This window comes from Lathyrus oleraceus, chromosome 6 (genome assembly GCF_024323335.1).
Source record: "Lathyrus oleraceus cultivar Zhongwan6 chromosome 6, CAAS_Psat_ZW6_1.0, whole genome shotgun sequence".
NCBI lineage: Eukaryota > Viridiplantae > Streptophyta > Magnoliopsida > Fabales > Fabaceae > Lathyrus > Lathyrus oleraceus.
The window spans coordinates 441,141,184-441,285,362 of NC_066584.1; the positions used below are offsets into that span (position 1 = coordinate 441,141,184).

Consider the following 144,179-nt stretch of genomic DNA (forward strand, 5'->3'; position numbering starts at 1 on the left):
GGCTCAGTCCACTTCTTGATAAGTTTTCATACATTAGCCATAGATCTCAATTATCTTAGTGGTTGGTGTTAATCTCACCTTTTGTCCTTAGTGATTGAATTGTAAGACTTCCTTGCTTATTATAGGGCATGATCCCTCACTAGCAAGTTTGAAGCTGTTCTCACATGGTGGACTTGTGGTTGTATAGGTTGAGTTTTCTCCCGTGGATAATGAAAGACCTTAGGGCTTTTGTTTAAAATCAATCCACTTACTTTTTTTTTGGAAATCTTTTAGCCGAACTACGAGGTTTTGATCCTGTAAAGGTATGTAGGCAATGGATCTTTCCATCCAAACACAAAAAAATATAAAAATTGTATATTCTTCTCTCATCTCTACAATCAATGTTTGCACATAAATATTTCATAAACAAATAATGATACAACAAGTTGTGAAAAGAGGTTCCCTAGGAGTACCTAGGATGCATTGGGTGCCTAATACCTTCCCTTTGCATAATTACCCCCTTACCCAGATCTCTGACCTTTCATTAGTTTTCTATGTGTAAAACTTCTTAGGCTTTTGTTCGCTTTCTAGCCATTCCTTTGGATAAATAGAAGTGCGGTGGCGACTCTATCTTTGTATGCTTTGCTTTTGATTTAGTCAATAAATCATAAAGTGACGAATACACCGCTACAGAGGGAATTGGAATTTTTCTGATCTCACCGGCTTATTTATCATATAACTCGCCTCTCACATGCATCAACATACATTCACATGCATTAACATACATACATACATAATGAAACAGTTATGGCCCCTAGCGCAATTGTTCTCCCAAGCCAATGAGAGAACCTAAGCTAACCTAACAACGACCTAAGCTTCTCCAAGCAAGATCTTCAAGGTTGTCCTCCTTTGGCACTGACTTCTTTGCTTTCTTCATATCATTACATTACATAAAGAAACTCGTTTTACATACGAGGGAGTCAGATGAGAAAAGATTTTACATTTGGGAGATTAAGAGAGAGGCACGACACGTAGGTCGTATTTTAAAACCCAAAGCAGAATAAAGGAAAATTAAGGCCATAACCGATCACCACAAGACAATAATAAACACTTTATTATTATTATTAATTCCTTTAATTAATTAAAATCAAATTAAATCTCGACGACCGATCACCACATTTTAATGAACAATTCATTTAAAATCAATATCGTTTTTCGCATCAACACTTGATACTTTTAAAGCACTGAGTTAGCCGAACGGGTGAATTTTGCCTTGCGTTAACCGGTTAACCATATGCGTTAACCGGTTAACACTGTTTGAAATCTGTTCAAAAAATTGTTTTCTGCCTCGCGTTAACCGGTTAACCAAATGCGATAACCGGTTAACACTGTTTGAAAATGTCTTGGAAAGCTATTTTCCGTCTTGCGTTAACCGGTAAACCAAAAGCGTTAACCGGTTAACACTGTTTGAAAAACTCAAAATTTTTATTTCGTATTGCGTTAACCGGTTAACCATACGCGTTAACCGGTTAACACTATTCCAAAAAGTGTTTAGAAAGCACAACTCTTGTGCAGTCACAACCCCAATCGCATAACTCTCTGACAACACAACCCTTGTGCCGTCACTAACCCTGATGCACCAATTTCAAACCGTCAAACACATCTCAATTGTTGATTCAGTATGATTGATCAACACGTCATTGCTTCACCATACTAATATCGGATCAAGAAGCAAACGACCATTGATCGCTCAAAGGAAAACAACCATTGAGTGTTTGAATGAACGAAACGAGAACACTATATCATATATAATGTATTTTGCATCAGGATTACATATATCATATATATATAACTTGATCGATCTCAATTTAATCTTTTATTCATTCTGTCTTTAATCATATTAATACAGAACAAAACAGTTATCAGATTCATGGTTTCGCAAGTGGCTCTGATACCACTGAAGGAGAATTGCCTTCCAAGGCGCAGCGGAATTTAAAATTTTCTCCATTTAGTGATCCCTACGAATGGGCATGATCAGTGATAGAATCGTTACCTCTTGTGGCGATTCAAACCTTTAGTGCAGATCTCTTGTAACGATCAAAACCTTGGATACAAATCCACGGGGCGATCACGAACGTTGAACGATGACAACGTCTCTACTCAGTCCACACGAACGGATTCCTTCAATCGCAATGCTAGCTGTTATGAATGAAGGCTTTGAGTTAGAGAAAGAGAGATACAAAATTCCAACTCTTCAGTTGTGTTGTATTCCCATACAATGCTTCTGCACAAGAGTTCTATTTATAGAACCACTTGTGTGGGCTTCAAGCCAAAAAGCCCACTTAAGTGTATTTTGGCCCATATCTCATAATATGCCAAAATCACTTAAGTATTTGGTACCTTACCATATTTCGTATTCTACTTAAGTACACCGTACCTTACGATGTTCCTTAGTTACTCTATCTCTCATCAATCTGTCCTTTGTGTGTGACCCTATAGGTTTTTGCGGCGTTGGCAATTATATTAAATCACGTATTTAACATAATAAACAGTGAGCGGTATCTACCAACACATCACTGCTACCCAAGACACGAAAATGTCATGTCATATGACAAAACCTCCTGTGATAATGATTATGTGTATAATTACCCCTTTGCCCTTATGTCTATATTGAACACAAGGTATAGACCGTGTCATCCTTGTCCAGTTCAATATTGGGCCCATAGACATTTATCTTGTTACGCAGGATGGGCAAATTCCATCTAGGACACTCATGTCCCTCAGCATGCTTTGTGGAGTACCCATCAACTGTCTTTATGGTTATCCAGTTACGGACAATGTTGGATCAGCAATAAAGCACTCGACTCTACATCTAGGATCCATAGTGGTTTCAGGTCGAAGAGTGGTATACACCATTATCACCATGAGAATAACTTATGAAACTTAGCATAACTTTCTATATAGTATTCTCATACCTATGTTTAAGACTTGATAACTCTTTATCCATGATCCATGAGATGTGATCATCAGTCTACAAACATAATATTCTTAATGCTTTAATGTTATCCCACTTCACACTAAAGCTCGACTACGAATACTTTAAGAATAGTGCCTTTATGTTTAATGTGTTCTCATGATCAAGTCACACTTGATACATTAAACGGACTATCTATTCCAGGGACTTTATTAAGCAACCATAATAAAGAAAATGCCTTTTATTATTAATAAATAATTCGATACAAGTACCAAAAGTATTGGCCTCTAGGGCATACACCAACACACACTACGTCCTAAAAAGAGGCCAAGATGGGTGTGGTAAACTAAGGTCCTTGGCTTCTAAGACATATATTGGAAAGAGTAATACCTAACCACGACTACTCGTGTTACATTATTGATCCCAACATAACCTCCACCAAGTGAATGGGCTTGCAAGTCAACTTGCTAAGGAATAACTCCACACAAGTCAACAAGACTATGCCATTCTCCTATCCTAAGTGCACTCGAGTTCGGGTATAGAACTCATCTCACGAAGATCACCAAGCATACAAGGAATTAATATTCAAACAATTCAATCATTACATACAATACAGTAATCCCAAATTGCACAAAAATATGTCATAAAGCAATGTACCATACAATACAACAAATATGAAAAGTAGGCAAAACCCACTAGGCAAATGATAATCCCCAGCAGAGTCGCCACTTTTCTGTAGCGGGGTATTCGTTACCATTAGAGATATTGACTAAATCCAAGGTAAACCATACAAGTCGAGTCGCCACCGCGCTTCTATTTATCCAAAGGAATGGTTAGAAAGCGAACAAAAACCTAAAAGTTTTATCGAATCAAAAACTAGTAAAAATGTCAGAGATCTGGGTAAGGGGGTTGGTTATGCAATGGGAAGGTTTTAAGCACCCAAAACATCCTAGGTACTCCTAGGGATCCCTTTTCATAAGTGTTGTTCTAGTCTAAAGGGTGTAGGTATATCTAAAGTACTATTTACTAAAAGGAAGGTTAAAAGAAAATGACTCGCAAGGATGTCGCATCCACTGCCTACGTATCTCATCTGAGTATGAGAATCAGAGTCTTCGTAGCTCGGCTACCTATGGGTTAAAGAGAAGTGTGCTCGGTAATACGTCGCTTCTTATGCCTATGTATCTCATCGGGAATGAGAATCAGAGCAAATCGTAGTTCGGCTAACTAGGGTTTAAGGATTGCCATCTGAACATGGACTTACAAAAGAGTACACCAGCTGTGTCAAAGGAGGGTGGGCAGTGTGTTCAGCGTCCTAGCAGTAGGTGTCGCAGCTTGCTGAATCGAGTCTTTGACAGTTACCTCTTTACAATAGAACGGACTGAGATGCCAGAAGATCGGAGACGCACGGAAGGTCTAAAAATGGGGAAGCTCTGCTCTAGAGTTGTCATGCAATATGGACCTATGTGTTAGGATTTACAAAGGGGAACATCTACCTAATGTTAGCATGCAAAGAATAAGGGAATTCTACCTATGTTATCATACAAAGGGTTCTACCTAATGGGTGCTACCTAAACGGAACAAGAGTCGACGGATGGAGCGCGGAGAGGAGTTACGGATAAGGGTAGATGGTGATGCCGGAGGCAATCGACTTATAGGTAGATGGCGATGCCTGAGGCAATCGACTTACAAGAGGATGGATGAATGCGTGTTGGTTCTGTTAAATTTTGAAAATGATTACTCGATGTTGGATCGAGCTTTTGATCTTATTTTGAAATGGTTATCGGATGTTCGTTTTAATTCTTGTATTAACAGGTGACTAAAGAAATAAAGAAATAAATATTATACACTTTATGGGAGAGGGGTACATTTGTTATGAATGGGGATTGTTCATGGCAAACAAACAATAAGAATATATGCCTCATACATCATACAAGTAGGCAAGAGTAAAATAACAAATAAATAGAAAATTAATCAAGAAAATTATGAAAAATTAAACTAAATAAGGTGGGGTCAGGACATCATCATCCCCCAAAAAGATTTTAAAAATAATGAAAATTGGCACGTGAATTAATTAAAACAAAACATAGGTCAAACCAAAAGTCAATTAATAAGACTAGGTTAGAAATAACTCAAGAATAAATAGTAAATTAATCAAGAAAATTATGAAAAACTAAACTAAATAAGGTGGGGTCAGGACATCATCATCCCCCAAAAAGATTTTAAAAATAATTAAAATTGGCACGTGAATTAATTAAAACAAAACATAGGTCAAACCAAAAGTCTATCAATAAGACTAGGTTCGAAATAAATCAAGAATAAATAGTAAATTAATCAAGAAAAGTATGAAAAATTAAAATAAATAAGTTGGGGTCAGGACATCATCCCCCAAAAAGATTTTAATAATAATGAAAATTGGTACGTGAATTAATTAAAATAAAATAGAAGTCAAATTAAAAGTCCACCAACCAAACTAGGTCAAGAATAAACCCAAAATAAATTGAAATTGTGAAATAAAATTCCAAGAAAAGGTCTGGTTGACCATGAGACAGTGGTCAACCTTCATCCCAAAAATCAAATGCTAACAATAATTTTAAGTCATAAAAATAAAATCAATAAAAAAAAGTGTGTTAAAATGGACCATTTAGAATAAATAATTAAAATAAAATAATAATAAAAAAAATACGAAAATAAAAATTACATTAAATTAGATAAAACGTTAAGAAAAGTGAAAAATATTTTTGGGTAATTTTATGGACGAAGAAAATATTTTAAATAAGAAAAAGAAATATGAAAATGGAAGGATTAATGGTGATGAACATGGTAAGCAAGCGTAGATATATCAAAACATGGCCATGGAAGAGATGATTACCTAATGAAAAATAGAAGTGGAATGGAATCTGATATGTGATCAAGCTTTGCCTCCTTGCCACGAAATTACAATGCTCCTTTAGGGTTAGGGTTTCAGCTTCTTAAATAGGGTGGGTTAGGTGTTCTCATGGGCTTTTTAATAAGTGATTTATCCATAAGAATAAAAGTGTGAAGTGAGGTGTAAAATGTTGTTATTTTGGGCCAAACTTAAGTGAATGGATGTCCAATGCATGGCCAAAAGAGGTGAAAAAATGTGACTGGTTTGTGCAGCATGCTTAGAAAATCTGATTGGGCCAGCCAGGCCCAAAATCTGCCTAGAAAATCAAGTCATGGTGCCCACTTTAAATGAATGTATCTCTCAAACCATGGATCCAAATGAGATTATTCCAAAAGGATGTGAAAGAGGACATGGCAAGGTACAATTGTTGTGAAGAAATTATTTTCAAATAATGCCTTGAAGTGCAAGAAAACTGGCCAAGAAGTCTCGACAAATTTTAAAGATTTTTGACTTAGAAATTTTTCTAAGTGTCCTAAAAAAATGTTTCACTTTGACTAAGCATAACTTTCTCAATTCTAATCCAAATGGAGTAAACTTTATATCTCTAGAAAGCTTGGAAAAAGAGGAACAACATTCATGTTCGAGAAATTTCAAATGGAGCTTTTATCTTGATGCAAAATGGGCTTAAAGTGAGTGCAACGATCATGAAAACTTGCCCTAAATGGAAAGTCAACCATTTCCAAATTAAGTAACTTTTCCAATTCCTGATTAAATGATGAATCCATGATCCAACCTTGATCAAATTTCACATGTAGGATCCCCTAGGCATGGATTTTGAGATTCCACTCTCAAAATGTCAAGAGTTGACTTTTCTGGCCCCACAGTTGACTTTTCCCAAACTGTCTGATTCCCGATTCCATTGATCAATTGAAGCACTTCTAGCTCAAATAAAGAGCTGATTTTTTGTATGTAGACCCTTGTGGACATATGCAGGGCCATTGAAAAAAGTTTGACCCAAAGAATCAGAAATAAACTGATTTTATACCAAACCCTAGTTTTAGGGCAAAATGATCAGGAACTGATTGCCAATGGATCTTTCTGGGATAATTGTGAATCTTCCTAGGCCAAGATTCCTCTCTAATCATGACATGGATGAGCTCCTCTACTTCCAACCAAACATTGCCTGTTGCAGGTAGCCATGAAACCTTAATTTCTGATTAAATCCAAATGAACACTCTAATAGCTTTGAATCCTTCACTGATGAACTGAGGACCATAATAAGATACTTGGACCCCCCCCTGAGACCCTTCAGACTTGAATACTTAGAAAATGAAGTCCAATTCTCAATCTTGCTTTGTGTGGTCTCCTTCTGTTAAGGAGTGATCGATCAAAACCTGATCTCCATGTCACTAATGCAGTATGCAATGAGTATGACCTAATATGATGCTAATGAAGTGTAAAACATAATCCCATGCTTCAAAGTAAAATGAAGTTTAAATTTTGGGGTATTACAAGGAGGGTAAATCTGACTTTGGAGGAAAAATTTGATGTCGTAATACCACGGCTTCTCGTCTTTGATCTCTTCAACAGCAAACACATGAGCTGGCCTATCAAGACGCAACACAGACAAATTGGGAACTTCATTCCAATAATTCACTACAACCATTGATGCCAACGTGGCAAGAGCGTCTGCCATCCGGTTTTCATCTCGAGGGATATGATGAAATTCAACCTTTGTAGAGAAAGTTGAAATTCTCCTCGCATAATCTCTATATGGTATCAAACCGGGTTGATTTGTCTTCCATTCTCCTTTGATCTGATTCACAACCAAAGTCGAATCACCGAAGACATCCAAATACTTGATTCTAAGATTCATGGCCTCTTCAAGCCCCATAATACAAGCTTCATATTCTGCCATGTTGTTTGTACACTTGAAAGTCAATCTAGCTGTAAATGGTAGATGCGTGCCTTGAGGAGTAATAATCATTGCGCCAATGCTATTCCCGTATTGATTAACAGCTCCATTAAATACCATGCCCCAACGGGAACCGGGTTCTGGCCCTTGTTCTAGCAATGGTTCATCACAATCTTTCATTTTTAAGTACAAAATCTCTTCATTGGGAAAGTCATACTTCCCTGACTGATAATCTTGAATTGGTTGGTGAGCTAAATGGTCAGCCAAGATACTACCTTTGATTGCTTTCTGAGATCGATATTCAATATCATATTCTGATAACAACATCTGCCAATGGGCAATCCTCCTAGTTAAAGCAGGATTTTCAAATATATACTTGATTGGATCCATTTTGGATATCAACCAAGTGGTATAATTCAACATATACTGACGCAGCGCTTAGCAGCCCAAGCCAATGCACAACAAGTCTTCTCAAGCGTTGAATACCGAGTCTCACAGTCGGTGAATTTCTTACTGAGGTAGTAAATTGCAAATTCTTTCTTCCTAGTCTCATCTTGTTGACCCAGAACACAGCCCATACTATCTTCTAGCACAGTCAAATACATGATCAACGGTCTTCCTTCAACAGGTGGAGACAAAATTGGAGGTTCAAGCAAATATTCTTTGATACTGTCAAAAGCTTTCTGGCAGTCTTCAGTCCAATCACAAGACTAATCTTTCCGAAGAAGCTTGAATATAGGCTCACATGTGGCAGTCATGTGGGAAATGAATTTTGAAATATAATTCAAGCGGCCGAGAAAACCTCTGACTTGCTTCTCAGTTTTGGGCGCAGGCATCTCTTGTATTGCTTTGACCTTGGCAGGATCAACTTCAATACCCTTCTCGCTGACAATAAAGCCCAACAACTTACCAGAACGAACACCAAAAGTACACTTATTGGGATTCAAGCGGAGTTTATACTTCCTCAAACGCTGAAATAGCTTCAACAAATGGTCAACATGTTCCTCTTCATCAATTGATTTAGCAATCATGTCATTGACATATACTTCAATCTCTTTATGTATCATATCATGAAAAAGACTATTCATTGCTCTCTGGTAAGTTGCACCAGCATTCTTTAGACCGAAAGGCATCACTCTATAACAGAATGTTCCCCAGGGTGTAATGAACGTGGTCTTCTCCATATCCTCGGGTGCCATCTTAATCTGATTATATCCGGAAAATCCATCCATAAACGAAAAGACTTTGAATTTAGCAGTATTGTCTACCAACATATCAATGTGTGGCAGAGGGAAATCATCTTTTGGACTGGCTTTATTCAAATCTCTGTAATCAACACACATGCGGACTTTTCCATCTTTCTTCGGCACAGGCACAATATTGGCCACCCATTGCGGATACTCAACAGTCACAAAGAAACTGGCATCAATCTGCTTCTGGACTTCCTCTTTGATCTTCACGGCCATATCAGGATGCGTTCTTCTCAACTTCTGCTTGACTGGCGGCCATTCTGGCTTCAACGACAATCTATGCTCCAAAATCTCAGAATCCAAACCAGACATGTCTTAATAAGACCAAGCAAACACATCTGAATATTCTCGAAGTAGATCAATCAACCCCTTCTTACCATCTGGACACAGTCGAGACCCAATCTTGACTTCCTTCACATCCTCCTCGGATCCCAAGTTGACTAGCTCAATCTGCTCTTCAAACGACTGAATAATCTTTTCATCTTGCTTTAAAAGTAGAGACAATTCATCACTCACTTCTATATTACTTTCCTACTCGACTTCAAACACAGGAAATTCAAAATTTGGAGAAGGACAAGGATCATTGTATTCAATAGGGTTAGGAACCGACCTGCATAATGATTTGATATTTTGATTTTAGAAAAGTGAATTTGTGACCAAATATTATGCAGATGGACAATTATATTGTTTATTTATGTTTTCTGTGATTACCATTTTCAGAATAAAGCAAAAAGTGAAAATAAACATCAAAGATGTGGACGAATAAAATTAATTTTATTGATGATCAATTTAAAATTCCCAAACAATGTTCACTTCTCCCTTAGGCATAGGAGAGGGATTTTAAAATGAAAAAGCAATTACTTAGATCGATGCAAAATAACAAGAATATCAACAGCAGTCCAATTGTTGCATGTCTGTCCATGCATCACAAAGTTGGTGCAGTCTTCCTCTTCGCTATCCTCTAGCACATCAGCTAAGTGTTGTTCATTCCCATGAATGAACCCTCCGCTACGGAAACTGAGTTGCATCTCTTCATATCTAATGGTTGACGAGCCCTTCTAGAATCCCAAACCAGTTCTTCCCTTGTTGTCGACGACCTCTACCACGCGCCCCCACTAATCAACAGGACCTTCTTCAACAATCTTCTGCGCATCTTTCAGAGAGGACATAGGTGCCCCAACTCTCTTCTCAGCAACAATAGACAAGGCTTGGAATGGAGTTCCAACCTCATCCTCAACTTCAACATATGAGAAAGATGACAGATGGCTAACCAACAACGCTTTCTCACCTCCCACAATCACCAACTTGCCATTCTTGACAAATTTGAGCTTCTGGTGCAGAGTGGAAGTAACAGCCCCTGCCTCATGAATCCATGGCCTTCCCAACAGACAGGTGTAGGATGAGTGAATATCCATTACCTGGAAAGTAATCTGAAAATCACTCGGACCTATCTTAACTAGAAGGTCCACTTCTCCAATGACAGTCTTGCACGAGCCATCAAAGGCTTTGACAATCACCCCACTCTACCTCATGGGAGCTCCTTGATAAGATAACTTTGATAATGTTGACTTTGGAAGCACATTGAGTGACGACCCAATATCAACTAACACATTTGACAAAGCATCTTCTTTGCAATTCACCAAAATATGCAAAGCCAGATTGTGATTTCTTCCCTCCTCGAGGAGTTCTTCATTGCAAAAGCTCAAATTGTTGCATGAAGTGATGTTAGCTACAATATGATCAAATTGAGCCATAATAACATCTTTCTCCATGTATGCCTGTTCAAGGACTCTCTGGAGTGCTTCTCTATGAGCTTCAGAATTAAAGAGCAGAGACAACAATGAAATCTTTGAGGGAGTCTAAAGCAACTGCTCAACCACATTGAATTCACTCCTCTTGATCAGTCAGAGTACCTCATCATCATCACTATTGGCTTTCAAATTGCTGGATTCACCAGACTTATCTCTTGAACAACCAACATGATCTACACTAGGCACCTCCGCCTTCTTACCAACAATCGATTCTTCCTTATTCTCAGGGACGACTGGTCCAAAAACTCGACCACTGCGGGTCACCTTTGTAACATCTTCAATGCTTACTACTGAATTGATCGTAGGCAACGGGACCTCTTCACCTTTCTCTAACATCGTAGCATTGTATTGATACGACACAACTTTATCAGATGCGTACGGGAATGGGCCCTCCAACCGTATTACCAATGGGGAAACTGATTTATTGCTGACGTTCTGGTTGCTGCTGCTATCATACTGAATCACTAACCGCTCTGGTTGCTTAAAAACGGGAACAATGCCATTAACATCGTCATATACATGACGGGATTGAACAATCTGGATCATGCCTTCATCCATCAGATGTTGGATGTCCCTTTTCACGACAACACACCCTCTTGGGTTCACACTACAAATATCAAAACCTTCATGATCATGCTCGCATTCACTCACCAAACAAATATCTTTATGCATTTGCACCAAAGACCTTCGGATAAACCAGACATCAAAAACTTTAAATTCACCAGGACAACCATCCACCATGTTCACTGAAGTATTCCCATGAGCGGGCAAAGGATTAGCTTTCACATTAGGCGAGTGGTCTTTAAAAGACATCATGCCACTCTTCATAAGCTTTTACACCTCATACTTCAGCGGATAACAATTCTCAATATCGTACCCAGGTGCACCCTAGTGAAAAGCACCGCGAAGTTAGGGTTTATACCACCATGGAAGTGGTTCTAGTATCTGTGGCGGATTCCTCGGTTGAATCATATTCTTGAGGACTAAAGATGGGTATAGTTCGGCATATGACATAGGAATCGGGTCGAAAGAGACCTTCTTCCTCTCAAAGTTATGTTGCTGGTGATGATTGTTGTTGGAGTTTTTGTTGTAGGTGTTTGTTCTTTGTTGCGGTTGTTGTTGTTGATGTTAATTCTGATACTAATGTTGTTGTTGTTGTTGAATTGGTGTTGTTTGTTGGTTGGAAAATACTGGAATGACGGATGATACTTGATGGTGATGATGTTGACGGGGTGGTGGATTTCTTCTTGCTTGAGGCCTCCTCTGCCTCCCACTAGAAATTGCATTTGTTTCATTATCCTTCCTCTTGCTAAAATTACTCCTATATTTCTTGTTGGTTGACGCCTCTTCTTTCGACAATCGTCCTTCACGGACCCCTTCTTCAACTCTCATCCCCATGTTTACCATTTCGGTAAAATCACTGGGGGCACTGGAAATCATGCGTTCATAGTAAAATGAACTCAGGGTTTTGAGAAAGATCTTCGTCATCTCTTTCTCCTCCAAAGGAGGAGTGATCTGGGCAGCCAACTCCCTCCAACGTTGGGCATACTCCTTGAATGTCTCCTTATCTTTCTGAGACATGGACCTCAACTGGTCCCTATCTGGCGCCATATCCATGTTGTACTTGTACTGTTTCACGAAAGCCTCACCTAGATCATTGAAAGTGTGGGTGTTTGCACTATCTAACCCCATGTACCATCGGAGTGCAACAGATGTTAGGCTATCCTGGAAATAGTGAATTAGTAGTTGATCGTTATTTGTCTGGGTTGACATCCTGCAGGCATACATCACAAGATGACTGAGTGGACAAGAGTTTCCCTTATACTTCTCAAAGTAAGGCACTTTGAATTTCACAGGGATTTTCACATTGGGCACTAAGCACAGTTCAGCAACACTCTTCCTAAACAGATCTTTGCCTCTCAGTGTTTTAAGTTCCTTGCGCAGCTCAAGGAATTGGTCCTTCATCTCATCCATCTTCTCATAGACGTCTGGGCCCTCAGATGGCTCAGAATGATAGATGATATCTTCTACACGCGACAAAGCGAGCACAACGGGAGGTGGCACAGACATGACCGGGCTAGATGCCGGCATGGAAGCAAAAGTGGGAGCGAAACCCTCTGGCACAAAATTAGGTGGCATTCCCCATGGAAACCCAGCAGGCAGATTCAGAGCAAAGTGGGCGGTGACGGCAGGCACAGTAGAGGTAACCACTTCAGAAATAACTGTCCTCGCGGGAGGAGTTGGAGAATCTTGGCTCTGGGAATCAAGAACTGACTCCATCATGGCAGTCATCCTGTCAATCTCCTCTTTCAAATCTCGGTTCTCTTGTTCAAGGTGTTCCATGATCTTTGGATGATTAGCTCTGATGTTGTACCGGTGAGTCAGCTTGGCTAAATCACAAAAGAACACCAATCAGACACCTGGCAAAAACCTGCTTATGCAAATGGTGCATGAAATGTAATGCTTATTTTTATTTTCCAAGGAACTTATTATATAATTTGCAAATATATAATATTTAAAATGGAAATTGCAACAATTTGATGTGACCAAAAATCGCTTTTTATTTATATAAATTAGAAGGATTACACTGAGTACATTTTCAGAAACCAAAATAAAAGATACAAGAGAAAAGGAGACTAGTCATCCTAAGGATCCCTAACAACAGTGTCAGAAGATCTGGCTGAAGGCGCGTACTTCCTTTGAATGCGACGAACCTCGGTCTCAAAAGAAGCCTTCATCTGAGTCTTCTCGAGGACAAACTAGTTAACAATCTTCTTCTAAGCAACGGAAGGTTGATGCATGCTAGAAGATGAAACCTCTAGCTCTCTCTGTCTCTTCGTCACCCGGTCTTCAAGTAGCTCAATCAGTGCATCTTTGTCCTTAGACTCCAATAGCAACTCTTCATGCTTCTTGCTCAAAGCATGGAAACACTCTTCCCACATGTCCTTCTCTTGCTTCATCTTGATGAGCGCGTCTTCCAACTCCTCTACATCTTGGTTAGGGAGAGTTAATGGCTCAACCACAACCATAGACATAGGTCTTTCATAAGGATAAGGCATCTTCAACTCCATAGCTCTCTGTAGCACCTCAAATTTTTACCCCCTTTTTGTACATACATTTTCATGATTAGGTCATTAACATAACATTGTCCACTGCATAACATTGCATTGTCCTTTGCCCAAGTGCAATCCATTAGACAAGATTAGGTCAACTGATCAGGAGAATCAGTCAATCAAGCAAGCAAGTGTATTTCTCAAGGAAACAAAGCCCTATGGTTGGTTCATCAAGTTCACATTACCTAGGGACCATTTTGAAGTGGTTTGACCAAAGATTGGATGTTCAGAAGTCATCAGTCAAGCTGGTTTTCATCTGAAACCCTAGAAAGTCAACTGTGGTCAACTGTGCCAGAAATCAAGGATTTGAAGGTGGGAGTTGGTTTGAAAGGCTTCATTCATGTCCATACAAGTCTCGTTTGACATTTCAAAGATCAAGATTGAAGAATTTGAGGTCAGATGAAAAGTTTCCAAAAATAGTAAGTGACCTGTAATTTCAAACTGCCAAAAATGGAAAGGTCTTCTCCTCAAATTTACATCATCATACAAGCTTCAAATGGAATTTTGTCCAACATGAAAGTTGAAGATCTTGCTCTCACCTTTCCAAAAAGTTCAAGAACACCCATTTCTCATTTGTGGTTGGCAAGTTATGATCAAATCATTTTCAGGGAAAGTTGAACTTCAAGGAGGCATAACTCTTGAACCATTTGGCCAATTTGAGTGATTCTTTTTTGAGCAAGTCACATTTGACATGTACTATCATGATCCATCATCACATTTGATCAAAAATCATCACATCAAAAGTCCATTTTTCAAGTGAACCATTTAAATTTTGGTGGGAAAAAAGGTGAATTTGAAAAGTATGTGCAATTTTCACTCCAAACCACTTCCAACAGCTTCTAAACAGAAATTGTGACTTGCTTCAACTGGTTTTTCACTGTTCTATTGGTCATTTGTGCATAAGGGCATTTTGGCATTTTTGCATAAAAGCTTCATTACACTAATCTCATTGCATTTAGCTTAATCGTGTTTAACCAAGTTGATTAACACATCATATATATTCCTAATCATAACAGAAAATCACATTAACAATTCATTCTCTCAGATCCAAATCAAAATCTCTCAAATTCTCTCAAATTTGTTCAAACTTTTTTTCACTTTTCCATCGAATTTCACCATTGCCTTTGCTTTGTTCGTGCTTGATTCATCATCTGCAGGTATCATTGAAGTTCTGTTGAGGCAAAGAGTGAAGAATCTTGGATAAATCGCAACTGTTGCTTCAAGGTTCATCCATGGCAGCTTGAATTTGGAGCGAGATTGAGCACGATTGAGCTGAAGTATTTCATTCATTCATCTCCTAAAGCATCATCAAGCATCTGTTTCAAGCTTACACATCCAAAAAACTCCAAATCGAGATCTGCACTTCACACAAGGTTGGAATTCAAAACTCTCAATTCATGAAATTATGATATGGTTTTGGTAGATCTTAGTGCATAGATCATTCTGCAACTTAAATCGTGCGAATCCATTAGGTTTTGAGCAAGTTATGCTGATTTGAATATTTGAATGTAAAACTTAATTTGATCGATCCCGTTGATATGGTTAGAATTAGAACAAATGCTTGCTGGATTGTTGATGTGCATGATGAGACCTTTCTAATGGTATGCGTTTTGTTGAGTTTGATGAACATTTGTTCTTGAGTGATTTCTGGATGAAGAACACGATGAAGATGTTTGAATTTCTTTTCCAGCTCATGTTTTGATCTGTTTCGCCTGGCTTTGCATGCTTTTAGCTGTTTCCGCGCCATGAGCCAATCATATGGCGCCACGCCTTTTAGTTAAGCGCTGCGTTTTACTTAGTGAACGCCTGAATTACGCAATTGCCATTATGTCCAATAATTCCATTTAATTTCATTTTGATTTCAATTTTTATTTCATTTTTGTATGCTGATCTTAGAAAAATCATAAGTCATTCAATATTTGTCCAAATAATGTGGGAATTTTTTTGAAATGTTCCTCATGATCTCTAGTTTTTTATGGTGATTTTTCCAGAATTTATGCACGTGTGGATTTCTGTTTTGCCTAGGGTTTGTTCATGTGTATCCAATTTGTACCTTCCATGCCATTTTTCCTGTGAAAGATGGACTTTTGATGTGATGATTTTTGATGAGATGGACTCTCGAGGTAAAAGGCCCAATACCCAGGCTATGAGTGAAATCTAGGAAACCTAGGAATAAAGTGATTCATGGGAAGCGGGTGGTATGCGCCACTTAGCGGAACAGTGATATCACGAGCAGTTCAGACTCTGATGGGGTATTATCGGTGCATACATCGGGTGTGCACAGGATGGTATTCTTGAAAGGGTTGTTTATCCTGCGTTTCTTTCGACCTTACCCTGGCCTAGATGACACCCGTGAGTGGGGAGGGAATGATCATTATTACAGGTACAGTTGGTGACTTGTCGGTGACTAGTTGGTGACTTGTGGTCCTGTTGGTGACTCAGTTCTCCAGATTTGGGTTCAGATGACAGTTTATCAGTTGACTTTGGGTTTCAGATGAATTGTGGTTCAGAGTTCGAGCCGAAGCTTCGATCCTGTGTTCTGAGATGCACAGCCTGCCAGTCTTGTCTGCATCATCTGCATCATAGCATGTTTACTTTCAAAAGAAACGCAATAAAAAAAAAGAAAAAAAAAAGAAAAAAAAAACTAATCCCTGCATGCATATCATTTCTCAGGTACATTCCAGAGCTTGTTCACTGATAGAGATGGCAACAGTCCCAGAGCCGAAGCGGAAGACTTGTTCCTACAGCTTTCACCGTGAGCCTTTGACGTCTCTGATAGAGTTGAGCAACCTTGTGACCAGTGATCATCTGAGGGGGTTTGTGGATCAGTATGGGGATATTCTGACACTGTTGAAGATGGTAGTCGACCCAGTGCCGTTGCAGACTCTTCTTCAGTTCTACGACCCAGAGCTTCGTTGCTTCACCTTTCAGGACTATCAGTTGGCGCCTACTCTCGAAGAGTACTCCATTCTGTTGAATGTCTCGATCCAGGATCAGGTTCCTTTCTTGGACGTGCCTAAGGAAGTTGATTTCAGGGTTGTTTCCAGAGCTCTTCATTTGGGTATCAAGGAGATCAGTGATAATTGGAGGTCCAGTGGGGATGACGTGGGTATGCCTTTGAAGTTTCTGCTGAGAGTTGCTAGAAGAGAAGCAGAGAAGGGGAATTGGGAAGCTTTCCATGCTCAGTTAGCTGTTATGATCTATGGGATGGTCCTGTTTCCGATTATGCCCAACTTCGTGGACTATGCTGCAGTCTGTATCTTCATTGGAGGAAATCCAGTTCCTACTCTGTTAGCTGACACTTATTATGCTATCCACAGTAGGCATGGTAAGGGTGGGGCTATCAGATGTTGTCTGCCACTTCTGCTTAGATGGTTCTTGTCTCTCTTGCCAGTCAGCGGACCTTTTATTGATGCTCAGAGCACTTATAGGTGGACTTAGAGGGTTATGTCTCTTACCTCATATGATATCAGATGGTAGTCATATCGGATGGATGTGCGAGATGTTATTATGAGTTGTGGAGAATTCTGGAACGTGCCACTTGTGGGGACTAGGGGTTGCATCAACTACAACCCAGTTCTTTCTCTATGCCAGTTAGGGTTTGTAATGAATGGAAGACCACTTGACGCTGAAATAGCTGAGAGTGTATATTTTGAGAAGCGAAGCGACCCTGCTAAATTGGAGCAGATAGGAAGAGCTTGGAAGTCTATTGGTGTCCAGGATGGAGCTGTCCTAGGGAAAAAGTTTGCCATTGCTATGCCTAATTACACTGATTGGGTCAAGAAGAGAATGGAAACTTTGATGTTGCCCTATGATAGGATGAATCCGTTGCAAGTGCAACCACCTTTGATCCTTGCTGAGAGTGTACCTGCTGAGCAGTACAAGCAAGCCCTGATGGAGAATCGCCGTTTGAAGGAGAAAGAGCAAGATGCCCAGATGGAGTTGTATCAAGCCAAAGCTGATAGGTTGAATTTAACTCATCAACTCAGAGATGCCCAGAGTGCAGATGTTGGTGGAGTGAGGAGCAAGAAGAGATCTTATTCAGAGATGGAAAACTTGTTGGATACAGAGCACAGAGAGTGTTTGAGACTGCAGAGAGCTGAGGCCAGTTATCTGAAGAAGATCAGAGACTTGGAGAAGCAACTCAGAGACAAAGATATCCAATTGAAAAAGGAAGTCGACCAGAGACTTGCATCAGAAGACCGACTTGGGTCAGAAGTTGTCGAGCTTAGAAGACAGTTGAAGGAGAAGATCACTCCCTTGCCAGAATGTTCAGAGTGTGAACTGTTGATAGACCAGTGTCACTACTTGAAGACGCTCATTCCTGGAAGCCGCTTGTCTTAGCTTGTACTTTCTGATGTTTATGTTGAGAATCACCCCCAGGCCTGTTGGGTGGGATTCATTTGTTGTACATTGTTGGATATTTGGATCTGTGTTGTATGATCCTGTTGCTCATTTATAGATGAGATTGTTGTTTCACTCTGTACTCAGTGCTCTTTTGTATGCTGTTTCTGTATCGCCTGTGTTGTTCTTGCTGCAGGTTGTCATCTTTCGAAGATGGATCAGGCTCTTTGAATGCCTGAGAAATGAACATTTCATGTGCATCATATGCATTAACATCATACTCATAACATCTTGCATAACAGGTGTTCTTGCGCACGACTTCTCACTCTGGTTCCTGTGTCAGGCAGGATAGCTGATCGAAGACCGCACCGGTATTCTACCAGACTCAATCAACAGCGAAGTATGGATCAGGTTCAGAATGAGTTGGCTGAAATGAGGGCGAACATGGCCCAGTTCATGACGATGATGCAAGGGGTTGCTCAGGGTCAGGAGGAGCTCCGAGCTTTGGTTCAGAGACAAGAGACGGTTATTCAGGCGTCTAACCGTGGTTCACCTGCTGGTATTCCTGTGCCTGAGAATATGGCTGCTGCTCCCGTTCATGACTATGCTGTGGGAGATGAACTCAGAGGAATAAGGATCAATGGACAGCCTCTTGCTGCAGAGACTGTCAATGTCAGGGCCACCCGGGCTCCGGTTCGTCATCCAGCTCCTATTGTCGACCGACAAGAGGACATGTTCACACTGTTGAGTGAAGATGACGGTGAGGGGGTCAGAGTTGAGGATAGGGATCGCAAGGTCGATGCCCTGGCTGAAAAGATTCGCGCTATGGAGTGTCAAAACTCCCTCGGATTTGATGTAACCAATATGGGGTTGGTTGAAGGCTTGAGAATCCCCCATAAATTCAAAGCACCCTCCTTCGACAAGTACAACGGTACTTCTTGCCCTCGCACTCATGTGCAGGCATACTATCGGAAGATCTCTGCGTATACAGACGATGAAAAAATGTGGATGTACTTTTTCCAAGATAGTCTATCTGGGGCATCTTTGGACTGGTACATGGAACTGAAGAGAGATTCTATCCGTTGTTGGAGGGATCTAGGAGAGGCCTTCTTGAGGCAGTATAAGCATAACATGGACATGGCGCCTAGCCGGACTCAGCTGCAGAGTCTTTGTCAGAAATCCACTGAAAGCTTCAAGGAGTACGCCCAGAGGTGGCGTGAGTTGGCTGCGAGAGTTCAACCCCCTATGCTGGAAAGGGAGTTGACTGACATGTTTATTGGCACACTTCAGGGGGTTTTCATGGACCGAATGGGGAGTTACCCATTTGGAAGTTTTTCTGACGTAGTCATTTGTGGGGAGAGGACTAAGAGTTTGATCAAGGCTGGTAAGATCAATGATGCTAGTTCCTCGTCGTCCAAGAAACCTTTCTCTGGGGCACCTCGCCGTAGAGAAGGAGAGACTAATGCTGTTCAACACCGCCGGGTTCATAACAGAAATCAGAATCAGTACCGTCAGGTTGCCGCAATGACCATCCCCGCACCTCAACAACGTCAACCTCCGCAACAATCGAGGCAGCAACAACAACAACAGCAGCAGCGTCCGTATCAGCCAAGGCAACGAATGCCTGAAAGACGTTTTGATCCCCTGCCAATGACCTACGTTGAGGTACTGCCTGAGTTGCTCAGATTAGGATTTGTTGAGTTGAGAACTATGGCTCCGCCAACAGTATTGCCGCCTGGGTACGATGCCAATGTCCGGTGTGATTTTCATTCTGGGGCACCAGGACATCATATTGAGAAATGTCGGGCTTTTCAGCACAAAGTCCAAGATCTGATCGATGCCAAGACGATCAACTTCGCTCCAGTGCCTAATGTTGTTAACAATCCTATGCCTCAGCATGGTGGGCATAGGGTGAATTGTGTTGAAGGGGCCGAATCTGAAGATTTGGTTGTCAGAGTGGATGAGATTCAGACTTCTCTGCTTGTAGTGAAGGGCCATTTGCTAGATGGTGGTGTTCACCCGGGCTGTGATGAGTGTTGTATGGGCTGTGCAGAGTCTGATAATGGTTGTATGCAGTTGCGGGCCGGTATTAAGAGGTTGGTAGATGAGGGCTGTGTCCAGTTTGGCCGGACTGATAATGGAGATCGTGGGGCAGTGTCTACTGTCACGATATTTTTCAAACTGTCTGAGGGACGTGGGCCGAGGACTGTGGGTAGTGCGCCTACAATAAGTGGTAATCCAGTTACCATCTTTGCACCAGTTTCTGCCAATAATCCAACAATGATTGTCGCTCCGGTCAGAAGGGCTGAGAATAGTAAGGTTGTGCCTTGGAGGTACGACAACGCCTACAGAAGCAACAAAAGGGCTGAGAATCGGGTCAGGCCGACTAATCAAGCTCCGGTAACAATTGTTGCACCTAGTAAAACTCCCATGGTTGTGAGTCCCGTCGTGGACAATGTTGGTGGACCGGGAGGGTTTACTAGGAGTGGACGGTTGTTTGCGCCTCAACCGTTGAGGGATGCCAATACTGAGGCATCTGCTAGAGCAAAGGGAAAACAGGCCGTGGTTGATGAGGAGCCCGCTCAAACGAATGTGCCTGGTGGCTCGTTTGAGAAGGACGTGGAGGAATTTATGCGAATCATTAAGAAGAGTGACTACAAGATCGTAGATCAACTCAACCAAACTCCGTCCAAAATCTCTATTCTTACTCTGCTGTTGTGCTCTGAGGCACATCAGAACGCCTTGCTGAAAATGTTGAATATGGCGTATGTACCTCAGGAGATTTCTGTCAACCAGCTAGAGGGAGTAATTGCCAATGTGAGCACCAGACACGGTTTGGGGTTCACTGATCTTGATTTGACGCCTGAAGGGCGAAACCATAATAAGGCCTTGCATATCACTATGGAGTGCAAGGGGGCTGTATTATCTCACGTGCTGGTCGATACCGGGTCTTCTCTGAATGTGCTGCCGAAGCAAATCCTGAAGAAGATATCTGTTGAAGGGGTTGTGCTTACTCCTAGTGACCTGATTGTGAGGGCATTTGACGGATCCAAGCGTTCTGTCTTTGGTGAAGTCACTTTGCCTGTGAAGATAGGTCCTGAGACTTTCGACATCATCTTCTACGTCATGGCATCCATGGATCCATGCAGCTGGGGCAGTCTCGTCGACTCTCCATCAGAAGCTCAAGTATGTCTGGAACGGTCAGATTGTGACCGTGTGCGGTGAAGAAGATATCTTGGTGAGTCACCTGTCCTCGTTCAAATATGTCGAGGTGGATGGCGAGATCCACGAGACTTTGTGCCAGGCATTTGAGACTGTGGCTCTTGAGGGGGTGGCGTGTGCTGAACAGAGGAGGCCAGGTGCTTCGATCGCTTCCTACAAGCAGGCTAAGGAGGTTGTTGACTCTGGTAGAGCTGAAGGCTGGGGCAAGATGGTGGATTTGCCTGTCAAGGAGGACAAATTTGGCATTGGTTATGAGCCTCTCCAAGCAGAGCAGGGTGGTCAAGCAGGTCCAAGTTTTACCAGTGTTGGGCTGATGAATCACGGTGACGTCTTCGCAGCTGATGTTGAAGATGGGGACAGTGATTGTGATCTCGACTGCTGGGTCCGCCCGAGTGCACCAGGGGAGCAGATCAACAACTGGACCGCAGAGGATGTAGTCCAAGTTACTCTTCAAACAGAGTAATTTTCTTTTGTTTTTTCATTCTGCACAAAACCCTACGTTCTGCCCAAGACGTAGTGGTTCATTGTAGGGCCACATCATGTTTTACAATTTTTATCATTAATAAAGGACGTTTTGCAAACAATTTTATGATCCTTGTCTTTCTATTTTTGTTTTCACTCTTTCAAAATAAAATGGCAATGTTTTTGTTTTTGTGACTTTATTGAAATCTTTTTCTAAAACAAAGCATTAAACATGCAGAAGTGATATCACGGCATCTACTATGAACAGTTATGTTATGCCTCATCATGATTTCAACAATCCCATTTACCAAGCTGAAGAGGAGAGTGAGGAAGACTGTGAACTCCCAAAAGAATTGGCTAGAATGCTGAAGCAGGAGGAAAGGGTCATCCAACCTCATCAGGAGGAGTTGGAGATTGTGAATCTTGGTATTGAGGACGCTAGAAGGGATATCAAGATCGGGGTTGCTTTGAAGCCAGATGTCAAGAGCAGGCTAATTGAGATGCTGAGAGAGTATGTAGAGATATTCTCCTGGTCTTATCAAGATATGCCTGGGCTGAATACTGATATTGTGGTTCATAGACTACCTCTCAGAGATGATTGTCCTTCGGTCAAGCAGAAGCTTCGTAGAACGAGTCCTGATATGGCAGTGAAGATCAAGGAAGAGGTTCAGAAGCAGTTCGATGCGAGTTTCTTGTCAGTGACAACTTATCCACCGTGGGTAGCCAACATCGTTCCAGTGCCAAAGAAGGATGGCAAAGTCAGAATGTGTGTCGATTACCGGGATTTGAACAGGGCGAGTCCGAAAGATGATTTCCCATTACCTCACATTGATGTATTGGTGGATAATACGGCTCAATCCTCGGTATTCTCTTTCATGGATGGTTTCTCGGGCTATAACCAGATTAAGATGGCGCCAGAGGACATGGAAAAGACGACATTCATTACACCTTGGGGCACGTTCTGCTATAAGGTGATGCCATTTGGGCTGAAGAATGTCGGTGCTACCTATCAGAGGGCAATGACGACTCTCTTTCATGACATGATGCACAAAGAGATTGAAGTGTACGTGGATGATATGATTGCGAAGTCGCAGACAGAAGAGGAGCACCTGGTTAATTTGCAGAAGTTGTTTGACAGGTTGGTAAAGTTCAAACTGAGGCTGAACCCAAACAAGTGTACGTTTGGCGTGAGATCAGGGAAGCTGTTAGGCTTCATTGTCAGTGAGAAAGGGATTGAGGTTGATCCAGCAAAAGTCAAAGCTATTCAAGAAATTCCTGAGCCGAAAACTGAAAAGCAGGTTCGTGGTTTTTTAGGGAGATTGAGCTACATTGCAAGGTTTATATCTCACCTAACTGCCACGTGTGAACCAATATTCAAATTGCTAAGAAAGAATCAAGCAATCAGGTGGAATGATGACTGTCAGAAAGCTTTTGACAAGATAAAAGAGTATTTACAAAAACCTCCAATCTTGATTCCTCCAGTTCCTGGGAGACCGCTGATAATGTACTTGTCAGTGACCGAGAACTCGATGGGGTGTGTATTGGGACAGCATGATGAGTCTGGTCGAAAAGAGCATGCCATATACTACCTTAGCAAAAAGTTTACCGACTGTGAAATCAAATATTCACAGCTTGAGAAAACTTGTTGTGCTTTGGCCTGGGCTGCTCGCCGACTGAGGCAGTATATGTTGAACCATACTACCTTGTTGATTTCTAAGATGGATCCAGTGAAATACATCTTTGAGAAGCCGGCTCTCACCGGACGTGTTGCCCGTTGGCAGATGATCTTAACAGAGTATGATATCCAGTACACGTCTCAGAAGGCTATCAAAGGTAGTGTTTTGTCAGACTATCTCGCCGAGCAACCGATCGACGACTATCAGCCTATGATGTTTGAATTCCCTGATGAAGACATCATGTATCTTAAGATGAAAGATTGTGAAGAGCCTCTTGTCGAGGAAGGACCGGATCCTGATGACAAGTGGACACTGATGTTTGATGGGGCTGTGAATGTGAATGGTAACGGTGTTGGTGCAGTGCTGATCAATCCGAAAGGTGCCCATATACCCTTTTCTGCCAGATTGACTTTTGATGTCAGCAACAATGAAGTTGAGTATGAGGCTTGTATCATGGGGATAGAAGAAGCCATTGATTTGAGAATCAAAATGCTTGACATTTTTGGAGATTCCGCTCTAGTGATTAATCAGGTCAATGGAGATTGGAATACGAACCAGCCGCATCTGATTCCTTATAGAGATTACACCAGAAGAATACTGACGTTCTTCAAGAAGGTGAAGTTGTACCATGTCCCCTGGGATGAGAATCAGATGGCTGATGCCTTGGCTACTTTATGTTCTATGATAAAAGTTCATTGGTGGAATCATGTGCCACACGTTGCGGTGAATCGACTCGAGAGGCCTGCGTATGTGTTTGCAGCCGAGTCTGTTATGATTGATGACAAGCTGTGGTACTATGACATCAAGAACTTCCTCAAGAGTCAGGAGTATCCTGAAGGTGCGTCGAAGAATGAAAAGAAAACCCTGAGAAGGCTAGCTGGAAGCTTTTATTTGAATCAGGATGATGTGCTGTATAAGAGGAACTTTGACATGGTCTTGCTCAGATGCGTGGATAGACACGAAGCAGACATGTTAATGCAAGAAGTGCATGAGGGTTCGTTTGGTACCCATTGTAGCGGTGTATTCGTCGCTATATGATCTATCGATTAAATCATAAGCTAGGAGATACATTGAAATTTCGAGTCGCCACCGCACTTTTATTTATCCAAAGGACTGGCTAAAAAGCGAACAAAAGCCTAAGAAGTTTTACACGTAGAAAACTAATAAAAAGATCAGAGATTCTGGGTAAGGGGTAAATTACGCAATGGGAAGGTGTTAGGCACCCACTACGTCCTAGGTACTCCTAGGGAGCCCTTTTCACACTTGTTATGCTAAATTGTTATTTGTCATGACAAAAATATTGTGCAAACATGATTGGGATGATGAGAAAAGAATATACATTTTTTATTGGGTTATTTATTTTTGTGTTCGAACGGATGAACCCGCTGCCTACGTACCTTCCATCAAAGGTAAGGATCAAAACATCGTAGTTCGGCTAAAAGATTTCCAAAAGTGAGTTAGGTTCAATTTTAAACACAAACCCTAAGGTCTTACGTTATCCACGGGAGAAAACTCAACCTTATACAAACAACAACGTCCACCATGTGAGAACAGCTTCAACTTGCCAGGGAGGGGTTAACCCTATAATAGGCAAGGAAGACTTACAATTCAATCACTAAAGACAGAAGGTGAGATTAACATCAACCACTAAGATAAATCAAACCTATAGCTCATGTATGAAAAGATTAATGGACAAAGCCAAAACAAGTGAATGAGTGAAGTTACTGATTATGATTATGAAAATGGAGTCAAAGTATGATTAAGGTTAATTCAAATAAGTATTATGAAATGAAGTTTGAAAAAAGGTCAAGGACTTGAGTCCAGGTTTTTAGTTAGAAAACATGAAGATGTTTGCACAACACTTATGTCAAGTTTGAAAACTAAGAGTGTGAAAAGGTTCTAAGACGTAATGAATGATGAATGGATGAGGATGGGAAGTAAAACTTCTTAGAAGGTTCACTTCTTGAAATCATATAGCAGATGATTCAAGTGTGTCCTTTGGAATAGCAATGGATAATAATAAACAAACAAAGCAAAGAAAGGCGGATACCGGATGCCAATCAATGGTCTTATACCAATCTCCTAAAACAAAACGGGATATCAGAGGCCACTCAATGGTCTTACACTAATCTCCTCAAACAAAGAAATAAAAGCGGATACCGGATACCAATAGATGGATTTACACCAGTCTCCTAAAATAGATATGGATATCAGATGCCACTCAATGGACTTATACTAATCTCCTCAAAAAGAAAAACAAAGATGAGAAATGGAGGTTAACTGCCAATCTGTCTGGACTTAGGTTAACTCCACAGTATGGTCCTAGGACATCCAATGCCACATTACAGGGACTTACAATGGATCCTCACATACAAGAACAAAAGCAACAATATGATCACAGGAATGCAAATGCCAACTTACAGGGACTTATAATTGCAACCTCTCACACAAACAGATAAACAAACTATGATCACAGGAAAGCAGATGCCAACTTGCAGGGACTTACAGCTGCAACCTCACATAAACAAACAAACCAAATTGTGATCCCAGGATAACAGATGCCAACTTACAGGGACTTATAACTGCAACCTCACATACAAAGCAAACAGATCAAATTATGATCATAGGAAAGCAGATGCCAACTTACAGGGACTTATAACTGCAACCTCACATACAAATCAAACAGATCAAATTATGATCATAGGACAACAGATGCCAACTTGCAGGGACTTATAACTGTATCCTCACATACAAACAGATAGAACAGAAGATATGAGTGACCAATGAGGTCTTACACTCTATCCTTCCATATCATAGGAGCAAATGCCAAAGCAATGGACTTACAATTGTCCTCAATGGGCAAACAACAATAATAAAAGTCTCATAGACAAATGATATGATCATGCACTAATGGCAATTGATGATGATAAATGCATAACATACAAGCAAGCAAGTGCATATGAAGCAATCAATCGATCAATGAATAACAAACAGCACACTCTATAGCCAAGCAAGGGGGGCTCATACAAGAGGGTTTGACTATGAAAGTCCACTGTAATAGGTAAATGTCGCTCTTAACCTTGCCATTGAGAGGCTAAGGTGAAGCAGATGAAAAGGAGATGAGGGGTGTTGTAACACCCCAATTAAACTAAGCTAATTATTTAATTTAAATTAATATTTTATTTATTAATTTAATTGAATAATTGGAAGTTTGGATTAATATTATTATTTTTGGGAATAATAATTATTGGGATTATTATTATTGGATTATTATTTTATAATTGGAATAAAAGTGGAAATCAGTAAAAAGGTCCTATTTTGGTAAAAAGGTTTATTTCTTTCACGTGAAAAAGGAAAAGGAGACAGAACGTGGAAAAGGGCAAAAAGAGAACCAGAGAGCAAGGGTTGAAGGGAGAAAAGCTTGAAGCTGCAGAATCTGCCGGATTAACTCAGGTAAGGGGGGTTTATCATCAATTAACGGGTATTATGGGATGATATGTACTGGGTAGTAATAGACTATTGTTTCACCTCTGATTAGATCGATGCATGATGAAATGTGAACTCTTTGGATGAACGAAATTGGGGTATAATTGAGAAAGAATTCGTAGGAATTAGATGTCAGAGTGTCAAAATTTGTGTAATCGAATAAGATACGAATTTTGTTGAAACTATGAATAATTTCTGTGTGGAAATTGGACTGTGGAAGGTCGGTTTGAGTATATCTCGTAGCAGAGAAAGCCATTGCAGATCTGAGAGTTCTGGTCTCTGGTCATACGCGTATGGCACTAGGCAATACGCGTATGAGATGGCTGGTACGCGTATGGCATTAGGCAATACGCGTATGGATGAGGAAGATGAAATTTTGAACGTGAAATGGTCTCTGGTGGTACGCGTATGGGGAAGTGATACGCGTAGCATACGCGTATGGGAATGGCCAATACGCGTATGGATTTGGTCAGACGTGGGCAATACGCGTATGGGCATAGGCAATACGCGTATGGGCAGAATTGTGAATTTTCTGTGCTGTTGTTGTGCAGTTTCTGGTTGTTTAGGCTGAGTGTGTAATTCAGCTGATGTATGACATGTTAGGGATCATTTCCCGTGGCTTGGAGTAGTATAGGTATTAGTAGAGTGTACTAATACTGTGGTTATTGTTTGGCATGATCTGATATGCTTATGTGATAAAATATTGATGACGTATGATGATATGCATATTGTTGTGAGTGTATATATATTATGCATGTTGTTGATGCTGCATTTGCTAGATGATTAGCATGCATGGCATAGCCTGTGGGGCTGTAGCTAATTCCCATGGTGAGGAATTAGTGAGTGAATTGTTGTGGAATTGTTGTTGATGTTTGCATACTAGATGATTAGTGTGCATAGTCTAGCCTTTGGGGCTGTAGCTAATTCCCATGGTGAGGAATTAGTGAGTGAGTCATTAGATCCCAAATGAGTGGGACTAGTGAGCTTAGTAGCCGTATCTGGAGTTGATCGGTGAGCTTGAACTGTATGTTCAAGAATAGTCGGTACCGCATATGTTGAGTCTCATTGCATAATGAATGTATGGCATATAATATGAATGGATGTATTCCAGTATTATATGGTTATTATGTGTTGTGTTGTTGATGATTGAGTATGGTTTGAGATTATACATATGATATATGTTATTGTTGGATATGCTGTTTGAGTTGGTACTGCCGTTGCTGAGTGTGTAGTCTGGTCAGGGTGAACAAATGCGTATTTACTTAACATTACATAATGTTGTATAATGCTTATTATATTGATTGAGAAACTCACCCTTACAACTATGTTTCAGGTAACGAGCAGAGTTGAGTAGAAGCTAGTCCTTGGAGTCTAGTGTCGTCCTTAGTGGTCATGCTCTGGTAGATGTAACATCGGGAGGGGATTGTTTGACTATACTTTAATTTAGTTGTTGACCAACTTTACATGTAATGTGATACATGATTTGAATGTCGATATTTTGTGTCCGCTGCGAATTATGCAAAAGAGTCTTATTTTGATTAAATAAATGAGCATGACAGGATAATTTGATGATTGTTGTGAAATGATTGTGTGACACCCTTCGGGGCATAATTACTCTGATTTGTTATGTTATATATTTTAATTAAATATTTTGGGGTATTTAGAAGGGTGTTACATTAGTGGTATCAGAGCATAGTCGGTCGAGTCGAGTCGTAAATTTTCTGTTTCCCCTGTACGGGATAGGTGTTGTATAACCCTATCAGTACTCATTGTTTTAGTTTGTTTGGGTTTCAGAATAGAGATGGCTGGAAGAGGTAGAGATGATGCTGCAATTGCTGAGGCTCTGGGTATGCTAGCTGGAGTACTTGGAGGGAATCCGAATGTGGTGGGAATGGGAGCTGCTCGTCAGTTGAGTGAGTTCCAGAAGAACAATCCTCCAATGTTCAAGGGAGCATACGATCCAGATGGCGCTCAGAAGTGGTTGAAGGAGATCGAGAGGATCTTCAGAGTGACTGAGTGTGCTGAGAACTAGAAGGTCAGGTTCGGTACACATATGCTGTCAGAGGAAGCTGATGATTGGTGGGTTGCTACCCGCACTGAGTTGGAAACTGCTGGAAATGCTGAGATTTCTTGGGCTGTGTTCAGAGAGAGATTTCTGAGGAAGTATTTTCCCGAGGATGTCAGAGGAAAGAAGGAGATAGAGTTCTTGGAATTGAAGCAGGGTAACAGGTCTGTTACGGAGTATGCTGCTAAGTTCACAGAGTTGTCGAAGTATTATACTCCCTATGCTGAAGCTGCTGGGGAATTTTCCAAATGCGTGAAGTTTGAGAACGGGTTGCGTCCCGAGATCAAGCAGGCGATTGGATATCAGCGGATCAGGGTGTTTTCTGATTTGGTTGACTGTTGCAGGATTTTTGAACAGGATTCCAAGGCTAGAGCAGAGAGCTATCAGCAAAGGGTTGATAGGAAAGGTAAGAATCAGATTGATCGTGGTAAACCGTATGCAGCTGGCAAAGGTTTCCAGAGGCAGAGTGGGATGAAGAGGCCTAGTGGGGGAGACTCTAGTGCTCCTGTTAAGTGTTACAGATGTGGTCGGGCTGGACATCGTGTTCATGAGTGTACCAGTGCTGAGATGAAGTGTTTCAAGTGTGGAAAAGGAGGTCATTTGGCTGCAGAGTGTCGGTTGAAGACTGTAACTTGTTTCAACTGTGGAGAGTTGGGTCATATCAGTCCACAGTGTCCTAAGCCGAAGAAAGAGAATCAGTCAGGAGGCAAGGTCTTTGCTTTATCGGGTTCTGAGACTTCTGCAGATGATCGTTTGATCCGAGGTACGTGTTATATTAATGGCTTTCCTCTTGTAGCTATTATTGACACAGGTGCGACTCATTCTTTTATATCTTTGGATTGTGCTGTGAAACTTAAGTTAGAGATATCTGATATGCTTGGAAGTATGGTGATTGATACTCCTGCAAAGGGTTCAGTGACTACTACTTCAGTTTGCTTGAGTTGTCCTTTGAGTATTTTTGGTAGAGATTTTGGGATAGACCTTGTGTGTCTTCCACTAGTACAGGTTGATGTTATTCTGGGTATGAACTGGTTGGTGTTTAACCGAGTCTATATCAACTGTTTTGACAAGACTGTGATATTCCCTGAGATTGAAGAAGGAAAGAGTTTGTTTCTATCGGCCAGGCAGGTGAATGAAGAAGTAGCAGATGGGGCGGAGTTGTTTATGCTGTTAGCAACCTTGGAAGCTAAAGATAAACCGGTGATTGGTGATCTAGCTGTGGTGTGTGATTTTCCTGATGTGTTTCCGGGAGAGGTGAATGAATTACCGCCAGAGCGTGAAGTTGAGTTCTCGATTGATTTGGTACCTGGTACTAGACCGATATCGATGGCTCCGTATCGTATGTCTGCTGTTGAGCTAGCTGAATTGAAGAGTCAGTTGGAAGATTTGTTGGATAAGAAATTTATTCGTCCGAGTGTGTCACCGTGGGGTGCACCAGTGCTATTGGTTAAGAAGAAGGAAGGTACTATGAGGTTGTGTGTGGACTACAGGCAATTGAATAAAGTGACGATCAAGAATCGGTATCCTTTACCGAGGATTGACGATTTGATGGATCAATTGGTTGGTGCTAGTGTGTTCAGCAAGATAGATTTGAGATCTGGGTATCATCAGATACGTGTGAAGACTGAAGATATTCAGAAGACTGCTTTCAGAACAAGGTATGGACATTATGAGTATTCGGTAATGCCTTTTGGTGTGACTAATGCGCCTGGAGTATTTATGGAGTATATGAATAGGATTTTTCATCCGTACCTAGATCAGTTTGTGGTGGTGTTTATTGATGACATTTTGGTGTATTCGAAATCTGAAGAAGAGCATGCTGAGCATTTGAGAGTGGTTTTGGAAGTTCTCCGAGAAAAGAAGTTATTTGCTAAACTCTCTAAGTGTGAATTTTGGTTAGAAGAGGTTAGTTTTCTTGGTCATGTGATTTCAAGAGGTGGTGTTGCTGTTGATCCTTCTAAGATAGAAGCAGTATCTAAGTGGGAAGCTCCGAAGTCAGTTTCTGAGATAAGAAGTTTTCTTGGACTTGCAGGTTATTATAGGAAGTTCATCGAAGGATTTTCCAAGTTGGCGTTACTGTTGACAATGTTGACTAGAAAGGGGCAAGCGTTTGTTTGGGATTCAAAATGTGAAGAAGGTTTCCAAGAGTTAAAGAGAAGGTTGACTACTGCTCCTATCCTGATATTACCGAGTTCGTCGGAACTATTCGAGGTTTACTGTGACGCTTCATTGTTGGGTTTGGGTGGTGTGTTGATGCAGAATAAGCAGGTTATAGCTTATGCTTCGAGACAGCTGAGGGTTCATGAGAGGAACTATCCGACACATGATTTAGAGTTGGCAGCCGTGGTATTTGTTCTGAAGTTATGGAGGCATTATTTGTACGGATCAAGGTTTGAGGTTTTCAGTGATCATAAGAGTTTAAAGTATTTGTTTGATCAGAAAGAGCTGAATATGAGACAGAGGAGATGGTTAGAATTTCTGAAGGATTATGATTTTGGTTTGAATTACCATCCGGGTAAAGCAAATGTAGTGGCTGATGCATTGAGTCGGAAATCATTGCATATGTCTATGTTAATGGTTAAGGAATTGGATTTAATTGAGCAATTTAGAGACTTGAGTTTGGTGTGTGAGAGTACTCACAATAGTGTTAAATTGGGTATGCTGAAGTTAACGAGTGGTATTTTGGATGAGATTAGAGAGGGTCAGAAATCCGATATGCTTTTGGTTGATAAGTTGACTCTAGTGAATCAAGGTCAAGGTGGTGAATTCAGAGTTGATGAGAATGGTATTTTGAGATTTGGTAATCGAGTATGTATTCCGGATGTTACTGAGCTTAAGAAGAGTATTCTTGAAGAAGGACATCGTAGTGGTTTGAGTATTCATCCTGGAGCTACGAAGATGTATCATGATTTGAAAAGGTTATTTTGGTGGCCGGGAATGAAAAGAGAGATTGCGAGTTTTGTTTATTCCTGTTTGACTTGTCAGAAGTCAAAGATTGAGCATCAGAAGCCGTCTGGGCTAATGCAACCGTTGGCTATTCCAGAGTGGAAGTGGGATAGTATCAGTATGGATTTTGTTTCTGGGTTGCCGAGGACAAATAAGAATTTTGAAGCCATTTGGGTGATTGTTGACAGGTTGACAAAGTCGGCTCATTTCATTCCGATCAGAATGGATTATCCGTTAGAGAGGCTAGCTGGGTTGTATATTGAGAAGATTGTAAGTTTGCATGGTATTCCGTCTAGTATTGTTTCGGACAGAGATCCTAGATTCACATCGAAGTTTTGGGAAGGTTTGCAGAGAGCTTTGGGAACTAAGCTGAGATTGAGTTCTGCATATCATCCGCAGACTGATGGACAGACTGAGAGGACGATTCAGTCATTAGAAGATCTTTTGAGAGCTTGTGTTTTGGAAAAAGGAGGTGCTTGGGATTGTTATTTGCCTTTGATTGAGTTCACCTACAACAATAGTTTTCATTCGAGTATTGGTATGGCACCGTTTGAAGCTTTGTATGGTAGGAGATGTCGGACGCCTTTATGTTGGTATGAGTCCGGTGAGAGTGCTGTGGTTGGACCGGAGATTGTTCAACAGACTACAGAAAAGATTAAGATGATTCAGGAGAAGATGAGAATTGCTCAGAGTCGTCAGAAGAGTTATCACGATAAGAGGAGGAAGTCACTTGAGTTTCAAGAGGGAGACCATGTGTTTCTTCGTGTTACTCCGATAACTGGGGTTGGTCGAGCCTTGAAGTCGAAGAAGTTGACACCTCGATTTATTGGTCCTTATCAGATTTTGGAGAGGATAGGAGAGGTAGCCTATCGTATCGCTTTACCGCCGTCGCTTGCGAATTTGCATGAGGTTTTTCATGTGTCTCAGTTGAGAAGGTACATTCATGATCCGTCGCATGTTGTCCAAGTAGATGATGTACAGGTGAGAGATAACCTGACTGTTGAAACATCACCTATGAGGATCGAGGATCGAGAGTTGAAGCAGTTGCGGGGTAAAGAGATTTCCTTGGTGAAGGTAGCTTGGGGAGGACCAGCAGGTGGCAATGTGACTTGGGAACTGGAGAGTCAGATGAAGGAGGCTTATCCGGAGTTGTTCGATTGAGGTATGTTTTCGAGGACGAAAACTCTTTTAGTGGGGGAGAGTTGTAACACCCCAATTAAACTAAGCTAATTATTTAATTTAAATTAATATTTTATTTATTAATTTAATTGAATAATTGGAAGTTTGGATTAATATTATTATTTTTGGGAATAATAATTATTGGGATTATTATTATTGGATTATTATTTTATAATTGGAATAAAAGTGGAAATCAGTAAAAAGGTCCTATTTTGGTAAAAAGGTTTATTTCTTTCACGTGAAAAAGGAAAAGGAGACAGAACGTGGAAAAGGGCAAAAAGAGAACCAGAGAGCAAGGGTTGAAGGGAGAAAAGCTTGAAGCTGCAGAATCTGCCGGATTAACTCAGGTAAGGGGGGTTTATCATCAATTAACGGGTATTATGGGATGATATGTACTGGGTAGTAATAGACTATTGTTTCACCTCTGATTAGATCGATGCATGATGAAATGTGAACTCTTTGGATGAACGAAATTGGGGTATAATTGAGAAAGAATTCGTAGGAATTAGATGTCAGAGTGTCAAAATTTGTGTAATCGAATAAGATACGAATTTTGTTGAAACTATGAATAATTTCTGTGTGGAAATTGGACTGTGGAAGGTCGGTTTGAGTATATCTCGTAGCAGAGAAAGCCATTGCAGATCTGAGAGTTCTGGTCTCTGGTCATACGCGTATGGCACTAGGCAATACGCGTATGAGATGGCTGGTACGCGTATGGCATTAGGCAATACGCGTATGGATGAGGAAGATGAAATTTTGAACGTGAAATGGTCTCTGGTGGTACGCGTATGGGGAAGTGATACGCGTAGCATACGCGTATGGGAATGGCCAATACGCGTATGGATTTGGTCAGACGTGGGCAATACGCGTATGGGCATAGGCAATACGCGTATGGGCAGAATTGTGAATTTTCTGTGCTGTTGTTGTGCAGTTTCTGGTTGTTTAGGCTGAGTGTGTAATTCAGCTGATGTATGACATGTTAGGGATCATTTCCCGTGGCTTGGAGTAGTATAGGTATTAGTAGAGTGTACTAATACTGTGGTTATTGTTTGGCATGATCTGATATGCTTATGTGATAAAATATTGATGACGTATGATGATATGCATATTGTTGTGAGTGTATATATATTATGCATGTTGTTGATGCTGCATTTGCTAGATGATTAGCATGCATGGCATAGCCTGTGGGGCTGTAGCTAATTCCCATGGTGAGGAATTAGTGAGTGAATTGTTGTGGAATTGTTGTTGATGTTTGCATACTAGATGATTAGTGTGCATAGTCTAGCCTTTGGGGCTGTAGCTAATTCCCATGGTGAGGAATTAGTGAGTGAGTCATTAGATCCCAAATGAGTGGGACTAGTGAGCTTAGTAGCCGTATCTGGAGTTGATCGGTGAGCTTGAACTGTATGTTCAAGAATAGTCGGTACCGCATATGTTGAGTCTCATTGCATAATGAATGTATGGCATATAATATGAATGGATGTATTCTAGTATTATATGGTTATTATGTGTTGTGTTGTTGATGATTGAGTATGGTTTGAGATTATACATATGATATATGTTATTGTTGGATATGCTGTTTGAGTTGGTACTGCCGTTGCTGAGTGTGTAGTCTGGTCAGGGTGAACAAATGCGTATTTACTTAACATTACATAATGTTGTATAATGCTTATTATATTGATTGAGAAACTCACCCTTACAACTATGTTTCAGGTAACGAGCAGAGTTGAGTAGAAGCTAGTCCTTGGAGTCTAGTGTCGTCCTTAGTGGTCATGCTCTGGTAGATGTAACATCGGGAGGGGATTGTTTGACTATACTTTAATTTAGTTGTTGACCAACTTTACATGTAATGTGATACATGATTTGAATGTCGATATTTTGTGTCCGCTGCGAATTATGCAAAAGAGTCTTATTTTGATTAAATAAATGAGCATGACAGGATAATTTGATGATTGTTGTGAAATGATTGTGTGACACCCTTCGGGGCATAATTACTCTGATTTGTTATGTTATATATTTTAATTAAATATTTTGGGGTATTTAGAAGGGTGTTACAGGTGTGCCTCGTTGCTTCTATCTCAGGTCTGAGAGAGCATCAAATAATAGAAAGTGGGGGAGTTCAGAAAGATGGAACTCTTTCCCCATTATTGACTCGATTAGATCTTGGGTATTTATCTCAATGCTTCAACCAGGTACTGGGAGCAAAGAGAGGACACACTGAATAGTGGGGGATAGATTACTTATCCCTACCTTCCACCAATTGCCTCAAATGAGGACTTTTCCTGCTTGGGACAATTTTAAACAAACACAGGCATTGCCTCTTAAGGAGGACTTCAGACAGTTTGCCCGGTCAAATAACAGACCGGGTCTCCAGACTACATGAAGAAGAAGTAATTATACCTCAAAGCAAATGCTAAATAGCAAAGCAAGCAAGTTCAAAGAACTTAAGCAACTAAAGTACCTGAAAAGGTCAAACTTATTAGTAAACAAATCAACAGTTCGAACCAAAAGAAATGGATAAACAACAGTCAACCATAAACAGAGGTGCCAAGGCACAAAGCCAAACTCATATGAGTCACACCTACAAAACAAGGGTTAGCACAATATATAATTCAACTCAATCAAATTTGAATGATCTTTGAGGCATTGGTGCTTAACCTGAAACAATAGCTCAATTGTAAGCTTAAAAGACCACTAGGACTAGCCTAGGGTCAAAGATGAAAGAAAAAGGTCAAACAGCAAAGAAAAGTCAACCCAATCCATGTTCAAACATTTAAGAAGTAATCTCAATTGGATTCACAATCAAATCATGCATCAATGTCATTTCATACACAAAACAATGCAAGACATGGCAAAGGATAGCATATAGAAGTCAACAGCAAGACTTCATTCAAAAGTCAACCCAAACATTCTCAAAAATTATCAAATAAATCACATTCAATCCTAACATCTAGAATGGCAAGCATGTCAAATTTCAATGCATTTGGATGAGAGGAAGGCAGTCAATTAAAATCAAGAAGTCAAACCAAATTCAAGCATGCATAATGAAGGTCAACAAACATGGGTCAACTTCAAAAAATCATATCAAATTGAAAACAGAAGAGAAATGAATGAGATTAACACCAATGCAAAGCTCAAGATGTCTAGTTATCACATATGAAATTTCATGGACATACAATATGGTATGAGGATTTCACAAAAGATATGGCAATGTGTAGCACAAAAAGTCAACAAATGACTAAGCAGGGAAGAAAATTCACAATCAAATGGAAAACAGCATGATTAATTCCAAGAAAATTCATACACAAACTAGACATGTAAGAGATCATTCATGCAAAATTTGGGGTCATTTGGATGTAAGGAAGCAAGTGAACAAAATTCATGAAGATGCATATCATTCATGTAGCACCAAATGTAACACATAACTTCAAAAATTTATAACTCACAAACCACAAATGGGAAATGCATAAACTCTATATGGAAACAAAGTTCAATGTGTCTAGTTTCACCACAAAAAATTTCAAGCTCATTGGATACATCATGACAATTTCACAATTGAAATGGCAAAGGGTGTCAAATGTACATACATATCAAGAAAATTCATGCCAATTAAAATCCAGTCAACCAAAAATTAATTAAAAATCAAAATCAAATACTAGACACATTCATGAACATGATGGAAAAAGAATCAGAATTTTTGGAGTTGAAATGAATTAAAAATGAATTGTTGAAGTTGATGAACATTTGGATGAAGTATGAACAAGATAGCATGAATAACAAGTCAAACATATGGTCAGCGTGGCAAACTGGTAATATTGGGCTCACTTACTCAAAACACTGCGTTTTGATACACACAACGAAATGTTGTGATTGGCTGTTGCCCAATGCAACAGTACACGGGCCAATGAGCAAATTTTCTGGGTTTAAGAAAAACCCTAGGGTTTTAGCAGCCATGGCATTCAAGCAAGTTCATCAACATCAAAACAAATTCGAACATCATTACGTAACAGCATAGCATTTGGTGATGTTCATACAGCAACTAGACAACAACATACAACACAGTTTATATGGATTTTCTAGGCATGTTCATAAGGTTTCAAACAGCAGGGCATTAGCATTTTCATCGAAACTCATCATCAGTCTACAGCATGGCCAACAGCATAGCAGCAAATACAAATAACAATAGCAGGCATGATTCTGGGAAAACAAACTGGAAACAAGCTAGGGTTTAAGAGATACAGCAATGTCTCATCATCTTTCTCAAAATCAACATGAACAAGTGTGCCCAGAAGTTAACAACATGCATATCAATAGCTTCAGTAAGCCAAATACAAGCACAATCCACCGACCAAATTCATTAATTCGAGCACAAAAGAGAGACATCAAACAAAACAAGTTTGAACATAAAAAGGAAAATCCAGATTTCTCTCAATATAGGTGATCATTTAGCATGAGTCAAGTTGCATTCAAACCAGCATTCAAAGACCTACTTAACACATATCATGGCATGGAGAAAGAAGGGATTCGAAAATTTACTTGGTTTGGAAGAAATTCAAGGTGCAGTGATGTTTGGATGCTAGAGCTCGAAACAGATGAAGAGAGTGTTGATAATGAAGGATGCTTGAAGCCCTTTAGCTCAGCCATGCTTGAGAAGGTCCAAAACGTGCTTGGCCATTGTTGGAGCTTGGTGAAAACAGAGTGAGAAGATGAAGTTCCAGCTGGTAAATGATGTTGCAAAAAGCTGCTAAATGTTGGTTGGATGAAGAAATAATGGGGGAATGCTCGGGTTCTTTGAAGGGTTTGGCAGAAAAATCTCAAAATCCCAAAATGCAAGAATGAGAGAGTGAGTGCTTTTTTCTGTGGAGGTTGCGATTCCTAGGTTTAGAAATGCAGAAAAATGAGTTTATATGTGACTGTTTAAGGTCCCTTAACTATGTGCTAACCTTGCTTAGCTTAAAAATGGAGTATTTGCATTTTTTGCTAATTGTGTACAAATGAACATGGAGGTGCAAAGCTGTACGAGCTGGGCCTCAAACAGACTGTACATGACCTTTACAATTGTTGTTTTTGGTCTGCCGAAGGATTGCCAACATTGCCTTGTTTGAAATGAAGTTATTTGCAAAGTTTCCAATTTTGTACCTTATGCCAAAATAGTGATATGATAATGGTATGAACATGATTTAGGGCTTGGAGCTAGTTTCAAATATGATCCTAAACATTTCCCAATTGGCCAAATTGAGAAAAAGTCAAAGAATCAAAAAGTCAAAGTTTGGTCAAACTTGATTTTAAATGAAATAGGTCCAAAAATGCCATTTTGAATGGTAAGGTTTTGATGAATGAAATTTATATTTTTGGAAAGAGGAGGAAAAATGTGGTTTGTAGGAAAAAACCCCACCAAATTTGGCCTTATGGTTCATGAGTTATGGCTCTTTGAAGTTCACAAATTTCTGAAATCGAATTGATCATATCTTGACAACCACACATGGGATTTGAGAGTTCTTGGACTTTTTGAAAATGGGGGAACAAGATCTTCAACTTTCATGTTGGGCAAAAATTCATTTGAAGCTTGTATCATGATGTAAGTTTAAGATCAAGAAGTTTCCATTTTTGGCAGTTGAAATTACAGGTCCACTTTCTATTTCTGGAAAATTTCTGATTTTACTTCAAATTCTTCCATGATGAGGTTGGACATGATAGATGAGACTTATACAAGCATGAATGATCTCCTTCAGATCAATTCTATCCATCAAATCATTGATTAAAACAACAGTTGACCAAGTTTGACTTTTCTAGGGTTTTGGATGACTGAAGTATTTCTGATGAATTCCAAACCCTAATTCCTTGAGACCTTGACTTCAAATGATGTCCCAAGATGTATGAGCTCTTGATTAATGATCATGGTGCCCAAATTCCACAAGAATGGCCACCATCCATTGCTTTGACTGACTGTTGACTGTCTTTGACCTAATTGCTGATGATTGCTTCAACTGCAAGCAACAAGGTTAAAATGACAATATTTTTGTACTTTTTGGTTAGTAAACATATGAAAGGCAAAGATATACAAATGCAAAGTATGCTTGGTGATCAAGAAATCAACCACAAGGCAACCTACCCACTAGGAGGGAAGCTAAGGCATGCAATGATCCTTGAGGCCATGAAATGATATGATATGGGCCATGAGGGATCTTAGGGCCAAAATTGGGGTCTTACACCCATGCTGGTGGTCATGCAATGTCGAAGAAATTGTTGAGAGCCGGTTATTACTGGATGACTATGGAATCCGATTGTTTCAAATATGCTCGGAAGTGCCATAAGTGTCAAATTTATGCTGATAAGGTGCATGTACCACCAAGCCCGTTGAATGTCATGAACTCACCTTGGCCGTTTGCCATGTGGGGCATTGACATGATTGGGAAGATTGAACCTACTGCTTCGAATGGACATCGCTTCATCTTGGTTGCAATTGACTACTTCACCAAGTGGGTGGAAGCAGCTTCCTATGCTAATGTTACCAAACAAGTGGTTTCCCGGTTCATCAAGAAAGAAATCATCTGTCGTTATGGAGTTCCTGAGAGAATCATCACTGATAATGGTTCGAATCTCAATAACAAGATGATGAAAGAGCTTTGTAAAGATTTCAAGATTGAACATCACAATTCTTCTCCTTACAGACCGAAGATGAATGGTGCTGTAGAGGCGGCTAATAAGAATATCAAGAAGATTGTGCAGAAGATGGTCGTTACGTACAAGGATTGGCATGAGATGCTGCCTTTCGCTTTGCATGGGTACCGTACCTCAGTACATACGTCGACCGGGGCAACCCCGTACTCCCTTGTGTATGGTATGGAAGCAATCCTACCTGTTGAAGTGGAGATCCCTTCTCTGAGGGTTTTGCTAGATGTGAAGCTGGACGAAGCAGAGTGGATTCGAACAAGGTTTAATGAGTTGAGCCTTATCGAAGAGAGACGGCTAGCAGCTGTGTGCCATGGGCAGTTATATCAGAGAAGGATGAAGCGAGCCTTTGATCAGAAAGTGCGTCCTCGAAGCTATCAGACTGGTGATCTAGTTTTGAAGAGGATCCTTCCTCCCGGTACAGATAACAAGGGCAAATGGACTCCTAATTACGAAGGTCCATATGTTGTGAAGAAGGTCTTCTCCGTGGAGCCTTGATGCTTACAACTATGGATGGTGAAGATTTTCCGTCCCCTGTTAACTCAGATGTAGTCAAAAAATACTTCGCATAAATTGACCCGCTGGACAAAAAGAATAAAAGAGTCCAGACAAAAAAGGGGCATCCCGGCGAACCAAAAAACAGAAAGAAAAGGTTCGGGCAAAAATTAGGGATAAAAATGAAAAGAATTGGTACACCCGGTAAGTCGAAAACCCGCAAGGGCGGCTTAGGCAAAAATGGGTATCCCGGTGGATTGAAAACCCGAAAGGGCGATCCAGCCAAAAGAGGGATTAAAGCGAAGGCTACAGTCTGAGTTATCTGTACTTCATCGCGCTTCGTTGTCTGCCATCTCGAAAGATGTGATCGGTCCAGTCATTCTTCTCAGAAAGCAAGGAGTTGGGAGGAAAACTGATGATCTGTGAGTTATAACAGAATTGGGAAATAGTGGATGCCGTGTTCACATTGCCATTAAGATAGATTTTTCCTTTTGTGCGCAATTACCTCTTTCTAGGAATTGCTTCCCGATGTATTCGCCTTTTCAGGCACATTTTCAATCAATAAAAGTCGTTATTCAGATAAATAGCTCTCTTGTTTTATTTTACTGTTTTGTTTGCAAAAACGTCCGAATTTTTGATAAACATTGCATATAAAAATATGAAGGCTAAACAATAACTTGCAGAAAGATAAAACATTTGAAAATCATTTTTGAATGTTGAGGACACTTGAATGTATCGTGTCCATATATCCCCTGGGGCATATCATTGTGCTGTTTTGCAGGTCGTCATCTGTAGGGATGTTTCCCCAGAAGATACTCCTCCAAGTGAGTTTGAGAGCTGTCAGAGTTGTGTTCCCCTGCAGAGATGTCGGTGGATAGTGCCTTCTTCTTCCAGCAGATCTAAGGATTGCTTATCCCCAGCAGGCCTGGAAGTGGGTTTATTACCCATCGAATATTTCCCCAGGAGAGTTCCCCACTGAGTTGGAAGGATGTTGTACCCCCAGCGGAGTTGTCAGTGGAGCGTTGTTCCCCAGCAGTCGGGTTTGTAGTATTGTTATCCCCAGCAGGCTTGTGTCTGTTTCTCCCCAACACAGAGTCTGGTATATTTTCTTTCCACACCAGAGTTATGCTCTTCCTCAGCAGAGTTGGTGTGTTATTCCCAACAGAGTTGCTTTCCCTAGTAGATCTCCCGAGCAGAGATTTGTGTTGATTGCTTTTCCCCAGCTAGTTCCCCGAGTGGAGCGGGTTCAATGAAATTTATCTCCAGCAGCTATCCTACCTGTGGATTGGATGAGTTTTCCGTAGTGGAATGGTATTTGCATCCCCCGGCTGAGTCTATCCTACTTGTGGATTGTGTGGGCCGTCCCCAGCGGAGTAGCAGTTATCCCCTGTAGCAGAGTTTATCCTACCTGAGGATTGGTTGAGTCTTCCCCAGCGAAGTCGCTTTATCATTCCCCGGCAGAGTTGCCTTGTTTACTCCCCAGCGAGTTGTTTGTTGATTCCTCAGCGGAGTCATATTGGTTGCTTCTCAAGCAGAGTCCCCGAGTGGATTTGGATATGATGAAGGACGTACCCCCCGGCGGAGTTTATCCTTTCCCCAGCAACAGTGTTGTTTTTCATCATTTGCATTTGGCATATAGTGATCATCGCATCCTCAAACGCGTAGCATTTCCATTCATATGGAGCATTACGCCATAGAAAAATTCAAACATATGCATTCATGTGTTCGAAACCCTAATCAGACCGTGTCCCCGACAGAGGCGGATTTTTGATCAACATCGGTACAGCACGTTTGCTACAGTTGCTCTTGACGGTGTTCAGGAGTGATACCCCTCAGAGAGGTTTATTTCCTCCTTCGTCGGCGAAAGGAAAGCCTGATTCTCCCCAGTGAGACCCCTGCAAGTGTGTAGCCTTGCCCAGACATGTAGATGTCATTATCCTATCAGCACCCGCGTGTGTTCTTTCTTTGGTGTCGGTCAACACCATCTTTCGGTGTACACATTGAGTATTTCCCAGTCATGCGTAGTGTCTGGCCTTCTTTTGATGTCGGTAAACATCATCTTTCGATGTTCGTAACGTCGTCCTCCTTCCTTAGTGAAGTATTCCTCCTCTCCGTTGGTGTCGATAAACGTCGAGTTTTCCCGATCATCCGTTGATGATTTGGTTGTGTTCATTATCCCCAGAAGTATTCCTCCTCTCCGTTGGTGTCGATAAACGTCGAGTTTTTCCTATGCGTCCGTTGACGTATAGTTGCTTACTCCCCACAGATCATTTGGTAATACCATATGATTCCCCTCAGAGTATTCCTCCTCTCCGTTGGTGTCGATAAACGTCGAGTTTTTCCTATTCGTCCGATAATGTCTAGTTGTATCTTTCCCCATGCAGAGCTACCTCTCCATTGGTTTCGATAAACGTTGAGTTTTTCTCAGTCGTCCGTTGGCGTCTGATTGTCTATCTCTTTCCCAGTCATTCATTAATGTCTGGTTGGTTCCCAGCCAGAATCCCCAGTAGAGTCGTCGGTGGACGTCCTATTCAGTTTCCGGTTGTTATACCCCTTCCTTAGTGAAGTGGGTTCTCCTTCTCCGTTGGTGTCGATAAACGTTGAGCTTTCTCCTTCTCCGTTGGTGTCGATAAACGTCGAGCTTCTCCCTTTCGTCCGTTGACGTCTGGTCGAGTCTTCCCAGTTCATTCGTCGTCCGTTGATGTTTGGTCTCCTTCTCCGTTGGTGTCGATAAACGTCGAGCTTCTCCCTTTCGTCCGTTGACGTCTGGTCGAGTCTTCCCAGTTCATCCGTCGTCCGTTGATGTCTGGCTACCTCTCCGTTGGTCTTGGTAAACGTCGAGTTTTTCCTGGTCGTCCCCAGTAGAGTTACCTCTCCGTTGGTTTTGGTAAACGTTGAGTTTTTCCCACTATTGTCCGCTGACATGTGGTTGTATCTCTTCCAGTCATTCATTAATGTCTGGTTACCTCTCTGTTGATCTTGGTAAACGTCGAGTTTTTCCTAGTTGTCCGTTGGCATCTAGTTGTGATTCCCATTCCCATTCGTCGTGTTATGATGTCTGGATGTGACTGTACCTGAAAAAAAACCAAAAAAATCAAAATTCCCAGTAATAAGTATCAGATCCCAGTGGACGTTTCCGTTGGTGGATCCCCTCATTGTGCAAATTTCTACAGTTCTTCGGTATTCAATCCCTGTTTACCCTGAAAGTCTGACAGCCGTTGCTCTCATCCATTCGGGTTCCCAGTTGATTGAATAGGGGCAGCTGTAGCACCTCAAATTTGCACCCCCTTTTTGTACATACATTTTCATGATTAGGTCATTAACATAACATTGTCCACTGCATAACATTGCATTGTCCTTTGCCCAAGTGCAATCCATTAGGCAAGATTAGGTCAACTGATCAGGAGAATCAGTCAATCAAGCAAGCAAGTGTATTTCTCAAGGAAACAAAGCCATATGGTTGGTTCATCAAGTTCACATTACCTAGGGACCATTTTGAAGTGGTTTGACCAAAGATTGGATGTTCAGAAGTCATCAGTCAAGCTGGTTTTCATCTGAAACCCTAGAAAGTCAACTGTGCCAGAAATCAAGGATTTGAAGGTGGGAGTTGGTTTGAAAGGCTTCATTCATGTCCATACAAGTCTCATTTGACATTTCAAAGATCAAGATTGAAGAATTTGAGGTCAGATGAAAAGTTTCCAAAAATAGTAAGTGACCTGTAATTTCAAACTGCCAAAAATGGAAAGGTCTTCTCCTCAAATTTACATCATCATACAAGCTTCAAATGGAATTTTGTAAACATGAAAGTTGAAGATCTTGCTCTCACCTTTCCAAAAAGTCCAAGAACACCCATTTCTCATTTGTGGTTGGCAAGTTATGATCAAATCATTTTCAAGGAAAGTTGAACTTCAAGGAGGCATAACTCTTGAACCATTTGGCCAATTTGAGTGATTCTCTTTTGAGCAAGTCACATTTGACATGTACTATCATGATCCATCATCACATTTCATCAAAAATCATCACATCAAAAGTCCATTTTTCAAGTGAACCATTTAAATTTTGGTGGGAAAAAAGGTGAATTTGAAAAGTATGTGCAATTTTCACTCCAAACCACTTCCAACAGCTTCTAAACAGAAATTGTGACTTGCTTCAACTGGTTTTTCACTGTTCTATTGGTCATTTGTGCATAAGGGCATTTTGGCATTTTTGCATAAAAGCTTCATTACACTAATCTCATTGCATTTAGCTTAATCGTGTTTAACCAAGTTGATTAACACATCATATATATTCCTAATCATAACAGAAAATCACATTAACAATTCATTCTCTCAGATCCAAATCAAAATCTCTCAAATTCTCTCAAATTTGTTCAAACTTTTTTTCACTTTTCCATCGAATTTCACCATTGCCTTTGCTTTGTTCGTGCTTGATTCATCATCTGCAGGTATCATTGAAGTTCTGTTGAGGCAAAGAGTGAAGAATCTTGGATAAATCGCAACTGTTGCTTCAAGGTTCATCCATGGCAGCTTGAATTTGGAGCGAGATTGAGCACGATTGAGCTGAAGTATTTCATTCATTCATCTCCTAAAGCATCATCAAGCATCTGTTTCAAGCTTACACATCCAAAAAACTCCAAATCGAGATCTGCACTTCACACAAGGTTGGAATTCAAAACTCTCAATTCATGAAATTATGATATGGTTTTGGTAGATCTTAGTGCATAGATCATTCTGCAACTTAAATCGTGCGAATCCATTAGGTTTTGAGCAAGTTATGCTGATTTGAATATTTGAATGTAAAACTTAATTTGATCGATCTCGTTGATATGGTTAGAATTAGAACAAATGCTTGCTGGATTGTTGATGTGCATGATGAGACCTTTCTAATGGTATGCGTTTTGTTGAGTTTGATGAACATTTGTTCTTGAGTGATTTCTGGATGAAGAACACGATGAAGATGTTTGAATTTCTTTTCCAGCTCATGTTTTGATCTGTTTCGCCTGGCTTTGCATGCTTTTAGCTGTTTCCGCGCCATGAGCCAATCATATGGCGCCACGCCTTTTAGTTAAGCGCTGCGTTTTACTTAGTGAACGCCTGAATTACGCAATTGCCATTATGTCCAATAATTCCATTTAATTTCATTTTGATTTCAATTTTTATTTCATTTTTGTATGCTGATCTTAGAAAAATCATAAGTCATTCAATATTTGTCCAAATAATGTGGGAATTTTTGTGAAATGTTCCTCATGATCTCTAGTTTTTTATGGTGATTTTTTCAGAATTTATGCACGTGTGGATTTCTGTTTTGCCTAGGGTTTGTTCATGTGTATCCAATTTGTACCTTCCATGCCATTTTGCCTGTGAAATATTGATGCTTAATTGGATGAGGCTGAAATTTTTTGTGCTTGTTCTAGACACATTAAGGAGCATTTTGATATGTGGTTTGTGATTTTTGAGTTTCTGGATTGTGAGATATGATTTTTTTGAATAGAGGTGTGACAATTTGTGTCACACCATTCATGTCCAATTTGATGATTTTTCTTACCATGCCATATGAACATGAATTGAGCTGGATTTTGGCATGAGGATACTTATGAATGTTGAGAATGCTTGTGAGTTTTTCTGGAATTTTTGAATGCATTTCCAATTTGATTGATAATTTCTCCCCTGTTTGACCAAATGTGGACTTCTTGTGAGACATGATTTTATTTGATTTGTGAAATCTTTGTGGTTTATTGGATGGACTTGAAATTTGGCATGTCTATTATAGACATCTTGAAGTTTGCCATGGCTTTGATTTCATTCATTTATCATGCTTGGTCTCTGTTTTATGATTGCTTGAAGTGGATGCATGTTTTGATGCTTTGTATGAGCTTGTTTGAACTTGGCTTGACTTCATGAATTTAATTGACTTTCTTCCCTTGGTCCAAATAACTTGAAATTTGGTGTGATTGTCATGTTATGAATGCTGTTTGACCATGAATGTTTAGGGGATTTGTTGAAATGTTTGTGAGTGGATTTGAGTTGAATCTTTCTGTTTGGTTCTTTGAGGTTCTAAATTGCATGTTTTGCACTCTTTGCCTTATGAAATGATCTTAGTGAATGATATGAATGTGAAACCACTTGGATTGGATTCTTAGTTGATTGATCTTGATTTTTGACAAGTTTCATGTTCTGTTTTGACTTTTTGTTCTCATTTTGACCCTAGTCTTGTACTAGTGGTCTTGTGCTCTCACATTTGAGGTTTGTTTCAGGTTAAGAGCACAATTGCTTATGCTTGGTGATGTGCACTCAATTGGAGTTGGCTTGTAGTTTGTTTATGACTAACTTTGAATTTGTTTTGTAGGTTTTGAAACTTGAGTTTGTGCCATGTGGCTTGCACCTTTGTGCATTGACTGTTGTTTGACTGTGTAGTTAACTGTAGACCATTGTCTGTTTGCTTTTTGTTTGAGCTGAGTACTGATTATATTGGATTGATTTCAGGTACCGTAGTCGCTATAGTTCCCTTGTGAACTTGTGTTTGCTTTTCTTGCTAGCTTGAGCACTGAGGTATAATGATCTCCTCTCCATGTAGTCTGGAAGACCTGGCCTGTTACTTGGCCAGGCACCTGTCTGAAGTCCTCCTTAAGAGGCAATGTTTGTGCTTGTTTATTTTTGTCCCCAAGCAGGAAAAGACCTTTGTTAAGGCAATTGGCAGACACAAGAGGTGTGTAGTCCACCTCCTGCTATTCTGTTGAGTCGTCCCTTGGCTCACATCACATGTTGATGCCTTGTGGACACTAACCCAAGATCAGTTGAGTCAGTGTCATAAGTGTAGAAGGGTTCCCACTTTCTGGACCCACACTTCATCGTCTGAAGCTCTCCCTGACCAGGGATAAGAGCTGTGAAGTCTAATCTTCACTCACCTTTCATCTGGCTTCACCTTGACTCTCAATGTCAAGGTTAAGAGCTAACATTACCCTTCCAGTTTGGCTTGCTCTTGCAGCCTCACCTTTGTTTGAGCCCCACTTGATGTGTATATAGTGTGTGCTATCTGTAATTGTTTGCTTTGCTATTGCCTGTGCTTTAGGTTTAGCTTGCTTCCTGTGCAAGTTAGATAGCAACCTTGACTTAGGGATGATTATGCATGATAACATCTAGGCTCGAGTTAGTCTCCCTAGTTGTGTCTCCCTCTGTTCTCTGGTTAGGCTAGCCTTGTGTCCCTTCGTAGGGGAACTACGTCGCCCTGATCCTCATACCAGATGAGGTACGTAGGCAGGAGATGAGCTGATCTCTCCGGGCGCCCGTTTTGTTTTGTCTTTGCGTGTGTCAGGAGATGGATGTAAACCCAACGATTGGCATTCTGTATCCTCTTGTTGTGTGCTTGGAAGCTGATATAAGTCCAGCGATTGGCATTCGGGTTCCAGTGTGGGTGTGTTTGGTTCGGAAGCTGATATAAGTCCAGCGATTGGCATTCGGGTTCCAGTGTGGGTGTGTTTGGTTCGGAAGCTGATGTAAGTCCAACGATTGGCATTCAGGTTCCATGTTTGCCCGTGTTTGTGTTGTTTTGTTTGGCGTGCGTGAGCTGAGCTACGGATGCTCTGATTCTTCTTTGTCCAAGAAGATACGTATGCATAGGATGCGACATCCTAGCGAGCATGTGTTTTCCCCCAGTCCGAACTACTTAGACTCTGATGTCTATGCTGGATAGACTAAGTAGGCCCAGGATGCGATATCCTGCCGAGTCAGTCTTGTTTGTTTTCTTGTGTCTCTTTCAGCCAGTGTTTGCTTGTTTATGAGCAGTGTTTTAGCAACCATTTTCCTTCCTTTTGTGCGTGGATCCCGTCGAGTACGACGGATGCGTAGGGGTGCTAACACCTTCCCTTCGCATAACCGACTCCCGATCCCATTCTCTTTGGTCGCGAGACCACGCTTTTTCCAGGTTTACTTCGAGCGTTTCCTTTCCCTCTTTTGGGATAAATAACGCACGGTGGCGGCTCTGTTTTTCTTGTTTCCCGCCGGTTTTTCGCGTAATGCGACACTCTCTTCTTTACCCAAAGAGTGTAAGCTTCCAAAGCTACACAATTGCACGAACCAAGCTCGGATCTTCCTTTCCTATGCACATTATGCCAACCATGCACAATCTTCTGCTTCAAATGTTGGGGATCTTTACCCTCTTGATAGAAAATACCTTCTAACAAAGTGTTATTACGCTTGTCTCTCAAAGGGAACCCAAGTTGACGATGAGCCAAAGCAGGGTTGTAGTTAATTCCTCCTTATGTACCAATGAGAGACACATTAGAGAATTCACCACAACTATCAATAATCTCCAAACTGCTTAAATATGGATCATACCAAACTATATCATCATTAGTGAGAGACATAAGTCTCTGAGACCACCTTAGACATTGTTTGTTCTCCATAAAAGCAGGTGTCTGAGGCAAGTGCGAAATAGACCACTTGTACAGAAGAGGAATGCAACAGACAATAGTTCCACCACCTTTAGAATTCCTTAGATGCAAAGAGAAATACATATCACTGAACAAAGTAGGCACATGATTCCCAATCAAGAAAAGTCTAATGGCGTTAACATCAACAAAACCGTCAGTGTTAGGGAACAAAGCTAATCCATAGATGAGCAACACAAAGATAGCTTCAAAAGCGTCCATACTACCAGCTTGAGCAAAAGTGGTAGCTTCCTTGATGAGGAAAACAAATGGAAACCCAAACAACCCTCCTTTCTTCACCCAATGAGCCTCTATCTCAGACTTCTTCAAGTGAAGAGCTTCAGCAATAATACTAGATCGGGGAATCTCCTCCAATCCACTAAAAGGCACTCTACTAGAAACAGGTATCCCCAGAAGATGAGAATACTTCTCCAAGGTAGGCACAAGCTGAAAATCTGGGAAAGTGAAACAATGGTAGAGAGGATCATAGAATTGCACCAATACACTTAAGAGTCCTTCAACCACATCAGCAGACAAGATGGACAGAAGCTTCCTATGACTTTGTTTGAAGTCCAAGGGATCTAATACAAAAGATGCTAGCTTCCTTAACTATTTCAAGTCTGGACATCTAAAACTGTACTTCTTAGTGTTCCTTCGCCCACAATCCATGGTCTGAAAATATTTGCAAATGATACCTTAGTTCCTTGAAATTTTGTGTGATGAATGTTATGATGCGCATGAAATGCATGAATGCAACAATCACAAGGTATCACACACAAGGCAAACAAAGGTCAAGGGATGAATCAAGTCGTTGTCAAGATCAATCATCTATTTTGGTGGATTATGGTTTACACCTTATCAACACCCATGTTCCATTGATATTGACAAGACTTGATTGGATCAACCAAGAATCAAAGGTTTGTTGCAAGTCACGAGCATGGAGTCTGAGTAAGAACCATCCCAAAGGAGTGAACTAAGGATAAAACCTGTAGATCCTGTTCTAAAAAGTTCCCAGAGTCTTAATTCCATCTATCGGATATTACAGGTTAAGATGACTGACTCATCGACCCATAATATTCTCAAGAGAAACTCGTCTGAGTGTAGTATCGCGTAACAACTGTTATCAAGTATACACTTGAATAGTTTCCGCACTACGTCCTAAATAGGCCAAGATGGGTAAAATGTTCTAAGGTCCTCAGCTTCTCAGACCCAATTAGAAATGGTAATGCCTAACCACAAATACTTGTGTGACATTTCCAAATCCAAAGGAGTCTCCACTGAGCGGATGGATCTCAAGCCAACTTGTTAAGGACTACTCAACACAAGTCGAACATGACTATACCATCCTCCTATCTTAATTGCACTCAAGCTCGGGTTAGAACTTATCTCACCACTCGGAGATCACCAAGCACAACAAGCAGATTATATCACACATACATATATACAAACATCACATATATACAAATATATTCACACAAAAAGTAGGCTAAACCCACTGGAGATTACTCCCCAATAGAGTCGCCACTTAATTTATGTAGCGGGAAATTCATGATCATCAAGCTATTAATAGGCTAGAGATCAATTAACAAGAGTCGCCACCGCGCTTTTATTTTTTCCAAGGGAAAAGGGAAAATGTACGAACAAAACCCAAATAGTAAGAAGTTTTCAAATAAAAACTAATAAAAGTCAGAGATCACAATGTAGCACCTCGAATTTGCACCTATCATTGTACATACATTTTCATATTAGGTCATAGCATATCATGGTCCGTTGCATAGCATTGCATTGCCTCTTTTGCCTCAAGTGCAAGCCAAGCAAGAAATTAGGTCAAACTGGTCAGGAGATCAGTCAGTCAAGCAAGCAAGGAATTTCTCATTGAATCAAGGCCTTAGGGTTTATCCAACAAGTTCACATGGCTTGGAGGTCTATTTGAAGTATTTTGGTCAAGGGTTGAGGGCTCAAAGGTCAGCAGTTCATACACAGACAATCAAAAACCCTAAAAAAGGTCAACTGTCAGTCAAAGCAGTGGATGGTGGTCATTCTTGTGGAATTTGGGCACCATGATCAATAATCAAGAGTTCATACAACTTGGGACATCATTGGAAGTCAAATTCTCAAGGAATCAGGGTTTGGAATTCATCAGTCAATGCACAATCAGTCAGAAACCCTAAAAGTCAACTGTTGGTCAACTGTCCATTTAATCAGTGATTGGATGATTGGAATTGGTTTGTGAGAGTTCATTCATGTCCAAATAGTCATCATATATCATGCCAAACACCATCATGGAAGGATTTGAAGCCAGATCAAAAATTTCCCAAAATGGAAACTGGGCCTGTAACTGAAACCTGCCATAAATGGAAAGTCTTGATCCTCAAACTTACATTTTGATACAAGCCTCAAATGAATTTTTGCCCAACATGAAAGTTGAAGATCTTGTTCTCCCATTTCCAAAAAGTCCTAGAACTCTCAATTCCCATGTGTGGTTGGCAAGTTATGATCGAATCGATTTCAGAAAATCTTGAACTTCAAAGGGCCATATCTCCCAAACCGTTTGGCCAATTTTGGTGGGGTTTTTTCCTACAAGTCACATTTGATCCCCTCTTTCCAAAAATATAAATTTCATGAGCCAAAACTTCACCAATCAAAATGGCATATTTTGACTTTTCTCATTTAAATGCAAGTTTGACCAAGAGTTGACTTTTTCATATAAACATTTTTTCAACATTTGGCCAATTGGAAAAGCTCAGAAATGTCATTTAGAATGTGTTTGCAAACTCATTTTGTGCAGTACATAAGGCCATTGCTTGGTTGCTTGAATTGTAAGAAAAGTACAATTTAACCATACTTGTCCATACCATTCACCATGCCTTGCCTTGTACCTCATAAGAACAGCAATTATGCAGCATTTTTTCTGTCATTGTGCACACATTTTGCAGCCAAAAAACCAGTAGTACATATGGCCATGCTTGCTTGCTTAAAATTGGGAAGGAAGGACCAAAACTAGCCATGCTTGGTACTGCACATAGCAGCCTTGCCATTTTTGCTGTCATGCTACAAACCAATGGCAGACACACAAAGCATTTTGAACACAGCAACAAAAGCCATTGTTCACACTCTCTCAAACCTGACCTGGCTGTTTTGGGCATTCTAAATTTTCTGTCAAAAACTGTCCAAAAGACCAAAGTTAAAAAAACTCAAAAAACCACATTAGCAACTTCTAACAGCAGGGTCTATGCTGCATTTTCTGTCATTAAGAAAATCTCATTAACAGCCAAGCCATAACAAAAACCAACAGACCACAGCAAAAAAGGCATGGCTCACTCACCAGAAAATCCCACTTCTGCTATTGCATTTGAGAGGGCTATCAAGTGAATTTCCAAGAGAACTTAAGCAGGGCATTTTGATTCCACATCTTTTCATCATTTTTAAAACAGCAACAAACCAACATAACTTGACATTCTCTCAAGCTCATCTTGGCATTTTACACAAAAGCTGTAAAACTCAAAAACCACAAAACAACATTCAACAGCAGTTCTTTTTTTCTCATTTTGCTGTCAAAATGAAGCTTCCACCTAGCAGAAAAAACACACTGCACCCAGAATTCCTGCTCCAAGAACCTCACCTTGCTTTTGGCCATTTCAAAAACCAGTAAAAGAAACTTCCAAGAAGCTGAGCCTGGCACTGTTATTTTACCATCCATTCATCAAAACTAAACTAGTTGTAACCAACAAACCAGTAGAACCAACCTGTTTCAATCACACTCCAAAAGCCTCACTTTGGCATCTTTGCAAAAAAAAAATCTATCAAACTTCCAAGAGAACCAAACCCTGCAGGACCAAAAAAGCAACACAAAACAGCAGGGCTTTTCATCCTTTTTGCTGTCATTTTTAAAAACACAATTAACACCACAAACACATCAAACCAAGGAAAATTCACTCATGCTCAAAAGCACCTTTGGCCATTTCCAACTCTCAGTCCAAAAGCAACCTAACCTGGCCTTGCTTGTGACAAGGATCAAACCCCATTTTCTGCCAAAACATGACATAGCAGACCATCAAAAACTTCATTCATAAAAAACATCATCTTGCATATTCCAATTTTCTGTCCAAACTTCCAATGAACCTAACTTGGCCTTGCTTTAGACAACCATCAAACACATTTTCTGTCATTTGAAAATACTGGTAGCAGCAGCCTCTAACCACAAAGATCTTCACACTCTCTAAAACCTCACCTTGCTGTTTGCATTACAAACTTTCTGTCCATAACACATAGAACAAACCAAGAACTTCTCATGCTAAACAAAACCACACCTTGGCCATTTGTCTAAAATCTGTCAAGAACTCCCAAAAGTACCAAGCACTGCCTTGTCATAAAACATTGTCCAAGCATCATTTTGAGAGGAGGAGCAGCCACACAAGCCACACAAAAATCAGTTGGCCTAAACAGACCAAATTCTCTCATGATCCAAAAACTTCCTCTTTTGCACTTTTCAAAGACAGTCAAGAAATTCTAAAGAACTAAGCCTGGCTCTTGTTTTCTCATCATTCAAACACTTTTCCAAGCTCATGGCAATCATCATTTTCAACCTGTAAACTCCTTTTCCACTGCTGCATTAACAGTCACCCTCCTATGGCAGAGCTCGATTCAGGTAAAACCAAGCTTCTGTGAGCTAAGCCTTTTGCATCAGTCACCTTCTGGAGGGTTATGGAGCATCTGTTTCAACCTCTCACGACTTAATCTCCACTGCATCCCAACTGTGCTTAAAATCAAGTGAGTTTTTGAACATGACTATTTATTAAATGATACTATGCATTATGTAGATCTCCTTTCCATGAACACTTTAGAGTTTGAATCGTGTGAAATGGTCTTGTATTGAGTGAGAACTTTGATTATTAAGCTTCATGTTTGAATATGTTCTTGATCACTTCTTGTTTGTTTGGATCGATTTAGTGAAAACTATGAATGGATTTGGACTGTGTGTTGTGTGCTGATCATGATGGTACATTTGATTCCCATCTCTGGATTTTTTTGTTCATCATTGATGATGAACAGTGCAGTAGAAAACCCTATTTTTTTCAAATGCTTTGCCCAGAACTGTTTTTCTCTCACGTGTTACTGTGCCATTCCCCACGAGCCAATGAAAATATTTCATTTTTTGGACCAAAACGGTGTGTTTTGATAAGTGGCGCAGCTATTTACAAAAATGCCACTCGGACCCCATGTCACATTGAATTAAGTTATCTCTTTTTCATTTTATTTCACTTTGATATCCAATCTTCCAAAAATCATTGTGCATCCAATTTTAATCCAAATTTCATGGGATTTTTTGTGCTGTGTTCATCATGATCTCTACTTTTTTATCATTATTTTTCCAGAATTTTTGGGTGAGTGGTTTTTAAATGTTGCTAGGGTTTGTGACATGTGACAAAATTTTGTACACTTTGCCAAATGAATTGTGAAATGATGAGAATGTATCCAATGGCTCTCAAATTTTTTGTGCTTAAACTAGACACATTCATGGTGATTTTGGTATAAAGTTTGTGAATTTATCATTTGTGGTTTGTGAGATATGATTTTTTGAATTAGGGTGTGACAATTTGTGTCACACCATTGATGTCCAACTTCATGATTTTCATTACCATGCTTCCTTACATCCAAATGACCCCAAATTTTGCATGAACCTACTCTTGTATGTCTAGTTTACATGTGAATTTTCTTGGAATTATTTGTGGCATTTCCTAATTGTTTGAGATTTTCTCCCCTGCCTAGTCAAATGTTGACTTTGGGTGACACATGTTCCCATTTCATTTGTGAAATTCTCATACTTTACTAGATGGACTTGAAATTTTACATGAGATAACTAGACATCCTCATCTTTGCCATGGCTTTAGTCCCATTCATTTATCATACACCATTCTTGACTTATGATTTTTCTAAGTTGATGCATGTTTGGTTGACTTCTTTGAGCATGTTCAAAATTGCTTTGACTTTCTGATTTTCATTGACTGCCTTCCACTTGTCCAAATGGGATGAAATTTGACATGCTTACCATGCTATGTGATAGGTTTGATCATGATTTATTTGGTGATTTTTGGAAAATGTTTAGATTGCTTTTGATGCAAGTCTTGCTGTTGACTTCTATGAGCTTCTGAATGCCATGTTTTGACCTAATTTGCCCATGAAATGATGATGATGATTGATATGGATGTGAGTCCAATTGGTTGTGTTTCCTAATTGTTTGAACATGATTTTGGATGCTTAACCCTTGCTGTTTTGACTTTCTCATTCATCTTTGACCCTAGGCTTGCCCTAGTGGTCCTGTTACTCACCTTTGAGCTTGTAATTTCAGGTTGACCAACAAATGACCAATGAGACCAAATCTTTTGACTGAGCTTGATTAAATATCATTGTCTAACCTCTTGGTTTTTTGTAGGTGGCTTGGCTCACATGCCTTAAGCCTTGTGCCTTGCACATCCATGTGCCTCTAATGGACTGTTGATGTCTGTTTCTGTTTGTTTTGTTTGAAGTTGCATACTAACATCTGCTTGACTGTTTCAGGTGCTTTAGTTGCTTAGTTCCTTGTGAACTTTTTGCTTTGCTTTGCTTGTATAAGCAATTTGCATTGAGGTATGTCTCTTTGTCTTCATGTAGTCTGGAAGACCTGGCCTGTTACTTGGCCAGGCAACTGTCTGAAGTCCTCCTTAAGAGGCAATGTTTGTGGATGTTTAATTTTGTCCTTGCATAGAGTCAAAGTCCTCCTAAGTGAAGAGGCAATTGGTGGAAGGTAGGGATATGCAATCTATCCCCCACTATTCAGTGTGTCATCTACTTTGCTCACACCACTGTGTTGATGCATTGCAGATACAAACCCAAGATCTTGTACAACTGTACAGTTGAGTCAGTTTTAAATGTGTAGAAGGGTTCCCACTTTCTGAACCCACACATTCTTGTCTTGAGCTCTCCCAGGCCAGGGATAAGAGCTGTGAAGTCTTATCTTCACCCACCTTTCATCTGCTTCACCTTAGCCCCTCAATGGCAAGGTTAAGAGCGCATTCACCCAGTTCCAGAGGTTTGTTTGTTGAGGTTGATATGACCCCTTGACTAAAACCTAACCCTTGTTTGAGCCACTCGTTTGTGTATAGCGTGTGCTATCTGTGCTTGTAGGATTGTTTGACTTGCTTCCTGTGCAAGATAGGATTGTTTGAATTGCTTCCTGTGCAAGATAGGATTGTTTGACTTGCTTCCTGTGCAAGATAGGATTGTTTGACTTGCTTCCTGTGCAAGATAGGATTGTTTGACTTGCTTCCTGTGCAAGATAGGATTAGTTTAGACTTGCTTCCTGTGCAAGTTAGGATTAGTTTAGACTTGCTTCCTGTGCAAGTTAGGTTTTGCTTGGCTTGCTTCCTGTGCAAGTTAAGTGTGTGTGGCTTGCTTCCTGTGTGAGCCATGCTTAGGATAGGTTGGCCCTTGTGCCATTTAGCTAGAAACCTTAACTTAGGGTTGATTTTGCATGACAACATCTAGGCTCGAGTCGTAGTCTCCCTAGTGTTGTGTCTCCCTCTGTTATCTGGTTAGGCTAGTCCTTTATCCCTGCGTAGGGGAACTACATCGCCCTGATCTTCATACCAGATGAAGTATGTAGGCAGGAGATTGAGCTGATCTCTCCGGGCGCCCTTTTTCTTTTTGAGTGTGTGCTTGACAGTTATAGGCTCGAGTCCCCGACTCCCTATCAACCTGTTGTGTTGTTGTGTGCTTGGAAGCTGATGTAAGTCCATCAAGTGGCATTTGGGTTCCAGTGTGCGTGTGTTTGGTTCGGATGCTGATGTAAGTCCAGCAATTGGCATTCAGGCTCCATGTTTGCCTTCTTGTGTGTGTTTAGGTTTGGATGCTGACGTAATTCCATTGAGTGGTAGTCGGGCTCCATGTTTGCCATCTGTTGGTGTATAATTGTTTAGCTGTTTAGCATGTGTCAGCCGAGCTACGAATGCTCTGATTCTTCTCTCGTCCGAGAAGATACGTATGCATAGGATGCGATATCCTAGCGAGCATGTGTCGTTTCCCCAGTCCGAACTACTTGGACTCTGATGTCTATGCCTGATAGACTAAGTAGGCCCAGGATGCGACATCCTGCCGAGTCAGTTTCAGTCAGTCTCTTTCCTTTCTTTCAGCCAGTTGTGTGTGTGAATATTTGAGCAGTGTTTAGCAACCAATTTTCCTTTCTAGTGTGCGTGGATCCCGTAGAGTACTACGGATGCGTAGGGGTGCTAATACCTTCCCTTCGCATAACCGACTCCCGAACCCATTTCTCTTTGGTCGCGAGACCATGTTCTTTCCTAGGTTTACTCTGAGCGTTTCCTTTCCCTCTTTTGGGATAAATAACGCACGGTGGCGGCTCTGTTGTTCTTTCTTTTCCCGCCGGTTTTTCGCGCGATGCGACACACAAGTAAGGGGGTTGGTTACACAGAGGGAAGGTGTTAGCACCTAAAGTGTCCTAGGTACTCCTAGGGAGCCCTTTTTGTGTGCGTATGTATTTTGTACAAAGTGATGTTTACAAACAAATAAAATGGGAGGATGAGAAAATAATTCATTAATTATATTTTTGTGTTTGGTAAGACCTTCGGTCATGTGCCTACGTTCCAACATAAAAATGAAGGATCAAAATCTCGTAGTTCGTGCTATAAATTTCAAAGTGAGTATGTTGGTTTTAACAAAAATTAAGTTTGAAAGGCACAAAGGCCTAAAATGTTTTGAATGTGTTAGTTCTTTTTGGCTTTTTAAAAGTTTGAGTCAAGTATAGTTAAATTCATATACAATTTTGATTTAAAAAAATAAGTTTTAAAATGCAATGGCATAAGGTCAAAGTTTCTACCTTTTGCACAAGTGGTCTATGTTTAGAACAAAAATAGTTCACACAAAGAAGGTTTTGAAAATGGAGGGAGAGATTTTGAAATTAATGAAATGGGGAGAAGATGAAGAGACTACACTATGCACAAAAATTTAAAAGTTTAAAGTTGAAAAGATCAGACCAAATGGGAGCAATCCAATAGATAAGTATGTCAATAGAAACCCAGAATTCCCTTGGACTTTTTAGATTCAAGCAACACACAAATGCACAATTATGTCAATCTTGAAGAGAAAAGGCATCAAATAAAGACGGCCTCATCCAAGGTTATCCACTTCAGTGATCTTCTTCAAAATAGCCCATGTAGCAGATGAATTCCATAAGTCACAGGTTCAACATATTAACTTAACAATGATCAATGTTGTAGATGAATCTGGAGAGATCTTGAATGATGTATCAAATGGATTCAAACTTGCAAGACTTTGGTTCTTCAACAAACTAGCATTTGCCAAGTCCATTAGCAAAGGAATGTTGCCTAAACTCACAGTCCAATAAGGGAAATCAAACAACAGTCCACTCAAAAGTCTTTTAGGGTTTTTGTTATTATTATTTACATTAATGGTCAAAGACCAATCAAACAAACAAAGCAACAAAGTATATCACACAATATGGTCCAAGTGGACAAAGTGAAAATTATATTATGATAAACAATTAAGATGATATGTATAATGGAAAATGATAATAAAGAGCTAAAAATAAATTGCATTAAAAGTAAATGCTTGAAAGTAAAAGTTAATAGTTAGTAAGTTAGTAGTTAGTTTTGCTTTGCTTCTGATTTCAAGACATTCTTTGGAGAACACTCAACTCAATTGCCACAAGCATGGATTCTTGAACCAAAACATCTTCCAAAGGAAGGAAAGAAGGTCAAGTTTCCACACAATAGCATGGAAGAGGGGAGACTTACAATCTCACTAACTAGAATGCTTATGCCTTTTTATGTCACAAATTTAGCGCTATGTTAAGCAACCGTAATTGGACTTACGTAGAAGTCACAACTCTTTGAGGTCGAGCAATAAACTTTTGGTGTTAATGCATGTTGGAGACATAGTATTAAAAACTATGCTCATTGAACGTACCACACAAAAAAAATGCAAAGGTGTGGCCTAATCTCATCCATACTCATGTTAATCTTTCAATCAACTAGTATTAGGACTTTGAGATGTCATTGGCCAATTGAAAAATGAATGAATGAAGAAGGGGAATTAGATGGAGAGGGAAAGGGATGAATGAGATCACAAATTGGTCAAAGGAGGACTTTTACCAAATTAATATTATTCATTCATTTTGGGAGATGGAATGTACATTCCATCAATCCCCTAAATCCAATAATATTAACTTGATAAAGTCAAATCAACCTTGACCAAGGCCCAACAACAAATGAGAAACTCAAATAAGTCAATACAAATGGTCAACACAATTCAAATGGCATTTATTCAATTAAAAATATTAAAATAATGCATTAAATTCAAATATATTTTGTCTAAATCCTAAAATCAGATCAAAACACCAAATAAATGGCCATGTGATTTATCATAGGTCAAAGGACCTTGGATAAAAAATTTCATAATTTTTGGACACTTAGAAATATTTTTAAACAATCAAAATAAAATGAAAAATCAATTAATTCATGAAAAATATTAATAATGATCCAAAAAATAATTTTAATTCAGAATATCAAAGAGAAAAACATTTGAAATTTTTTGGTGAAAGTCCCATAATTTTTGGAACAATATTAAATTTATGATGAATTATTGAAAAAAATGGAATTAAATGGAAATTCAGAAAATGCTAAATTTCGTGGACCATCAGATCTCCCTGATTAATTGAGGTGGCAGATTTGATGATCCACAGCACGCGTTCCACCAATGTCCTAGTCAACTGCGTGGCAAACATGGTATTCACAAGGAACGACTGAGATTATAATGTAGAGCAAAGATCACACGGTTTAGACCAAAGACACCTCATCACCGGAGCCAGAGCTCCGGTTGACTTCTCCGGCGAGCTTCGTCGGACTGGTCAACATGAACCATCACCAAAATTTAAAACAGGGACATGATTTTAGAGAGAAAACATCACTGAGCAAGAATATCACCTCCATTTCTTCCAATTCCAACTATATTGAGAGATATATGGAATTGAAAAATGAGGTTCATGATATGAGTTTCTTCGATTTGACCTCAAAGCAACTCAAACACCTTGCCTACATTGGTAGGACTTCAAACAACACAAGAATTAATGGAATTGAGCAAGAAATAAGGAGAATCGAAGAGTTAAAATTTTCTGCAAATTACCTTCAATTGAGGTTTGAGCTTGCTAGATCTTGATCAGAATCGTGCTTGGCTTCATTTCAATTGCTTGCAGAAGAGGAATGGAAAGGCTTAGAATCAATGGACTCCTGGAGAATTGACTTCCAAAATAGTGGAGATTCAAGCTCAAATTCAACTGAATTTTTCAGGTTTATCCTCTTGGTATGAAGGGTTTTTTGTGGGGATTCAAAGCTGGCGCAAGGTGTGTAATTTCTGAGCATGAGGGCTTCAATTTATAGAGAATTCAAATGATATTTGCACACTCTTTCAACTTTCCAAATTTGGCAAAATGATACAAGAATGGTTCATGGGCACGCATAAGCCCATGAAATGATTGTTTGAAAGTCCAAAATGAAGTTCAGATGCATTGGAGATGGATTGGGTTGCAAGGCAATTGAGCATAGTTGTTTGAAGTTTGATCCATGCCACATGATACCAGCCTGTTTAAGCCATGCGCAGCCTATAAATTCCTTATCCAAAATGCATGAATTTTATCTCTTTGGAAAGGTGAGATCAAGAGGAACAAGTTCGATTTTGGACACTTTTTCATTTGGAGCTTGGAACTTGGAGATATTTGAGGTGGAAGTTTGGAAAAATTTGACTTATTGAAAATTTTCTAATTGTCAAGCCATATGTCTCAATATTCCTCCTTGCTTAACTTTTTATGGGAGCTTCAAATGAGAAAAGTGTCTTCATAAAAGTTGTAGCTCTCTCAAACACCTTCAAAATGGTCACAAATTTCATGTCATTTGTGTTGGTTCTAGGTGTTGGCAACAATTTTGGTAAAACCAAGAGTGTTCACAAGTTGTTACATGTGATGTCTTAACATAAGATATCATGTACCTGTTGGATATTTAAAATGCAATTATGCAAGATTGTTCCAGGATGTCAGACCCGGTGTCATGACATCTGTATACAAAACATTTAGTCTGGATGTTATGTATTATGTGATTGCGTTTATAATGGCAATCTGTGTCTGATTGATGAGTTGATTGAACACGTTATCAATCAGTAATTACAACGTGATTAACTTATTTTCCAAAGAGATCTAATCAACTGTCATGAGAAGATATGAGTGAAAAATAGTTTTAGGGTTTTATGATGTCCAAGCCCAGCAAATTGCTTCTATAAAAAGGACATGGAAAGACTGATTTGATACACAAGAAATACAGAACGAAATATTGAGAGAGAATAAGGGTTTAAGTCTTGTGTGGTCGTGTGACTTGTAAGCCATTCAATTCATCCATAGATGATTGAATTGGTCTGATTTTTGAGTTGTAATTTATCACTCAAAGCTTTTAAGCATGAGTGTGTGTCTACTTGATTTAAGCTGCTAAGTAAGATCAATTGTGTGTCTTTGAAGAGTGTCTTCTTTTCATTGTAATTCTTGTTTAATATCACTGGTGTGATCGAGGGGGAGTGAGTGGGATCTCATATCTAAGAGTTCTTAGGTAGAAGTCACACGGGTAGACTGTGTTAACATGCTGGAAACCTCGAATGGTAGCCTTCCTAAAATCTTTGGATAATAAGGCTTGGAAGACTGTGTTAACATGCTGGGAACATCCAATAGTTACTAAGGAAGGAGAAGCTACAACTGATAAAAATTCTGAAGAACAATGGACCAAGGAGGAGGATGATCTAGCCCTTGGAAATTCTAAAGCATTAAATGCTATATTCAATGGAGTAGACAAGAATATCTTCAGATTGATAAACAACTGTGAGGTGGCTAAAGATGCTTGGGACATCTCAAAACCACTCATGAAGGCACCTCTAGAGTGAAAATTTAAGGATGAAAGAAGATGAAAATATTCATAAATTTCATATGAGTATCCTTGAAATTTCTAATGCCTCAGGAGCCTTGGGAGAGAAGATGTCAGATGAAAAATTAGTAAGGAAAATACTCAGGTCACTCCCTAAGATATTTTCTATGAAGGTGACAGCCATAGAAGAGTCTCAAGCCATCTCCAATATGAGAGTTGATGAGCTAATTGGTTCCCTCCAAACATTTGAGATGGGAATGTGTGATGGATCTGAAAAGAAATCCAAAAACATAGCCTTCATGTCAAACACTAAGGAGGAAGAGGAGGAAAGTGGTCAGGACGTTGATGAAGACCTGGCAAATGATGTAGCAATGCTGGGAAGACAGTTCAACAGACTTCTAAAAAAGATGGATGTAAGATCTAAGGCAAATGTCAAGAACATCTCATCTGACATCAGTAAATCCAACAATGCTGGAAGAAGAACAAGGTCAGATGAAAAGCCCAAAGAAGGAAAAGGAGTTCAGTGCCATGAATGTGATGGGTATGGACACATTAGAACTGAATGTGGAACCTACCTCGAAAAACAGAAGAAGAGTCTTGCTGCCACTTGGTCTGATGAAAGTGAAATAGAAGAGTCTGCAAATTAGGTGACTGCCTTGAATGGAACATGGGGTTCTGATGAAGACTCAAGTGATGATGAAGTAACCTTTGAAGAGTTGGCCACTACCTACAGAAAGTTGTGTCACAGAAGTGCAGAAGTGTGTAAACAGGTTGAAAACTAGAAGAAGGTGATAACTCAACTGGAGAATGAGAAGGTAGAACACTTGGAAACCATCTCTAAATTAAAAACTGAACCAGTGTTATTGAATGCCAAAATAGATGAGAGTCAACAAGTTGAAATCCAGAAGAAAGTGATAGCACAACTCGAGAATGAGAAGGCAGAACATGTGGAAACGATCTCCAAGTTAAAGATTGAAGCTATTTTCTTGAATTCTAAACTGGATGAGATGACCAAGTATGTAAGAATGCTAAAAATGGATCTTACTCCTTAGACAAGATTCTCCAGACTAGACAAATAAGAAGAGACAAATCTGGCATTAGGTTCAATGAATCTAAGCCTGAGTGCAGTTACACTGGTGGCAAACCTAAATCCAAACCTAAGTGCAGCCATATTAAAAGCAAACCTGAGATGTCATATCTTATGTCACAACATCGTAAGGAAAGACAACAGAAAGGGAAACACCAAAGATGGAGATGTCATTAATGTGGAAAATTTGGCCACATAAAGCCCTTCTGTTATAAGTTGTATGGTTATCCTAGTCCTGTTCAATATCAGACTCACCATCAACCTAGACCCAAACATCACAGGCCTGTCAACAAAAAGCAATGGGTTCCTAAGACTATTGTTACAAGTCTAATAGCTCACACTTCCTTCAGAGTTTCAGCCAAAGAAGATTGGTATTTTGACAGTAGGTGCTCCAGACACAAGACTTGGAACAAAAACCTGCTAACTGGCCTTCATCCTCATACCACGAGCTATGTAACCTTTGATGATGGAGCAAAGGGTGAAATCAAGGGGATTGGTAAGCTTGATTGCCCTGGAGTTCCTGATCTTGACAATGTCCTACTTGTTAAGGGCTTGACTGCAAATCTAATAAGCATCAGTCAACTGTGTGACCAAGGTCTAAATGTTAACTTCACTAAAACTGAATGTCTGATTACTAACAAAGAAAGTGAAGTGATCATGATAGGAGTCTGGTCCAAAGACAACTGTTACATGTGGAGTTATTAAGAAATTTGTTATTCTTCAATGTGTACCTTAGCCAAAGAAGAAGAAGTGAAGACATGGCATCAAAGATTGAGCCATCTGCATCTTAAAGGTATGAAGAGGATTATATCTGTTGAAGCTGTTAGAGGAATTCCCAACTTGAAGATTGATGAAAGAAATGTCTGTGGGGAATGTAAGACAAGGATGTCACACCAGAAGCTCAGACATGACACCACTTCCAAAGTTTTGGAACTCCTCCATTTGGATTTGATGGGACCCATGCAGGTGGAAAGCCTTGGCGGGAAGAAGTATGCTTATGTAGTGGTGGATGACCTCTCCAGATACATCTGGATCAATTTTATAAGGGAAAAATTTGATGAGTTTGAAGTCTCTAAAGAGCTTTGTCTAAAACTTCAAAGAGAAAAGGAAAGTCCTGTCATCAAAATTAGAAGTGATCATAGGAAGGAATTTGAGAAGAACAAGTTTGCTGAATTCTGTTCTTCAGAAGGAATTCATCATGAGTTCTCATCTCCCATTACTCCTCAGCAAAATGGTGTGGTGGAAAAGAAAAATAGAACTTTTCAAGAATCAACCAAAGCTATGATTCATGCTAAGAAATTTCCCTACCACTCTTGGGATGAAGCTTTAAACACTGTCTGCTATGTTTACAACAGAGTGACCTTGAAAGTGACTTCTACAACCCTATATGAAGTCTGGAAAGGGAGAAGACCTACAATCAAATACTTCCATGTGTTTGGTAGTAAATGATATATCTTGATTGATCATGAAAAAAGAAGGAAGATGGATCCCAAAAGTGATGAAGGAATTTTTCTGGGCTACTCAACAAACAGCAGAGCATACAAAGTCATTAATTCCAAAACAAAAGTAATGATGGAATCTATCAATGTTGTGGATGATGATCAATAGACTGATGTCACAGACGATGTTGAGACATCTCCAAATGATCCCCCAGCTGATTTCTCAGACAAAAGTAATGATAGTAAACCTCCTCAAGCTGAACCTGAAGATGACAAAATCAACAAGGGAGGTATTGACAAAACCCTATTTGTTAAGGATGAAGGAGGAAAACACATGGTGGCTCAAATATATGTGGATGATATTGTGTTTGGTGGGATGTCAAATCAGATGGTGGAACATTTTGTTAGACAGATGCAGTCTAAGGTTTAGATGAGCCTTGTTGGAGAGCTGACCTATTTCCCTGGGCTACAAGTCAAACAGATAGAAGATTCTATCTTTCTATCTCGAAGAAAATATGCCAAGAACATTGTTAAGAAGTTTGGCATGGAGAATGCAAGTCATAAAAGGACACCTGCTCCTATACATTTGAAAGTCTCCAAAGATGAAAATGGAGTTAATTTAGATCAAAGTCTGCACAGAAGCATGATAGGAAATCTGCTATATCTCACAGCAAGCAGACCTGACATTGCACTTGATGTAGGTGTTTGTGCTGGATATGAAGTTGAATACATAGCAGTTGGAAGTAGTTGTTTTCAACTGGTTTGGATGAAACAAATGTTGACTGAATACAGTGTCACACAAGATGTCATGACATTGTACTGTGACAACCTGAGTGCAATAAATATTTCCAAGAATCCTATTCAGCACAGCAGGACTAAGCACATTGATATTCGTGTTCACTTCATTAGAGAACTTGTGGAAGAGAAAATCATAGCACTAGAGCATGGTATTACTGAAATGCAATTAGCTGACATATTTACAAAAGCTTTGGATGCTAATCAGTTTGAATGTTCAAGAGGGAAATTGGGGATTTGTATTTATGAGAATTTATAGCAATTAAAGTGGAGTGGAAAAGGTAATATTGTCTGCCCACTTAAAAGAAAGTGCCTCATTTATGGTAAATCATTACCTAGTATTGGAACTAGCATCTACACCATTTTCACACGCTACCTCAACACAACCACTTCCATCTTCATCAAACTGCTCAGACCATCTCTGTTAGGGCAACAAAAATTCTCACAAAAGTTCAACAAAATGTCACAACATCCCTCACCCCCTGGCTCTAAACCCACTCACAAAGCAAGGACTCCCTCCACGGAGTTTCTGGATGAAGACGTGTTGGAAGTTATTCCACTTTCTGTAATCCCAGGCGACGCCCCTGGTCCTTCTTCCACAGTTAGAAACAATCAAGGTAACTTTTCTGATAACCGTCCACCTAAGGATGACATGCACTATATAGATCGTGTCATTAGGAACCTGGTAACTAGGATCCTAAATGAAGAACACTCAGTCAAGGGAGTTTCGACTCCTCTGTCTAGAAGGGACCCCTCACTTGAGGTGGAACCTCAAACTGAGAAAGATGATGATTCATCTAGATCAGAGAAAGACATGGTTGCTGAGGGACTATGCTCTCTAGGTTAAACCTTGCCTAGTAAGAAACCAGTAGATGTTTCTCATGAAACTGCTGAGAAGGTTATTGAAACCAGTAGATGTTTCTCATGAAACTGTTGACAGCCAGAACTAGTAAGTAGGTTGCTGGTGTAGGACCTTCTAAATCATGGAGTAAAGTAGAGGTCAAGAAGAGGAAGGTCAGAGAAAGCTCTGATTCTGAAGATGATGTCAAAGACGATGTCCCAGACATCTCTCCTGCTAAAAGTCAAACTGTTAAAAAGTCTCCAGCTAAAGTTGCAGCTGTGCATTTGGACAACATTTCCTTTCATTTGGAAGATGGTGCAGCCAAATGGAAATTTGTTATACAGAGGAGAGTTGCTGTGGAGAGGGAACTAGGGAAAGATGTTGTAGAAGTGAAGGAGGTTATGGAATTGATCAAGACTATTAGTTTGATGAAAATAGTTAGTGCATTGCCCCAATGCTTTGAAGTTTTAGTGAAGGAGTTTGTGGTGAATATCCCAGAGGATATTTCTGACAAGAATAGAAAATAATTCTGCAAGGTCTTTGTGAGAAGAAGGTGTGTAAGGTTCTCCCCAACTATCATCAATAATTTCCTAGGGAGAGGAACTGAAGGAGCTGTTGAGTTAGAAGCCACATACAATGAAGTTTGTAGGACAATCACTACTGGCCAAGTCAAGGAATGGCCAAGCAAAAAGCATCTATCAGCTGGCAAATTAACTGTAAAATATGCCATCTTGCATAAGATAGGTTTATCCAACTGGGTGCCAACAAACCATATCTCAACTATCTCTAATGGTCTTGGAAGGCTAATCTATGTTATTGGAACCAGGCTCAACTTTGATTTTGGAAGGTTCATGTTTGAACAAATTGTTAAACATGCCTCCACTAATGCAGTAAAGCTGCCAATTGCCTTTCCCTCTATCATTTGTGGAATTATTTTAAGCCAACAACCTGGCATTCTAAACACAAGTGATATCCCCAGTAGAAGGAAGCCTCCATTGTCCATTCACTACAAGTTATTTGAAGGCAGTCATGTCAATGACATTGTCATGACATCTGCAAGGAAGGATCTAGCCTTACAAGGTGGACTGATTGCTCAATTAAAAGAAACTTGTAAGGAGCTGGAAACTGGGATTAGGGTTGCCAAGGCTAGGAAAGAGGCTTTAGAGGTTCTCATTAGTAGCTTGGAGCAAGAAGATATGGATAAGGTTGGTGAAGCCAAGGAGTCAGATGCCCATACCTCAAGTGAAAGGTCTAATTCTCAAGATCAATCTAGTGGCAGTTCTGGATCTGAAGGTGAAGAAAATGCTACTTCCTCAGACTAAGTTGTGATGATGGTCCCCCTGTTAATGATGTGCGTTCTGGTTATTATTTTGGATACTTGGATGCTTGGATGATTTGATGTTTTTCTGTTTGATATTTGCAATTTTTGGCAGTCCTTTTTGATGCCATGATGTAATATTTGGGCTCTTTATGAGTTCCCTGCATTTATGATTATCTCAGCTATTGCAGTTGTGTATAATTATGGTTTTGTATCTCCTGACATTGTGTTTTAACATTTTATATGTTATAACATCCTTTGTGACATTCTCTGTTGGACTGATTGACATTTATTTTGTCTAATTGGTCACTTTGGTCTATTTTGACTAAAAAGGGGGAGAAGTTATTATGTGGAGCTGCAGTAAATGTGTGGAGATGTGGAGATGTAATTAATGTGTGGAAATGTGGAGAACTGCTATGTGTTGATGTAGCTAGCTAGGCTATACAGATGAACATCTGATGTTGAAGGAGATGTTAGACGGTGACTCTGAATGTTTACAGGTGTTGTTGTTACAAGTGCTATTATTGTTGAAGGAGATGTCTGTGTTGAACAGACTTAGGGGGAGAAGAAGTACCCATGTGCATGTGTGTATTACTAGTTGCTATTATAGCTAGTAATTGTGTTTGCTTCTGCTGTTGCTTAAACTGCTGTTATGCTGTTTAACTACTGATGTGTTTGCTGCTTAAACTGATGGTATGATGTTTAACTGCTGATGTGTTTTTCTCTTGTGAACAAATGGATTGATATATCTTTTACCCAAAATTTGCCAAAGGGGGAGTTTGTTGGTTCTAGGTGTTGGCAGCGATTTTGGTAAAACCAAGAGTGTTCATAAGAGTGTTCATAAGATATCATGTACCTGTTGGATATTTAAAATGGAATTATGCAGGATTGTTCCAGGATGTCAGACCCGATGTCATGAAATCTGTATACAGAACATTCAGTCTGAATGTTATGTATTATGTGATTGCATTTTTAATGGCAATCTGTGTCTGATTGATGAGTTGATTGAACACGCTATCAATCAGTAATTACAACGTGATTAACTTATTTTCCAAAGAGATCTAATCAATTGTCATAAGAAGATATGAATGGAAAATAGTTTTAGGGTTTTGTGATGTCCAAGCCCAGCAAATTGCTTCTATAAAAAGGACATGGAAAACCTGATTTGATACACAAGAAATACAAAATGAAATATTGAGAGAGAATAAGGGTTTAAGTCCTGTGTGGTCGTGTGACTTGTAAGCCATTCAATTCATCCATAGATGATTGAATTGGTCTGATTTTTGAGTTGTAATTTGTCACTCAAAGCTTTTAAGCATGAGTGTGTGTCTACTTGATTGAAGCTGCTAAGTAAGATCAAGTGTGTGTCTTTGAAGAGTGTCTTCTTTTCATTGTAATTCTTGTTTAATATCACTGGTGTGATTGAGGGGGAGTGAGTGGGATTTCATATATAAGAGTTCTTAGGTAAAAGTCACACGGGTAGAGATTAGGTGAAAAAGACTGTTACTTGTGTTGTTTACTGAGAGTCTTTAAACTGATTCTATTTTAGTGGATTTCCTTCCTGGCTTGGTAGCCCCTAGACGTAGGTGAGTTGCACCGAACTGGGTTAACAATTGTCTGTGTCTCTTGCATTATTGTTCTCTATCTTTGATCCTGTTTGTATTATTCAGATATTAGTGTCGTGACATTACCTTCGACATCTCATATATGATACCGGAATTTCAATTTGGATTTGAAATGATAGAGTTATGAATTTTTTATGTTTGGCAAAATCACTTGATCAATGGTATAGGTCAAAAGTGACCTATAATGTAGCCTTATATCACATGTTCAAAGAAGTTGAGTTTGCTCCCACTCCAAACATAAAAGTTGAAGTAGACACATTGAATTTGATTGTGAAACTTGGAAATCTTTCATCTCATAAAAATTGAGCAAGTTATGGCCTTGGGAAGTTGACTTTCAAATTAGGGTTTAAACAAAATGACCTATAATGTTTGAACATAGAAAATGATTTTCCAATCAAAACTAGCTCTAGGACTCAACATTAAAGTTGTTTATAATGTCATTTAGAGTAAGTTTGCTCTTGGAATCATTTTCATATGGTGAAAATTGTAGGAGATAGGGTCTAGGGAGACCCAGTTTTGATCAAATGAATTCATCTGGCCAACCACCACCAACCAACTTGCTAACTTCCAATTTTCTTGACTTTCTTATCTCATGGTAGATAATATATGCATAATATAATGAAATTTGAAGTTTCCCTTAAGAAATTTGATCAATTGGTGAGATAGCTTGTTGGAGAAGTTACTCAAGATACCTAGTCAAACTAGGGTTTCCAAGGCAAATCACCTTCAAACTCTTGAAGAAAACTTGATCAATATAACATGTAGAAGCAAATGGGACTCATATATGATGATTGTAACCATTATTGAATTGATTCTTGGTTGTGCTCTTTGTTCATGAGGGTCTCAAACCCTAGATATGATTAATGAATCAATGGAATCATGCCCTACCTACAAAAAGAGTTAGATAGACATGTTTTTGGTATTTTGTTTAGAAAAATGATAATATACAAGTATGATATAATCACAAAGTGCTTGGTGATCTATCCCAAAACAAACCCAATGAAAAGGGGTAAGGAGAATGCCAAGGCATGATCCCAATGCTAATGCTTATGATGGAATGCATGAGGGATCTTAGGGTCAAAATTGGGGTCTTACAAAGACTGTAGAAATCATTGAAGGAGATGATGAACTGAGAGAGAGGGTTTTATGAGGTCGTGGGTGTAAAGTGTGCAAGTGTAGCTTATGAAATGAATATATACACATTTAGGGTGCATGCAAAACGACAATAGAAGGTGAGTTTAACAATTAAGAAATTGAATGCAACATGTTAACCAAGTAAGCACGTTTGGAGGAGAATAATTACAGCCCATGATGGAGGTTTAATCCCCAAATCAACACATTGCTCAAGGAGATATCAAGAGTCTGTCTCTTTATTTCTGCTAGATAGCTGTCTAGAAGTTCCAAGGTCAGACGTAAGATGTACCACATGTTACTCTATTTGATCTTCAGGAATACCAAAGGGTTGAGTCCTGAGGATTTCTGACTCAGATGACTTCGTAATTGGTAGTAGCATCAGAGTCAGATGCCAACTCCAGGTGTTTACTTCAGAGTCTTAGTTTTCTATTTCAGAGGCACATTTCATTCTGGACAATTTTGAATGTTTAGATTTTTCAAGATAAAAGAGAATCTATCTTCAGCGAGGGGTTTGGTAAAAATATCAGCCCATTGATGGTTTGTATTAATAAATTTTAAGATTATTACCCCTTTCTGAACATAGTATCTAATGAAATGATGTTTTATTTCTATGTGCTTAGCTCTAGAATGAAAAATAGGATTCTTACTTAAATAGATGGCGACAGTATTACCATAGAAGATAGGAACATTACTCTCAAAGATCTGAAGGTCTTCAAGTTGATTCTTCATCCAGAGCATCTGAGTAGTGCATAGCGATGCTGATATATATTCTTCCTCTGCAATGGATAGAGCTATGGTTGATTGCCTTTTGCTGGCCCAGGATATCATATTCTTTCCTAAGAACTGACAGTTCCCAGATGTAGTTTTACATTCCATTCTGTCCCCTGCGTAATCTGCATCACAATAACCAGAAAGTCTATACTCTGATGTTTTCTCATACATCAGGCCCAGGTTTGGGGTTCCTTTCAGTTACCTGAGTATTCTTTTAACAAATGTTAAATGAGATTCTCTAGGATCTCATTGGAATATGGCATAGAGACATACACTAAACAGAATTTGAGGATGTGTAGCAGTCAAATAGAGAAGAGAGCCTATCATACCACAATAGAGTTTCTGACAAACCTTCTGGCTAATTTCTTCTTTTTCCAGAATGCAGGTTGGATGCATAGGTGTCTTAGCAGGTTTGCATTTAGCCATTTCGAATTTCTTAAGAATGACTTTTATGTATTTACTTTGATAAACGTAGGTAGCTTCTGAAGCTTGATTGATTTGAATCCCTAGAAAGAACTTTAGTTCTTGCATTAAGCTCATTTCAAATTCTGCCTGCAGTAGCTCAGAGAATATTGACGTACAAAAGGGCTAGCTGAACCAAAAATAATGTCATCAACATATATTTGGCATATTGTAGTGGTAAGTTCATGATAATCAAGCTATGGATAAGCTAGAGATCAAATAACAAGAGTCGCCACCGTGCTTTTATTGTTTCCAAGGGAAAAGGGAAAAAGTAAGAACAAAACCCAAAAGTAAGAAGTTTTCAAATCAAAACTAATAAAATGTCTGAGATTACAGGCAAGGGGGTTGGTTACACAGAGGGAAGGTGTTAGCACCCAAAGTGTCCTAGGTACTCCAAGAGAGCCCTTTTTGTGCGCATATGTATTTGGTACAAAAATGATGTTTACAAACAAATAGAATGGGGGGATGAGAAAAGAATTCATTAATTATATTTTTTTGTGTTTAAGACCTTCGGTCTTGTGCCTAAGTACCAACATAAAAATGAGGGATCAAAATCTCGTAGTTCGTGATACAAATTTCAAAGTGGATGCATTGCTTTTAACAAAAATTAAGTTTGAAAGGCACAAAGGCCTAAAATTGGTTTGAATGAGTTAGTTCTTTTTGGATTTTTGAAAGTTTAAGTCAATTATAGTTAAGTTTATTTACAAGTTTGATTTAAGAAAAGAAGTTTGAAAATACAATGGCATAAGGCCAAAGTTTCTATCTTTTTGAAAAGTGGTCAAGGTTTAGAACAAAATAAGTTCAATCAAAGAAGATTTTTGAAAAGGGAGGGAAGGATTTTGAAATTAAAGAAATGGGGAGAAGATGAAGAGACTAATCCTATGCACAAAATTAAAAGTTAAGAGTTGAAAAGATCTGACCAAATGGGTAGCAATCTAATAGACAAGAATGTCAATAGAAACCCAGAATCCCCTTGGACTTTTAGAATCAAGCAACACACAGATGCACCATTATATTATCTTGAAGAGAAAAGGCACCAAATAAAGGTAGCCACATCCAAGCTTATCCATTCCATGATCTTCTTCAAGATAACCCATGTAGCAGATGAATTTCACAAGTCATAGGTTCAAAATAACAGCTTCATAATGATCATGTTGCAGATGAACTCAGAGGGATCTTGAATGATGTATCAGATGAAGTTTCAAATTGCAAGCACTTGGTTTCTCAACAAGTTGGCATTGGCCAAGTCCTTTAGCATATGAATGTTGCCTAAATTCTAAGTCCATTTGTCCAGGATCAGGCCAACAGTCCACACAAATGTTTTTAGGGTTTTTGTTGTTATTTAGTAAATTAATGGTCAAATATCACACAAACAAGAAAAGTATACACAAAAAAAATATATCACACAATATGGTCCAAGTGGACAAAGTGAAAATTGTATTAACATAAACAATTAAAATGTAATGAACAATGGCAAATGTATAAAAGCTAGAATTAAATGACATTAAAGTAAATGGCTTGAAATTAAAATTTAGTTGTTAATAGGTTAGAAGTTAGTATTGTTTTGTTTTTGCTTTTCATTCTTAGACATTCTTTGGAGAACACTCAACCCACTTATCACAAGCATGGATCCTTGAACCAAGACATCTTCCAAAGGAAGGAAAAAAGGCCAAGTTTCCACACAATACCATGAAAGAGAGGAGACTTACAATCTCACTAACTAGAATGCTATGCCTTTTATGTTACAAATTTAGCGCTATGTTAAGCAATCGTAATTGGACTTATGTAGAAGTCATAACTATTTGAGGTCGGGCAATAGAATTGTGGTGTTAATGAATGTTAGAGACAATATTATGGACTATGCTCATGAAACATACCACACACAAAAATAATATGCAAAAGGTGTGGCCTAATCTCATCCATACTCATGTTAATTTTTCAATCAACTAGCTTTAGTTAGGACTTTGAGATATCATAGGCCAAATGAGATGAATGCATAAAGAAAGGGAATGAGATGAAGTGGGAGGGGAATAGATGAAAACTCAAACTGATCAAAGGAGTGTAAGAACAAAATTAGTTCTACAATAGAATTCCAGGATTTTGATGATAACAAATGATGAAACCAAAAATGGCACCCTAACGAAATTTTTCGAAGTGTGCAGGACTCTGAACAGCAACAAAGGAATCTGATCGTTTTATCAGATAGAAACCTTGATCAGATACAAAGTATCAGAAGATCAGACGCATCTGAGGAAGAAGTGCGCCCAAGAAGTTCTAAATTTGAGCAAAACAAGATAGAAGGAAGAACCAAAATCTCCAAACATCTGTGGGTCTTAGTTTTGATGATCTGATAGACCAGTAATCTGAGAAGCTCTGACGTAACCTCAACGCAATCTCCTTCTGACACAGAACTCCGAGATAACAAAGACTCTAATGAAGATTCACCAAATTCGGAAAGAGTAACGAAAATAATTTCTTCAAATGGAAAGGAAGTATTTTTAGAAAGAAATCATTCAGGGAGACAAATTGGTTATGGCAAGAAATACAGAAGTAATGACATTGAATGCTCATCAAAGGCTAATATTATGTCATCACTCCAACGGTCCTTCTCACCACTATATAAAGGACAACCTACTTCATTGAGAGACACAACAACACATAGAAAAATTCTTTACATTCTCTCTCAGTCTTTCACGAGCTGCTGCTCATATGTGAAAATGCTTGTTTAAATATTTTGCTGTAATATTTGCTTACTCTTAAAAGCACTCTCTATTACAAATTTATTTTGCTAAATTATTTGTGTTCCTCAAGTGACTCTGCACAGTCTGTATACTTGGGAGGACTAAGAGATCATTCTCTTAGACGCTTGGTTGTATTAATCTTTCAAGATTAGTGGATTAAGTCCTTTTTGAAGGCGAAATCACCTTGGCCGGGTGGACTGGAGTAGCTTTTTGTTATAAGCGAACCAGTATAAAATTCTGTATGTTCTTACTTTTGAAAAAGCTTTTAATTTCTAAAACAATTCAAACCCCCCTTTCTTGTTTTTCTCACCTTCAGTTGGTATCAGAGCTTCGGCTCTGTTATTGATTTTCTAATCAAACACTTAACAGTGTAGAGAGATCCATAACGAGAAAAACTATGGCCAACACCAATGAAAGAGATAGTTACAACTCTAAGCCTCCAGTCTTTGATGGAGAGAAATTCGATTACTGGAAAGATAACATTGAAAGTTTCTTTTTGGGCTATGACGCTGATCTCTGGGACATTGTAACAGTTGGATACAAACCTCCTGTAATAGATGCTGGAGTTGCCGTTCCCAGAAGCAAAATGACAGATGATCAGAAGCGCGAATTCAAGAATCATCATAAAGCCAGAACGATACTTCTCAATGCCATATCCTACAATGAGTATGAAAAAATCACCAACAGGGAAACATCTAAAGATATACTCGACTCCCTGAGGATGACTCATGAAGGAAACTCTCAGGTCAAAGAAACAAAGGCTCTGGCTCTAATCCATAAATATGAAGCCTTCAAAATGGAGGATGATGAAGCTGTAGAGGTAATGTTTTCTAGATTCCAAACTCTAATTGCTGGTCTCAAAGTGCTAGACAAAGGATACACAACTGCGGACCATGTCAAAAAGATAGTCAGAAGCTTGCCAAAGAAGTGGAGACCCATGGTCACAGCCTTAAAGCTATCAAAGGATCTGAACAACATCAGCCTTGAAGAGCTTGTCAATTCACTCAGAAGTCATGAGATAGAACTGGAGGAAGATGAGCCTCAGAAGAAGATCAAGTCTGTAGCATTAAAGTCCATATCTGAAAGGCGCAAGTCTGACAGAAACAAAGCCTTCTAGGCCGAAACAGAAGATGCTGATGACTCTGAACAGGACGATTCTGACGATGAGGAAGAACTATCCCTTATGACCAGAAGAGTAAAACAACTCTAGAGAAAGAGGAATAATAACTTCAGAAAACCAAGACCCAGAGGGGACCGATCAGAATCAACCTCAAAAGGTAAATCTAACAAAGATGTTACGTGTTATGAATGTAAAGAAACAGGTCACTACAGAAACGAATGTCCCAAGTTAAAGAAAGACAGTTCCAGAAAAGAGAACTTCAAGAAAAATTCCCTCAGAACCAAAAAGGGACTGATGGGTACCTAGGACGACAGTGAATCTGACTCATCAGAATTAGACTCTGATGAACTGGCTAATGTGGCACTCATGGCTACCACATCCAAGAATACTTCAAATGAAGAATCTGAATTAGAAGAGGTATTTTCTGAACTTTCTCGATCTGACCTAGAATCATGTTTGTCTGAAACTCTAAGCTCATATCAGAAACTCAAACAAAAATTTAAAGTTATGAAAGGTGTTCTTGAAGAAACATTAGAAGAATGTGGCAAACTTGAGATAACAATTTTAGAACTAAAAGATGAAAACAAAACTTTGACATTACAAAGATATGCAACAAAGAAAAATTGCTCAAAACTTGCAGAAGCGTTATCTCAAGCTCCACAAACTTCAAACACAATAATTTATAAATATGAAAAATCTTTCCAAAAGTGTCTGAAAAATGGGATAGAGAGGAGCAGAATGGCATCCCTGATATATGGGGTCAGTCAAAACAATAGAAGAGGAATTGGGTATGATCCTAGTGAAGATAAAACTTCTACTAATGACCAACCTAAATCTCCATTTTCATATCACTATACATATACACAAGCACAACAATTTAATAATGCTAGAAAACCCAAAGTTTTAAGAAACTCTGGGAAAACTAATAAAAAATGACCCAAAAGACTCTGGGTACCAAAGGATAAGATTGTTTATGTTGCAGATATCTTATGCAGCAGAGTTAAAACACCAGTCATGGTACCTGGACTCTGAATGCTCGCGACACATGACGAGAAGAAAGTATATGTTCCAAAGCCTGGAACTTAAAGATGCTGGATTCGTAGGATTCAGAAGAGATCAGAAAGGAAGGATCAGAGGCTCCGGAACTATTGGTAATGGTACTCTTCCCTCTATATCTGATGTGTTATATGTAGAAGGATTAATGCATAATCTGTTATCAATAAGTCAATTAAGTGATAACGGATATGATGTAATATTCAATCAAAAAACATGTAAAGCCATAAATCAAAGCAATGGATCTGTCCTATTCACTGGCAAGAGGAAAAACAATATTTATAAAATAAATTTTCTGATTTAAAAGAACAAAATGTGAAATGTCTGATGTCTGTTCACGAAGAGCAATGGGTATGGCATAGACGCTTGGGCCACATTAGCATGAGAAAGTTATCTCAGCTAAATAAACTCGAGTTAGTCAGAGGTCTACCTAAGCTGAAGTTTTCTTCAGATGCTCTATGTGAAGCATGTCAGAAAGGAAAATTTTCAAAATCATCTTTTAAAAAGAAAAACATTATTTCTACCTCTAAGCCTCTGGAACTTCTTCACATTGACTTATTTGGTCCTGTGAAAACAGCATCAGTCAATGGAAAGAAATACGGACTGGTCATTGTTGATGATTTTAGTCACTGGACATGGGTAAAATTCTTAAAGCACAAAACTGAGTCTCACTCTGTATTCACTAGCTTCTGTTCCAAAGTACAAAATGAATTTGACTCTAAAATCATCAGAGTCAGAAGTGATCATGGTGGGGAATTTGAAAATAATTTTTTTGAGGAATTATTTGACTCGAATGGAATATCCCATGATTTCTCATGCCCTAGAACTCCACAACAAAATGGAGTTGTAGAGAGGAAGAATAGGACACTCCAAGAGATGGCCAGAACCATGATCAATGAAACAAATGTGGCTAAGCACTTTTGGGCTGAAGCTGTAAATACAGCGTGTTACATTCAGAATAGAATCTCCATAAGACTTATTCTGGAGAAGACTCCCTATGAACTGTGTAAAGGAAGAAAACCCAACATTTCTTATTTTCATCCTTTTGGATGTTCCTGTTTTATTTTAAATACTAAAGAACATCTGAACAAGTTTGATTCCAAAGCACAAAAAGGTATTATGTTAGGATACTCAGAACGCTCTAAAGGCTACAGAGTATACAATACAGAAACCAAAATTGTGGAAGAATCAATTCATGTTAGATTTGATGATAAGCTTGACGCTGAAAAGTCAAAGCTAGTTGAGAAACTTGCAGATCTGGAGATTACTCTTGCAGGTTCTGACGAGAAGATTAAAGCTCCTGAAGCAACTGCCACTCAAACCTCAGAAGGAACTAAAACCCCAGCAATCCCAAAGAAAGCTAAAAGTCGCCTCAACATATATGAAGAGTTGATTTTGGGAAACAAGGACGAACCTATCCGAACTAGGTCTACCTTCAAGACTCTTGAAGAAATTCCTCTGGGACTAGTATCTCTGATCGAGCCTACTTCCTGTGATGAGGCACTTCAAGATAGCGATTGGGTTCTAGCCATGCAAGAAGAGCTAGATCAATTCACAAAGAACGACGTCTGGGATCTTGTTCCTAAACCAAAAGGCACTCACATTATCGGAACCAGATGGGAGTTCAGAAACAAGCTGAATGAGAAAGGAGAAGTTGTCAGAAACAAAGCTCGACTGGTGGCTCAAGGTTACAGTCAATAAGAAGGCATTGACTACAATGAAACCTTTGCCCTAGTCGCCAGGTTAGAATTTATTCGCTTACTTGTCTCATTCGCTATAAATCACTCTATCAAATTATATCAAATGGATGTCAAGGGCGCATTCCTTAATGATTATATATCAGAATAAGTGTATGTCAACCAACCCCCAGGTTTTGAAAATTCAAATTGTCCAGAACATGTTTATAAACTTAAGAAATCTTTATATGGACTAAAACAAGCTCCCAGATCTTGGCTTGAAAGATTAAGCAATTTCCTTCTGGAACATGATTTTACTAGAGGGAAAGTTGACACTACACTCTTCTCTAAAAACATTAATAATGATCTCATGATATGCCAGATATACGTTGATGATATCATATTTGGTTCAGCTAACGCCCCTGTATATCAAGAATTCTCTGAGCTAATGCAGGCAGAATTCGAAATGAGCTTAGTGCAAGAACTAAAGTTCTTTCTAGGAATTCAAATCAATCAAACTTCATAAGTCACTTACGTTCATCAAAGTAAATACATAAAAGACATTCTAAAGAAATTTGAAATGACTGAATGCAAACCTGCAAAGACACCCATGCATCCAACCTGCATTCTTGAAAAAGAAGAAGTCGGTCAAAAGGTTTGTCAGAAGCTCTATCGTGGTATGATAGGCTCCCTTTTCTATCTGACTGCTACTCGTCCTGACATTCTATTCAGTGTTTGTCTCTGTGCCAGATTCCAATCAGATCCTAGAGAATCTCAGTTAACCGCAGTTAAAAGAATTCTCAGATATCTGAAAGGAACTCCTAACCTGGGCCTGATGTATGAGAAATCATCAGAGTATAGACTATCTGGTTTTTGTGATGCAGATTACACATGAGACAGAATGGAACGAAAAAGTGCATCTGGAAATTGTCAGCTCCTGGGAAAGAATCTGATATCCTGGGCCAGCAAAAGACAATCAACCATAGCCTTGTCTACTACAGAAGCGGAATACATCTCAGCATCATTGTGCACCACTCAGATGCTCTGGATGAAGAATCAATTAGAGGATCTGTAAATCTTTGAGAGTAACATTCCTATCTTCTGTGATAATACTGCTGCCATCTGTTTAAGCAAGAATCTTATTATACACTCCAGAGCTAAGCACATAGAAATAAAACATAATTTTATTAGAGACTATGTTCAGAAAGGGGTAGTAATGTTGAAATTCATTGATACAGATCATCAATGGGCTGACATCTTTACCAAACCCCTAGCTGAAGACAAATTTCTCTTCATCTTTAAAAATATGAACATTCAAAATTGCCCTGAATAAAATGTGCCTCTGAGTTTGTAAAATAAGATTCTGATGTAAACAAAATGGATTCTGCCTCTGACTCTGATACTCCTACCAAGTTAGAAGTCATCTGAGTTAGAAATCTCCAGGAACCAATCCTTTGGTATTCCTGAAGATCAGATAGAGAAAACACGTGGAGTACCTTGCGTCTGACCTTGGAACTTCTAAACAGCTGTCTAGCAGTAATCAAGGAACAGTCTCTTGAGGTCTCCTCGAGCAGTGTACTGACTGTTGGGATTAGACATCATTTATGAGCTATAATCATTTTCCCTCTAAACGTGCTGACTTGGTTTTTGTGCTAAACTCTGTTTTGTGTGTCGTTTTGCATGCGCCCTAATTTGGGTATTTAAACACCTCTATTCACACATTGCACACTTTTCACTCTCACGCACTCATAACCCTCTGTGAGTTCAGCTCTCTCTCTCAAGGCATTCCTGCAGCATTCTTCAACCTTCAACTCAGCTCTCAACAACACTCATGGATGCCCAACAACAATCAGTCTACAACTTCTCTCAACAAATGGATTCAAACGAACAAGCTCCAAGTTCAAGCAACCCAAACCCAGCGGTTACCGGTGTCGTCTCAACTCCCATCTACAAAGAGCCTCACATTCTTGATTGTGAGCCTCACATCAATCTTGCAACACCATTTGAGAAACTGGAAGTGTTATGTGAATCCTTGGTGGATTTTGACAACATGCGCAGAAATGGCATTGACCTCACTAACGAACTCAGGAATCAAGGTTGGGGAAATTACTTCAAACATCTTTATGGTCCAATTTACACAAATTTAGTGAAGGAATTCTGGAGATTCGCTGATGCTGATGATCACTACATCGTCTCCTATGTTTTGGGAGTCAAAATGGTGATAACTGAGAAGTCCATTGCTGCTCTTCTGGGCATGGAGAAAGATGGAGGAAGAAGAATCTACAACATTAATCCTAGGGAAAAATATATGTCCAATGAGATTAACCCAAATATCTTCAAGCAAAACGCTGAAGGTAACCACTCCAAGAACAAGGAGTTACATCAGAACCTTCGGGTCTGGATGAAGATCATCCTGGGCACCATCCATCATCGCCCAGCTTCAAACTCTTCAGACTACATCAACACAGACCAGAAGTGCATCCTGTACTGTATCCACAAGGGTCTGAAGCTCTTCCTTCCAACACTTCTCTTCAAGTACCTCAGAGACTCTGTACGAGATACAAGAAACAATATGACACCCAGAAACTACATCCCTCTAGGAAGGCTAATCTCTGATGTTCTGATTGAAAGCCATCTCGTGGACCACCTGATAACGTTCAGACTCATGGAAGACGTGATGATCGACACTGGCAGAGCTCTAAACGCCAAAAATCTGAAGAGCATGGGGATTCTGGATCAAGTCAAGTTCAAACCGACTATGGACACCTCCTGGGAAGCTCTCAAAGATCAGAGGAAGATCCTAAATGGACTCTATCTGTTCTCAAAGATTGACCCTCCAGACGTAATCCTTTATTACTTAGATGATCTAAGGAAAGAAGGAGTAGATATCTCAGACTTCAACATAAGCCAGCTGCCAAATGAGCCTCCAAACTTCATGAAGCGTCCACGAGGACCCTCTGAAAAGGCGAAGCAAGCTAAGAAGGCAAGACTAGGAGAATCCTCCGGATCAAGACATCCAGCACCTCTTCTTGGACCTTCTGGTAAGTCTGTTTCTCTTGCTCCTTCTGTACAAACACATCACATTGCTTCTTCTATCCCCCAACCCACTCCTATCTATACAAGCTCAGAAACTCCTCCCTCAACCACCAGAACATCTCACCAACCATCCCAGAAATTTAACCTTGCCACCACAACCTTACCTATTTGTGATGCAGAAATGCTGAACGAAACCATTTCACCATCTTCATCTTCTTCTCCAAAATCACCCCCTTACTACAACATTTCCACAGATACAGAACACTCTGACCCTCCCTCTCCAACTCTGCCCCAGCTCCAAACTCGTGCTCTAGCATCACAACAGCCACCACAACCCACACCTGAACCAGAAGTCATTTCATCACCCACAGAACAACCAAACCCTACAACATCTGACCCTCAACCTTCTAAAACAACTCACGCTGAAACTCAACCAAACAACTCTGACACACACCCACCAAACACATCCGCTGAACCACAAACTCCCACACTTAACCTAAGCCATCCCACTTCTCCACCCCTATCCTCTGAACCTGAAAACACCATGCCAACCCTTGAGGAAGCAATAATGCTGTTTGTAGGAGCTTCAGTTGACAAGGTCAAGTCTCTGACCATCAACTCTGGCATCAATGATGATCCTTCAGCTATAAGGACACACTGGAACAGAGTTATTGGCTGGATGAGCGCTGAAGCCTTCAAACTAAAGGGCCTCTCTGAGCAAGTCCGAAACAACTTCATCAGAGACGCTGAGCTAAGACTCCAGGAGCGTCTAGCTAGAGAAGCTAAGGAGCGAGCCCACAAGGAAGCAGAAGAGAAAGCCAGGCAAGAAGAAATACAAAGAATCAAGGAAGTTGAAGCCAAAGCTCTAGCTGAGGCTGTTGCTGCTAAAGCTGAAGCCAAACCTGCCAATGAAGCTAAAGCTCGTCTTGCTGAAGAATCTGCCAACAGGGTAGAACCGGATGCTCTGACTCAGGGGGAGTCCTCCACCTTTGCACCTCTGGTTCTCAAAACACTTGAAGATCTTCAGAAAGAGCAGAAAGAAGTCTGAGCCAGATTGGATCAACAGGATTCAGTAAATGCCAACATTCAGAATCTGCTGACCCAACTGCTCCAGAGGATGCCTCCACCTCCCAACCCTTAGGCACCTAGGACTTGTTTTTTTGTTTTCTTTGCTTGTTGCTCTAATTTTTCTGTTGCTTTCTGTTGTGGCTGTGATTGCTTGTTGTCTGTGCTTCTAGCATTTGTGATTATATCTATATACATGCCTTTTTGCTCTCATTTATTGCTAAGTATTTTTGATTCTGACAAAAAGGGGGAGAACTAAAAACAGCTATGATGAAAACATATCTAAATCCTTTCAGTACTCTGTAAACATTGTTTATAAATTGGTTCTAATCCTTTTTGACTTAGATATTTGCAGAAGAGAATCTTGAAACATCATCTCATGGAAGCTCCGGTAAGAACTTCTGAACTCCCAGACTTATCTCAGGGGGAGCTCACTTCTATCTGACCTAATAACTCTTATCTATAATTGTTTCATCTCTAAAAATAAGATTGTTTTGTCATCATCAAAAAGGGGGAGATTGTAAGAACAAAATTAGTTCTACAATAGAATTCCAGGATTTTGATGATAACAAATGATGAAACCAAAAATGGCACCTTAACAAAAAATTTCTAAGTGTGCAGGACTCTGAACAACAACAAAGGAATCTGATCGTTTTATCAGATACAAACCTTGATCAGATACAAAGTATCAGAAGATCAGACGCATCTAAGGAAGAAGTGCACCCAAGAAGTTCTGAATCTGAGCAAAACAAGATAAAAGGAAGAACCAGAAGCTCCAAACATCCACGGGTCTTAGTTCTGATCATCTGATAGACCAGTAATCTGAGAAGCTCTGATGTAACCTCAACGCAATCTCCTTCTGACACAGAACTCCGAGATAACAAAGACTCTGATGAAGATTCACCAAATTCAGAAAGAGTAACGGAAATAATTTCTTCAAATGGAAAGGAAGTATTTTTAGAAAGAAATCATTCAGGGAGACAAATTGGTTATGGCAAGAAACACAGAAGTAATGACATTGAATGCTCATCAAAGGCCAATATTTTGTCATCACTCCAACGGTCCTTCTCACCACTAGATAAAGGACAGCCTACTTCATTGAGAGACAAAACAACGCACAGAAAAATTCTTTACATTCTCTCTCAGTCTTTTACGAGCTGCTGCTCATACGTGAAAACGCTTGTTTAAATATTCTGCTATAATATTTGCTTACTCTTAGAAGCACTCTCTATTACAAATTTATTTTGCTAAATTATTTGTGTTCCTCAAGTGACTCTGCGCAGTCTGTATACTTGGGAGGACTAAGAGATCATTCTCTTAGACGTTTGGTTGTATTAATCTTTCAAGATTAGTGGATTAAGTCCTTTTTGAAGGCGAAATCACCTTGGCTGGGTGGACTGGAGTAGATTTGTGTTATAAGCGAAGCAGTATAAAATTCTGTGTGTTCTTACTTTTGAAAAAGCTTTTAATTTCTAAAACAATTCAAACCCCCCTTTCTTGTTTTTCTCACCATCAAGGAGGACTTTTACCAAATTAATATCATCCATTCATTTTGAGTGATGGAATGTACATTCCATCAATCCCCTAAATCCAATGATATTAATTTGACAAAGTCAAATCAAACTTGACCAAGGCCCAACAACAAGAGTCAAACACAAACAAGTCATCACAATTGGTCAAAAAAATTATTTGTCATTTATTCAAATTAAAAATACTAAAATAAATAATTTAAATTAAATAAGGTTTGTCAAATTCCTAACACCTCATCAAAACACCAAATAAATGGCAATGAGATTTATCATAGGTCAAACAAGGTCAAAGGACCTTGGAGAAAAAATTTCAGAATTTTTAAAGACTTAAAAGTATTTTGAAACAATTAAAAACAAATGCAAAATCAATTAAATCATGAAATATATTAATAATGATCCAAAAAATAATTTTAATTCAGAATAGGAAAGAGGAAATTATTTGAATTTTTTTGGTGAAACTCATATTTTTTGGATCAATATTAAAATTAATATGAATTAATGAAAATAAAGAAATTAAAATGAAATTCAAATAATCAGAAAAAACATGGACCACTTGATCTCCCTCAATAATTGAGGTGGTAGATCAAGTGGCCACCAGCACGCGTTCCATGGTAGACTTGAGTCAACGCGGCACAGGCATGGTAATTAAAAACAACACACAAGATTAAAACAATTTAAAAGGGATCAATGGCTCTGAACCGTGCCAACACATCACCGGCGTCCAAAGGCCGATCATCTTCTCTGGTGACCCTGGCCGGACTGGTTCACTCATCACCATCAAAAAAATGAAAAAGGAGGACATGATCTGGAAAAAAAATGGCGTAGACCACGAATCTAACCTCAATTTCACTAACTCCTCACATATAGAAAGATATGAGGAGTTGAATTTTAAGGTATGTCAACTGAGTTGCTTCGATTTAACCTCTAAGCAACTCAATCTTCTTGCCTACATTGGTAGGACTTCAGACAACCAAAGAATGAAGAGAATTGAGCAAGATTGAGAGAGAATCGAAGAGATGAAATTTTCTGGAAAATACCTTCAATGCAGGTCTGGATTCAACTGTTCTTGCCTTGTCTCATGCTTGATCTCACTCAGAATGCTTACAGAAGTAGAACAAAATGCACAAAAGGTCTTGGATCGCTGGAGTTTTGAATCTCAAAACAATGAGATTCAAACTCAATTTCTAGATGAAATTCTCAAGATTATCCTCTCAAATTGAAGGGTTAGGGGTCTAGGATCAAAGTTGGCGCGAATGTTTTGAATTTTGAGCATATGGAGCTCTATTTATAGCTGGATCATGTGATATTTGCGCCTTCCAAATGACTTTCCAAAATTGGCAATGGATGATGCATGGCTGCATGGGTGTGTACAGGCCCATGAGATTATTGCTTTAGGTCCACAATGAGTGTGAGAGAGTTTGAAATCAACTTGGATTACAAGGCAAGTGTACATGGAAACTTGAAGTTTGATCTTTGCCAAATGATGAAGCAATGATCAAGCCATGCGCATCCTATTCAATTCTTGTCCAAAATGAATGAACTTGAACTTTTTGGAAAGGTGCGATCAAGAGGAACAACTTTCATGTTCAACACTTTTCCATTTGAATCTTTTATCATGATAAATGTTGAGGTGGAAGTTTGGAAATTTCAACATGTTGAAATTTTTTCTAAGTGTAAAGCCATGTATCTCAATATTCCACTTTGCTTAACTTTTTATGTGAGCTTCAAATGACAAAAGTATCTTTATCAAAGTTGTATCTATTTCAAAGACCTTAAAAATGGTCACAAATTTCATGTCATTTAGATTTGAAATGATAGAGTTATGCATTTTTGAAGTTTGGAAAAATCACTTGTTCAATGGTATAGGTCAAAAGTGACCTATAATGTAGCCTCATATCACATGCTCATAAAAGTTGAATTAGCTCAATCTCCAAACATCAAAGTTGAAGTAGACATCTTCAATTTGATTGTGAAACTTGGAAATCTTTAATATCATAAAAATTGAGCAAGTTATGGCCTTGGAAAGTTTACATTCAAATTAGGGTTTAAACAAAATGACCTATAATGTTTCCACATAGAAACTGATTTTCCAAGCAAAACTAGCTTTAGGTCTCAACATGAAAGTTGTTTGGAATTTCATTTATAGTAAGTTTTAGCTTGGAATCATTTTCATATGGTCAAAATTGTAGGAGATAGGGTCTAGGGAGACCCAATTTTGATCATGAATTCATCTGGCCAACCACCACCAACCAACTTGCTAATCTTCAATTCTCTTGACTTTATAGGCTCATGGTAGACCATATATGCATAATATGGTGAATTTTGAAGTGTCCCTTAATAAATTTGATCAAATGGTGAGATAGCTTGTTGGAGAAGTTACTCAAGATACCCAGTCATGCTAGAGTTTCCAAGACAAATCACCCTCAAGCTCTTGAAGAAAACTTGATCAATATAACATGTAGAGATCATTGGGACTCATATATGATGCTTGTGACCATCCTTGTATCTATCCATGGTTTTGTTCTTTGTTCATAAGGGTCTCAAACCCTAGATGTGAACTTGATAGATCAATGGGATCATGCCCTACCTACAAAAGAGTTAGGCAAATACAAAGACATATTTTTTGGTATTTTGGTTAGTGAAAATGATAAAATACAAGTATGATACAATCATATAGTGCTTGGTGATCTCTCCCAAAACAAACCCAATGAAAAGAGGGGTAAGGAGGATGCTAAGGTATGATCCTAATGCTGATGCTTATGATGAAATTGCATGAGGGATCTTATGGTCAAAATTGGGGTCTTACAGCTGTCCCTATTTAAGGACATTCTAACTGAGGAGGTGAAGGCTAAAATGTTCATATTGACTCAGTAGAATGGGCTTAAATAACAACACATAAACAAATTTTGGTCCCTAAGAGACCTCATGATGCAAATGTTATGAATGCAAAAGAAAAAGAAATCAGAGAGACCGAAACTCCGCAGAAGTACAATGCATTCCATAAGGGAGACTCACTGAGGAGACAAAGACTTTGGGGGGAAAAGGAGTTATGCATAGGCCACGCTACGACTTAAAACTACTGGGGGACTCAAGGGATTCCATACAAAAACAGAAAAGAACTCAGTTGGGGAAACAACAACATCTGCAGGGGATACGAGTAAGTTGGGATGAAAATGAATTACTTGAATCATGCAGGGAAAAACGATTTCACTAAGGAAATACATACTCAACTCAACTGGGAAAGAAATAAACTTCAACACAGGAGGAGCAGAAATCTATTATCTACTACCTGTTACTGGGTAAGGAGATAATAAAGATCTGACAGAGAGGACATTCGTCACCGATTAGGATGAACATATCAAGGATGACTCGCTGAGAAAAGCCAGGTGGGAGTATTCATTACCGGTTACTGGGTAATAATAGCCTATGCTGGGTAAAACTGTAGAAAATAGGATTTACAACTACCAGTTACTGGGCAGAAGACCAAGGGTGAGAGTATCTATCATCGGTTAGGATGAAAATATCAAGGATAAACTCAACAAGGAAGAAAATTTGTCATCGGTTAGGATGGACATATCAAGGATAGACTTGCCTGGGAAATGTCAAGGAGGATATCCGTCATCGATTAAGATGAACATATCATGGATAAACCAACTAAACAAAAAGTAGGAATTACATCTATCGAATGCTGGATAGAATACCGTCAAAGAGAAAACCCGTCATCGGTTAAGATGAACATATCAAGGATAGACTCTAAGAGGGAGAAAATAGGGATTACATCTATCAATTACTGGATAGAATGCCAAGAGAGAGAATCCGTCACTGGTTAAAGTGAACATATTAAGGATCAACTCTACGGAGGGGACAAAAGAAGGATTTACAACTACCGGTTACTGGGTAGAAGACTGCAAAGACAAGGAAACCCGTCATCAGTTAGGATGAACATATCAAGGATTAAATCTCTGGGAAACAAGAATAGGGATTACAACTACCCTTTTACTAGGTAGAATACCAAAGGTGAGAATATCCGTCATCGGTTAGGATGAACATATCAAGGATAAACTCAAGCAGGGGAGAGAAATATATTCGTCATCGGTTAGAGTGAACATATCAAGGATATACTTGCAGGAGGATAGATCCACTAGGGACTCTACTGAGAAGAAAAACAGGGTAACTTGTGCTGGGTATTGGGCAAGAAGTAAAAAACTGTGAACTAAGAAGAATATTACCAGTTACTGGGCAATAAACTCTTAGAAGACTCGAAGCATCTATCTAGGTGGGAGCTAGAAAGAAAGAGTAAATCAAGGCTCAACCCAATGAGGACATAACTCAAGGGGAGTGGTGCCATCCAGATGAACAATTGGGGAGGAAACTAAAATAATAATCATCCACGAGGAAACAACTCAGTGGGGAAGAGGAGAAAGGTTAAAGTCTTTCTGCCTAAGGGGCTGACGCTCTACAATTGAGGGAGGACAGACACCGGAATTTGTATGGGGATAAAGTACCGCCATACAGGGAATGAGAATCTCAAACCAACAAGTTAATCAGATATGCAAATATGCAATTATGAAATTATATGAATATATATATATATATATATATATATATATATATATATATATATATATATATATATATATATACAAAGGTGTCACAAAGAAATTAAATCATCGGTACAATCCTCGGTCAACCCACAAAGTATGGAGACAACTGCTGGAGAACAAAGATATCAACAATCCAAAAAGGCTCAACCCTAACTGGTGAAGGAGGAGATCTGCTGAGGAAAGAGACATATCATCAAACCTGTGGGGAATTTTAGGTCAATTCCATAAAAATGGGAGACAACCCTACAAGTAAATACACTGCTCACAAACCAGGAGGAAACTCTGACTAGGGAGCAAGTCGAATGGCGATTGGCGGGGAAACCAATGCGATCTATTGGGGAGATCAACCACTTCTACTGAAGGAACCCAAACTCTACTAGGGAAGGCATAAACTCTATCGGGGGAGACAAGCCGCAAGGTACCTAAATCAACCAACTCAGCTAGGGAAAAGGAACGAAACTCCACAGGGGAGTCAAAAACCCCGCCGAGGAACTGAATCAACACAACCTCTGATGTTTCGCACTCAAGGACATTGTATCCATCAAAATGTTGTTGATATTCCTTTTCAATTGCTTTGGAAAATTCTTGCTTTTATGTGTTTTAAGAAAAAGAGATTTTGATTAAAAAATTTAAATTTTCAAAAATGATCATAATAAAATTTAAACTATTGGCTGAAATAAATAAGGTAGAAACGATTGGATAAAAGCTCAACTTTATTTGATAGAATGGTAGTTTGTAAATGACAAGACTGCATAGATTTTTACAAAGCTGAAAAATGGTAATTTACATGGAAAAAGGCTACATTGAATACAAATGATCCTTAATCCTTCTACCAACTCTTGATATCCGTTTTGCTCTTGACCGCTGCCGGGGTGATGAATTGATGTCAACCCTTGTGCTCAATCAAGTTTTCAAAACACTAAAGATCAGCACAATGTAGTTACTTTCCATAATCCCTAATTTTTGCATAAGTTTCCCCAAGGTGGGTTACTCAACTTATCGGGAAATTCTTTCTGTTTAATGTCTCTGTTTTTTGCCTGGATACGCCCTTTCGGGTTTTCAATCCACCGAGACGCTCATTTTTCCCTAAGCTGCCCTTTCGGGTTTTCAACTTAGCGAATTGTTCTTTTTCTTTTTAGGCGAAGTATTTCTTGACTGCATCTGCGTTCATAGGATGAGTGAACTCTTCACCATCAATAGTTGTAAGTATCAACGCGCCACCTGAAAAGGCTCTTTTAACAACATATGGGCCTTCATAATTAGGAGTCCACTTCCCTCTAGAATCATGTTTGAACGATAAAACCTTCTTGAGCACAAGTTCACCTTCTCTAAACACATGAGGTCTGACCTTCTCATCAAAAGTTTTCTTCATCCTCTGCTGATATAACTGACCTTGACACATGGAAGTTAATCTCTTCTCTTCAATCAAATTCAACTGGTCAAACCTGGTCTGACACCATTCATCCTCAGTCAACTTGGCTTCCATAAGCACTCGCAATGAAGGAATCTCAACCTCTACGGGGAGCACTGTTTCCATACCATACACAAGAGAGAAAGGGGTTTCCCTTGTTGAAGTGCGGATGGATGTACGATACCCGTGCAAAGTAAATGGAAGCATCTCATGCAAATCCTTGTATGTGACAACCATCTTCTGAATGATCTTCTTGATGTTCTTGTTTGCAGCTTCAACAACCCCATTCATCTTGGGTCTGTAGGGAGAAGAATTATGATGTTCAATCTTGAAGTCTTTGCAAAGAGCTTCCACCATATTGTTATTCAAGTTAGATCCATTATCAGTAATGATCTTGCTTGGCACACCATAACGGCATATGATCTAATTCTTGATAAACCTTACAACAACTTGCTTGGTTACATTTGCATACGATGCCGCTTCAACCCATTTTGTCAAATAGTCAATTGCCACCTAAATGAAATGATGTTCATTCGAAGCTTTGGGTTCAATCATCCTAATCATATCAATTCCCCACATGGAAAAGGGCCATGGGGAAGAGATAACATTCAATAGTGTCGGAGGAACATGAATCTTATCAGCATAAATTTGACATTTGTGGCACTTCTTCACAAATTTGCAATAGTCAGATTCCATTGTCATCCAATGGTAACCTGCTCGCAACATCTTCTTTGCCATCGCATGTCCATTGGAATGAGTACCAAAGGAACCTTCGTTCACTTCGGTCATTAATAAGTATGCTTCGTGTTTATCCATGCATTTGAGCAAAACCATGTCGAAGTTACTCTTGTATAGTATATCACCATTCAAGTAGAAATTGTCGGCTAATCTTCTCAAAGTATTCTTATCTTTCAAAGATGCCCCAGGCGGGTAAATATGACTTTGGAGGAAACATTTGATGTCATGATACCACGACTTTTCGTCTTTTATCTCTTCCACAGCAAACACATGAGATGGCCTATTGTTACCACGAGAAACCTCTAAGGCATGCAGAAAGCATAATTGGTGATAGGGTCTTGTGAATTTGGGGGTTATACCCCCATCAAATGATGAAGATGTGCCTGAGATGAGCAAGAGTGGAAAAAACACAAGTCAAGGGATGAAGCCGACAGGAGAAGCGTGTTTGGTCGACAGGCCATTCCGTCGACTGAAATGAAGCTTGGGACTTAAAGAATTTTCTTTCATGCCAAATGCTTAGAAGACAGTGTCACCCTGAATATCTGGGCGGGAGAAATTTGAAATTAGAAATTGACTAGCAGTTACAAGAAGAATAAAAGCGCCAGAGTCTGGAGCAGTTTTGCAAGACGTGGGTAGAACGGTTTGCAGATCGTGTGGCACGACGTCTGCTAGTTTTTTGGAGTTTTAGCCTGTAGGCAGTTTCTTTAGTTTAGTATAAATAGAATATCTCACGAGGGGCTCGAGATGTTCACCTTGTACTAAAAATCACTTGTAAGAGACTTCTCATTCCCAGCGCGAGGAAGCAAGAGTTTTTAAGAGTGTTATGCACGTCAATCACCACATTTATTTCAACGCAACTTCCTTACTTTTCAATTGTTCCCGTTGAACATTTTATTTTAATTTCATTTACTTTTGAGTTATCACTTTACGTTGTCGTTTACGCTGTCAGCATTAATTTTATTAAGATAATAGAGTTCACCAAAAGCGTGTTCGTCGTGTACATCATTTGAATGTTGTAGCGATGTCGGTCATGAGTCACCCATAGGCTATAACATCGTTTAAACCGATCGTGTGGAAAAACATGCGCTTGTTCAATACTTTATCAGGAGTCGTTCCTCACAAAGTTATTCCGTCGAATTGGATAAGCCACACTTGCACTAGCACATGTCTTAGGATCAACTGGTCGATCCTGCAAGTAACCCTTAGTCTTAAGGCCTAGGGAGGACCAGCGGTTGTTTACCAATTTCCACAGTAAACAAAATGGCACGCCCAATGGGACCGTGCTAGCGCAGTTGCGAAATTGCATGAAACTTAGAAGTGATAGACTGTATAGTAAGCCACAAGAAACTTTGAAAATGTCAGATTCTAATACAGATGAAGTACCACGAGGAACTTTATCCACTACGAAAACAGTAATCTCACAGGTTGCCACTTTGCCACTGATGACAAGTGCAGCCTCAACAATGTCAACCACGGGTACGGTTGGAACATCAATTCCTCTACCTCCACCGGGGGCTTCAGGATCAATGATAACGACGTTCAGACCTTATGTGCCTCGCTTTGGCACCATGGATCCTCTTTATGGAATGTCGTATTCCTTAATGCCAGGATATCAGTCGACATCAAGTTCATCAATGTTTTCAGACAACGCCCAAAACACAAATCCATCCTTGCAAGGATCAGCGCAAGGGGGCAACATTAGGAATAATACTCAGAACAGAACCATGCCGCTGTCGAACACTTCAATAGCGGTGCTGAGACAACAAATGGATGATAGTAACCATGAATTGGTTAACATGTTAACCAACCAAATGGGCACAGTTTTTAATCCAGTTATACAAGAATCTGCCGAAACAAATAGGCAGGTGGCGAATCAATTGACACGCTTGTGTATCTTTCTGGGGGCACCGGCTCGATAGATGGCACAAGTGGTTAGGAAAACTGTTCCTGTTCAGATGGAGATAGGGGAACCAGATGATGAGACAGTCCACGAAGGACAGATCCTTAAACCCCTTCAAAATCAAGGCGTTGAATCAGGAGTCGCAGGATGTAACCAGATGGTACTGGTTAACCGACACCAGGATACTGATCAAATTGTCGATCAACATCGACAAGAGGACTTAGAAGTGGAAAATAATTTGACAACTATTGTCGAAAGGATTATGGCTAGAAATGGTATGAGTTCCACATTGCAAAGGCCACTGTACGCCTCCCTGTTAGCTGAATTTATTCTCCAAGCCGAGGCACCCAGGGGAATGAAAGTGCCTAAGTACACTAAATTTGGGGGAGAATCTGGTGAATCGACAATAGAGCATGTTGCCAGGTATTTAATAGAGTCATGGGATCTAGCTAATAACGAGTGTTTGAGAGTAAAAAACGTTCCCTCCTCTCTGACTAAGGCTGCCTTCACATGGTTTACTTCTTTGGCCCCAAGTTCAATCGATTCGTGGGCCAAATTGGAAAAGAAGTTCCATGAACAGTTTTACGAAGGACACTCCAAAATTAGTTTGGCAGAATTGTCTAGTATCAAGAGAAGGTTTGCTGAGAGCATCGACGATTATCTGAATCAATTTAGATCATTAAAGGTTAGGTGTTTTAGGCAAGTGCCAGAACATGACCTTGTTCAGATGTCCGCAGGGGGTTTAGATTATTCCATTAGGAAGAAAATAGACCAAAATTTTGTAAAAAGTGTGTCACAATTGGCCGATAGAGTTCGACACCTCGAACAGCTAAGGTTAGAAAAAGTTAGACACAATAAGTCTACGAAAGAAAAAGTAGCGTTTGTCGACTACGACGCAACAAACCCAATATATGAGGCTGATTATGCTTCATCGACCAAATTAGAAATTGACATGGTTGAGTTAAAGTCAGGATCTTCTTACGAGTGTCGATCATTACTTCCTGCGCAGGGAAAAAATCCTGTCGAAAACAATCCAAAATTCCCTTCGAAAACTTATACGTTTGATGTGACAAAGTGTGAGGAAATTTTTGATCTGTTGGTCAAAGATGGTCAAATGGTGGTACCACCTGGTACTAAAATACCACCGTTAGAACAAAGACAGAAAATAGGTTTTTGTAAGTATCATAACTATCTTGGTCATAATACCTCTAATTGTTACCTTTTCAGGGATCTGGTTCAAAAAGCGATTCAAGAAGGCAGGCTGAAATTTGCTAGCCACAGAATGAAGATCGACGATGATCCTCTCCACCAGGAGGAAGCCTTATTCGTGGAGCCAGTCGAGATCAATATGTTCGAGATCACCGAATACGAGGAGGCCGACATGCTGGAGCAAACTGGTGAAAGCCCAGATGTCGGTATAACTGAAGTTTACCCAAGGGCTAATGAAGACTTGGTATATTTCCTGTATCGCTGCAAGAACAAGGGTTCACAAGTTTGCCAGTGCCCTAGATGTGGTGCTGTCATCGACAAAATAGCCGCGGAAAATTTCCAGAAGCTGCAGTTGGGTAAAAGCAAAAGAAACGGGCCGACCAGAGAGTACCAGAAGGAAAGAGGCTCAAAAAAGGCTGTGGAAAATACCCAAGCGAGGCCTAAGAGCTTTGTATCGTCGACAAGTGTCCTTAGAGGCACTTGGGTCAAGCCTCTGGAAAAACAAGACACCCCACAAGGGGTTGTTGCTGCTGCTAGAAGAGGTCTAGCAATTAATTAGAGGCGTGAGTTTAAGTTTGAGAAAAGGACTCATGTCTCTGAAAATTATTTGGGGAAGAACCCCATGTCGAGGACTCAATGGAGACACTTTCAGATGCGTCAGCAGGCCGAAAGAGAGGCTGCTAGAGGTCAACACAGCAGCAAAAGAACGGATCAGAGAGTATGTCCGTCGACCAACTAAGAAATGTTCTGATGAAGTTACTGATGACTTCAATTCAGAGTCCGAGGCAAGTCTGGATATCTTGGTCAACATGGTGTCAATTCTACCACAAGAGTATAATTGCGTGACTGAAATGGAGGAGTCAGTAGATGATGTTGACGCTGAAGAAATGGCTTTGCACCAGCCAAGATGCTATTTTGTGCTAAACGATGGCTCTGCTGAAAGCCAAGAAGCAGTTTTCGAAAGACCCACGATGACTATGAAAAATCATTTGAAACCATTGCTGATAAGGGCCAAAGTGGAAGGCGTGACTATCAACAAAGTCTTGGTCGATTGTGGCGCCACTGTCAACATCATTCCGCACCATATTTTGAGGAAGATTGGCAAGTATGATACTGACATCAGATCCAACAACATGGTTTTGTCTGACTACGGGGGAAAAACGAAAAAGCACCATGGGTGTGATTATGGTGAACATCACGGTGGGTTCAATAACTAGACCGACATTATTTATGGTGATAGATGCTAAGCCAAGTTACAACTTGTTATTTGGCATAGAATGGCTCCATGGTGTCGGAGCCGTACAACTTGTTATTTGGTGATTTGGAGAGAAGATGGAGTGGTCGAAAATATCGAAGTCGACCAAGGGTACTTCATGGCTGACGTAAATAATATCGGCAAGAAGGAATTCGAGAGAAAGCTGGCCAACATTTCTCCTTGTTTTCCAGCTGAGGATGTATATCCTAATCTGAGTGAGGCTTTCGTTTCGCTAACTTTAAACGAGAGTCATGGCTTCATTTGGGATGTGGAACGTCTGGATGATTCACCCTATACAGGTATCCGGCCGACAGGCTGGGGAGATGTCACTGATGATGGCTGAGCTAGAAGCTCTAATAAAAATTTCGGCATACGTTGCCGAGAACAAAATAAAGTCGGCTCTAGAGGCTGAAGAAAACATGGTTGTCGAAGCCTATGTGTTAAATAAAGAGGGTTATATGGCTATTGGGCCAGAGCCCACAAATAAGCCAGTTTTGGCTAAAGGAAACGTCAACATGCAGCGGTTGGACTGTATTTATGATGATGAACCCTTAGGGTTTGAAAAAGACCCAAAGGCACCAGAGAAAATCCGACCAAGAGACCCCTTGGAAGAAGTCGACCTTGGCGAAAATGGCGAAAAGAGGCCAGAGCGACATATCAGAGGGTAATGAACTCAATGTTCCATGATTTTATTGAAGATTTCATGCAAGTATACATTGATGATAATGTGATAAAATCAAATGGTCGACATACTCACGTCGAACATCTCCGTAAGGCCTTTCTAAGGATGAGGAAATGTGGATTAAAAATGAATCCATTAAAGTGTGCTTTTTGTGTGCGGGCAGGCGACTTCCTTGGCTTTGTGGTGCATAAAAAGGGTATTGAAGTAAACCAGCGCAAAACAAAAGCCATTATGGACGTCAAGCCTCCGTCGACCAAAAAGGAACTACAATCTTTGTTGGGCAAAATAAATTTTCTTAGAAGATTTATATCAAATTTAAGTGGCAAAACAAAAGCTTTTTCCCCACTACTTCGACTGAAGAATGAGGATTTTAGGTGGAAAGAAGAGCACCAAGAGGCTTTTGACAAAATCAAAGAGTATTTGACTAGGCCTCCAGTATTGGCCCCTCATGTTAGGAATAGGCCAATGAGATTGTATATTGCACCCTCAGAATCGACTATAGGAAGTATGTTAGCCCAAGAGGATGAAAAATGTGTCGAAAGACCTGTGTATTACCTTAGTCGAATGCTTAATGACCCTGAAACTAGGTATAGTGATATAGAAAAACTATGTTTATGCCTGTATTTCTCTTGTATGAAACTAAAGCAATATATTAAGCATGTTGATGTGTACGTATCTTCCCACTTTGATATTATTAAACACATGTTGTCTAAACCAATTTTGCATAGTCGATTTGGGAAATGGGCTTTAGGCGTTAACGAAATACTCTCTGACATACATACCCTTGAAAGCAATGAAAGGGCAGGTAGTGGCAGATTTCCTTGTCGACCATTCAATGGTCGAAATGGCCCAAAATTACGTAGACCTAGCGCCATGGAGGTTATACTTCGACGGTTCAAGACATAAGCATGGATCTGGGATAGGAGGAGTCATAATTTCTCCAGATGGAATTCCAGCAGAGTTCAAATACAGAATTGAAGGGGTATGCACAAATAATGAAGCAGAATATGAGTCGCTGATTCCAGGACTTGAACTACTGCTAGAATTGGGGGCGAGGAATGTCGAAATTATAGGAGACTCGGATTTAGTAATTAAGCAAGCATCGAAAGAATAAATGTGTGTTAAAGAAAATTTAATCATGTATTTTGTGGTTACCATCAGATTACTCAAGAGGTTTGAGCAAGTCAACCTCCAGCACATACCACGGAAAGAGAACCAGAGAGAAAATGATTTGACGCAGGAGGCTTCAGGGTACAAAGCGTCGAAAGACCAGGATGAAGAGGTCCAAGTAAGAGAGAAAGTATGTGCGACATTGTTATCACCATCAGATTTGTCGATTATGAAGTTTGGAGCTGTAGATAAATATCATTTTGAAATTCTGATCGTCGATGACGAGAGGGAAAGTGATTGGCATAAACCGCTAGTCGATTATTTATGCAATCCTGTAGGGTAAACAGATCGGAAGATAAAATATAGGGCCCTTAGCTACGTCTTGGTGAATGATGAATTATTCAAAAAGACAGTTGAAGGGGTATTACTAAAATGCCTGGGAGAAAGCGAGGCATATATGGTTGTGTCTAGCGTACATAGTGGAGCGTGTGGGGTGCATCAAGCAGGTTTGAAGATGAAATGGATCTTGATGCGCTCAGGAGTTTATTGGCCTTCAATGTTGAAAGATTGCATTGAATTTGCTAAAAGCTGTCAGGAATGCCAATTGCATGGGGGCATACAGCATGTGCCTGCAAGCGAGTTACATACAATTGTGAAGCCCTGGCCTTTTCGAGGGTGGGCACTGGATGTTATCGGAGAAATAAAACCAGCCTCGTCGAAATAACAAAGGTATGTTTTGGTCGGTATAGACTATTTCACAAAATGGGTCGAAGCTATGGCATTAACAAATGTAGACCAAGAGGATATGATAGATTTTATCCAAAGTCATATCATCTGTAGGTTTGGCATCCCAGAAACAATCACAACCGACCAGGGGTTAGTCTTCATTGGTCGAAAAGTGCAAGATTTTGCAAAAGAAATGGGAATCAAGTTATTGACTTCTACCCCCTATTACGCACAGGCGAATGGCCAAGTCGAGGCTACCAATAAGGTGATCATCAGCCTAATAAAGAAACATATAGGCAAGAAGCCAAGAAATTGGCATAAGACGTTAGACCAAGCTTTGTGGGCATGTCAAACATTACCACAAGAAGCAACTGGAACAACTCCATTTCGACTGGTATATGGGCATGACGCAGTGTTGCCAGTAGAGATTCAGGTTTAGGCAGTCAGAACCCAAAGGAACTATGAAATACCTTCTGAAGATTATTGGAGCATGATGACAGACGAACTGGTCGACTTAGATGAGGAGAGAATGTTAGCCATGGATTCCCTACGAAGGCAAAAAGAAAAAGTCGCCAGAGCCTACAATGAAAAGGTGAAAGGAAAAATCTTCGCTGTCGACGATCTAGTTTGAAGAGTGATCTTGCCTATGGATAGAAATGATAGAGTTTTGGGTAAATGGTCCCCTAATTGGGAAGGACCATTTAAGGTTTTGCAAGCTTTTTCTAATAACGCCTACGAGGTCGAGGAGTTGGCATTAGATGGGCTTTAAGCTGTTCAAGCTTCTTCTCAACAGTCGAAAGCTCTTCAGCCACCGCTAAGGCATCACCGGGGGTTTGCTCCGCAGTGGCCTGGGCAGGTTTCAGAACTTCGTCGATAAAGCACGACTCCTCCTTGGTGATTGACTCCAACTCATTGTCCAAAGCAGCAATTTAACATCGAATGACATTAATTTGTTGGCGTATCTCAGTGGCCCTCGTTTGTTTGGAGATCAACTCTCTTTTCTTCTCCTCCATAGCCCCCAGCAGTTTGGTGACCTCCGTGTCGGCGTTCATCACCAACTCCCATTTTCCTTCACAAAGACCTCAGTAGAAGCAATCTGGCGTTCAGTTTCCCTAACGCCGTCGAGATGACGCAGCATGGGAACCAGAAGTTGCTCTAAAGTGGCAGTTGCACGCTTGGCATATTCTGAGAGCTGAAGATATTTAAGTTGGGCAAGCACGCGCAAGATCTTTGGACCGACAGCAGGCTCATGCATGAGCACAAAAGGGAGGTCAGGATTCAAGGCGTGAAGGCAAACTCTTTCCATCAAAGCTTTGGTTTTCGTCGCTTCAGAGCCCATTTTTCCAGAGTGATGAAGCTGCTCAAAGTCAGAAGAGGCATCACGCAATCTCACCAAGTTACGGAGCCTAGCAATTGCTTATAAGGAAGAAGGCTTTATCGCCAGCCCCTGGAAAGATGAAGGAGAAGCAGCCGACAGAGGAGTAGTTTGAGAAGAAGGGGAAGCAGTTGACAGAGGAGTAGTTGGAGAAGGTGGTTTCTTATTGGTTTCGACACCCACTGGTCCCCTTGGATCCTGCAAAGGCAAGGAAGCTAAAGAGAGACTAGAGTCAGAACTAGTCGAACTGGAATCCGTATACATTGCAGGACTAGTGACTGAGTCAGAGTCACTATCACTAATCTGGATAGGGAAGCCAATGAACTCACCAGCGGTGTCGATAGATTGTAGTGGGCGAGCTAGAGAAGAAACCGACGACGAAGGAGTGTAGTCGGCGACAGGTTGAGACGGCTCAGCAAAAGCATCAGCCTGCTGTAAGGAAAAGATGTATGTAAGAGAAGTACAATAATCCAAGGGAGTAGACAGGAAAACAAGCGATTACCTGTGTCGACGCAGGGGAGACGGCATCTTGATTTTCTTTTCCCAAGGCCACAGCAGCGGAGGTGCTGGTCGACTGCGAAGTCCCCACAGCTGGATCAGGGGCCTTGTTAAGAATGGAAGTGTCGACCACGATGGTGTCAGCATCTGCAGCAGGAGCCTCTGGAGTGAGCACTTTATGGTGTCTCTTTTTCTTGGTTTCGCCACTCCTAGAGGGAGATTCATGCTTCTTTCTTTTGTGGCCATGGTGGCTTTTGGATTTGTGCTGGGAAGATGGCTGGGAAGTTGGCTGAAGACATGAAGAAAGGTTATAAGCAGAGAGTCTAGTCAGAAGATCAGACAAGCCGACAAGAAATACCTCAGAGCCTGTGGCGGCAAAACGTTTGTGTTTTTTGGATTTTTTGGAGTGAGAGGAGACAGTGAGGTCTGTCGAACGTGGTTGACCCTACACATAAGTAAGAAATTAGAGACCACGTAGTGTTTCCCTTAAAAAATCATAGGAGTAAATGAGACTGCTTCATATAGGTGCATACCGAAGAACTGGGTTTTTTCAAGACTTGAGCAATAGGACGCTCATCATCATCAGAGGATTTCTCAGGAGCAGCATGCAAAAAGGGGAAATGACGATTAAGAATAAAAAACAAAAAGGTTAAAGGAAACAGCAACTCAGTCAGAGTCAAACCTGAGCCTCTTGTGTCGAAGGAGTAGGTTCTTTAGCAGGAGCAGGATCCACAGGGTCTAGAGGGATCGCTGCAAACAAACAGAAGAAATACAAGTGAGAAACGAAATCCAGCTGAAATGAGGTGTTAACTTTCCAGAAAAGTGTTACCAAGTTGTGTGGATTCGAACATGCTAACATATTGAGGATCAATATGAAGTGGCCTTGAGTAGTCAGGCAGATAACGCTTCGTCGGGACCACTCTGTTGGCCTTTTTATTATAGGCATTTTGTACGTGTGAAATGGGACAATAAAACCACTCCGGGACCAAATGGCCAAAGGCCAAAGCCAAGGGGCTAGATGGCAAAGGAGGGAACTTGAGGTTTCCAAAATGAAGGGCGTAAAGATACTTGTCTTTCGCATAACCAGGGATTTTAAGTTTTGGGAGTCTATCGGTTACTTTCTCCTTTAGTTCGACCGCGGCCTCCCAGATGGTCCGACGGAGATTATCTGGTCGATACACAATTTGGAAATAGTTATGGAAAACGCGAATTTGTTTCACATGGAGAGCCTTACACTTGGTCGACTTCGCCTACAAGTAAACAAAAGCTTGAGTTAGTTCAGATAGTTTGGCCATAGGAGCGCCAACATAAACAGCAAAATACGACTGCCACCAATCATCGAATTCCTTGGTGAAGAAGAAGGTTGGTCGAAAGGGAATGGAGGGGAGTCGTGGTCGATTTTCCCAGATGGTTTCAAGATCCTCCTGGATCTCACTCCAAGGTTGACCAAATAGGATATTGGTGAGTAGTTCTTGAGATGAGAACAGGGACTTGGGAATAAATTGGCAAAGGCCAAATTGTTTGGCCACCAAGTTAGGTTGATAAGCCACTAAGCCAGGATTGCTACTGGAGGTTTCAGCCGACAGGAATCGAGGGACCAGAAGACGTCTCCAAATGAGGAAGGTTTCATCTCTATGCTCATATTCAATCGGTGGAAAAGGCCTAGTGAACCATGCAGGACCCTCAGTTCGACGACTGAAAGGGGCCATAGAAGGTAGAAAATTGGTACGGGTCAACATGATGTTGAACAAAAGGCGAAACACTTGGAAGTCAGGGAAGGTTTTGTCGAGGGGCGTCAGAGGTATCAATCGTTTCCAAATAAGGTGTCATTCCTCTGGGGGACACGCAACCCTTCCACAGTAAACACCTATCAAGACGCATTACGGACAAGTTGGGAACTTCATTCCAATACTTCACTATAATCATTGATGCCAACATTGTAAGAGCATCTCCCATCCGATTTTCATCTCGAGGGATATGATGAAACTCAACCTTTGTAAAGAAAGTTGAAATACTCCTCGCATAATCTCTATATGGTATTAAACCGGGTTGATTTGTCTCCCATTCTCCTTTGATTTGATTCACGACTAAAGCCGAATCACCGAAGACATCCAAATACTTGTTTTTGAGATTCATGGACTCTTCAAGCCCCATAATGCAAGCTTCATTTTCTCCCATATTGTTTGTACACTTGAAAGTCAATCTAGCTGTAAATGGCAGATGCATGCCTTGAGGAGTAATAATCACTGCCCCAATGCCATTTCCATATTGATTAACAGCTCCATCAAATACCATGCACCAACGGGAACCAGGTTTTGGCCCTTCTTTAAGCAATGGCTCATCACAATCTTTCATTTTCAAGTACAAAATCTCTTCATTCGGAAAATCATATTGCACTGACTGATAATCTTCAATCGGTAGGTGAGCTAAATGGTCATCCAAGATACTACCTTTGATTGCTTTCTAAGATCGGTATTCGATATCATACTCTGATAACAACATCTGCCAACGGGTAATCCTCCCAATTAAAGCAGGCTTCTCAAATATATACTTAATTAGATCTATTTTTGATATCAACCAAGTGGTATAATTCAACATATACTGACGCAAACGCTTTGCAGCCCAAGCCAATGCGTAACAAGTTTTCTCAAGCATAGTATACTGAGTCTCACAGTCGATGAACTTCTTACTGAGGTAGTAGATCACAAATTCTTTCTTTCCAGTCTCATCTTGCTGACCCCCAAGAACACAACCCATACTATCTTCGAGCACAATCAAATACATATTCAACTGTCTCCCTTCAACAGGCGGAGACAAAATCGAAGGCTCAAGCAGATATTCCTTGAAACTGTCAAAAGCTTGCTGGCAGACTTCGGTCCAATCACAAGACTGATCTTTCTGAAGAAGCTTGAATATCGGTGCACATGTGGCAGTCATGTGGGAAATGAATTTGGAAATATAATTAAAGCGGTTGAGAAAACCTCTGACTTACTTCTCAGTTTTGGGTGCAGGCATCTCTTGTATTACTTTGACCTTGGCAGGATCAACTTCAATACCTTTCTCGCTTACAATAAAGCCCAACAACTTACCAGAACGAACACCAAAAGTACACTTATTAGGATTCAAGCGGAGTTTATATTTCCTCAAACGCTGTAATAGCTTCAACAAATGCTCAACATGTTCCTCCTCATCAATTGATTTAGCAGTCATGTCATCGATATATACTTCGATCCTTTATGCATCATATCATGAAAGAGAGTAGTCATTGCTCTTTGGTAATTTGCACCGGCATTCTTCAGACCGAAAGGCATCACTCTATAACAGAATGTTCCCCAAGGTGTAATGAATATGGTCTTCTCCATATCTTCGGGTGCCATCTTGATCTGATTATACCCGGAAAATCCATCCATAAACGAACAGACTATGAATTTAGCAGTATTGTCTACCAACATATCAATGTGTGGCAGAGGGAAATCATCTTTCGGACTGGATTTATTCAAATCTCTGTAGTCAACACACATGCGGAATTTTCCATCTTTCTTCGACACTGACACAATATTGGCCACCCATTGCGGATACTCAGCAGTTACAAGGAAACTGACATCAATCTACTTCTGCACTTCCTCTTTGATCTTCACAGCCATATCAGGATGCGTTTTTCTCAACTTCTGCTTGACTGGTGGGAATTCTGGCTTCAATGACAATCTATGCTCCATAATCTCAGAATCCAAACTAGGCATGTCTTGATAGGACCAAGCAAACACATCTGAATACTCTCGAAGAACATCAATCAATCCCTTCTTGACTTCTGGGCACAGTCGATACCCAATCTTGACTTCCTTCACATCATCCTCGGGACCCAAATTGACTAACTCGACCTGCTCTTCGAATGACTGGATGGTCTTTTCATCTTGCTCAAGAAGACGAGATAATTCATCACTCAGTTCCACATCACTTTCCTCCTCGGCTTCAAACACAGGGAATTCAAAATTTGGAGAAGGAGAAGGAGAAGGATCATTGTATTCAATGGGGTTAGGAACCAACCTGCATAATGATTTGATATTTTGATTTTAGAAAAGTGAATTTGTGACCAAATATTATACAGATGGATAATTATATTGTTTATTTATGTTTTTTGTGATTACCATTTTCAGAATAAAGCAAAAATTAAAAATAAACACCATAGATGTGGATGAATATAACTAATTTTATTAATGATCAATTTGAAAATTCCCAAACAATTTTCTCTTCTCCCTTAGGCATAGGAGAAGGATTTTAAAAACATATAAAAGCAATTACTTAGATCAATTCAAAATAACATGAATGTCAACAGCTGTTCAGTTGTTGCACGTCTTTCCATGCGTCACAAAATGTGTGTAGTCTTCCTCTTCGTCATCCTCTAGCACAACAACTAAGTGTTGTTCATTGCCATGAATGAACCCTCCGCTACGGAAGCTAAGTTGCATATCTTTAGTCCTTGTAGTTGATGAACCTTTCTTGAACCCCAAACCAGTTCTGCCTTTGTTGTCGGAGACCTCTACCATGCGCCCCCACTGATCAACATTGCCTTCTTCCACAATCTTCTGAGCATCTTTCAATGAGGACATAGGTTTCCCAACCCTCTTTTCATCAGCAATATACAAGGCTTGGAATGTAGTTTCAACCTCATCCTTAGCTTCAACGTAAGAGAAAGATGACAGGTGGCTAACCAACAACGCATTCTCTCCACCAACAATCACCAACTTACCATTCTTCACAAATTTGAGCTTCTGGTGCAAAGTTGAAGTAACAGCTCCCGCCTCATGGATCCATGGCCTTCCCAACAAGCAACTGTAGGTCGGGTGGATATCCATTACTTGAAAATTAATTTGAAAATCACTCGGACCTATATTACCTAGAAGGTCCATTTCACCAATAACCGTCTTGCACGAACCATCAAAAGCTTTGACGATTACGCCGCTATATCTCATAGGCGCTCCTTGGTAAGATAACTTTGACAAAGTTGACTTTGGATGCAAATTTAATGACGAACCGGTGTCAACAAGCACATTTGACAAAGCATCTTCTTTGAAATTCATCGAGATGTGCAAAGCCAAATTATGATTTCTGCCCTCCTCAGGGAGCTCTTCATGACAGAAGCTAAGATTGTTGCAAGAAGTGATGTTAGCCACAATATGATCGAATAGATCCACTGTAACATCATGTTCTACAAACGGTTGCTCTAGAACTCTTTGCATTGCTTCTCTGTACGCTTCAGAATTCATGAGCAGAGACAACACTGAGATCTTTGGGGGGGTTTGGAGCAACTGCTCCACCATGTTAAACTAGCTTCTTTTGATTAACCGAAGTACCTCATCATCATCATTGGGTTTCAAATTGCTGGATTCACCAGACTTACCTTTTGAAAAGCCAATTGGGTGTTCAACAGGCACTTCCACCTTCTTACTCACAACTGATTCTTCTTTATCCTTTGGAAACACCGACCCAAACACTCGACCACTGCGGGTCACCTTAGTAACATCAACAATGCTCACTACTGAACTAGTTGTAGGTAACGGGACCTCTTGACCATCCTTCATCATTGTAGCATTATACTGATATGGCACAGCTTTATCAGATGAATACGGGACTGGGCCCGCTAACCGTATTACCAACAACAATACTGATCTTTGACTGTTGCTGTTATTGGAGTCATACTAGACTACCAACTTCTCAGGCTACTTGAAAATAGGCACTATGACATTAACATCGTCATCTACATGACAGGATTGAACAATTTGAATCATGCCTTCATCCATCAGTCTTGGATGTCCCTTTTCACAACTTCACAACCCCTCGGGTTAACACTACAAATAGCACAACCATCATGGTCGTGCTCACATTCACTTACCAAACAAACATCCTTATGCATCTGCACCAAGGATCTTCGAATAAACCGCACATCAAAAACTTTAAATTCTCCGGGATAACCGTCCACCATATTCACAGAAGAGTTCCCATGGGCGGGTAACGGATTCGCTTTTACATTCGGCGCACGATCCTCGAAGGACACTATACCACTCTTCATCAATTTTTGAACCTCATACTTGAGTGGATAACTATTTTCAAAATCATGTCTGGGTTCTCCTTGATGAAAAGCACAACGGAGCTCAGGTTTATACCACCAAGGAAGTGGTTCTGGAATCTGTGGCGGGTTTCTTGGTTGGATCAGGTTCTTGAGAACCAAGGATGGATAGAGTTCTACGTAAGACATATGAATCGGGTCGAAAGAGACCTTCTTCCTCTCAAAGTTTTGTTGATGATGATTGTTGTTAGTATTGTTGTTGTTGTAGGTGTTCGCTCATTGTTACGGTTATTGCTGTTGACGTTGTTGTTGTTGTTGAACTGGTGTTGTTTGTTGATTAGAAAATACCGGGATAACGGAAGATACTTGATGATGTTGACGGGATGGTGGATTCCTTCTGATCTAAGGCCTCCTCTTCCTCCCACTGCTTATTGCATTCGTCTCACTGTCTTTCTTCTTACCGAAATTTCTACCATACATCTTGCTTGTTGATGCCTCATCTCTTGATAAACGTCCCTCTCGGACTCCTTCCTCAAGCCTCATCCCCATGTTTACCATTTCAGTAAAGTCACTGGGGGCACTAGCAATCATTTGTTCATAGTAAAATGAACTCAGAGTTTTCAAGAAGATCTTTGTCATCTCTTTTTCCTCCAAAGGAGAAGTGATCTGAGCAGCCAATTCCCTCCATCGTTGCACATACTCTTTAAATGTCTCTATGTCCTTCTGAGACCTAGACCTCAATTGGTCTCTATGAGGCGCCATGTCCATATTATACTTATACTTCTTGACAAAAGCCTCCCCCAAGTCATTGAAAGTGCGAATGCTGGCGCTGTCCAATCCCATGTACCAACGGAGCGCAGCGCCGGTTAGACTATCTTGGAAGTAGTGAATAAGCAATTGATCATTATCAATCTGAGTAGACATCTTGGGAGCATACATCACAAGATGACTGAGCGGACAAGAGTTCCCTTTATACTTTTCAAGGTCAGGAACTTTGAACTTTACCGGGATCTTGACGTTGAGCACTAAGCACAACTCAACAACACTCTTCCAAAACAAATCCTTACCTTTCAGTGTCTTCAATTCCTTGTGCAACTCAAGAAACTGATCCTTCATTTCATCCATTTTCTCATAGACATCCGGACCCTCAGACGGCTCGGAGTGATGGATGGTGTCCTCTACGCGAGGCAAGGTGTGCACAACGGGAGGTGGCAAGGACATGATCAGACTAGATGCCGGCATGGAAGCAAAGGTAGGCGCAAAGCCTTCGGGCACAAAGTTGGACGACATTCCCCACGGGAATCTGGCAGGCATAGTCGATGCAAAATGGGCGGCAGCAGTAGGCATGGTAGAGGTAGCCACCTCTGAAATAACAGTCTTCGCAGGAGGAGTTGCAGGCATTGGAGAAGATTGACTCTGAGCAGTAAGAACTGACTCCATCATGGCAGTCAGGCGGGATTTCGTCCTTCAATTCTCTGTTCTTTTGCTTTAGATGCTTCATGATTTTCAGATGATTGGCTCGGATATTGTACCGGTGAGTCAGCTTGGCTGAAGTACAGAAGAAACACCAATAAGACATCTGGCGAAAACCTGCTTATGTAAATGATGCATGAGATGCAATGCTTGATTGTTTCTTTTTATTTTCAAGGAACTTATTATATCATTTGCAAATAATATATATATATATATATATATATATATATATATATATATATATATATATATCAACAATTGCATTAATTTTTATATGACCAAAAAATCTCTTTTCATTAATATAATTGGAAGGATTATACTGAGCACAATTTCAGAAACCAAAATAAATATACAAGAGAAAAGGAGACTAGTCATCCTAAGGATTCCTAACAACAATGTAAGCAGATCTGGCTGTAGGCGCGTACTTCCTTGGAATGCGACGAATCTCGATCTCAAAAGAAGCCTTCATCTGAGTATTCTCAAGAACAAGTTGATCAACAATCTTCTTCCAAGCAACGGAAGGCTGAGGCATGCTAGAAGATGAAACTTCCGGCTCTCTATGTCTCTTTGTCACTCAGTCTTCAAGTAGCTCAATAAGCGTATCTTTGTCCTTAGACTCAAACTGCAACTCTTCATGCTTCTTTCTCAAAGCATGGAAACGCTCTTCCCACATGTCCTTCTCTTGCTTCATCTTGACGAGCGCGTCTTCCAACTCCTCTACATCTTGGTTAGGGAGAGTTAATGGCTCAACCACAACCATAGACATAGGTCTTTCACAAGGATAAGGCATCTTCAACTCCAAATCTCTCTTCCTCATCCAAAGAGTGTAAGCTTCCAAAGCTACACAATTGTGCGGACCAAGCTCGGATCTTTCTTTCCTAGGCACATTATGCCAAGCATGCACAATCTTCTACTTCAAATGTTAGTGATCTTTACCCTCTTGATAGAAAATACCATCTAACAAAGTGTTATTAGGTTTGTCTCTCAAGGGGAACCCAAGTTGACGAAGAGCCAAAGCAGGATTGTAGTTAATTCCTCCTTGTGTACCAATGAGAGGCACATTAGAGAATTCACCACAACTATCAATAATCTCCGAACTTATCAAAGACGGATCATACCAAACTATATCATCATTAGTGAGAGACATAAGTCTCTGAGACCACCGTAGACATTGTTTGTTCTCCAAAAAAGCAGTTGTCTGAGGCAAGTGCGAAATAAACCACTTGTACAGAAGAGGAATGCAACAGACAATCGTTCCACCACCCTTAGAGTTCCTTAGATGCAAAGCGAAATACATATCACCCAACAAAGTAGGCACAAGATTCCAAATCAAGAAAGCATCCACACTACCGGCTTGAGCAAAAGCAGTAGCTTCCTTGATGAGGAAATCAGATGGCAACCCCAATAAACCTCCTTTTTTCACCCAATGAGCCTCTATCTCAGACTTCTTCAAGTGAAGAGCTTCAACAATAATACTAGATCAAGGAATCTCCTCAAATCCACTAAAAGGCACTCTACTAGAAACAAGTATCCCCAAAAGATAAGAATACTCCTCCAGGGTAGGCACAAGCTGAAAATTTGGGAAAGTGAAACAATGGTAGAGAGTATCATAGAACTGCACTAGCACACTCAAAAGTCCTTCAACCATATCAGTAGATAAGATGGACAAAAGCTTCCCATGACGTTGTTTGAAGTCCAAGGGATCTAATATAAAATATGCTAGCTTCCTTAACTCTTTCAAGTCGGGACATCTGAAATTGTACTTCTTAGTGTTCCTTCACCCATAATCCATGGTCTGAAAATATTTGCAAATGATACCTCAGTTCCTTGAAATTTTTGTGTGATGAATGTTATGATGCGCATGAATGCATGAATGCAACAATCGCAAATAAGGATCACACACAAGGCAAACAAAGGTCAAGGGATGAATCAAGTCATTGTTAAGATCAATCATCCATTTTGGTGGATTATGGTTTACACCCTATCAACAACCAAGTTCCATTGATATTGACAAGATTTGAATGGATCAACCAAGAATTAAGGGTTTATTGTAAGTCACGAGCATGGAGTATGGGTAAGAACCATCCCAAAGGAGTGAAATAAGGATAAAAACCTATAGATCCTATTCTAAAAAGTTCCCAGAGTCTTAATTCCATCTATCGGATATTACAGGTTAAGATGACTGACTCATCGACCCATAATATTCTCAAGAGAAACTCGTCTGAGTGTAGTATCGCTTAACAACTATTATCAAGTGTACACTTGAACAGTTTCCGCACTACGTCCTAAATAGGCCAAGAGGGGGTAAATGTTCTACGGTCCTCAGCTTCTCAGACCCCAAATTAGAGATAGTAATGCCTAACCACAAATACTTGTGTGACATTTCCAAATCCAAAAGAGTCTCCACTGAGCAGATGGATCTCAAGCCAACTTGTTAAGGACTACTCCACACAAGTCGAACATGACTATACCATCTTCCTATCTTAATTGCACTCAAGTTCGGGTTAGAACTTATTTCACCACTCAGAGATCACCAAGCATAACAAGCAGATTATATCACACATACATATATATAAATATCATATATATACCAACATATACACACAAAAAGTAGGCTAAACCCACTGGAGACTACTCCCCAGCAGAGTCGCCACTTAATTTATGTAGCGATAAATCCATGATCGTCAAGCTATGGATACGCTAGAGATCAAAGAACAAGAGTCGCCACCGCGCTTTTATTGTTTCCAAGGGAAAAGGGAAAAAGTACGAACAAAGCCCAAAAGTAAGAAGTTTTCAAATCAAAACGAATAAAATGTCAGAGATTACAGGTAAGGGGGTTGGTTACACAAACGGAAGGTGTTAGCACCCAAAGTGTCCTAGGTACTCCTAGGGAGCCCTTTTTGAGTGCATATGTATTAGGTAAAAAAGGATGTTTACAAACAAATAGAATGAGGGGATGAGAAAAGAATATATTAATTATATTTTTTTGTGTTCGGCAAGACCTTCGGTCTTGTGCCTACGTACCAACATAAAAATGAGGGATCAAAACCTTGTAGTGCATGATACCTTGTAGTGCATGATCATGTTGCAGATGAACTTAGAGGGATCTTGAATGATGTATCAGATGAAGTTTCAAATTGCGAGCACTTGGTTTCTCAACAATTTGGAATTGGCCAAGTCCTTTAGCATAGGAATGTTGCCTAAATTCTTAGTCCATTTGTCCAAGATCAGGCTAACAGTCCACACAAAAGCTTATTAGGGTTTTTGTTGTTATTAAGTACATTAATGGTCAAAGATCACACAAACAAGCAAAGTATACACAAACAGAATATATCACACAATATGGTCCAAGTGGGCAAAGTGAAAATTGCATTAACATAAACAATTAGAATGAAATGAACAATGGCAAATGTATAAAAGCTAGAATTAAATGACATTAAAGTAAATGGCTTGAAATTAAAAGTTAGTTGTTAATAGGTTAGAAGTTAGTATTGTTTTGTTTTTTCTTTTCATTCTTTGACATTCTTTGGAGAACACTCAACCCACTTATCACAAGCATGGATCCTTGAACCAAGACATCTTCCAAAGGAAGGAAAAAAGGCCAAGTTTCCACACAATACCATGAAAGAGGGGAGACTTACAATCTCACTAACTAGAATGCTATGCCTTTTATGTAACAAATTTAGTGCTATGTTAAGCAATCATAATTGGACTTATGTAGAAGTCATAACTATTTGAGGTCGGGCAATAGAATTGTGGTGTTAATGCATGTTAGAGACATAGTATTATGGACTATGCTCATGAAACATACCACACACTAAAAGAATATGCAAAAGGTGTGGCCTAATATCATCTATACTCATGTTAATTTTTCAATCAACTAGCTTTAGGACTTTGAGATATCATAGGCCAAATGAGATGAATGCATAAAGAAAGGGAATGAGATGAAGTGGGAGGGGAATAGATGAAAATTCAAATTGATCAAAGGAGGACTTTTACCAAATTAATATCATCCATTCATTTTGGGAGATGGAATGTACATTCCATCAATCCCCTAAATCCAATGATATTAATTTGACAAAGTCAAATCAACCTTGACCAAGGCCCAACAACATGAGTCAAACACAAACAAGTTATCACAATTGGTCAACAAAATTATTTGGCATTTATTCAAATTAAAAATACTAAAATAACACATTTAAATTAAATAAGGTTTGTCAAATTCCTAAAACCTCATCAAAACGCCAAATAAATGGCCATGAGATTTATCATAAGTCAAACAAGGTCAAAGGACCTTGGAGAAAATACTTTAGAATTTTTAAAGACTTAAAAGTATTTTGTAACAATTAAAAACAAATGAAAAATCAATTAAATCATGAAAAATATTAATAATGATCCAAAAAATAAGTTTAATTCAGAATAAGAAAGAGGAAATTTTTTGAAATTTTTTGGTGAAACTCTCATATTTTTTGGATCAATATTAAATTTAATATGAATTAATGAAAATAAAGAAATTTAAATGAAATTCAAATAATCATAAAAAACGTGGACCACTTGAGTCAACGCGGCATAGGCATGGTAATTAAAAACAACGCACAAGATTAAAAAATTTAAAAGGGATCAATGGATCTGAACCGTGCCAACACATCACCGACGTCCAAAGGCCGATCGTCTTCTCCGGTGACCCTGGCCGGACTGGTTCACTCATCACCATCAAAAAAATTTAAAAAAGGAGGACATGATCTGAAAAAAATGGTGTAGAGCACGAATTTGACCTTAATTTAACTAACTCCTCACATATAGAAAGATATGAGGAGTTGAATTTTGAGGTATGTCAACTGAGTTGCTTCGATTTGACCTCTAAGCAACTCAATCTTCTTGCCTACATTGGTAGGACTTCAGACAACCAAATAATCAAGAGAATTGAGCAAGATTGAGGGAGAATCGAAGAGATTAAATTTTATGGAAAATACCTGCAATGCAGGTCTAGATTCAACTGTTCTTGCCTTCTCTCGTGCTTGATCTCACTCAGAATGCTTGCAGAAGTAGAATGAAATGCACAAAAGGTCTTGGATCCCTGGAGTTTTGAATCTCAAAACAGTGAGATTCAAACTCAATTTCAAGATGAAATTCTCAGGATTATCCTCTAAAATGGAAGGGTTAGGGGTCTAGGATCAAAGTTGCCGCGAATGTGTTGAATTCGGAGCATTTGGAGCTCTATTTATAGCTGGATCATGTGATATTTTCACCTTCCAAATGACTTTCCAAAATTGGCAACGGATGATGCATGGTGCATGGATGTGTACAGGCCCATGAGATCATTGCTTTAGGTCCACAAATGAGTGTGAGAGATTCTGAAATCAACTTGGATTGCAAGGCAAGTGTACATGGAAACTTGAAGTTTGATCTTTGCCAAATGATGATGCAATGTTCAAGCTATGTGCAGCCTATTCAATTCTTGTCTAAAATGGATGAACTTGGACTTTTTCGAAAGGTGAGATCAAGAGGAACAACTTTCATGTTTAAGACTTTTCCATTTGAAGCTTTTATCATGATGAATGTTGAGGTGGAAGTTTGGAAATTTCAACATGTTGATTTTTTTTCTAAGTGTCAAGCCATATATCTCAATATTACACTTTGCTTAACTTTTTATGTGAGCTTCAAATGAGAAAAGTGTCTTCATCAAAGTTGTATCTATTTCAAAGAGCTTCAAAATGGTAACCAATTTCATGTAATTTGGATTTAAAATGATAGAGTTGTGCATTTTTGAAGTTTTGAAAAATCACGTGTTCAATGGTATAGGTCAAAAGTGACCTATAATGTAGCCTTATATCACATGCTCATAAAAGTTGAGCTAGCTATTTCTCCAAATATCAAAGTTGGAGTATACATCTTGAGTTTCATTTCACAACTTGGAAATATTTCATCTCATAAAAATTGAGCAAGTTATGGCCTTGGGAAGTTGACATTCAAATTAGGGTTTAGACAAAATGACCTATAATGTTTCAACATAGAAAATGATTTTACAAGCAAAACTAGCTCAAGGTATCAACATGATAGTTGTTTGGAGTGTCATTTAGAGTATGTTTTCTCTTGTAATCATTTTCATATGATGAAAATTGTAGGAGATAGGGTCTAGGGAGACCCAGTTTTGATCAGATGAATTCATCTGGCCAACCACCATCAACCAACTTGCTAATCTTCAATTCTATTGACTTTCTAGGCTCACGGTAGGTCATATATGCATAAGATGGTGAATTTTGAAGTGTCCCTTAAGAAATTTGATCAAATGGTGAGATAGCTTGTTGGAGAAGTTACTCAAGATACCTAGTAAAACTAAAGTTTCCAAGATAAATCACCCTCAAACTCTTGAAGAAAACTTGACCATTATAACATGTAGATATCATTGGGACTCATATATGATGCTTGTGACCATCCTTGTATTAATCCATGGTTGTATTCTTTGTTCATGAGGATCTCAAACTCTAGATGTGAACTTGATAGGTCAATGGGATCATGCCCTACCTACAAAAGAGTTAGGCAAATATAAAGACATGTTTTTTTGGTATTTTAGTTAGTGAAAATGATAAAATACAAGTATGATACAATCATATAGTGCTTGGTGATCTATCCCTAAACAAACCCAATGAGAAGAGGGGTAAGGAGGATGCCAAGGTATGATCCCAATGCTGATGCTTATGATGAAATTGCATGAGGGACCTTAGGGTCAAAATTGGGGTCTTACACATATCATGAGATCATTTCTAATGTTTTTACAGAAGAGTGTAGTGTTAACTGTAGCGGTGTATTCGTTACCGTCAGAGATATTGACTAAATCCAAGGTAAATCATACAAAGTCGAGTCGCCACCGCACTTCTATTTATCCAAAGGAATGGTTAGAAAGCGAACAAAAACCTAAAAGTTTTACAAATAAAACTAGTAAAAGAAACAGAGATCTGGGTAAGGGGGTTGGTTATGCAATGGGAAGGTGTTAGGCACCCAAAACATCCTAGGTACTCCTAGGGAGCCCTTTTCACACTTGTTGCAAATGTTATTGTTTTTTGTGAAAATTTTATTTGTGCAAACATGATTGAAAAGATGAGAATAGAATATACAAGTTATTTACATTTTTGTGTTTGGATGAATAAACCCATTGCCTACGTACCCTCTTATAAAAAGATTAGGATCAAAACCTCGTAGTTCGGGTAAAAAATCTCAAAAAACAAATGAGTGGATTGATTGGTCCAAAAGCCTTAATGTCTTTTGTTATCAAAGGGAGAAAACTCAACCTGAAAAACCACAAGTCCACCATGTGAGGATAGCTTCAACATGCTAGTGAGGGGTTAACCCTATAATAAGCATGGAAGACTCATTGTCCATCACTAAGGACAAAGGTGAGTATTATATCTACCACAAAGATAACTCAAACCTAATAGCTAAAGGTTATGAAAAATTTGATTAAGAAGTGGACATTGGAACCACAAAAAGACATTTGAATGGGTTATATTTACCAATTAGAAGTATATACAAAATGGTCAAAATTGACTTAAAGATTCAATTCACAATGAGTGTTATGAAAAGAAAGTTTGAAAATCAAAAGCATAAGGCTTAGGTTTCTAATGTTGAAAACAATAGCCAAATGTTTGCACAAACAGGTTTTGGTTTGGGTTAGGGTGGAGAGATGAAGGAGGAGGCTAAGTCCTAAGGAAACAAAAAGGTGAGGGCTAAGAAATGAAACCACACTAGGAGTTCCTCTCTTGAGATCATATAGATGATCCAAGTGGTTCCCATCCTTTGGAATAAGCAAGCGCAAAGCATAAGAAATCACACAGGTCTCATAAGAGATCCTCAATAAAAGGAAACATAATGCCAATACATGGACTTACACCCGACTCCTAACAACAACAAAAAGAAACAGAATGCCAATACATGGACTTATATCTGACTCCCAACCATAACAAACAAACATCAAAAGAAAACACATCAAAAGCAAACATCACAATCTCTATACATATAAGAGGCTCAAACAATGTGTGGGCTTTAGTCAAGAGGGGTCATATCAACCTCGACAAACAAGCCAAACTGAAATGGGTAATCTATAGCTCTTAACCACTAACATTGAGAGTTAGGGTGAAGTTGATCAAATGGTAATGAGGATGAGACCTCATGCTCTTAACCCTGGCCTGGGTGAGCTTATGACAAAGAAAGCGTGGGGATCCAGAAAGTGAGATCCTATTCCACTTGACAGACACTGGACAAAGATCTTGGGTACCTGTTCAGAAGCATCGGCATGTAGTGCGAGCATAATGAACGACTCACTGAATAACGGGGGATTGGCTACTAATCCCTTTTATCCGTCAATTGCCTCTACTCTTGGAGGACTTATCAAGTAACACATGCCTCATCTTGGAGGTCTTTGGCACAATTGTAAACAAACACAAACAGAGCCTCTGAAGGAGGACTTGCCAGCAAAATGCCTGCCAAAAAGGTGACAGGACTTCCAGACTACATGAAGTAAGAAGATAACTACCTAAGTGGTGTATCAACCACAATCCAAAGCTTAAGCAAAAGCAAAAGCAAGCAAGCAACTAAGGTACCTGTACAAAGACTAAACAGTTAATGTTTCAGTTATAAAACCAACAGACAAACAGTGAAACTTTCCAACAATTACACAATCCAATGAACAATGCTCAAGCACTCAAATGAACTCATCAGCTCAAGCACATCAATTAGAACCTACAAAACAAACACAAGTTAGAACTCAAATCATTTTCATCTCACAAAGTGAGAACAAATCAACCATCAATGCTAAATGTCCAAACCTGAAACACAAAGCACAGTTAGTTTATGCACAAAACACTAGCACAAAGACTAAGTTCAAAACCAAACCAAATGATCAAAACAGAACTCAATCTTCCACCTAATGCACATTCAAACATTGCACAAAATGTCCTCAAAAGGACCAACATCAAATCAAAAAGCAAATGTCTCAAATGGCTCATGTAATGCAATGACCAAAACAATAGCACAAAATGGACCTCCACCTTAGAAAATCCAAATCAAATCAGAAATACATGCAATGACCTTGATATTTTTTGTATAAGTTTATCATGTCATGGATAAGCAATATGCAAAAAATCAAATCCAGAAAGGTTCAAATGATATGTGAACAAAAATGCAACAATTCAATGCCAAAAATGTGACACAAATTGTCACATTATATCTCTATGTGTGAAAAACAATGATAGCATATGAGAAAAAATCCAAACCAGTGACCAAAAATTCACATCTTGTATGAATATTAAGCACACAAAAAATGGGATCAATTGGCTCAACATAGAAAATTTCACAAAGCATTGAAGGCAACATATCAATTTAGCACAATGTTCAATCAAAAATATCCACATGAAAATCCAGACATCAACAATTCATGAAAATAATACCAAAAGAACTAGACATCAAAACAAAACTATGAAAAAATATTGGAGTCAATTTGGATCATTTTTCTATTTTTTATGAATTTTATAAGATGAACAAAATAATTGAAATATGCATGGAAATATGGAGGGAAAAGCATTATTTGAATTAAATTCAGAATAATCCACAGCCATAGGATGAAGCGCGCAAACAAGATCTAAGGTCCACATTCAAACAATCAAAACGCACAGTTTCATTAAACACGGTCAGCACACACATCAGTAGTCAACATAATGCATGGCATGGTCAAACAGATGGTATCCAATCAAACTGCTACGCTAACGCACACATGGAAGCCACGCAAGCAAAAATGAAACGATGCGTTTCATTAAAACACGTCATCAGCACGCTCAGTAGGTCAAATAACGCATGGCAAGTTTAAACGAATCTCAGCCAAACAATCTTACATGCAAGGCAACACATGGAGCCTCATCAGCAAACACGCAAGAAAAACCCTAGGATAACCAGACGCCGGAGCTACAGTCTCCGGTCGTCTTCTCCGGCCAAGTTCCGGTGAGTTCAACCATAAATTTTCCAGAAATGAATAAAACCGGTACCATTCGAACCGTCCTTCCACATAGGTTTCAAATATGCAATCAATTTAACCTAATTCATCCTATTTTTTCCATATCGAAGCAAAACATTATTGAGATCAAAACTTCCAGTCAACCATACATGCTCAATTCTCAACCATTTCAAAATCTAAACACATGCACATACTCCACGAAGCAAGGTCTATACATCTATGTACATAAAACAGCAAAATGAGAGAATCGAATTTGGATCACCTGAAATTGGAGGTTGCTGAAATCGTGTCCTCAAGCTCTCAGAAGCTCCAGATCTCTTCCACTGCACCTCCTATGAAGCTTTAAACAATGATCAATAGTTGAAATCACCTGGATCCACTTCAATTTTCAGATTCCATCGCCATGAGATTACACATGAACAACTTGAAATCTGGCTCAATTGCTCTAACCAATGGTTGATTCTTGCTCAGAATTGCATGAGGATCAAGAATCTACAAAAATATTTGGTGTTTGTGTGGAGAAATTCAAGATTCGAAGAGAGAGAGAAATGGAGGGAGTTTTGAAATTTCAGATCTCAAATGCTTCTGTTATCGTTGTTAGGATTAGGGTTTGGCTTTTATACTCCTTGCTAATCATGCTGCTAATCACACTTTCCATTGTTTAATCATGATTAGTGAGAATTGGATCAATTTGCAAAAATGCAAAAATGGCTAGCATGGCCAAAACACACGTGCTCTTTCTCATGCAAGGGTCTGAATTCACTTAAAATCATCCAATGGTCATGCTTGAAGTGTTTGTTTGCTTGTACCATAAGCCAAAAATGAATTGTGAATATTTTCTTCAAAATGAACACATGTGAAATCATGAGCATACAAACCATGATTCCTTTGCATAATTGAGCCAAATGATGTCAATTTGAGATGTCTTGAACATGTGGAGCATTTTGCAAAAAGAATGGATCAATTTGGAGCATTGTATCAAAAGTTAGGTCATTTTGAATTTCCATGCACACCTTGTGATCAAATGACCATAACTTCTCAACCATTCATCATATGGACATGAATTATCACTTTTTGGAAAGGGTAGACAAAGATCTACAACTTTCATGTTCACCAAAAATCCATTTTGAAACTTCTTTGATGTTGACAAGTCAAGTTGAATGTGGACCAAAAACTTGCCAAATTTGGAAACTTTGAATTACAGGTCAATTTCAATTTTTTGTAACTTTTGCCATGACCTTTGAATCTTCAAGATGGATGTTTAGAATGATGAATAGGTTCTGTTTGAACATGATTGAGGTGTTTCAACTCATTTCCCCACCTCATAGTCCTCAGTTGACTGCACAGTTGACTTTTTTGGTCCTCAGATGACCTTGAAATGCCTTGATTAGCTTGAGCCTTTATCACTTGGTGAAATTGCTCCAAAATGAAACCCTAGCTCATGTAAGCTCCATATAATAATCATGTGATCCTTATCTCAAGAAAATACCTCATCTCTTTCACAAAGGAACTCCTTGAAGCTCTGGACCTGGTGATTGCTTAAGCTGCAAAACAAATGTTAGTGACATATTTTTGTGCTTTTGGTTAGTGAATAAAATGAGAAAAGCAATGATATACAATTCAAGCATGCTTGGTGATCTAAACCCACTCACAAGAGATCCCTACCCAAAGGGAAAGGAAACCAAGATGCTCAAAGATCCTTGAGGCTATGCAATGCAATGCTATGATGCCATGAGGGATCTTAGGGACAAAATTGGGGTCTTACATTAACCTTTCCTCTGATAAAGTCATGTTCTAGAAGGAATTTATTTAATCTATCATACCAAGCTCTAGGAGCTTGTTTTAAACCATACAGTGATTTCTTGAGTTTAAAAACGTGTTCTGGACATTTAGAGTTTTCAAAACCTGGAGGTTCATTGACATAAACTTCCTCTGATATATAACCATTAATAAATGCACTCTTGCATCCATTTGATATAGTTTGATAGAATGATTTACAATAAATGAGACAAGTAAGCAAATAGATTCTAACCTGGCGACTAGGGCAAAGGTTTCATTGTAGTCAATACCTTCTTGTTGATTGTACCCTTGCCACCAGTCGTGCTTTGTTTCTGACTACTTCTCCCTTTTCATTCAGTTTGTTTCTGAACACCCATCTGGTTCCAATAATATGAGTTCCTTTAGGCTTTGGAACAAGATCCCAGACGTCATTCTTTGAGAATTGATCTAGCTCTTATTTCATAGCCAGAACCCAGTCATTTTCTTGAAGTGCCTCATCACAGGAAGTAGGTTCAATTAGAGATACTAATCCTAGAGGAGTTTCTTCAGATACTTTGAATGTTGACCTAGTTCTGACAGGTTCATCCTTGTTTCCCAGAATTAAATCTTCAGAGATGTTGGGGTGACTCCTTGATTTCTTTTGGATGATTGTGGTTTCAGATTCATCTGGATTTTGTCTTTCAGATACTTCTGGTGATTTAGTCTTCTCGTCAGAACCTGCAAAAGTAATCTCCAAATCTGCAAGTTTCTCAATTAGCTTTGACTTTTCAGGGTCAAGCATATCATCAAATCTAACATGGATTGATTCTTCCACGGCTTTGGTTTCTGTGTTGTATACTCTGTAGCCTTTAGAGCGTTCTAAGTATCCTAAGATAATACCTTTTTGTGCTTTAGAATTAAACTTGTTCAAATGTTCTTTAATATTAAGAATGAAACAAGAGAATCCAAAAGGATGAAAATAAGAAATGTTAGGTTTTCTTCCCTTACATAGTTCATAGGGAGTCTTCTCCAGAATATGTCTTATAGAGATTCTATTCTGAATATAACACGATGTATTTACTGCTTCAGCCCAAAAGTGCTTAGCCACATTTGTTTCATTGATCATGGTCCTGGCCATCTCTTGGAGTGTCGTATTCTTCCTTTCTACAACTCCATTTGGTTATGGAGTTCTAGGACAGGAGAAATCATGGGATATTCCATTAGAGTCAAATAGTTCCTCAAAAAATTTATTCTCGAATTCGCCACCATGATCACTTATGACTCTGATGATTTTAGAGTCAAATTCCTTTTGCACTTTGGAACAGATGCTAGTGAATACAGAGTGAGACTCACTCTTGTGCTTTAGGAATTTTACCCATGTCCATCGACTAAAATCATCAATAATAACTAGTCCATACTTCTTTCCAGTGACTGACACTGTCTTAACAGGTCTAAACAAGTCGATGTGACAAAGTTCTAGAGGCTTAGAGGTGGAAACAATATTTTTCTTTTTAAAAGATGTTTTAGAAAATTTCCTTTTCTGACATGCCTCACATAGATCATTTGAAGAATACTTCAGCTTGGGTAGACCTCTGACTAACTCGAGTTTATTTAGCCGAGAGAGTTTTCTCATGCCAATGTGGCCCAAGCGTCTATGCCATACCCATTGCTCTTCATGAATAGACATCAGACATTTTACATTTTGTTCTTTTAAGTCTGAAAGATTTATTTTGTAAATATTTTTTTCCTGCTGCCAGTGAATAGGACTGTTCCATTATTCTGATTAATTGCTTTACATGTTTTTTGATTGAAGATTACATCATAGCCGTTATCACTTAATTGACTTATTGATAACAGGTTATGCATTAATCCTTCAACATAAAGGACATCAGATATAGAGGGAAGAGTTCCATTACCAATAGTTCCAGAGCCTATGATTCTTCCCTTCTGATTTCCTCCGAACCCCACAAAGCCCGCATCTTTAAGTTCCAGGCTTTGGAACATATACTTTCTTCCCGTCATGTGTCGCGAGCATCCAGAGTCCAGGTACCATGACTGGTGTCTTAACTCTGCTGCATAGGATATCTGCAACATAAACAATCTTATCCTTTGGTACCCAGAATCTTTTGGGTCCTTTATGATTAGTTTTCCTAGAGTTTCTTAGAACTTTGGGTTTTCTAGCATTATCAAAATGTTGTGCTTGTGTATGTGTGTAGTGATAAGAAAAATGAGATTTAGGTTTGTCATTTGTGGAAGATTTATCTTCACTAGGGACATACCTTATTCCTCTTTTATTATTCTGGCTTACTCCATAAATCATGGATGCCATTCTGCTTCTCTCTATCCCATTTTTCAGAAACTTTTGAAAAGATTTTTCATATTCATATATTGCTATGTTCGAAGTTTGTGGAGCTTGAGATAACGCTTCTTCAAGTTTTGAGAATTATTTCTTTATGGAGTCTCTTTCTAATATCAAGGTTCGGTTTTCATCTTTTAGTTCTGAAACTGTCATCTCAAGTTTACCACATTCTTCGATGGTTTCTTCAAGAACCTCTTTTACAGCTTTAAATTTTTGTTTAAGTTTCTGATATGAGTTTAGAGTTTCAGAAAGGCATGATTCAAGGTCAGAGCGAGAAAGATCAGAAAATACCTCTTCAGAGTCAGATTCTCCATTTGATGTATTTCTGGAGGTGGTAGCCATGAGTGCAAAATTTGCCTGTTCTTCAGAGTCTGATTCTAAGGAATCAGATCCACTGTCGTCCTAGGTGGCCATCAGTCCCTTTTTAGTTCTGAATGAGCTTTTCTTAAAACCTTCTCTTCTGGAGCTCTCTTTCTTTAGCTTGAGACATTCATTTCTGTAATGACCTGTTTCCTTGCATTCATAGCATGTTATATCTTTGTTTGACTTACCTCTGGAAGTTGATTCTGAATGATCTCCCATGGGTCTTGGTCTTATGAAGTTATTATTCCTTTTTCTTCAAAGTTGTTTTACTCTTCTGGTTAAAAGGGATAACTCTTCTTCGTCGTTAGAGTCTTCCTTCTCAGAGTCGTCATTGTGTTCCTATTTAGCTTGGAAGGCTTTGTTTCTTTCTGGTTTGCGTCTTTCAGATCTGGACTTTAGTGATACAGACTTGATCTTCTTCTGAGGCTCATCTTCCTCCAGTTCAATCTCGTGGCTTCTGAGTGAGCTAACGAGTTCCTCAAGACTGATATTGTTCAGATCTTTAGATAACTTTAAGGCTGTGACCATAGGTCTCCATTTCTTTGGCAGACTTCTGACAATCTTTTTGACATGATCTACAGTTGTGTAGCCTTTGTCCAACACTTAGAGTCCTGCAATTAAAGTTTTAAATCTAGAGAACATTACCTCTACAGCTTCATCGTCCTCCATTTTGAAGGCTTCATATTTCTGGATTAGAGCCAGAGCCTTTGTCTCTTTGACTTGAGAATTTCCTTCGTGAGTCATCCTCAGGGAGTCAAGTACTTCTTTAGCTATTTCCCTGTTGGTGATCTTTTCATATTCATTGTAGAAAATGGCATTGAGTAGTATCGTTCTGGCTTTGTGATGGTTTTTGAATTCATGCTTCTAATCATCTGTCATTTTGCTTCTAGGAATAGCAACGCCAACCTTAGTCACAGGTGGTGTGTAACCGATTGTGACTATATCCTATAGATTAGCATCGTAGCCCAGAAAGAAACTTTCAATTCTATCTTTCCAATAATCAAATTTTTCTCCATCAAATATTAGAGGTTTAGCACTGTAACTATCTCTTTCATTGGTGTTGGCCATAGTGTTTTTCTCACGCTGGATCTCTCTATACTGTTAAGTGTTTGATTTGAAAATCAATAGCAGAGTCGAAGCTCCGATACTAATTGAAGTTTGAGAAAAACAAGAAAGGGGGTTTAAATTGTTTTGGAAATAAAAACTTTTCAGAAATCAGACACACACATAGTAAAAAGGGAAATAACACAGAGTTTTATACTGGTTCACTTGAAATTCAAAGCTACTCCAGTCCACCAGACCAAGATGATTTCACCTTCAAAAAGGACTTAATCCACTAATCTTGAAAGATTACATAACCAATCGTCTAAGAGAATAATCCCTTAGCCCTCTCAAGTATTCAGACTACACAGAGTCACTTGAGGAAGTATTTTAAGCAAAAGTATAAATTGTAATTTAATGTGCTTCTAATAAACAAGCAAGAATTACAGAATTATAAGAACAATAGCTTTTCACATAAGAGCAGCAGCTCGTGAAAGATAAGAAGGAATGATTTAAGAGTTTTCGTATTCTTGTGTGTCTTAGGTGTGTTTTCTTGTGAAGTATTTCGTCATGTATATAGTCGTTGTGAAGGACCGTTGGAGTAATGACAGGATCTTGGTCATTGAAGAATGTTTAAGGTCATTACTCTCCTTGTTTCCTTCTAAAACAGTTTTGCACGCCTCATTATTTCCTTCTCGAAATAATTTCTTTCCAAATTAAGATTTATTTTCGGTTACGCGTTCTGGATTGGTGAGTCTGCATCAGAGTCTTGATAAATCAGAGTTTGTCTTCAGAGGTTGATTATGTCTGACCACATCAGAGTTTCTCAACGCTCTAGACTTCTTCAGATTCAGAGTCTGGATTCAGTATTCTTTTATCAGAGTTTCTGACTTCTTTATGTTGCGTTGGTATCTGCGTTGATCAGAATCAGAGCCTTCTGGACACATTCTTTGTGAGTAGCATCTGATAGTTGAATATTTTGAATCTGATGTAATTTTCTATCTGATGTTTGATCAGAGTCCTGCACACTAAGAAAAAATCTCGTTAGAGTACCATTTTTGTTTCATCCTTTGTTATCATCAAAATCTTAGAGATATATTGTAGAACCAACTTTGTTCTTACAAAAACAACGAAATAAACTCATGAAAGGTAAGTTATCTGAATAAAATTCTCCAAGCGAAAGGCAAGGAGCACTGGCACGAGGCCGGAAGAGACTTGCAAAAGGTAAGTGATTTATGGAAGACCCACAAGGATACTTGTAAAAAGAAACACAAAGAAGAAGTATTTCGGGAAAACCTGCAGGGAATACTACTCCAGAGTTTCATGATAACATTCTCAATGGGGAGGAAGAATGTCTCAACGGGGGATTCTTTTATACTTAAAGACTTTCATGTAGTTATGCATATGTTTATTTAGTAAGGCGTAATGCTCCATTTCGATGGAATATGCTACGCGCTTTTACGAGGTCAGGGTTTTGGTTATATGACATGGTAGGAGGTATCTTGAAGATAGAGAACTAAGGATACCGATAACCATTTGGTTCATCAATTAGGATCAGTGTTACCTGTTGAAAGGTTTGGGGATGTGTTCAGTCTGACTCCCCGACATTCCTCTTGAACTTAGAAGTCCCTTATTCACAATGGATCATTCTCTAGACAACCTCAAAAGTACACAAAGGATCTTCCTTCACTAGTCAGTCATGCCCCAATATGTTGGGAATATGCACGAAACGCCCCAGTCACAAGTTATGAAGCAACTTTGTCAAAATACTAACTCGACTGACCTGCCCCAGTATCTTGAAACTGTATTCTTCTGATCAACTATCTCAGAGAGAATGACATCTTGGGTTCCTGAGGTAGCTTGCTCCAGTACGTGTCTTGGAAAAGGCTTTTGCCTCTGGCTGGCCGAATTCTGAGGGAATTCCCCTGACTAACATGTCTTATAAAGATTCATCGAATCTCGATGTAACTTCCTTAGATCAACTGAATCTTGAGAGATTTATCGACGTGATTGCTTCAGATTAACTGAAAATTGAAGTGTCTTGTCTTTCTACTCAACGGAGTTCTTAGACATTCTGCTTCTTGATATGATCCAATGAAATGGCTTTCCCCTGCTCAACAGAGTCTCGGGAATTCTGCACTTGATATGATCAATCAAAATGGTTTGCCCCTACTCAACGGAGTCTCAGGCGTTCGGTCTTCTGATGCGATGAACTTGAGTGGTTCACCCCCTGGATATCTTATCTTTGGAGAGATTCACCGAATCTCGACGTAACTGTGTCAGACTAACTGAATCTTGTTGAAATTTCTTGACGTAACGGTCTCCAATTGACTGAAAAATGAAACAGCTTGTCCTTCTTCTCAATGAAGTTCTCGAACATTTTGTTGCTTGATATAATCACATGATGTGGTTGGTTACTTCTCAACGGAGACTCAAGCGCTCAACACTTGGTATGAAAAATCAAAATAACTTTGCCCTTGCTCGACGGAGTGTCAGGCGTTTGTCTCTCTGAGGATGATCAAATCAAGGTGACCTGTTTCTGCTCAACGGAGTTCTCAGGCATTCTGTCTTATGATTCAAACAGTTGAAGAAAATGGCTTCTTCTTAACAAAGTTTCCAAGCCTTCTCTCTTCTGGTGTAGTAATCAAGATTTCCAATTCATGTTCACTATGAAAACTCTCTTGATGTCAAATGCTTACTCATGAGTAATACATGTTGATTTTTGGAAATGATAATAGCAATGTCATGTTTATGTTAGTTTTGAAGTCCAAGCATGTGTAGCGGTAAATTCATGATCATCAAGCTATGGATAAGCTAGACATCAAATAACAAGAGTCGCCACCACGCTTTTATTGTTTCCAAGGGAAAAGGGAAAAAGTACGAACAAAACCCAAAAGTAAGAAGTTTTCAAATCAAAACTAATAAAATTTCAGAGATTACAGGTAAGGGGGTTGGTTACACAAAGGGAAGGTGCTAGCACCCGAAGTGTCTTAGGTACTCATACGGAGCCCTTTTTGTGTGCATATGTATTTGGTACAAAAATGATGTTTACAAACAAATAGAATGGGGGGATGAGAAAAGAATTCAATTAATTATATTTTTGTGTTTGACAAGACCTTCGGACTTATGCCTACGTACCAACATAGAAATAAGGGATCAAAACCTCGTAGTTCGTGATACAAATTTTAAAATGGGTACATTACTTTTAACAAAAATTAAGTTTGAAAGGCATAAAGGCCTGAAAATGGTTTGAATGAGTTAGGTCTTTTTGGATTTTCTGAAAGTTTAAGTCAAGTATAGTTAAGTTTATTTACAAATTTGATTTAAGAAAATAAGTTTGAAAATGAAATGTGTAACGGTAAATCCATGATCATCAAGCTATGGATAAGCTAGACATCAAATAACAAGAGTCGCCACCACGCTTTTATTGTTTCCAAAGGAAAAGGGAAAAGTATGAACAAAACCCAAAAGTAAGAATTTTTCAAATCAAAACTAATAAAATGTCAGAGATTACAGGTAAGGGGTTTGTTACACAGAGGGAAGGTGCTAGCACCCAAAGTGTCCTAGGTACTCATACGGAGCCCTTTATGTGTGCATATGTATTTGGTACAAAAATGATGTTTACAAACAAATAGAATGGGGGGATGAGAAAAGAATTCAATTAATTATATTTTTGTGTTTGACAAGACCTTCGGACTTGTGCCTACGTACCAACATAGAAATAAGGGATCAAAACCTCGTAGTTCGTGATACAAATTTTAAAATGGGTACATTACTTTTAACAAAAATTAAGTTTGAAAGGCATAAAGGCCTGAAAATGGTTTGAATGAGTTAGGTCTTTTTGGATTTTCTGAAAGTTTAAGTCAAGTATAGTTAAGTTTATTTACAAATTTGATTTAAGAAAATAAGTTTGAAAATGAAATGTGTAACGGTAAATCCATGATCATCAAGCTATGGATAAGCTAGACATCAAATAACAAGAGTCGCCACCACGCTTTTATTGTTTCCAAAGGAAAAGGGAAAAGTATGAACAAAACCCAAAAGTAAGAATTTTTCAAATCAAAACTAATAAAATGTCAGAGATTACAGGTAAGGGGGTTTGTTACACAGAGGGAAGGTGCTAGCACCCAAAGTGTCCTAGGTACTCATACGGTGCCCTTTATGTGTGCATATGTATTTGGTACAAAAATGATGTTTACAAACAAATAGAATGGGGGGATGAGAAAAGAATTCAATTAATTATATTTTTGTGTTTGACAAGACCTTCGGACTTGTGCCTACGTACCAACATAGAAATAAGGGATCAAAACCTCGTAGTTCGTGATACAAATTTTAAAATGGGTACATTACTTTTAACAAAAATTAAGTTTGAAAGGCATAAAGGCCTGAAAATGGTTTGAATGAGTTAGGTCTTTTTGGATTTTCTGAAAGTTTAAGTCAAGTATAGTTAAGTTTATTTACAAATTTGATTTAAGAAAATAAGTTTGAAAATGAAATGTGTAACGGTAAATCCATGATCATCAAGCTATGGATAAGCTAGACATCAAATAACAAGAGTCGCCACCACGCTTTTATTGTTTCCAAAGGAAAAGGGAAAAGTATGAACAAAACCCAAAAGTAAGAATTTTTCAAATCAAAACTAATAAAATGTCAGAGATTACAGGTAAGGGGGTTTGTTACACAGAGGGAAGGTGCTAGCACCCAAAGTGTCCTAGGTACTCATACGGAGCCCTTTTTGTGTGCATATGTATTTGGTACAAAAATGATGTTTACAAACAAATAGAATGGGGGGATGAGAAAAGAATTCAATTAATTAAATTTTTGTGTTTGACAAGACCTTCGGACTTGTGCCTACGTACCAACATAGAAATAAGGGATCAAAACCTCGTAGTTCGTGATACAAATTTTAAAATGGGTACATTACTTTTAACAAAAATTAAGTTTGAAAGGCATAAAGGCCTGAAAATGGTTTGAATGAGTTAGGTCTTTTTGGATTTTCTGAAAGTTTAAGTCAAGTATAGTTAAGTTTATTTACAAATTTGATTTAAGAAAATAAGTTTGAAAATGAAATGTGTAACGGTAAATCCATGATCATCAAGCTATGGATAAGCTAGACATCAAATAACAAGAGTCGCCACCACGCTTTTATTGTTTCCAAAGGAAAAGGGAAAAGTATGAACAAAACCCAAAAGTAAGAATTTTTCAAATCAAAACTAATAAAATGTCAGAGATTACAGGTAAGGGGGTTTGTTACACAGAGGGAAGGTGCTAGCACCCAAAGTGTCCTAGGTACTCATACGGAGCCCTTTTTGTGTGCATATGTATTTGGTACAAAAATGATGTTTACAAACAAATAGAATGGGGGGATGAGAAAAGAATTCAATTAATTATATTTTGTGTTTGACAAGACCTTCGGACTTGTGCCTACGTACCAACATAGAAATAAGGGATCAAAACCTCGTAGTTCGTGATACAAATTTTAAAATGGGTACATTACTTTTAACAAAAATTAAGTTTGAAAGGCATAAAGGCCTGAAAATGGTTTGAATGAGTTAGGTCTTTTTGGATTTTCTGAAAGTTTAAGTCAAGTATAGTTAAGTTTATTTACAAATTTGATTTAAGAAAATAAGTTTGAAAATGAAATGTGTAACGGTAAATCCATGATCATCAAGCTATGGATAAGCTAGACATCAAATAACAAGAGTCGCCACCACGCTTTTATTGTTTCCAAAGGAAAAGGGAAAAGTATGAACAAAACCCAAAAGTAAGAATTTTTCAAATCAAAACTAATAAAATGTCAGAGATTACAGGTAAGGGGGTTTGTTACACAGAGGGAAGGTGCTAGCACCCAAAGTGTCCTAGGTACTCATACGGAGCCCTTTTTGTGTGCATATGTATTTGGTACAAAAATGATGTTTACAAACAAATAGAATGGGGGGATGAGAAAAGAATTCAATTAATTAAATTTTTGTGTTTGACAAGACCTTCGGACTTGTGCCTACGTACCAACATAGAAATAAGGGATCAAAACCTCGTAGTTCGTGATACAAATTTTAAAATGGGTACATTACTTTTAACAAAAATTAAGTTTGAATGGCATAAAGGCCTGAAAATGGTTTGAATGAGTTAGGTCTTTTTGGATTTTCTGAAAGTTTAAGTCAAGTATAGTTAAGTTTATTTACAAATTTGATTTAAGAAAATAAGTTTGAAAATGAAATGTGTAACGGTAAATCCATGATCATCAAGCTATGGATAAGCTAGACATCAAATAACAAGAGTCGCCACCACGCTTTTATTGTTTCCAAAGGAAAAGGGAAAAGTATGAATAAAACCCAAAAGTAAGAATTTTTCAAATCAAAACTAATAAAATGTCAGAGATTACAGGTAAGGGGGTTTGTTACACAGAGGGAAGGTGCTAGCACCCAAAGTGTCCTAGGTACTCATACGGAGCCCTTTTTGTGTGCATATGTATTTGGTACAAAAATGATGTTTACAAACAAATAGAATGGGGGGATGAGAAAAGAATTCAATTAATTATATTTTTGTGTTTGACAAGACCTTCGGACTTGTGCCTACGTACCAACATAGAAATAAGGGATCAAAACCTCGTAGTTCGTGATACAAATTTTAAAATGGGTACATTACTTTTAACAAAAATTAAGTTTGAAAGGCATAAAGGCCTGAAAATGGTTTGAATGAGTTAGGTCTTTTTGGATTTTCTGAAAGTTTAAGTCAAGTATAGTTAAGTTTATTTACAAATTTGATTTAAGAAAATAAGTTTGAAAATGAAATGTGTAACGGTAAATCCATGATCATCAAGCTATGGATAAGCTAGACATCAAATAACAAGAGTCGCCACCACGCTTTTATTGTTTCCAAAGGAAAAGGGAAAAGTATGAACAAAACCCAAAAGTAAGAATTTTTCAAATCAAAACTAATAAAATGTCAGAGATTACAGGTAAGGGGGTTTGTTACACAGAGGGAAGGTGCTAGCACCCAAAGTGTCCTAGGTACTCATACGGAGCCCTTTTTGTGTGCATATGTATTTGGTACAAAAATGATGTTTACAAACAAATAGAATGGGGGGATGAGAAAAGAATTCAATTAATTAAATTTTTGTGTTTGACAAGACCTTCGGACTTGTGTCTACGTACCAACATAGAAATAAGGGATCAAAACCTCGTAGTTCGTGATACAAATTTTAAAATGGGTACATTACTTTTAACAAAAATTAAGTTTGAAAGGCATAAAGGCCTGAAAATGGTTTGAATGAGTTAGGTCTTTTTGGATTTTCTGAAAGTTTAAATCAAGTATAGTTAAGTTTATTTACAAATTTGATTTAAGAAAATAAGTTTGAAAATGAAATGTGTAACGGTAAATCCATGATCATCAAGCTATGGATAAGCTAGACATCAAATAACAAGAGTCGCCACCACGCTTTTATTGTTTCCAAAGGAAAAGGGAAAAGTATGAACAAAACCCAAAAGTAAGAATTTTTCAAATCAAAACTAATAAAATGTCAGAGATTACAGGTAAGGGGGTTTGTTACACAGAGGGAAGGTGCTAGCACCCAAAGTGTCCTAGGTACTCATACGGAGCCCTTTTTGTGTGCATATGTATTTGGTACAAAAATGATGTTTACAAACAAATAGAATGGGGGGATGAGAAAAGAATTCAATTAATTATATTTTTGTGTTTGACAAGACCTTCGGACTTGTGCCTACGTACCAACATAGAAATAAGGGATCAAAACCTCGTAGTTCATGATACAAATTTTAAAATGGGTACATTACTTTTAACAAAATTAAGTTTGAAAGGCATAAAGGCCTGAAAATGGTTTGAATGAGTTAGGTCTTTTTGGATTTTCTGAAAGTTTAAGTCAAGTATAGTTAAGTTTATTTACAAATTTGATTTAAGAAAATAAGTTTGAAAATGAAATGTGTAACGGTAAATCCATGATCATCAAGCTATGGATAAGCTAGACATCAAATAACAAGAGTCGCCACCACGCTTTTATTGTTTCCAAAGGAAAAGGGAAAAGTATGAACAAAACCCAAAAGTAAGAATTTTTCAAATCAAAACTAATAAATTGTCAGAGATTACAGGTAAGGGGGTTTGTTACAGAGAGGGAAGGTGCTAGCACCCAAAGTGTCCTAGGTACTCATACGGAGCCCTTTTTGTGTGCATATGTATTTGGTACAAAAATGATGTTTACAAACAAATAGAATGGGGGGATGAGAAAAGAATTCAATTAATTATATTTTTGTGTTTGACAAGACCTTCGGACTTGTGCCTACGTACCAACATAGAAATAAGGGATCAAAACCTCGTAGTTCGTGATACAAATTTTAAAATGGGTACATTACTTTTAACAAAAATTAAGTTTGAAAGGCATAAAGGCCTGAAAATGGTTTGAATGAGTTAGGTCTTTCTGGATTTTCTGAAAGTTTAAGTCAAGTATAGTTAAGTTTATTTATAAATTTGATTTAAGAAAATAAGTTTGAAAATGAAATGTGTAACGGTAAATCCATGATCATCAAGCTATGGATAAGCTAGACATCAAATAACAAGAGTCGCCACCACGCTTTTATTGTTTCCAAAGGAAAAGGGAAAAGTATGAACAAAACCCAAAAGTAAGAATTTTTCAAATCAAAACTAATAAAATGTCAGAGATTACAGGTAAGGGGGTTTGTTACACAGAGGGAAGGTGTTAGCACCCAAAGTGTCTTAGGTACTCCTAGGGAGTCGTTTTGTGTGCATATGTATTAGGTACAAAAATGATGTTTACAAACAAATAGAATGGGGGGATAAGAAAGGAATTCATTAATTATATTTTTGTGTTTGACAAGCCCTTCGGACATGTGCCTACGTACCAACATAAAAATGAGGGATCAAAACCTCGTAGTTCGTGATACAAATTTAAAAGTGGATGCATTGCTTTTAACAAAAATTAAGTTTGAAAGGCACAAAGGCCTAAAAATGGTTTGAATGAGTTAGGTCTTTTTGGATTTTCTGAAAGTTTAAGTCAAGTATAGTTAAGTTTATTTACAAATTTGATTTAAGAAAATAAGTTTGAAAATGAAATGTGTAACGGTAAATCCATGATCATCAAGCTATGGATAAGCTAGACATCAAATAACAAGAGTCGCCACCACGCTTTTATTGTTTCCAAAGGAAAAGGGAAAAGTATGAACAAAACCCAAAAGTAAGAATTTTTCAAATCAAAACTAATAAAATGTCAGAGATTACAGGTAAGGGGGTTTGTTACACAGAGGGAAGGTGCTAGCACCCAAAGTGTCCTAGGTACTCATACGGAGCCCTTTTTGTGTGCATATGTATTTGGTACAAAAATGATGTTTACAAACAAATAGAATGGGGGGATGAGAAAAGAATTCAATTAATTATATTTTTGTGTTTGACAAGACCTTCGGACTTGTGCCTACGTACCAACATAGAAATAAGGGATCAAAACCTCGTAGTTCGTGATACAAATTTTAAAATGGGTACATTACTTTTAACAAAAATTAAGTTTGAAAGGCATAAAGGCCTGAAAATGGTTTGAATGAGTTAGGTCTTTTTGGATTTTCTGAAAGTTTAAGTCAAGTATAGTTAAGTTTATTTACAAATTTGATTTAAGAAAATAAGTTTGAAAATGAAATGTGTAACGGTAAATCCATGATCATCAAGCTATGGATAAGCTAGACATCAAATAACAAGAGTCGCCACCACGCTTTTATTGTTTCCAAAGGAAAAGGGAAAAGTATGAACAAAACCCAAAAGTAAGAATTTTTCAAATCAAAACTAATAAATTGTCAGAGATTACAGGTAAGGGGGTTTGTTACACAGAGGGAAGGTGCTAGCACCCAAAGTGTCCTAGGTACTCATACGGAGCCCTTTTTGTGTGCATATGTATTTGGTACAAAAATGATGTTTACAAACAAATAGAATGGGGGGATGAGAAAAGAATTCAATTAATTATATTTTGTGTTTGACAAGACCTTCGGACTTGTGCCTACGTACCAACATAGAAATAAGGGATCAAAACCTCGTAGTTCGTGATACAAATTTTAAAATGGGTACATTACTTTTAACAAAAATTAAGTTTGAAAGGCATAAAGGCCTGAAAATGGTTTGAATGAGTTAGGTCTTTCTGGATTTTCTGAAAGTTTAAGTCAAGTATAGTTAAGTTTATTTATAAATTTGATTTAAGAAAATAAGTTTGAAAATGAAATGTGTAACGGTAAATCCATGATCATCAAGCTATGGATAAGCTAGACATCAAATAACAAGAGTCGCCACCACGCTTTTATTGTTTCCAAAGGAAAAGGGAAAAGTATGAACAAAACCCAAAAGTAAGAATTTTTCAAATCAAAACTAATAAAATGTCAGAGATTACAGGTAAGGGGGTTTGTTACACAGAGGGAAGGTGTTAGCACCCAAAGTGTCTTAGGTACTCCTAGGGAGTCGTTTTGTGTGCATATGTATTAGGTACAAAAATGATGTTTACAAACAAATAGAATGGGGGGATAAGAAAGGAATTCATTAATTATATTTTTGTGTTTGACAAGCCCTTCGGACATGTGCCTACGTACCAACATAAAAATGAGGGATCAAAACCTCGTAGTCCGTGATACAAATTTAAAAGTGGATGCATTGCTTTTAACAAAAATTAAGTTTGAAAGGCACAAAGGCCTAAAAATGGTTTGAATGAGTTAGGTCTTTTTGGATTTTCTGAAAGTTTAAGTCAAGTATAGTTAAGTTTATTTACAAATTTGATTTAAGAAAATAAGTTTGAAAATGAAATGTGTAACGGTAAATCCATGATCATCAAGCTATGGATAAGCTAGACATCAAATAACAAGAGTCGCCACCACGCTTTTATTGTTTCCAAAGGAAAAGGGAAAAGTATGAACAAAACCCAAAAGTAAGAATTTTTCAAATCAAAACTAATAAAATGTCAGAGATTACAGGTAAGGGGGTTTGTTACACAGAGGGAAGGTGCTAGCACCCAAAGTGTCCTAGGTACTCATACGGAGCCCTTTTTGTGTGCATATGTATTTGGTACAAAAATGATGTTTACAAACAAATAGAATGGGGGGATGAGAAAAGAATTCAATTAATTATATTTTTGTGTTTGACAAGACCTTCGGACTTGTGCCTACGTACCAACATAGAAATAAGGGATCAAAACCTCGTAGTTCGTGATACAAATTTTAAAATGGGTACATTACTTTTAACAAAAATTAAGTTTGAAAGGCATAAAGGCCTGAAAATGGTTTGAATGAGTTAGGTCTTTTTGGATTTTCTGAAAGTTTAAGTCAAGTATAGTTAAGTTTATTTATAAATTTGATTTAAGAAATAAGTTTGAAAATGAAATGTGTAACGGTAAATCCATGATCATCAAGCTATGGATAAGCTAGACATCAAATAACAAGAGTCGCCACCACGCTTTTATTGTTTCCAAAGGAAAAGGGAAAAGTATGAACAAAACCCAAAAGTAAGAATTTTTCAAATCAAAACTAATAAAATGTCAGAGATTACAGGTAAGGGGGTTTGTTACACAGAGGGAAGGTGTTAGCACCCAAAGTGTCTTAGGTACTCCTAGGGAGTCGTTTTGTGTGCATATGTATTAGGTACAAAAATGATGTTTACAAACAAATAGAATGGGGGGATAAGAAAGGAATTCATTAATTATATTTTTGTGTTTGACAAGCCCTTCGGACATGTGCCTACGTACCAACATAAAAATGAGGGATCAAAACCTCGTAGTTCGTGATACAAATTTAAAAGTGGATGCATTGCTTTTAACAAAAATTAAGTTTGAAAGGCACAAAGGCCTAAAAATGGTTTGAATGAGTTAGTTCTTTTTGGGTTTTTGAAAGTTTAATTCAAATATAGTTAGGTTTATTTACAAATTTTATTTGAGAAAAGAAGTTTGAAAATACGATGGCATAAGGCCAAAGTTTCTATCCTTTTTGTAAAATGGTCAAAGTTTAGAACAAAATAAGTTCAATCAAAGAAAATTTTGAAAAGGGAGGGAGAGATTTTGAAATTAAAGAAATGGGGAGAAGAGGAAGGGACTAATCCTATGCACAAAATTAAAAGTTAAGAGTTGAAAAGATCTGACCAAATGGGTAGCAATCCAATAGACAAGAATATCAATAGAAACCTAGAATTCCCTTGGACATTTAGAATCAAGAAACACACAAATGCAAAATTATATTATCTTGAAGAGCAAAGGCATCAAATAAATATAGCCAAATCCAAGCTTTAGCCACTCCATGCTCTTCCTCAAAATTAGCCCATGTAGCAGATGAGTTCCATAGGTCACAGGTTCAGAATAACAGCTACACAATGATCATGTTGCAGATGAACTCAGAGGAATCTTGAATGATGTATCAGATGAGATTTCAAATTACAAGCACTTGATTCCACACATGTTGGAATAGGCCAAGTCCTTTAGCATACGAATGTTGCCTAAGTTCTAAGTCCATTTGTCCAAGATCAAGCCAACAATCCACACAAAAGTTTTTTAGGGTTTTTGTTGTCATTATGTACATTAATGGTCAAAGACCACACGAATAAGCAAAATACACGCAAACAAGATATATCACACAATATGGTCCAAGTGGACAAAGTGAAAATTGCATTGACAAAAACAATTAGAATGATATGAACAATGGCAAATGAATAAAGGCTAGAATTAAATGACATTAAAGTAAATGGCTTGAAATTAAAAGTTAGTTGTTAATGAGTTAGAAGTTAGTATTGTTTTGCTTTTGCTTTTCATTTTTAGACATTCTTTGGAGAACACTCAATCCACTTATCACAAGCATGGAACCTTGAGACAAGACATCTTTCAAAGGAAGGAACAAAGGCCAAATTCCCACACAATACCATGACAGAGGGGAGCCTTACAATCTCACTAACTAGAATGATATGCCTTTTGTGTCATAAGTTTAGCGCTATATTAAGCAATCATAATTGGACTTATGTAGAAGTCACAACTATTTGAGGTCGGGCAATAGAATTTTGGTGTTAATGCACGTTTGAGACATGGTATAATGAGCTATGCAAAAGAGGTGGCCTAATCTCATCCATTATTATGTTGATTTTTCAATCAACTAGCCTTAGGACTTTGAGATATCATAGCCCAAATGAGATGAATGCATAAAGAAAGGGAATGAGATGAAGAGGGAGGGGAATGGATCAAAACTCAAATTGATCAAAGAAGGCCTTTTACTAAATTAATATCATCCATTCATTTTGGGAGATGGAATGTACATTCCATCAATCCCCTAAATCCAATGATATTAACTTGACAAAGTCAAATCAGCCTTGAACAAGTCCCCAAAACAAGAGTTAAACTCAAACAAGTCATTACAATTGGTCAACCAAATTATTTGGCATTTATTCAAATTAAAAATACTAATATAAAGCATTTAAATTAAATATGGTTTGTAAAATTCCCAAAGCCTCATCAAAACACCAAATAAATGGCCATGAGATTTATCATAGGTCAAACAAGGTCAAAGGACCTTGGAGAAAAAATTTCAGAATTTTTAAAGACTTAAAAGTATTTTTAAACAATTAAAAATAAATACAAAATCAATTAAATCATGAAAATTATTAATAATGATCCAAAAAATAATTTTAATTTAGAATATCAAAGAGGAAATTATTTGAAAATTTTTGGTGAAACTCTCATATTTTTTGGATCAATATTAAAATTAATATGAATTAATGAAAATAAAAGGAATAAAAGAGAATCAGAAAATAACAAAAAAACATGGACCACTTGATCTCCCTCATTAATTGAGGTGGCAGATCAAGTGGTCCTCAGCGCGCTTTCCACCGTGGACTTAAGTCAATGTGCGACAAGGATGGTAATCAAAACCAACGCGTGATATTAAAACAATTTGAAACAGATCAATGGCTCTGAACACTTCCAACGTATCGCCGGAGTCCAAAGGACGGTCATCTTCTCCGGTGACCCTGGCCGGACTAGTTCACTCATCACCATCAAGAAAAAGAAAAAGGAGGACATGATCTGAAAGAAAAAATGGTGTAGAGCACGAATCTGACTTCAATTTTAACTAACTCCAGAAGTTGAACTTTGAGGTGTGTCAACTGAGTTGCTTCGATTTGACCTCTAAGAAACTCAATCTTCTTGCCTACATTGGTAGGACTTCAGACAACCAAAGATCCAAGAGAATTAAGTGGAATTGAGAGAGAATCGAATAGATGAAATTTTCTGGAAAAAAGCTTCAATGCAGGCCTAGATTCACTTGTTCTTGCTTTGGCTCGTGCTTGATCTTGCTCAGGTGCTTGCAAAAGTAGATTAGAATGGACAAAAGATCTTGGATCCCTGGATTTTGAATCTCAAAACAGTGAGATTCAAACTCAATTTCCAAAGGAAGGGTTTGGTGTTTGGGATCAAAGCTGGCGCGAAGCGGTCCCTAATTCTGAGCATATGGTGCACTATTTATAGCTGAATCACATGATATTTGCACCTTACAATTGAGTTTTCAAAATTGTCAATGAGTGATGCAAGTGTGCGTGGGCGTGTACAGGCCCATGAGATCATTCCATTTGATCCATAATTGAGTGTGAACAAGTCTTAAATCAAATTGGAGTGCTAGGCAATTTTACATGGAAGCTTGAAGTTTGATTTTTGCCAAATGATGATGCAACGTTCAAGCCATGCGCAACCCATTCAAATCTAGTCCAAAATGGGTAAAATTGGACTTTTAGGAAAGGTTAGATCAAGAGGAACAAGTTTTATGTTCAACACTTTTTCATTTGGAGCTTGGAAGATGGAGAATTTTGAGGTGGAAGTTTGGAAATTTCAACATGTTGAAAATATTTCTAAGTGTTAAGCCATATATCTCAATATTCCACCTTGCTTAACTTTTTATGTGAGCTTCAAATGAGAAAAGTGTCTTCATTAAAGTTGTATATCTTTCAAATACCTTCAAAATAATCACAAATTTTATGTTATTTGGATTTGGAATGATAGAGTTATGAATTTTTGAATTTTGGAAAAATCATTTGTTCAATGGCATAGGTCACGAATGACCTATAATGTAACCTCATATCACATGCTCATAGAAGTTGAATTATCTCTTACTCCAAACATCAAAGTTGAAGTAGACATCTTGAATTTGATTGTTAAACTTGTAAATCTTTCATATCATAAAACTTGAGCAAGTTATGGCCTTAGGACGTTGACTTTCAAATTAGGGTTTAGACAAAATGACCTATAATGTTTCAACATAGAAATTGATTTTACAAGCAAAACTAGATCTAGGTCTCAATAGGAAAGTTGTTTGGAATGTCATTTAGAGTAACGTTTATCTTGGAATCATTTTCATATGGTGAAAATTGTAGGAAATAGGGTCTAGGGAGACCCCGTTTTGATTAGATGAATTCATCTGGCCAACCACCATAAAACAACTTGCTAACCTTCCATTCTTTGGACTTTCTTGGATCATGGTAGATCATATATGCATAAGATGATGAATTTTGAAGTGTCCCTTGACAAATTTGATCAATTGATGAGATTGCTTGTTGGAGAAGTTACTTAAGATACCTAGTCAAACTAGGGTTTCCAAGGCAAATCACTTCCAAACTCTTCAAGAACACTTGATCAATATATCATGTACGAATCAATGGAACTCATATATGATGCTCATAACCATTCTTGGATCAATTCATGGTTGTGCTCTTTGTCATGAGGGTCTGAAACCCTTTATATGAACTTGATGAATCAATGGTGATCATGCCATACCTACAATAGAGTTAGGAAAATGCAAAGACATATTTTTGTATTTTGGTTAGTAAAATAATAATATACAAGTATGATACAATTACATGGTGCTTGGTGATCTCTCCCAAAAGAAACCCAATGAAAGAGGGGTAAGGAGGATGCCAAGGTATGATCCCAATGCTAATGCTTATGATGAAATTGGATGAGGGATCTTAGGGTCAAAATTGGGGTCTTACAGCTGCCCCTATTTAAGGACAATCTAACTGAGGAGGCGAAGGTTAAAATCTTCATGTCGACTCAGTAGAATGGGCTTAAATAACAACATATAGAAACAAATTTTGGTCCCTAAGATACCTCATGATGCATATGATATGAATGTAAAAGTTAATGCTCTGTGGGGAAATATTGCCACCAAAGGAAACGAAATCAGAGAGACCGAAAATCCGCAGGAGTATAATATATTCCATAAGGAAAACTCACTGGGGAGACAGAGACTCTGGGGAAAAAAGAAGTTATGCGTAGGCCAGGCTACGACTTAAAACTACTGGGGGGCTTGAGGAATTCCATACAAACATGGAAAGACTCATCCAGGGAAACAACAACATCTGCAGGGGATACGAGTAAGTTAGCATAAAATTGAAGTACTTGAATCATGCAGGAAAAGCGATTTCACCTAAGGAAATGCGCACTCAACTCGACAAGAGAAGAAATAAAATTCAACACGGGAGGAGCAGAAATCTATTATCTACTACCTGTTACTGGGTGAGGAGATAATAAAGATCTGACAAAGAGAACATCCATCATCGGTTAGGATGAACATATCAAGGATGACTCACTGAGAACCCACAGGAGGGAGTATTCATTATCGGTTACTGGGTAAGAATAGACTTGTTGGGGAAAACTGCAGAAAATAGGATTTACAACTACCAGTTACTAGGTAGAAGACCAAAGGTGAGAGTATCCGTCATCGGTTAGGATGAACATATCAAGGATAAACTCAATAGGGAAGAAAATCCGTCATCGGTTAAGATGAACATATCAAGGATAGATTTTCCTGGGAAATGCCAAGGAGGATACCCGTCATCGGTTAAGATGACCATATCAAGGATAAACCAACTAAACAAAAAGTAGGAATTACATCTATCGAATGCTGGATAGAAGACCATCAAAGAGAAAATCTGTCATCGGTTAGGATGAACATATCAAGGATAGACTTTGTGAGGAGAGAAAATAGGAATTACATCTATCAGTTATTGGATAGAATACCATCAAAGAGAAAATTCGTCATCGGTTGAGATGAACATATCAAGGATTAACTCTGTGAGGGGGACAAAAGAAGGATTTACAACTACTGGTTACTGGGTAGAAGACCGCAAAGAGAAGGAAACCCGTCATCGGTTAGGATGAACATATCAAGGATTAACTCTCTGGGGAACAAGAATAGGGATTATAACTACCTTTTTACTGGCTAGAATACCAAAGGTGAGAATATCCGTCATCAGTGAGGATGAACATATCAAGGATAAACTCGGGCAGGGGAGAGAAAGATATCTGTCACCGGTTAGGATGAACATATCAAGGATATACTTTCTGGGGAATAGATCCACTGGGGACTCTACTGAGGAGAAAAAAAGGGGTACTTTTTCCGGGTATTGGGCAAGAAGTAACAAACTGCAAACTAAGAAAAATATTACCAGTTACTGGGCAATAAACTCTTAGGAGACTCGAAGCATCTATCTAGGTAAAATCTAGACAGAAACAGTTAATCAAGACTCAACCCAATGAGGATGTGACTCAAGGGGAGTGATTCCATCCAGATAAACAACTGGAAAGGAAACTGAAGTAATAATCATCCACGAGGAACAACTCAGTGGGGAAGAGGAAAAAGGTTAAAGTCTTTCTGCCTAAGGGGCTGACGCTCTACCATTGAGGGAGGACAGACACCAAAATATGTATGGGGGATAAAGTACCTCCATACAGAGAATAAGAATCTCAAACCAACAAGTTAATCAGATATGCAAATATGCAATTATGAAATTATATAAATGTATATGTATATGATGATTATGCTGATAAAACGATCACAAAGGATACAAATGTGTCGCAAAGAATTTGAATCATCGGTACAATCCTCAGTCAATCCATAAAAAGAGGGAGACAACTGCTGGAGAATAGAGAAATCACAAACCAAAGGCTCAAATCTAGCCGAGGGAGGAGATCTGCTGAGGAGAGGCGAAGTTATCGAGTCTGTAGGGAATTTTAGGTTAACACCATATCAAACGGGAGACAACCATGCAGAAGATAAACATAAATAGATGCTCAGAAACCAGGAGGAAACTCTGACTGGGAGCGAGTCAGATGGCGACTGGTGGGGAAACCAATTCGATCTACTAGAAAAAACATCTTACTCTACTGAAGATCAACCCTGTCGGGAATTACAGAAACACTGTCGGGGAAATAACACGCCGCAAAGTACTGAATCAACCAACTCAGCTGGGGAAAAGCATCAGAACTCCGCTAGGGAACAAACACTCTGCAGGGGAACATGATCAACATATACAACTAGGGATACCCGAAGGGTTAACTGCTTGGGGAACCTCTGATGCTTAACACTTAAGAACTTGCTGCTCTTGAAGTGGTGTTGATACTTCCTTTTTAATTGCTTTGAAAATTTCTTGTTTTTATATGTTTTAAGAAAAAAAATGATTTTGATAAAAAAAAAAAAAAAATCCAAAATGATCATAATAAAATTTAAACTATTGGCTGAAGTATATAAGAGTAGAAACAATTGGACAAAAGCTCAACTTTATTTAATGGGATGGTGGTCTGTAAATGACAAGACCCCATAGATTTTTACAAAGTTGAAAATGGTAATTTACATGAAAAAGGTCTACATTGAATACAAATGATCCTTAGTCCTTCTACCAACTCTTGATATTCATTGTGCTCTTACCCGCTGCTAGGATGATGAATCAACGTCAACCCTTGTGCTCAAAGTTCTCCAAAGTTTCAAAATCAGCAGAATGCAGTTACTTGCCATAATCCCTAATTTTTGCATAAGCTGCCCCAAGGTGGGGTACTCAACTTATCGGGAAATCCTTTGTGTTTTTATGTCTCTAATTTTTGTCTGGATCGCCCTTTCGGGTTTTCAATCCACCGAGATGCTCATTTTTGCCTAAGCCTCCCTTTCGGGTTTTCAACTTAGCGAGCTGTTCTTTTCTTTTTTAGGCGAAGTATTTCTTGACTGCATCTGCGTTCACAGGACGAGTGAACTCCTCACCATCCATGATTGTAAGAATCAAGGCACCGCCTGAAAAGGCTCTCTTAACAACATATGAGCCTTCATAATTATGCGTCCACTTGCCCCTAGAATCTGGTTTGAATGAAAGGATCTTCTTGAGCATAAGGTCACCTTCTCTAAACACACGAGGTCTGACCTTCTTATCAAAAGCTTTCTTCATCCTCTGCTGATATAATTGACCATGACACATGGTAGTCAATCTCTGCTCTTCAATCAAATTCAGCTGATCATACCTGGTCTGACACCTTTCAGCCTCAGTCAACTTGGCTTCCATGACTACACGTAATGAAGGAATCTCAACCTCTACAGGGAGCACTGCTTCCATACCATATATAAGAGAGAAAGAGGTTTCCCCTGTTGAAGTGTGGACGGATGTACGATACCCATGCAAAGCAAATAGGAGCATCTCATGCCAATCCTTATACGTGTCGCATCCTGCGAAAAATCAACCGGCGAAGCTCGAAATAAAACACAACACAGAGCCGCCACTGCGCGTTATTTATCCCAAGATAGGGAAAGGAAACGCTCAGAGAAACCTGGAAAGGAAATGGTCTTGCGACCAAAGAGAAAGGGTAAGGGAGTCGGTTACGCAAGGGGAAGGTATTAGCACCCCTCACGTCCGTCGTACTCGACGGGATCCACGTCCTAGAATAAAGAATAGGTTGCTAAAACATCACACACACACACACGGGGAACGCAGGTGGGGTTAAGAGGAACGAGCTCGATAAGGTATCGCACCTTATGCCTACATATCTTGTCTGGAACAAGAATCAGAGCCACTGTAGTTCGGCTTACGCACGCCAAACAACACAAACAACACAAAAAAACAAGGGTGGCAAACATGGAGCCCAACAACCACTGGATGGAATTACGTCGGCATCCGAACCAAAACTCACTCAAAAGGGCAAACTTGGAGCCCGACAGCCAATCACTGGGCTTACGTCGGCATCCGAACCCAAACATACAATCAGATAACAAACAAACACACACAAAAGAAAAAGGTTGCCGTGAGAGGTCTCGCACGACCCCCTGCCTACATACCTCGTGTAGAACGAGGATCAGGGCGATGTAGTTCCCCTGAAAGGGACTGAATTGCTAGCCAGAAACCAGGGGAAGACACGACACTAGGGAGACTACGACTCGAGCCTAGATGTTGTCATGCAAAGTCACCCTAAGTTCAGGTTTCTATCCTACTTGCATAGGCAAGCCTATCCTAACCAGGAAAGAAGCAAGCACACAAGCAAACAACATACAAGCATACATCAAATGAGAACAAGCATCTCAAACAAGCATGTCAATCAGATATCCATAGAGCACGCACTATAACCAAACAAGTGGCTCACACAATAGGTTTGACTGCCGAAGCGAGTCGTCTGTACGGGCTGGGTTTGCTCTTAACCTTGCCATTACGAGGCTAAGGTGAAGCAGATGAGAGGTGAAGTGAGGATCAGACCTCACAGCTCTTATCCCTAACCAGGGAGAGCTTCTGACAAATGAGCATGGGTCCAGAATGGGGGAACCCTTCTATACTCAGAGACTCTGACACAATGTGCACTGCACAAGATCTTGGGCTTTTGATCTCAATGCTACAACCATGTAATGGGAGCAAGGAGAAGACTCACAGAATAGTGGGGGATAGATTGCATATCCCTACCTTCCACCAATTGCCTTGATTAAGGACTTTACCTGCTTAGGCACAAAATTAAACAATCACAATCATCGCCTCTTAAGGAGGACTTCAGACATTTATTTGCCCGGCCCGGTAACAGCCGGGTCTCCAGACTACATGAAGTCAAGAGGACCTACCTCAATGCAAGTTGCTTAAGCAAAGCAAAGCAAAAGTTCACAAGGAACTGAGCAACTAAAAGTACCTGGAAACAGTCAAACACAGTTAGTACTCAGACAGACAAAACTAAACAGCAAATATCAACCAATTAATTTATACAGATCAATGCACAACAAAGCAAGCTCAAAGCTCAATCCCAAACTTCACAACCTACAAAACAATGTTATGTTAGTGTACAAACATCAAACAACATCAATTGCATTTAACTTGATTCATTCTCCATGTGCATTATGCTTTTGATCCTGAAAAATCAAGCAAATATTAGCAACAAGACCACTAGGCTAAGCCTAGGGTCCAAAGGCAAGAAAAATTCCTAAACAGCAAGGTATTCACCAACCAAAGTCAAATCAATGTCAAACAAGAGCAAACACCATTAGTCTCATGTTTATATCATTCATTATACTCATTTCATGCACAAAACAATCCAAACTAGTCCAAATGAAGCACCAAACATCCAAACAGAACTATTGCATTCAAATCCACATCAAAACAAATCCAAAAAATCTCAAATAAATTACACCTAAACAGGACCTAATCCAGGTATGGCACACCAAATTTCAGCTTAATTGGGCAAAGGTAACTATGTCAATGAAAATCAACAAAAATAGACACAACTATATGCTCCAAATCACAACATCAACACATGCTTCCACTTCAAAAATTCATAACTCAATGAAAACAGTAAAGAAATGAGTGAGACCAAAACAGGGATGTCACATCATGTGTCTATAACTATCATACAAAATTTCATGATCATTCAATACCATATGAGCATTTCACATTGATTCTACCAACCTATGTCACATGAACTTGTAAATTCAACCACCAGAGATGAAAAATAGCAATCAATTTGAAAATGCCACATAAAATTCCACAAAAATTCACATAGCATCTTAACATGTTAATCAACCATCATGCAAAATTTCACATCATTTCACCAAGTCTAAGTCACTCAAAAAAATCCAGCAAATTGACATAATGAGGTGTGACACAAATTGTCACACCTAAGTTCCAAAATTCATAACTCAATGATCAGGTATCAAAATTCATGAAATTTACATGTAAATAAACATCAACCAGTCCACAATCATCACAAAAATTTTCAGACATTTATTTGCAACCATGAGAATTCCACATTGAATTTGGCACAAGGT

General features: G+C 39.0%; 2 protein-coding genes across 2 annotated transcripts; one reads left to right on the plus strand and one right to left on the minus strand.

Moving 5' to 3' along the window:
• Positions 1-19,962: 19,962 nt before the first annotated feature.
• Positions 19,963-81,994, plus strand: LOC127096140 (uncharacterized). The gene is made up of 4 exons (XM_051034749.1): positions 19,963-19,977; positions 20,149-20,851; positions 80,772-81,549; positions 81,688-81,994. Exons 1-4 carry the CDS (start codon positions 19,963-19,965, stop codon positions 81,992-81,994), a joined length of 1,803 nt encoding a protein of 600 aa, XP_050890706.1.
• Positions 81,995-98,592: 16,598 nt separating this feature from the next.
• Positions 98,593-99,907, minus strand: LOC127096141 (adhesin AWP1-like). The gene is made up of 3 exons (XM_051034750.1): positions 99,731-99,907; positions 99,053-99,493; positions 98,593-98,979 (listed from the first exon to the last, which is right to left on the minus strand). Exons 1-3 carry the CDS (start codon positions 99,905-99,907, stop codon positions 98,593-98,595), a joined length of 1,005 nt encoding a protein of 334 aa, XP_050890707.1.
• Positions 99,908-144,179: the final 44,272 nt, after the last annotated feature.

What these genes read in the sequence shown, in the direction of transcription:
- LOC127096140 (XM_051034749.1), top strand. An exon ending in CGCTCAAACGAATGTGCCTG is followed by an intron (nt 20,852 to 80,771) that starts GTGGCTCGTTTG and finishes TTTATTACTTAG; the next exon opens with ATGATCTAAGGAAAGAAGGA. An exon ending in GCTTCAGTTGACAAGGTCAA is followed by an intron (nt 81,550 to 81,687) that starts GTCTCTGACCAT and finishes CAACTTCATCAG; the next exon opens with AGACGCTGAGCTAAGACTCC.
- LOC127096141 (XM_051034750.1), bottom strand. Translation starts at nt 99,907, where the DNA reads ATGTTAGCATGTTCGAATCCACACAACTTGGTAACACTTTTCTGGAAA. An exon ending in CTTCGACACAAGAGGCTCAG is followed by an intron (nt 99,494 to 99,730) that starts GTTTGACTCTGA and finishes ACTTATGTGTAG; the next exon opens with GGTCAACCACGTTCGACAGA. An exon ending in TCTCCCCTGCGTCGACACAG is followed by an intron (nt 98,980 to 99,052) that starts GTAATCGCTTGT and finishes TCCTTACAGCAG; the next exon opens with GCTGATGCTTTTGCTGAGCC.